General features: G+C 39.9%; 1 protein-coding gene and 1 pseudogene across 1 annotated transcript; one reads left to right on the top strand and one right to left on the bottom strand.

The window, feature by feature from the left end:
• The first annotated feature begins 63889 nt into the window (after positions 1 to 63889).
• LOC131922902 (large ribosomal subunit protein uL6-like) lies at positions 63890 to 67155 on the top strand (annotated as a pseudogene).
• Positions 67156 to 69668: 2513 nt separating this feature from the next.
• LOC131922901 (T-cell receptor-associated transmembrane adapter 1) lies at positions 69669 to 118396 on the bottom strand. The gene is made up of 6 exons (XM_059277733.1): positions 118252 to 118396; positions 93842 to 93964; positions 86945 to 86981; positions 76585 to 76646; positions 74356 to 74444; positions 69669 to 69926 (listed from the first exon to the last, which is right to left on the bottom strand). Exons 1-6 carry the CDS (start codon positions 118394 to 118396, stop codon positions 69669 to 69671), a joined length of 714 nt encoding a protein of 237 aa, XP_059133716.1.
• Positions 118397 to 144179: the final 25783 nt, after the last annotated feature.

The raw sequence follows: 144179 nt of genomic DNA, 5'->3' as shown, positions 1-144179 counted from the left end.
TTTGTTAAGCTATCTTCTTATGACTATATCACTATTTTTGGATGGAAACGTGAGTTATAACTTTTCTAATTAGGCTTAGTAAAGTTATTCAAATTCTCATCTGAATACATCACAATTAAAAAGTCACTTGAAAATGTAGCAAGATAATAAAAAAAAATTGCCTGCAAAGAAAGATACAAGTAAAAAAGATAGCTTCAGTCTGTAGTTCCCAAATCTTAGGATCTACATGGCTCAGCTTGGAGGGTGTGTTACAAGGAATTCTCTTGGGCTATCTTGAGCACCTTTGATGCTGTTGTTTTTTTTTTTATGGTAGATGTAGGAATTTGTTATTTTGTTTATTGTTTACCTCTACATGATTCTGATGCAGGGAGTTAGTGAGCCTCACTTAGGCTCAGGGCATAAACCTCAGATGTCTTCATAAAGCTCTGTTCAGTACAGAAGCTCCTGTAGCTCAGCTAAGGAAGCACAGGCTTAATAATGTTTCCTTGGATTGCCCCACAGACAGACCTTTGGCTATTCTATTTTATTCTTCATAGTCCCATCTGCAGGGATACTTCCCAATGATGTTTATTTTCTTCTCTTGCCCTTCAGTGTCCTGTGGATGGAACAAGGAGCATTGGGCTTTTGCTCCCTGCCAGGGTCATGTGTGGCAAGGTCAGCAGTGGACTGGGCAGGGCTCTGGGGGTTAGGGGGCTGAGGTCAGGGCATGGAGTTTGACAGCTCTCTGTTAAGCTGTGGTCAGATTTTCCAGACACTGAGATGTGAAATGCTTTGCTTACTATCCCAGCAAGTATCCTGCAAAAGGGAAGCCAGAGCTGCATGGAGATCCTCGGAAACCTCTGTCTGATGAACTCTAATGACACGTTTTCTGCTTCCTCATTTGAGGGGTTATAAGGAGCTCTGATAATCATAAACTTGCTGGCTTGCATCATCAGCCCTCACAGCCTCCTGAACCCAGCTTTTGACTCTTTCTTTTATTATTGTAGTTTCTCCTTGTTGGAGTCCCAGTGTTAAACTCAGGAAGAACTGCTGGCCCAGTTCAGATTAAGTATTTTTTTCCTTAAGTTTCCATTTACTGATAAGATACAGTCATTTTACAATACTGAGACCATATGAGCTGCTAGATTTTAATACTGCTTCTAACTTGTCACAGAGTTACTTCCCAAAGATGTTACCCATAGCTAGATTGAAAAAGTATTTAGGAAATGTGACAATATGGATTCTTCTACAGATCCACAGGGGTTTCTCTTTGTGGAGTTTGAAAGAGCAAGCAGCAAAAGCTGTAGAGGGAGGTCTGGGTCATGAGGTCAGAGCAGGGAAGGTGATGAGAAGCAGCTGTGAGCATTCAGGCTGAAGATGCTAGGTGCTGGGTGCTGAATGCAGGATGCAGGATGCAGGATGCCTTCTCTTCAGGTCAAAAGCTGAAAAAGTAACTTGGAAAGATGCTATTTGAGAAGAAGATGTCAAAGTCTTTGTAGACTGGTTCCCAAAGCATCTTCTTCTCTCCTTGGAGGGTGAGAGCAGTTATATACTTTTCCTCTCTGAACTTTTACCTCTAACCTTCTACAGTGCTAACATGAGCTACTGAATGACATTCCTCATGTCATGCATATTTCTTTACAAATCCTAATAGATGACCACAGGAAAGAAGATCTGACTGTGGCTTTGGCAGTCAAACTGCCTGATTGCAGGACAGAATGCACAGTGTCAGAGGAGGGCTTAACTTCCAGAAGCTCTTAAGAGAGGAGGAACTGTTTCAAGCTGAAAGGTCTCCTTACCTCTGTAGCTGGAAAGTTTTTCTGTGTTCCCGCCCGGTGGCCCCCAGTCTCACAGCTGCTCAGACCCAAGTAAACACACAGGGGCTTATATTAACTAAAACTGCTTGGCCATTAGCTCAGGCCTACCACTGACTAGCTCTTACACTTAAACTCAGCCCATTTCTGTTCATCTATATGTTGCCACATATTCTGTGGCTTTAACTGTGTGTCATTACATGCTGCTCCCTGGACAGCAGGCTGGCACCTCCTGACTCAGCCTTCCTCTTCCCAGAATTCTCCTTGTCTGTTTATCCCGCCTATACTTTCTGCCTGGCTACTGGCCAATCAGCGTTTTATTTATCAACCAATCAGAGCAACACATTCACAGCATACAGAGTGATATCCACGGCATACCTCAAATCAGCTTTGGGCAAAAATCAACCAGGTTGGTCATTTAGAAATCAGCCCATGGCCTAGATGCTCTTCAACTGAAGAATGGATAAATAAAATGTGGTACATATACACAACGGAGTACTACTCAGTGGAGAAAAACAATGACATCATGAGGTTTGCAGGCAAATGGATGGAACTAGAAAAAATCATCCTGAGTGAGGTAACCCAGACTCAGAAAGACAAACATGGTATGTACTTACTCATAAGTGGATACTAGATATAAAGCAAAGGATAACCAGACTGCAACTCACAATTCCAGGGAGGCTACCTAGTAAAGAGGACCCTAGAAAAGACACAGGGGTCACCCAACAACAGAGAAATGGATGAGATCTACATGAGCAAACTGGACGTGGGGGCGGTTAATGAAGGACAAGGGTCAGGGGAAAGAGAGCTTAGGGGAGCAGGAGGTCCCAGCTGAATCAGGAGCAGAGTGGGAGAACAGGGAGAGAGATACCATGATGAATGTAGACCTCAGAGGAATAGGAAGAAGCAGAGTGCTAGAGAGGTCTCCAGAAATTCCCAGAGATATCTCCACAATAGACTACTGGCAATGGTCAAGAGAGTACCAGAGCTGACCTGCTATGGTGATTGGATGGCTGAACACCCTGGCAGTCATGATAGAACTCTCATCCAGTGTCTGATGGAAGTGGATACAGAGCTCCACGGCCAAGCCCCAGGTGGAGCTCCAGGAGTCCATTCAGCAAGAGAGAGGAGGGATTGTATGAGGGAGAGATGTTGAGACCATGGTTGGAAAAAGCACAGGGACAAATAGCCAAACTAGTGGAAACGCATGAACTGTGAACCAATGGCTGACAGCTGATTAGCTTGAACTGTTTGGGAGGCCCCCAGGCAGTGGAGCCGGGACCTGTCCTTGGTGCATGGGCGGGCTTTTTGGACCCTGGGGCCTATGCTGGGACACTTTGCTCAGCCTTGGTGTAGGGAGGAGGGGACTGGACCTGCCTCGGCTGAGTCTACCAGGCTGGGCTGACTCCCCAGGGGAGACCTTGTCTTGGAGGAGGTGGGAATGGGGGGTGAATTGGGGGGGGGGAAGGCTTGGGGTGGGAGGAGGGAGGATGGGGGAATCCGTGGCTGATATGTGACGTTAAGTTAATTATAAAAATATTAAATAAATAAATAAAATTAAAAAAAAAAAGAAATCAGCACGTGGAAAAAATTACACTCATCTTCTGGAATGTCTTGTCCAGGGTGTCTAGTGCCTGGATTGGCAGGTGTTAAGATCACCCAGCCATTTTGCTTAATAATAAAATGTTCTAAGGGCAGTATTGCTTAATATAACTGTCACCATGTCATCATGCAGGGGGCATCAGGGGATGTGATCATGAAAGCAGAACTCACAAAGTGAAAGGAACTGCCCTCAAATAAAAGATTTATACAGACACTCTGGACGATCACAATCACTAGTACACCAGGTTTGGGTGGGGGCAGGAGAGCTCCTGTGATCCTCTTGTAATCTCACTCAATAACTGCCCGGGGCACAGTAGATCAGTCTGAAAGGCCCAGGAGAGGTGTCTAGCAGTTCCTGAACCCCTGCTTAAAGACTGTCCGCCTTGCTTACTCCCCACAAATCATTAGGCTGACTCCTGAAAGATGGTGGTGAGACATGTCCTGCTAAAGCTGAACGTAGGATGTCTCACTTGGTGTTAAGTGGATTTCAACTCTCTTGCAGTATTTTCCCTTTGTCTTAAACATAGCTCTGTGGGAGGTTAACCAGGTGAGGTGGCAGCAAGCAGCAGGGAAAGTAGATGAAGAAAGGTTGTTAAAAAGAAAATGCCGTGTTTTACACATTGGCATCAGTTCCTTTAGGAGACCCTTGTTAGCCAGGCTCCCCGTCTGTCAGCAGAAATCATTTCTTACATTAAGATTGTTGAATAAAGACATCTACATCATAAAGCATAACAATCTACTACCAATTGTAGTGAAATGCTTTTTGGAATGTTTTCGTATGCCATTTCTGGCTGTAAAAGTATCACACAAACAGGCTTTCCTCCTCCGAACGGCTGTAGATTTCTCCATGGCTTGTCTTGTAGACTTAGAGTTGTTCACAGACGCTTGAGACCCAAAGCAAAGACATGTCATTTTACAGACCAATGCATTTAAAGCACTAGGTTTCCAAAGAGGAAGGTCATTTTATGTTTCACCTGCTGGGTAAACAGGTATCGACATGACACATGTTTCATAGAGAACACAGCTGGCAGCTTGTTTTCTTGTCCTGAATCTACATGAGAAAATAGCAAAGACACAGGTTGCATGTTTCCCAGAGCCAGCTACCTTGTGGATGCTCTCCCTCAGTCGAACAGTTTTTGTGCAAGGTTTGAAGTTTGTGATGAATAGTTATGAGGTTTCTGTGTTCAGCTGGAATGTTTTATTCCTTTTACACAGGAGAAGGGGAACCACCTAAGCTTTCAGTCCTTAAACAGCTTTTCTGAGATTGAATAATAGGACAAAATCTTCGTAGACAGAGAGTTTCATACACTTTGACTCATGTTTTAAATTATGTGCTTAAAGGAAACATGCCAAACTTAGAACTATCAGTTCAAAATACCAGCTGGGTTCTGTAAGAGGAATACAGCATTATATACTTTTTTCTAGGTGTGACAGTAGGTAGTAGAATATTATTTTAAGGTGCATTACTTTTGTTTATGTTGCATTTGTTTAACTCTGTGAAACTGTGTTACTGTGCTTTTCAAAAACACTTGATGGTCCAATAAAGATCTAAACGGCCAATAGCGAGGCAGGAGAAAAGATAGGCGGGACTGGCAGGCAGAGAGTATATATAGAATGAGAAAACTGAGAGGAGGGATTGATTAACCAAAGAAGGAGGAGGACTCCAGGGGCCAGCCACGCAGCTACACAACCAGCAATGGAGTAAGAGTAAGAGTGACAGAAATAAGAGAACAGGAAAAGCCCAGAGGCAAAAGGTAGATAGGATAGTTTAAGTTAAGGAAAGCTGGCTAGAAACTAAGCCAAGCTAAGGCTGGGCATTCATAGTTAAGAACAAGTCTCTGTATGTGATTTATTTGGGAGCTGGATGGCAGCCCCCCAAAAAAGAGCAAAAACAACCTACAACAACAATTTATCCCTGTAATCCCAGAATTTGGCAGGTAGAGTTAGGAGGAGAGGTACTCAAGGTTGGCTGCAACTATTCATCATGAGACTCCATCTCAAAACAAACAAAAACAAAAGTAATGAAAAATAAGGAGACACTTGACATGTTACCCTACTATTAAAAATAGGTGCCTAGTCTTTCTCTCAGGAAGTACTGCGCAGTATTGATTCAGAAGAACTGATCAGACAATCCTTGAGGAGCTCAGTGGTCAGGACTCAGCCTTGTCATAGCAGTCCAGTGTTTCTTTGGATTAAGAAGTAAATATTCTCCTAAAAGACACCTAATCTCAATTTGCTACAGATTATCTTTTTAAAGCCACAGCAAGCATCCGTTAATGATATCAGGAAAAAGAGAAGCATTCTCACAGAGATCAGGAGTAAGGCTAGGATGCTTCTTGCTCCTGCTTTTCACCATCACACTGAAGTCACAGTTCATGCAACTAGAGAAGAATGTGAAATAAAAAGCAGACAGACTGAGAAGGAAGAATTAAAACTGTCTTTGTTTACAAGGGACATGATTGTGTCTACAGAAAATCCAAAAGTACAGAGGAACAAAAGTCTCCTGGGAATAATCACTCATGAGGGGTTTATGCTAACATTGTAAGATACAAAGTTAGTACACAAAAGCCAATCATTTCCTCTATACCAGCAATAAATGGATATCTGAAATGAAAAACAGTACCATTTACATTCATACCCTTAAATAAAATATTTAGAAAAACTATAAAACTCAGATGAAAGCTATCAAAGAATTAGGAATAATCCCAGCAATATACATGGATATTGATACTATACTCAAACATTTTTATTGATCTTTGAGAACTGCATACACATATATTTTGATGTTTATTACCCACTCCATCCCCTGACTCCTGCCAGACCCACTCTTTACTGCCCCACCCCTTCCCAACTTCAAGTCCCCCACCACACTTGTAACATACCTGGTCTAATGTGTGCTGCCCATAGAGTCAAGGGTGTGGGCCATCCATTAGAATGTGGTTAACTACCAGAGGCCACACTTGTAGTCGGAAGATTTCCTGTGTCCCAGCCTGCTGGCAGTCGGGACAAATCTCTCCCACACGTGTCCCCAAGTAAACACACAAAGGCTTATATTAATTATAACTGCATGGCCATAGCTCAAGCCTTTTGCTAGCTAGTTCTTATATCTTAAATTAGCCCATAACTGTTAATCTATGTATTGCCACATGTTCCATGGCTTTACCTGTGCCCCATTACATGTTGTTCCTTGGGCAGCTCTCTGGCATCTCCTCCCTCCCCCCTCAGCCTTCTTCCTGTCTCTCTCTTTGAATTTCCTGCCTGCCTCTAAGCTGCCTTGCCACAGGCCAAATGGCTTTATTTTTCAAGCAATCAGAGCAACACATATGCACAGTGTACATAAAGACATTCCACAGCACACACACTTAAAGAAAACTAATTCTTCCTGCCCTAGTAGGCACCAAATGTCAACAACTCCACAGGTTTGGGTCTATGAGAGCCTCCTCCATGCTGGAATGTTGACTGGCTTGATCTTGTACAGGTAACCATAGCTGCTGCAAGAACATGAGTGCAGTGGTCTTGTCATGTCCTGAAGACACTGTTCTGCTGTGCTCCTCCCCATCCTCTGACTCTTAAGTCTTTCTGCCCTGTCTTCTACAATGGCCCCTGATCCTGCAGGGAGATGGTGTGGTATGGATGTCCTGTTTTGAGAATATAGTTTGAATGACCAGAAGATGATTGAAGAAACCAGGCAAGAAGTTTAAACACTGCTATGAAAGTAGAAAGAGGACTGTGTGGTGGGTGAAACAGGCTGAAATGAGGGGGAGAAAGGGGGAGTGAGGAAGGATGATGGTTAGAAACAAAAGATTGATATCACAGGTTCTTTCTCATTTGTGGAGCTTAGATGTGTGAGTGTATGTGTGTGTGTGTGTGTGTGTATGTGTGTGTGTGTGTGTATGTGTGTGTGTGTGTTTGTGTGAGTGTGTGTTTGTGTGTACATGCACATGTGTGATATGGAATCAAAGGCAGACTATTTAAGGATAGAATGGAACACAGCAGGAGGGAAACAGAGGAGTTAGGAGCAAATATAAAAAAATACAAGGATATACGTGCATGAAAATGGCATAAAAATCCATTATTTTGTAGAAATATTGAGTAAAAAGAAATGAAAAATATTAAATAAAGGATGAGATACCCTATGTTCATGGAAAAAGAATACTCACTATTGCTAAGAAAATAGTTCTTCTCGACTTCATCTTTATATAAAGTCAATGCTAATCAGAATTAAATTTTTGTAAGTTATGCTGTGAATCTTGACAACCTGATTCTAAAGTTTATGTGGAGACACACAAGACTCAGAACAGCCAGCACGATCAACATGAGAAGAACAATGTTGGCAAACTGATGTGACCTAACTTCAAGGTTTGTTACAAATTATAGCGATCAACAGGATGTGGTACTGGAGAGGAGATAAATAGACCCTAACACAGCACAGCACCCAGAAATGGGCCCCTATAAGAATACACAAGTGGCTTGACAATGGAGTCCAGGCAGTAGAAGGGAAAGAAGGCTTCCTTTTAGCAAGTCATACTGGAACAATAAGATAGCAACATGCAACAACAACAACAACAAAACAAACAAACAAATAAACAAAAAACCCATGGCAAAGATCCCACAACCATCACAAAAATCCACTCAGAATAGACAGCAGATTTAAATAAAAAGTGAAAAGCCAAACTTATTTATATGACTATATTAGAGAAAAATCTATATGGCCTTGGGTTTGGGGATGACTTTTTAAATAAAAACCAAGAGTAAAGATCTCATTAAAATTAGTCTACTGATCTATAAAAGGTACTGTCAAAAGAGTGAAAAGACCAGCAATGGATGAAGAAAAAAGATATGCCAAAGACATCGCTGATGAAGAACTATTTGTCCAAAATACACAAATAATACATGAGATGCAAAAATGAACATAAAAGAAGAATTTCAGCATCATTTATAACTACAGAAAAGCCAAAGGTGACATCACTACACTCCCATTAGAACAGACATGATCTAGAGCACTGTCAATGCCCAGTGCTAGTGAGGATTTGGAGTAACATGAACTCCGGTTCATCACTGATAGGTGAAAATGGTCAGCCACCTTCAAAAGTTTGGTGGTTTCCTTAAAACTAACCTACTCTTAGTACATTGTCCAAGTACCTTATGTTTGCAGCAACTCTATTTATAATTTGCTCATTTGAAGGCAACCATGATGTCCTTCACTGGGTGTATCCAGATAGTGGATAGTCAAAAAGAAATGAGCTGTCCTGCACAGCAAGCAGGCATTCAGCATGGTGAAGAGATAGCTTGAATGATGGGAGAAATCTTTGCCAAGTATATAACCCATCCGACAGGGGATCCTATCAGCAAGTGGGCAAATGAACAGAACAGAGATTTTTCAGAAGAATAACTTACAAAGCATATTACGTCATGGAAGGAATTGTCACTATCCCTAACTATCAGAGAAGTACAAAGGAAAACTATATTGAGATGCCATACCACCCCTGTCAGCGTGACTGCCATCAAGAAAACAAGTGACAACAAATGCCATCAAGGAGGTGGGGAAAGAGGACCACTCACATTGCTGCCTGCATGTAAACCAGCAAAAGCACCATGAAAATCAAGATGGAACTCCCTCCAAAAGCTGAAAGGAAAACTACCAGGAAACTCCTTTATACCACTCTGCATGGTCCCAGACGGAGTCTAAGTAAGCCTGCCATGTAGACACCTGCTCATCAGTGCTGACTGCAGCTCTATTCCCAAAAGGCGAGATACGGAACCATCCCAGATGCCCTCTAACAGATCAATGAGTAAAGAAAATGCTGTATAGATACAAAACAGAGTTTTTCTGAAAGGCATCAGGTTATTTGCAGGAAAATGAGCGGAACTAAGAATCATCATGGAATTAGTCAGTTTGAGAAAGACAAACAACACATTTCTTTAATACATGGAGTCTAGATCTTAATGAAGCCTAGGTGTGGGGGTCAGAAAGTACAGAGGGGTCGACGTGGGGAAAGAAGGGGCTTGACAGAAGAGCAGGGGAACAAGGGAAGAGTAGCAGGGGAAATGTCTGTCTCCTTTCAATTGCAAATTCTAGATTTTTATAGATACGTGACATTAAAGGTGTGTGTGTGTGTGTGTGTGTGTGTGTGTGTGTGTGTGATTAAAACAAAAGGGAACTATTTGGAGGAGAAAAGAGACCTGAGTTTATCCTCCACCAGCTTCCATCACCACTTTCCTCAATGAATTTGGGTTGTTTTCGTGGTTTGGGGTGAAAAGGATCTTAAACTAAATAAAAAAAATAATAATGTTATGTTAAATGAGAAATTGTACCACCACAAAGATAGAGGTGTAATAAACATTCTGATTGTGAAACACTGAACTACTAACATGAAATAAAGAAGAGTTAAAAACCAAATGTCTTAGAAATGATTTGGCCCAAGTAATGATATGGGAGAGTTGAGTTACAGACAAAACATACAGTAGTAAAAATGAATAGAAAGTGTAATCCTGGCCAAATATTTAAAAATATGGAAAAACAGACAAAAAGGTAAAGTTGAGTCAATATGCATCAAGTCAACCAACCTAAGGATAGAGGTAAAGGACAGGATTATACCAATATTGTTACCTCTTTGTTCTCACATGAATCATTTACCACCACCAACAAAAGAACATAAGAGGTGCTAAAAATAAATCACATTGACATACATGTATGGGATGCTGTAAGGAACCTTGCTGTTTTGCATATAAACTTAAAAAAACTTGAAAAGGTACATTTTGTAGTTGAACTTAATAAATATTAAAATTCAGAGATTCCACATTGTCTCACAGATCGCAACAAAAAAGTAGGAATCTAAAATATTCTGTAAATTTTTCTAACCAACAGTTAAATGTAAATAAAGCATACAAATCTTAGGGAAATACCACCAACACATTACCCAAAAGAAATTTCATGGAAATTTGATGAGCTACATTAAGAGGCTAAAGCCTGTCTTAATTTTAGAGTCAAGATTACTTAATTTTTGTCATAAAGAATTATCATTAAGAATGAAAATTTCATAATTTACATATCATAGGATCACTTAAGACAGTAAAAATTTCTGTTAACATTTTTCTTTTATTTTTGAGATTGTAATGTAATTACATCATTTCTCCCTTTCCTTTCCTGTCTATAAACTTTCTCAAGTAATCCCCTTGCTCTTTTTCAAATTTATGTCCCCCTTTTTACTAATTGTTATTGCATGCCTATATTATATGTATATTTATGCAAAATTATAACCTGCTCAGTTTATATAGTAAAAAATATAAAATGAGCTGAAGGAGAAAAAATATTTAACTGAATCAATATTTAACTGGATCATGTGCTTATTAAAAAGTTAGTGGCCTAAGAAGATATTTTTTAGACATATATATATATATATATATATATATATATATATATATATATATATATATATATGAAGGTTTGCTTGCATGTGTGCCTATGTGCTACAATCATGCCTGGTTCCTGTAGAGGCTAGAAGTCTGTGTCAGATCCATTGGAACTAGAGTTGGAGATGGTTGTGAGTCACCATGTGGATTCCAGGACTGTACCTAGAGCAAGTGTTTTTAACAGCTGAGCCATCTCTCCAGCCCCAACCTATGAACAAATTTTATATACAATGGCAAGTGACTTAAAAGCTTCAGCAGAATGAAGACAAATAGATGAGGTATAATCCAAATTTTTCTGCAGCTACTAAGGTTGTCGAAAATGGAATTCAGCCGAGACATTAAGAGATTAGCCAGGAGATATTACATTATATTAGCAAGGAGATATTACAGTGTAGATAGCTTTTACAAAGGATACAGCTTGCATCCTCATCTCAACTCAAAGGCACAGAATTCTCAAGAGAAGGCATGTTAGCCCTCCATCATTCTGACAGAATACAGAAAGAACTAATTACAAGGAGGAAAGATTTATTATGCCCCATGACTTCAGAGGGCTTAAGTCCATGGCTGTTGGCTCCTGGGCGGGGCACAAGGCAGAACATCATGATGGGGAGCACACAGTAGGAAAAGCTGCTCACTCACAGCAAGCAGAATGCAAGCAAAGAGAAGAGTCCAACTATCTCCCTCCTGGGTATGCCTCGAATGTCCTGACGTCCTTCAACCAGACCCCACCTCTGAAAGGTTCACCTTCAATTGCACCATACGCTATGGACCAAGACTAGGACACATGGGCTTTTGGAGAACATTTCAGATTCAAACTATAGCAGAATGTGTGTGTGTGTGTGTGTGTGTGTGTGTGTGTGTGTGTGTGTGTAGGAGGTGCTGTTGTTCTTGTTTGTTTTGAGACAGAGTCTCACTGTGTAGCTCTGGCTGGCCTGAAACTTACCAGATAGACCAGGTTGGCCTCAAACTCACAGAGATCCACCTGCGTCAGCCTCTCAAGTGCTGGGCTTAAAGGCATGTGCTGTCATACCCAGCTCAAATGGTTTCTTTCTCCCAAAGTCAGTAACAGAGTTTCTTTTTTTTCTGTTCTTTCCTTTCCTTTCCTTTCCTTTCCTTTCCTTTCCTTTCCTTTCCTTTCCTTTCCTTTCCTTTCCTTTTCTTCTCTTCTCTTTCCTTCCTTCCTTCCTTCCTTCCTTCCTTTCTTCTTCTTCTTCTTCTTCTTCTTCTTCTTCTTCTTCTTCTTCTTCTTCTTCTTTTTCTTTTCTTTCTCTCTTTCTGTTTTTTAATGGAAAGGGATATTTAACAAAGAAATGAATGCATCCTGTAGTTCTAAAGAACACTATTCTTGCTATTTGAGTTGTGCATGAAAAGTCTAAAGAGACAATTCATGACAGTCAAGCTGAGGTTGGTTGTAACAGGTTGCTGGGGTGCTTTCCATGGAGCCAGTATTGACGTCTGTTGGGGGAAGATGACATGTTGTCATAGATCTCCAGCAAGGCCACTTTTAGAAGTGAGGAATTTCATGATGCAGAAGAGTAAAGGACCATCAAAGTAAGCTAGCCCTGTACATAATTACCAGTTTTAGAATCAAAGTTAGTTATGGTTGCAAAGCAGCAGAGAGGAGGCCATATTTAAATTTGTGACCCCCTAAATGAAATACATTGCCAGCACTTTTTCTGAAAAGTTCCCTTCATGTTTAGTCACGGCAGTTATATCTGCATTCCCTGATGACCACTCCTCCTCTGTTCCCCTCTGCATTTCCACATCAAGTCTAAGCCATTGTGTCTCATCACCTGAGGGGAGGAACTAAATCTTCCTTCCAAGGTGGCTGAAAATGTCACTTGCCCTGGGTCTCTTGACAGTGTTCTTGACGAAAAGGTGCTGGCTGACTGTGAGAGAAATTTAGTGTCCTTCTCTGACACATATCTCTGTCTTGTCAGTTGTCATCTAACAGAACGGCATAATGAATTAGATGCCAGTGCCCACAGTGGAAACCTGAGAGGAAACCTTTGCTCAGTTCCAGTCATACTTTTCCTTTTTTAAAACATACATTTATTTATTTATTTGTTTGTTTGTTTATGCATTAGTTCATTCTTTCATTTATTTATTTAGTGCAAGCCATACCTTCAGAAGTTTGTTCTCTCCTTCAACAATGTGGGTTCTGGAGATCAATCACAAATCCTCAGGCTGGATAGCAAGCCATTTTTCTGGCCCTCTCTACCACACTCATCCCTAAAAAACAAACAAGAATCGACTTGAAATTGGGAACTATGCCTCTTTTCAGGATTCTTATGGTCATGACAACAATAATATCTTTTCCAAGGGGCTCTTTGTATGTTTTGTTACCTAATAATGTTGAATATATTCTTGGTTCCTATGTGAAACTGATCTTCAGACATGATACAATTAATTTAATTTCAAAGCTTCATTACTAAGAACCACGTGAAATGTTTTCTTGTTTTTAACAGCTAGGACAGGTTTGGTAGTAAAACTTACACCAACACAACACCAATTCCTGTCACATTAGGGTAGAAATTCTCCAGAAAGCCTTTGCACCCAGCAAAGCTGAACTCTGATTTCTCTCTTCAGGCTGTTCAAGTCCTCAACAGCCAGCAAACTGAGTCCTGAGACATTTGTCAATGTGATGCTTCATAGGACTGATGTAACAACAATGGTAAAGGCTCTGCTCTCTGGCTCCCATAGGTAGGGAGTGTCATCTGTGGGAGCCCACAAAGATTCCAACTTGTGGTTTGACTCAAGGTCAGAGAATAAGAGTCTATGTTGCTCTTCAAGGGTACATAATAGGGTGTAAAGGCATGGTTACCAGCTGTCTTATACTTCAAGGCCTAATCACAAGATGCTTTGCTGTGGGGTGTGCTTATCAGGTGTTTTGAAGGGCCTACACTTGGTTGTGTGTTGTGCTTTGATCTTGAAAGGGGGAGGTCTTTTGCCTCTCCCCTTGCTAGTATATAAAAAGCTCATTAAAAATAAACTCGAGGCTCCTGGGTATTGACCCAGGGCCCTCCTGAAGCTATCCTATGTCTCTATCTTTTTTCTTTGTCTGTATTTCTATCTAGCACTTCTCAATTCCTCACTCCCCACCCCTTAAAGGGACCCTTCGATAGGTTGGGGTGTCCCCTAACAGTCCTCTACTTAAAAAAAAGGGATATTCTAAGGCAACACTGGGTGATACTTGGGTTTCATAAATTGACTGGTTCAGTATTCTATGGTGATTGCAGTTCAACTGAGTAAATGTTTATTTAACATATTTATATTTAATGTGTGTTGTTTGGCCCTTTCACATATATAAAATAGTGAATGAATAAGGATCCAAGGGTCTTGGGAAAATATGGAATGAAGTATCTTCTGCTGCCTACCCTGGGAAATGCTCTGCCAATCATTATCTATCTAGTTGAGATTTTCCCATTGACTTACAAATGAACTCAAGTTTTCTCTGCTGTAGAAAACTTTTCTCCAATTCTGCTATCTTCTGAAGTGTCTTCCTTCCTTTTGACTACACTTTCCCAGAAAGTAGTTCATAGCTGCCTTCATAGCTGCTTTATCTTCCTGCGTTTCTATCCTTTATGCTCGTTTTTGCCATCTTTCTCTTACTACATGAAACCTGGGGTCCTCCCTAGGGATGCATTTCTTGTTCAGAGATGGAATGGAGAGAGAAGGCAGAGACCAAGGGAAGCGAGACTGTTTATACCAAGTGGATTTGATACCAGTAAAAGGTAAGTGAACATTTGATTTCAGACTGAGAAAGAATAACTACAAACGGCCCTTGAAAACTGGAAAATTTGACATTCTGAAAAACAGACTCTAACAGCAGAGGTGAAAGAAAAAGGATAAGAAGCAGGGGAATTCTAGTCATGGTTGTCACCAATTCAGAGTAATTTCTTCCGTAGACTCAACCTGCCCATCATGGGTCACTTCTGCCAGTGGGCACAAGAGGACAGTAGATGTGACTGTGTTCCGGTGTAGAGTTTGGCAGTTTGTGCGACTCAAGGTGACAGCTCTGTGTGACAGAATGGGGTGGTAAGGAGGCTGAGAGGAGGTTCAAACGAAGTCACCACTGAGAAAGAACAAATTACACGAGAAGCTTTGGTCCCAGAGAAACAATTTAGAGATGCATCAATCTGAGATCTGCCTCTTCCCAGCCTAAAGTCAGTCCACAAACACCCTGAGGGAAAAGAATAAAATTGCCGTGTGTGTGTGTGTGTGTGTGTGTGTGTGTGTGTGTGATCAGCCTCAGCAGACTTGTGGAAGAGGCTGAGAGCTGGAAAAGGACTGGGGAAGTGGAGAGTAGAGAGTCTGACAGAGCTTTAAAAAATTATTTTGTCAGACTGAGCTAGAGGGATAGCTCAGCAGTCAAGAGCATTTGATTTTCTTTTGGAGGACCCAGGTTTGACTCTCAGCACCATATATTGGCTCACACCATTCATAATTATAGTTCCAATTCCCTCTTCTGATCTCCAAAGCATGAGGCATAATTTTGGTGCACAGACACACATGCAGTCAAAGAGCTCATACACATAAAAGAAAATAAACCTGAAAAATAAAAAAATAGAATTTTTTTGACAATTTGAAAGATAGATACAGTGTGTTGTTATATTTACTCCTGTTGCCCTCTCTCATCTCTCTCCTATTTCTGATGACCCCTCCTCTTCCCAAGTAGTCCCTTTCCTACTTTCCTGTCGTGTGTGTGTGTGTGTGTGTGTGTGTGTGTGTGTGTGTGTGTGCACTCACACATGTGCACAGATCTTGTACAGGTAGCCACAACTACTGTATGTTCATGACTAAGACAGCCATGTCCTGTCCAGAAGACAGAATTTCACAGCACTCCTCTCCACCCTCTAGCTCTTATAATATTTTTATTCCTTCCATGTTCTTTGGGCCTTATAGGGCATGATACAGATGCTCCATCGAGGGTTAAGCACTCTACAGTCACTTACTCCCATCACTCCGATGAGTTGTGAGTCCATACATTCACCATCACCCACTGAAAAAAGAGGTCTCTCCGTCCAAGTCTGAGAGCAGCACTGGCTGGAGAGTATAAATACATGCTGTGGAATGTCATTCTGTATGCAGGGAATGGGTGTTGCTCTGATTGGTTGATTAATAAAATGCTGATTGGCCAGTAGCTAGGCATGAAGTATAGGTGGGGTAAGCAGACGAGAATTCTGGGAAGAGGAAGGCTGAGTCTGGAGTCACCAGCCAAACATGGAGGAAGCAAGATGACAAGGCAGAACTGAGAAAAGGTACCAAGCCATGTGGCTAAACATAAAAGAATTATGGATTGATTTAAGTGTAAGAGCTAGCCAGTAATAAGTCTGAGCTAATGGCCGAGCAGTTTTAATATAAGCTTCTTGGTGATTATTTTATTAGCGGGCTGTGGGACTGTGGGGCCTGGAGGGATTGGAGAAACCTTCAGCTACAAATACAGATACTCTGAAGGCAGTTTGACATGTCCTTTCAGAAAAACAAGAGTAGCAGATTCCTCCTCTAAGGACTGTGACCTCCCAGCCACAAGCTTTTACCATGTCTACAGTACCAGGCATGAGTTCCTTCCCATGGAACAGACCTCAAATCTAACCAGAGAGCAACTGGTTATCACCAAAACAGTTATAATATTGTCTAACCCATAGGCATATATTGCCTGGTAAGTTGGTATTGTAGCATGCAGTGTCCCCAGCTGGGTAAGACCATTGATGACTTTTCTGCTTTGACAGCTTGCATATCACATTTGAATATCATAAATGCTAGTCAGCAGGCATGAAGCTTCCAGTTCAGGTCCATCTTGATTTTTCTGTGTCCTATGTCCAAAGTGTGTGATGCCTGGAGAATTGGGTCTTCATATCTATTTCTGGTGGGCATCCAAGTGCAATAGCAATAGCTTGTATCATCTTGGAGCCTTTGGGGGCTCCTGGGTGAATATCAACTCATAGGGAGCGATAGCACAGCAGGCATTGCAAAGGAAAACCTTATTTGAACAAAACAGCAGAAAATGGTGTCATCCCATAGGTAAAAGGTCTGTAGGTTTTGTTTTGTCTTTATTTTTGAATCTTAAAGGTATCAGAGATTGGAGCAGAGAGGCCAGAGCATTTCAGAACATTGATGTAAAAGGATAGGTATTCTGTGAGGAAATGGGACACATGTGTACTGTAGACAGTCTACACAATGAATCTCAAGAACTCAAGGCAAGATGTTTGATAGTATCTATGGTGCTGCAGGAGAAATGACAGAAAAGTAGCTTTCCTTGAAGAAGCATGAGGGTTCTGTCATCCTTAGGGGAAAAACACGGTCATCAGAGAAAAGTTTCTACAGCAATAGCTTGAGGACATAGATAATGTGAACCAGAAAACAAGAAATAGAGGCATGACTACTTCTTGTTGGCTATCTAGGGTATTTGTATTACTTACAGGGGTAAAATACAAGGAACCAGTAAAGTTAGGAGTGTGGTTAGAAGGGCCCTCAAAACAGAGAGGTCTGGGTTGAAAAGAGAAGTGACTCAGGGTTGGAAAAATGACTCAGCAGTTAAAAACACATACTGCTTTTGCAGAGGAACCATATTTGGTTCCCAGGCCCCACATCGGAGAGCTCATAACTACTTGTGATGTTAGCACAGGGGAATCTGATTTCTCTGGCCTCTGTGGGCACCCACAGCTCACATGTACATACCCATACACAGACACATAATTAAGATAAAAAATTACAGTGACTGTAGAAGAAAAAATATGTTTGGGCTTGAGCTAAGGTTAAGAAATGGGATGTTTGGACAGGAAGAATATGACAAGAATATTACAGTTCTTAAAAATGCTATTGAACTGTGTGTGTTATTTATTTCCTCTAGTTTAGAAAAAAATCACATTTTAAGCAAAAACCAATACACACATAAAATTATGCATGTATACATGTAAACATTATATATATATATATATATATATATATATATATATATATATATATATATATATATATTGGAATTGGAATAAGCCACTAAATTTTTCATATACAGAATTAAAAGTGATAGAGTTTGCTTTAAGTAGGAAATTACTCCGGGGGGGGGGGTTGCATCGCCTTGTGGAAAAGTGAGTGATGTACTACTTCCTGTCCTTGTTGCTATGACAAAATACTCAACATAAGCAACTTAAGGAAGGAAGGCTTCATTCCGGCTCACAGTTCCAAGAAACTATCTCTCCATCATGGTGAGGAAGGCATGGTAGATTTCAGGGTGGCAGCTCCCCCCATCCCCTTAGCTGTCTGGGAAACAGGTAATGGGATCAGAAGCCGGACCATGTTACACCCCTTAGAGTCTTCCCCACAGTGTCCAGATCCATTGCCAAGCCCCTACATCCCAAAGATGTCATAATCTCACAACACGGTGCTATGACCAGAGGACCAAGTGTTCAAAGACACAAGTTTACAGGGTCAGGGAGGCAATTCACATTCCATCTATAAAGGTAGACCATTACAGATGTCAATAAACAATACTAAAATAGTTTTTGTCAGATAGAGACAGCCCAGTGAAACATAGGATCAAAGCGAGAAAGTTAATAGAGACGTATAAAATCAATATTTAGGTAAGTATAAGCTATAAGAGGATTGACTGGGCCAGTGCTGGACAGCGGTGGAACATGCAAAGGGGAAGCTGACATGGAGGAAATGGTCTGGCCACAGTTGTACATAAGCTGAAGCGTGCGAACCTCAAATACGGTTTGTTTGGGTTTTTTGTTTTGTTGTTTTCAACAGTCCCTTTTTTCTTTTTTCTTTTTTTTTCTTTTTTAACATTTACTTATTGTGTGTGTGTGTGTGTGTGTGTGTGTGTGTGTGTGTGTGTGTGTCTCCTCTGGATTCCTCTAGCCTGCACAGTCCCAATCAGCTTTCCCTTAGGCCTCCCATTCTGCCAATGGTCCCTGCCCAACAGATATTCTGTGTTCACATTGGCCTGAAAGCTGTGCTCGGAGTGAGCATCTGAAGGGAAAGGTCAGGAAGAACACTGCGCCCTCGCTGTGACTGAGACCCCAAGACACAGTGACCTTGGGAGGCTGAGAGGGACAGGGACCAGACTTGCCGCCACTACGGCACTTCCCTGTGGGCTCTGGTTCAAGTGGAGCCTGTACATCAGGGAGAACCTGAGCGCCTTCCTTCTTCTCTGGCAGTTCTGATTCTAGTGAGGAAGAGACGGGCCCTGGGGGCTGCTTGACTGCCTCACTCATTCCCTCCCTGTGTGTCATACTAAAACAGTGTCAGTTCAGGGACTGGTGCTCCTGTGACTTCCTCAGGGGCTCTGTGACAATTCTCAAATTGTTAGATGCACTTCTGTGTTAGTTCCAACTCTATCAATTTTCGTGATCAAAATCAGGATGAATAAGGTGCCCCTAAGAGAACACAGCAAACTTAGGAAAAACTTGCTTGTGATTACAGAACATAGAAAAATCAAAGAAGGGGGCGTGGGCATTAGGGGAAGGGTATTTTATGAGGAAAATGGGAAAGGTTGTAGCTGATTCATCCTATGAACTGCAGGGAATGGAAATGGAGAAGGTTACTATGTATCTTTCATCAGGATCCTGTGAGGGGTATGTGTGAGTGTGTGTGTGTGTGTGTGTGTGTGTGTGTGTGTGTGTGTGTGTGTGTGTAAGTTACTATGTAACTTTCATCCGGATCCTATAGTTAAGTATGTGGTCAGAGAACAATTTGTGGAAGTCTTTTCTTTCTATCACACCGGTCCTGGAGATCGAACGTGTGTTATCAGGTTTGACAAAATCACCTTTACCTTCTGAGCCATCTTGCTGGCCCTCAAATATAGTTTCTAATGATCATTTACTATCATTTTTATGAAAACATGAATGTCAGTAAAAATTGATGTTCCATTACAGTACTAAAATGCTATACTCATATATACTTTTGATTTCTCAGAACAAAACAGAAAGTATGTTGTTTTTAATTGTTAGCTTGACTGGATTCAGAAACATGGAGGTCATTCCTGAAACATTGTATTTATGAGGGCATTTCCAGAGACAATGCCTGACTGAAGTGGGAAGACAGACCTTTAATGCAGGCAGCACCAGCTGCGGGCTTGGATCCAGAGTTCTGGTGTTCCCACTTTGGTTTCCTGCTCTGCGGAGATGTGAGCCAGCAGCCTCCTGTTGCTGCAGAAAAGAGTGGGTCCTGGAGCCTGCATGCCTTCCCTGCTGATAGGTTCTGTCAAGTCCAGGCAGTCTTCTCCTTTATTGGCCAGGTATTCTCCCACAGCAATGGCAAAGCGACAAATACACAGGTCATTAGTACATGATAAACTAATTCTGAAACCAAGCATAAACACTTACTATAGCAAAGATAAATTCTCCCACCCCCACCACAAATTCCTCAAGAACATACACAAAAATTTCAACTTGATTGCCAATTGCAAAAAAGTAACTGACCCGTGCCTTGTGACAGAGAGCCTCCAACGATTATTTAATTTAAGAGACTCAAGGTACAGGGGCAATGCTAGGAAGACAGATGAAGGGAGGACGATGTCCTGCTCATGCCCTCTTCATGGTGCACAGCACATGGCATTCTATAACAGAGATGAATGAGTGACGAGAAAAAAAATCATAGTCATAAGCTACTAAGAGAAGGAATATAGAAGCAAATACTTATAAAGGTGATGCATGCAGTGAGAAAATACCTAGAACACTGTTTTAGAAATCACACACACACACACACACACACACACACACACACACACACGCACATGCACACACACGCACAGTACCATCTTGGCTTGATTAGCAGGATGTAATTCCATACTGAGTGTTTGACTAGGGACCAGAGAAAAGTTGAAAGGAATTCCTCCATTTCACGTTTTTGTATTGTTTGGATTCTTTTTTAAACTGCAAGTATTTGTTATTATGATAGCATAACAAAACAGGTTTATTTTGAGGCTATGAAAAAAAGCAAGAGGAAAGAGAGCATGAAAGACAAAGACATGGAACTAAACATTCATATTATTGAATAATGAAACCAGAGAAGACAGCAAGGCAAGTCGGGATAACTTAAGCAAACAGGCCTGGGGAGAGAGCCCAGTAGGCAAAGCGCTTGCAGTGGAAGCATGAAGACCTGAGTTCGGATCCCCTAGAACCCAGAAAAAAGCCACCCCATTGTAGTGCAAATCTGTAATCTCCTTAATGAGGGGATGGAGACAGGTGGAGCCTGGCATCTTGTTGGTCAGGTCCAGTGACTGTTCTTGTCTCTGAAATAAGGCAGAGAGTGATAGAGGAAGATGTCAGACATGGACATCAGCCCTACTGTAGCTGGAGAGTTTCTCTCCAGATCCCACCAAGCCCTGGCAGTCCCGCAGCCCACTTATAAAATAAACACACAGACGCTTATATTATTTAAACTGTTTGGCCTAATGGCTCAGGCTTCTTGCTATCTAGTTCCTAGATCTCAAATTAATCCATATCTATTAGTCTGTAAGTTGCCACGTGGCTCGTGGCTTACCGGTATCTTACATCTTGCTTTTCATGGTGGCCACTGGCAGCGTCTCTCTGCCTCAGCCTTCCTCCCAGCCTTCTCCTCCTCCTTGTCCCACCTACACTATCCTTCCTGCTTGGCTACTGGCCAATCAGCGTTTTATTTATCAATCAATCATAGCAACATATATTTACAGCATATAGGACATCCCACAGCACCCTACACACACACACACACACACACACACACACACACACACACACACACACAGCATTCACAGCAAAGTGTATGTGCAAATACATGTGCATGTGTGTGCATAAACCACACACACACACACACACACACACACACACACACACACGGAATTAAGGAAGTGATTCTATAGGCTTTACTACCCAGAAGAAAGCAGCTCACATTCCAGCATGTCCTATTTGAGATTTGTTATTGGCATGATTCAGGAAGAATTGTGCATGTTGACCACAACATCAGATGCAGAAAGTCTGTGTGGACCAGTTTAATAAGAAGCCAAAAAAAGCACAGAAAAGAGGGTGACCTCAGTGGTTCATAATACTAAACTGTGAAATTGAAGAGAAGCCAGGGAGGAAATAAAAGGTGGTGTGGTTTAGAAACAGGTATTTTTACTATTGTTTTAAGTTTGATTTCATGTACACAGGCGTTTTTCCTGCTACATGTCAAGGTAGCACCACTTGTGTGCCTGGTGTGCCCGGAGCTACAGTTCGTTGGGGGTTGCCATGTGGGTGGTGGGAATTGAATCTGGCCCTTCTGGAAGAGCAACAGGTGTTAGTAAACTCTGAGCGTTTCTCTCGTCCTGAGTGAGGTACAAGAAAATAAGGACAGAATATAAAGGAGAGCATTTCTTTGGATGACTAACAAGAAAGACGAATACTTCAGACAGGAAAATATGTGGGAAAACCATCAAGGTCAGAATGAATCAAAACAGGAGGCTGTGAACAGCAGAGAAAAGGAAAGAGTTTCCCTGGAGAAGCCCCTGCTGTGATCAGTGTATGGAAGATGCTACTCCATGCCTAGAGCGCCACCTTGCTGACATGTACGAAACTGAAGTCTTACTTGAAATCTTCACCAGCACCCTTGGTGGAAAACTGACTGCACTCATCATCTGTCTCCGCCCCCACCCCATCTTTGCTAATTTCCCAGCCCCAGCACGTGTTCTCTTAAAGTTCTGACGGAACAAAACGGTTACTGAAAACAAAGTTTTCTTTCTCTGCAAAGTCAGGTGACTTCCTACGAGCCAATGTGGCTGTGAGCTTTTGGAAGCAGATGTTTTGTTTTGTCATAAAAGGCTAAGACGCCGATGAGGAAAATGTAGGATCCAAGAATGTTAACAAAGCCACCAGACTGCAAAACTGGAACTGAAATCAGTGGTCATGGGTAGCTGTCCTATTACCCATCTTGCAGCTAGACCTAGAAGTCACTTACAGTTCACCAGGATCCAAAAGGAAAATGTGGATCCATCACGCAGTTCAACAAGGTAGATACCAATTGTCTGCATATGTGTATTTCAACATATAAAAATAAACCAATTCTTAAATTACGTCATATATTGAAATGTGCCTTTATGTATAAAATAAATAAATAAGCATTTAACAGCTACTGTGAATCCTCCTTAGCCCCGTGGTCTCCAGCTCAGACATCTCTTGCCCTCTTTCTCTCTCCCATTTCTTCCTTCCTTCCTTTCCTCCTCCTTTTTAAGGTAGTGTCTCCCTTAGTGAGGCTGGTTTCAAATTCCCTGCATGCCAAAAACGACCTTGAACTTTTTTTTTTTTAACTTTTATTGATTCTTTTCAGATTTTACATCATGCATCCCGATCCCGCTCATCTCCTCATCCTCTCCCCAGCCCCCCGAGTCTACCCTCTGCCCTTGCAACCTCCACGCCAAAAGAAAACAAAATTTAATTTGAAAGAAAAACCCAAAACCAAACCAAACGGAACAGAAAACAACCACCCGACCAAAACAAAACAAAACAGACTCTCCTCGTGAAGCTGTGGTGTGGCCCACTGAGTCACACAGTTCACCCTTCAGTCCTTTCATTTGCGCTTTCAAGTGTTCATTGCCGTGAGTCGTTGGGCTGGTTTGAAGTCTCTGGCTTCTGCTACACCGTCGATCACCGGGGCGCCTCTCAGATATCCTGTTGTTGTCCTGTATCGTGGAGATCCTGCAATTTTGGATCTGTAGGTTCGTCCCCTTCACATGCTCCAGCACTTCGTAGATGAGGGGGATGCTGGGGTGGGCTAACTCATAGCCCTGGTTCTGGGCCTCGGTGGTAGCTGGGCCGGTCAGCTTGCCAGCTTTCCCCCATTGTCACTACCGAGGTGAGTTCTCCAGCACTGCCTCAGCCAACCCACCCAGTACAGCCTGCAGCAGGGAGCGGGGCCAGTTCTCCTGCTCTCAGGCCCTCATGTCCAGCTCACTCACACTCGCACCTCCAGGGCCAACTCCACTGTCATGCCCAGGCGCCGGATGGTATTTGGTTGAGACCTGCCTCTGACAGCCTCATAGCGTAATGCCAAGCTGTGGCTGTTGCTGTGTTGTGGCCCGGGGCTAGAGTCCCTGGGCAGTTCTTGAGTCCTGACCCCACCATGCTATGAGCCGCATGGTACCGCAGGAAACTGTGACTGTGTTGGAGCTCTAGAGTGACCGTGAACTTCTGATTCTTTTGTCTCCATCTCCCAAGATGGTGCCATCGTGCCTGGTTTATGTGGTTCTCGGGACTGAGCCCAGGACTTCATATATGCTAGGTAAGGACTCACCAGCCCAGCCACATCTCTAGCTCTCTACAGTGGGTGACTCTTTGGAGTGAAGCTCCTGGACTAGCACAATTGATCCTCTCCAAGGGCTATCTGGAAACCATCCATTTCATTTGTTTGGGACTCAGTTTGTAGCCAAATACAGAAAGATGAAGAAGCAAATTCTCTTGGTTAGCTTCAGCTGCCAATGTGACGCAGTCCAGAGTTATCTGAAGGAGTCTCAGTTGGAGGATTGCTTCAATCTGACTGAGCTATAGGCATGTCTGGGGGACATTTATTTTCTTAATTGCTCACTGGTTTAAGAGGGCACACCACGGAGAGAGGGCTCAGCAGTTAAGAACACTGACTGCTCTTCCAGAAGACCTGGGTTCAATTCCCAGCATCCACACAGCAGCTCTCTGTCTGTAACTCTAGTTTCAAGGGATCCAACACCCTCACACAGACAATGGAGATACCAATACACATAAAATAAAAATAAATCTTAATAAATAAATAAATTTTGGCTGTGGAGTCTCCATGGGATTGGACTAGGCCCTCTGGACACAGAAGACGGTTGTTTGGCTCGAACTGTTTTGGGGGCACCCAGGCAGGGGGATCGGGATCTGTCCCTGGTGCATGGGCAGGCTTCTGGGAATCCGGTGTCTGTGGTGTGACACCTTGCACAGCCTTGGTGCAGTGGGAAGGGGCTTGGACACGCCTAGACTCAGAGAGCTGGGCTCTGCTGACTCCCCATGGGAGACCTTGATTTGGGGGATGTGGGGTGGCTTGGAAAAGAGGGCTGGGGGATGGGAGGATGGAGGAGGGGAGGTCTGTGAATAGCATGAGGAGTAAGTAGAAAATTTCTTAATAAAGAAAAATAAAATAAAAATAAATAAATAAATAAATAAATAAATAAATAAAATTCCATGCTTTTGACTCTTTTTTCTTCCAAGAAAAAAGTATGCCTGATCTTTTTGGTTACAACAAAAAGAAGATGCAATTAAATATTGTCTGCAGCTGACGTGGCTGTAAATGATATTGCCTGGATTGCGTGAAAGCAACTATGCTCGCAACCCACATTTGGTTTACAGTCTTAAAGCTACCCATTGTAAGAGGTGACTGCCTTGGGTAGACAAATGCGGTATTGTAGCCTCAGTTTGGTGGTGTCAGAGCTAGGTCTGAGCACTTTCTGGCATGTTAGACATAGCTTACAAATATATTGGCAGTAGGCTTAAGCAAAGAATCCCACCCTTCCCATTACAGTATTAGTTTTTAGATGTTGCTCAAAAACTCAGAGAGTCATTTTTTCAATATTTTCCAAAGTGAATACTTTCTTTATACTACTTTCGTATTTTTTTGTATGCTAAGTCATTTTTGACCCACTCATGTCAGAGGTTACACTTCCTTAGTATTTCTGGATCTGTCACCTAAACAACAGCTCCTTCCTACTCACACAGGTGAAGGTTGTGCAGTTTCTTACTAGAAGTTACATCAAGTTTCTCTTTCAAATCATCCCCATGTTACTTTAAGAACATAACACATAAATCTCCAATTTGATCATATCATTGCCCTCTAAAATCCCTTAATGATAACTATGTTTCCCACACAATAAAATCCAAGCCTCTTATGATGACATAACACATATTTCATTACCCAACTCGGCCAGTGATTGCGAATTGTACTCCCATGAAGTCTGATTTAGACCTGTACCATACAAAATAAGCACAGAGTGATCCAATCATACCAATTCTTTCTTGTCATTACAATCTTTTTGGCTTTGTGTTTACTGCTATTCATTTAATCCGGTATGGTCTGCCATGGTAGCTTGTCCCTCAAATGTCAATCTTCTACTAGTCTATTAAGTTTCAATGTAAATGTAATTCTCTGTGGGAAAAGTTCATTAATAATTTCTGATGAATTAAAAAAAAAAAAAAGAGGGCATACCACCACGGGCAATACTACCCCTAGCCAGGGAGTCCTGGCTATGTAAGAAAACTAGCTGAGCAGAAGCTAGAGAGTGGGCCAGTAAGCAGCTTGCTCCCCCAGTTCCTGCCTCTGCTACTGCTTGAATTTCTGCCCCAACTTGCCTTGGTGATGGATTGTGATCTAGAAGAAAAAAAAAAGACTGGCCTCCCCGAGCTGCTTTCGGTCATGGTGTTTATTCCAGCCACAGAGAGCAAAGTGGGACGGGAGGTAAATGACCAGCAGACAATGGAAGCGGTTCCCTGTGTTCTCTGAGTGTCTGTGTGGTTACAGCCCTTGGCTGGGCTGCAGCGTCACCAGGCGGAGGAGAAATGGCGGCTGGACAGAGCATTAATACACGTTTGATGGATAAACGAAGAAGGGGTATGCGCTGCTAGAGGGAAGGAGTGAGAAAGACTTCAAAAGACAGCTTAGCAACAGTGACATTAAGTTGCTGTAGATAAAAGTTGGCTATTGTGCAACGCTTTTTAATGGAAAATACTTGTATGATTTAGTAACATCAAAATGTTAATTTCAGAGATGAGAAGGGCATTGAGGAAATAGAGACAGCAGCAGTGAAGAGTTCCATCTCTTTGCTTCTGTTCTGCCTGTGCTGTTTTCCAGCTGGGGTGATGACTAGCCCATTCCTGTCAGACACTGCGTTTGCCGTAGCCAATGCTGATGACGTTTCCTGACCCAGCAGACACAACAGACTGTAGCAGCCCGGTTTCTACTCTCACTTCTCATCTGTTCATGCTGAGTCTTTAGAAATCTGAAAGTCTTACGGTTAGGAGTTTACCAGCTGTGATTTCACAGTGCAGGGGGATGGGGGATGCTTTAGTTACTTGAGATCCCCTGTCTCATCAGCATTGATCTCCTCAACTCACAACTTACCACGCCTTTTCATTGGCAGTGTTCCCAACTGCGCTATGGTTTATTCCACAGTTGAATTTTTTCTGAGATTTGGGGGTTTCATTCCTTGCTCCTGTTGACTGTAGTTTTGCCTCGACCATTATTTGTCATGAGTACTGAATAGCTACAGGGCAGCTTCTGACTTCATTTCCTGCTGGGTCTCTGCTCTGTGCATGGTCACTTGCTGTGGGATGTTCTCTATGCTGTGAATGTGTTGCTCTGATTGACTGATAAATAAAAATGCTGATTGGCCAGTAGCCAGGCAGGAAGTATAGGTGGGACAAGCAGAGAGGAGAATTCTGGAAACAGGAAGGCTGAGGAGGAGACGCCAGCCCGCTGTCCAGGGAGCAGCATGTAACAGGCACACAGGTAAAGCCCAGAACACGTGGCAACATATAGATTAACAGAAATGGGCTGAGTTTAAAATGTAAGAGCTAGTCAATAGTTAGCCTGAGCTAATGGCCAAGCATTTTTAATTAATATGAGCTTCTGAGTGATTATTTTATAAATGGGCTTTGGAACTGCGGGGGCCCGAGTGGGACTGGAGACAACTTCAGCTACAGTCACTAGTGACTGAGTGTCTTGACTTGTCTTGGGTTGATCTTGTGCATGGTTACAAACCCCAATGGGTACAGTTTCCTTGAGATTGTGGTCTGTACCTATAAACCTCAATTAGAACACAATCATAGCTCTAATTCAAGTGATTTGTGTCAACAAGGAATTCCCTCAATTCAAACTGAAAAAGCAGAATTGTGTGGATGAGGGTTGTGGGTAAACATGGAGGATAATCCATATATTACAAGATGATGGATCACAGAAGTATGATAAAATTTGGGCTCAAAAACAGAAAAGGAAAAGAAAACCCATAAAAAATAATAATATGCACATGGGGGAGATTCCTCAGCTGGCAAAAATCCTTGCTTTACAAGTATAAAGACCTGAGTTTTATCCTCATCACCCATAAAACAAAAACAAACAAACAAAAACCCTCCAGGCATGGCGGCATATTTCTGTGCTCCTTAGCACTGGTGAGGTAAAGGTGAGTTCAATTCACAGAACACACATTAGAGAGTTGGAGAGAACCAGTCCCACAAAGATACCCTCTGACCACTACACATGTATCATAACACATGTCTACATACTTCACACACACAACAATAATTTTATTTTAAATCTACAGTTTCATATGTCCATGACTTGGTCATATCTTCAGAAATAAAGAGCACATAGCCAGTACTGAGAAGAGATGTAAAGGGATATTTGCCCTATTGCATTGGGAACATCACCCACTGTAGCCAACCAAACACAAATGTATGTTGTGTTCTTTGTCTCTACTCTTCCTGGCATACATTGGATGGTTTTTCATATGAAGATGATCACATATCGATATCTTAGTGTCTAGTGGAGATGAGAGGGTTAAAAATGATCCAACAGAGCTACTGGTGAATATACCATGTGTATCCACAAGCAGAGTGGGTATCTTGTTAACAGCCTGTTTGTTACTTTCCAAGAGAATTGGTGTTGGAAGGTTTATCAGCTTCATGGGAAAAGACCAAGATCTGCCTGAGACTGTCTCTAAGCTCTTCAGTCTCTCCTGTAATGGGAGACAGTCAGACGCCAAGGTCAACTGCTACAAACATCCTAGCCAGGATGGTCTAGACAATGGAACTGAATGAAGTAGCTGTGAGACACCCTTCCTGGCTCTTAGTGAGCATGATACAGGCAGTGGAGAAGACATGAGGACTTCCCCCAAGCCCCAGCTGTTGGCTTTAGTTTTTGTCATAGTTGAAACGGTATTCTGAATGCAGCATTCATAGCTTCCACAAAGATTTTCACAGACGAATCATTGCTTTTATGTTCATGGGTTATGCAATTCTCTGCAGAATATAACATGATCATTAAATTGAAAACTTATCTCCATACCTAAAGGTTCACAACAGGGCTTGTATGCATGTTTTCTTGCACACTTAATCTGTGTCTTGAAATACAAATGCATTCCCTGAACGGAGTCTCCAGCGTTCAGTATTCTTGGATTGAACGTACTTTTGCCCAATGTGTTTGTTGTCTCCTGGCTTCAGAGGCATCTGTATATTATAAGTGATTAGATTCTGGTCTATTTGAGAATTTGTTTTTCTGCCCTGATTCCTCACTCCTTACACTGAATGTTGTCTTGAGTTTGTAGTAATGTTTTGCTTCAAAGAGAAAGCAGCTGTGTAGGAAAAAAGAGAGAACCTCAGGCTGGGCAATGAGAATGTTTTCATCAGACTGCTTATGAATCTGGGTCCAGTCGTGCATGAAAACCTGTGTATCATCTGCAATTATTATACCAGTTGGAGGTTTGAGCAGAAGAGCAGACAGGCGGGCCGTACAACAGCAAGCACTTGACATTTTAAATGCTCCTGATATTATAGCACTGACATTTCATTTTTCATATCCTTTCCCTCCAAAATGAAATGATGAATGGGATTCCTTGACGGGTTAGCACTTCTAAGTTTTGCGTCCTCTACTGCAGGCCCATTAGCACGTCTGTCAATGAATGGCTTTCTTATGGAAACACCTCAGAGGCTTCCAAGACCACATGTGAGCCATCTTTGTGTCAAAGGCTTCCTGATTATGCTTTCATATTCAAATGAGAGTTAAAGCACCCCACCTGGGAAAACTGAAGAGACTGGGCTGGACTGTCTTTTATACTTACTAATGTCAATGCAGATAGAGATGAAGATGGAGGTTGGAATGAGAGATAAAGGACAGCAAAAATGAGCTATAAGGAGTAGAAATATCTTGGGGATTTTTCTTGTAGCTGGAATTTTTCCTGTGTCCTGACTGGTCCTGCAGCCACTCAGACCCAAGTAAACACACAGAGGCTTATATCAATTATGAATTGCATAATGTCAATTTTCTTGCTAGCTAGCTCTTATAACTAAACTCAGCCCATTTCTATTAATCTGTATGTTGCCACGTGTTCTGTGGCTTTACCTGTGTGCCATTACATGCTGCTCCCTGGACGGTGGGATGGTGTCTCCTCTGCCTCTGCCTTTCTTCTTCCTGCCTCTCTCCTGAATTTCCCACCTGCCTCTAAGCTGCCTTGCCATAGGCCAAACAGCTTTATTTACCAACCAACCAGAGCAACACATATTCACAGCATACAGAAAGACATCCCACTGCACTTTCCCTTTTCTGTCTAATCAAAAAAGAAGGTTTTAACTTTAACATAATAAAATTACATATAATAAAACAGTTACCAAGCAAGAATCACAGTTACAATATCTAGTCTATTTGTATTTTGCAAAATTAAAGAAAATATTCTATCATCTATCCTGTATTTGTGGCATAGTTGGCTGACTGTCCAGGCAGCTGGCTATTTCTGTCATAACTCACATTTTTTGAAAGTCACCTGTTTGCACTTTCTGTTTTACTAGGTAATAGTATTTCCTTCTCGGGTCTCTAAAGGAGTTGAAGATTGGATAGTTATAGTTTTCCTTGTTAAGAAATTCAGAAAAGAAACTCACTAAAGATGTGTAAAGTATATAAATTTGAGAGACATCATAAGATAGTTTTCAGTTGGTAATATATGATAGGATAGAAAGTGAATTAGGTGTATTTTGGACTTAACAAAATAGGATAGATAATGGAATATTTTTGCTGAATTTGTCAAATGCAAATGGACTAGACATTGTTTATGTATTTATTGCTTGTATATATTGTATATAGTTATTGTGCTTATTGTATATAATTTTTCCTATATTAGTTATAAACTTTTTTATTTAGACAGAAAAAAGGGAAATGTGATATTTTATCTGTGTCCCCCAACAAAGTTTATCTGAGGATCACAAGAAAAAGCCAGCCACTATATTAAACATAGAAGTCAGGCAATGGTAGCACACACCTTCAATCCTAGCATTCAGGAGGCAGAGATCCATCTGGATCTCTGTGAGTTCAAGGCCACACTGGGAACAGAGCCCAGCATGTTGGCATGTCCCTTTAATTCCAACACTAGTTAACCATAAAGATCTGGAGGTCTGTACAGACAGGTAGGAAGTGACAGTGCTGGACAAGAAGAGGAAGTGATATAGCTGTGTGGAGAGAGGAAATGAGTTAGCAGAACAGAAAGGCATATAGGTGTGGGTATACAGGAAGTAGGTCTCTTTGGAGACTGAAGGTCGGAAAGGTGAGGTTGGCTTTGGCTTGTCCTTTTCCTCTGATCTCTCAGCTTTAACCCCAATATCTGGCTCCATGTTTTTAGTTTAATAAGACCGTTTAAGATTCATGTTACAATGCTGAGAGATAAAAGACAGTAAAAATGAGCTATAAGGAGTAGAAATATTTTAGAGATTTTTCTGTCCTTAAATATTATGCAAGGATTCACTGTGATGCCCATACTGTATAATAAAGTATGTCGACATGAAATGATCACAGGTGAAATAAACTGAGAAAAATTCCTGCAACCATATGATAAAATTCTATTTTTTTGTAAAATGTAGGTTACTCATTGGATTTTGTGCATCCTGGCAGTGGAAGTTAAAAGAGAAACACTATTATAAGAGCCAGAATATCAGCGAGACAAACAATCACAGAAAGTTGCTGTGTTGTCAGATGTCTGTCTCAAACTGTCTGGGGTCCAGTGAATCCCAGAGATTTGCAGATACAATGTTTTAGGTAATATTAAAATAGATAATTTTATCCGCAACAAGGAGACAGCGAGCCACAGAGCAAATGGGGCAAAAAAAAGGACTCAACCATCCTTGCTGGGCTGGGGCTGCTACTGAAGCCAGGTGGGCAGGAGCAGGAAGGGCACATCCCTCTGTCTGCTGCTGAGAAGTTTCCTTCTAGTACTCTCTGCTTCCATCCCCCAGGGGGCTGAGTGAGACAGGGAATGCCTGGCAAAGGAGAAATGTTGGCCTGTGAGCCCAGGTCAGCTCACAGGGCCAGTGAGGGAGGAGGGCTATGACCGAGAGCTTGCCCTGTAGTGGTGGGGTTGATTAAGCAGGTTGAATAGAGTCCTATGGATATCCGTTCCACCCAGAGTTACAGACTAACAGTGTCTTAGTCTGGTTCATCCCTAGCTTTCTGTCCACCTTGTGTGCAGAACCCTGGAGCCCCAGTGTTTCCTAGGCTCCAGGGTCCATCCTAGACCCCCTCAGCCCCTCTTCCCTTGGAATCATGACTGGCTCATGAAGTTCACTGAGATTCCTTTCTGGTTTTCCTTAGGTTCCACCTCTTGGATTTCCAAAGTCTATTTAGTGTACAGTACTGAAGGCTCACTCCAGGTCTTCATCTATAAACTGATTTGAAGCATCTGTGGAGGAGAGGCCCAGGGGTGCTCACTTTCCATCACAAAGAATAGCTTCATGCTGTCCATGAGGAGGGCCCACACAGTCCACATAGTGCTGTGGGATGTTCTGTATGGCAAATGTGTTGCTAATTAGTCAACAAATAAAACACTGATTGGCCATTGGCTAGGCAGGAAGTGTAGGCGGGACAAGGAGGAGAATAAAGCTGGGAAGTGGAAGGCTGAGTCAGAGAGACACTGCCAGCCGCCACGATGAGAAACAGCATGTGAAGATGCCAGTAAGCCACGAGCCATGTGGCAATGTATAGATTAATGGAAATGGATTAATTTAAGCTGTAAGAAAAGTTAGCAAGAAGCCTGCCATGGCCATACAGTTTGTAACCAATATAAGTCTCTGTGTTTACTTGGTCGGGTCTGAGTGGCTGTGGGACTGGCAGGTGAGAGAGATTTGTCCTGACTGTGGGTCAGGCAGGAAAACTTTAGCTACAACATAGTACTTCTGGGCTGACTTCCTAGGAAACTGCTTTGGTGAGTTAGGATAGAGAGAAGTTCCTAGAAGTTTGTCAAAAACAAAACAAAGAAACAAACCCAAAAATTACATCTATTTCATAACTTTTCATGAGAGCAGGCCTACGAAGATAAGTTTGAAATTTATGGATACAAAAATTAAGTTAGCTCATGATTAGAGTAAGACTGCATCTCCCTCTACTCCTCACCTCATGCCTATCCCCTCCCCTCCCACCTCCAGACACCACCCCATTCCCTCACGCTCCAACCTCAGCCATACTGCCCCCATGCTGTCTGCAGTTTAGCTTCGGGGTACTGGGTCTAAGGAAACACCTCAGATCTCATGGGATTTCATGCTGCTTCATTGATCCAGGATCCCTTAATTATTTTCCTGTTGTGAGCCGATGCTGGCAGGAAGGCAAGGAAGGGAAGGCTTACACTTTGAGAGGATCCAGACCATCATGGCAGAGAAAGTGTGGAAGAAGAGGAGGCTGCTGGTCATCCTGTGACCACAATAGGAATGCAGAGAGACCAGACAGGAAGTAGGTCCTACCACTCAGTGACTCATCTCCTCCAGAGAGACTCTACTTAAGGTTCCACAACCTTCCAAAATGGCACCAACAGCTTTGGACTGAGTGTTCAAACACATGAGCCTATAAAAGACTTTTCACTTTCAAAACAGTGCACATGTTTTAAAGTATTTCTTTTCTTCAGATTATAAGCTTTGAGTAGATCCTACTGCCCAGTGACTTAATGTTTATCCAGTGTTATGGTGCTTAGTCAGAACTCTATGAACTTGCTTCTTTTATGGTTCTTGAGTAACAACTTCACCAAGAGCTTCCATGTATATGAAGAGTTCCCAGTATACAAAGAGTCCAAAGTGACCTTAATACTCTCTGACCTCCATTTATCAAAGAGCAGTGATCCAATCAGAATCACATCCCTATTCGATTAAAAACTAGACTCTTCAATGTATTTGCCTGTCTTACTCCCATAATTCATTGGTGTCTGCAGGGAAGATTATACTGGAAAAAGAAATATGAAGATGGTGATACTAAGGGATCTGATGACATTTGTTTTATGAAAATGACACTCTTAGAAAAAGCAATAACTGTTTCCCTGATTTCTATAGAGTTGAAGATACACAGGAAGCAGATAGCCTGATTCATTGGTCCAACAGGTGGAGAAATAAGGGAAGAGAGATGGTAAGAATGAAGAGGCATCTGGCCTAAGACCAGGACAAGCCATGTGATGCAGTTTCTTCTCCACCCAGGTCAGTGACTGGTAACCAGCTGTCCCACAGTTAAGGCTTGTATCCTCCCAGCACCAACAAAGAGCATTCCAAACCCAGAGTGGTATCTGCCGCAGGTAGGAGACCGAATGTGGTTTAGGTAGGGCCAATGTTACATTAATTTTTCTTTCCAAAATGAATTGGAATAAAAGTAATTGGGGAAATATATGAGAAAATATGCTTTGTGTAAAATAGAATTTATGGCTGAAAAACAGTAATTTAAAGAAATACGTAGTACATCAGAGAAATAACATGAGAGCTGGGAGAAGTAGCTTTCCTCTCCCCAAACTTATATTAGAATAACCTTTAAAAGTGAAAATGAAATACAGGAAAGCCCTGACATTTAAAACCTAGCTAAGGTTTCATGCTTGCTGGGGAAATCTAAATCATTAAAACCCAGTGGACAGGGAATAGATTTTTCAGTACTCAGAGTTTGTTTCTGGGGACAGCTGTAACTAGACAAAACTAGACGCTCAAATTAAACCAACAGACAGAAAACTTTCTCAGTGAGATGACTTACAACATTGAGAAATGTACATAGGGCGGTAGAATTGCTCTGGGGAGAGAACTAAGCTGAGTCCCAGGTCTGGGTTCTTCTGATCTTTGACCCTGAGCCTTGGTCTTCTTCTTTCTAAAGTGAAATGATCAATCTCTGACATTCCCCTTCCTCTGATTGTATGATAGCCCAACTCAACGAGATGTTCATGGTGGAAGGTATAATGTAAATTTAAGAACAATAATTTGCTCATGTTTGAATAAAATTACAAAACCAAGGTATTTGGTTTCAATGACTTGGCTTATTGTTTCTTTTGTTGTTGTTGTTGTTTGTTTGTTTCTAGAACCCTTTAAAATTTTAATTAATTTTCATTTTATCTATGTTTTACAAATTTCATGTATTATATTTGTATATTTTTATCATATTCTTTTCCATCCCACAACTCTTCCCAGATCCTTTCCTACTTCTTACCCACCAAACTTCATCTTATTTCTCTTTCTTAGGAAACACACACACAAAAGAAAGAAAAAAACTACTAAAAAACATGGAGTCTGATTTGTGTTGGCCAGCTACTCCTGAGCATGAGCCAGCTCTGAAGTGCAGTGGATATACCCAAGGTCACGCCACTGAGGAAAACTGATTTTTTTCCCTCTCCTAGCAGATATCATTTGAGACTAGCTTCTTGCCTACGTGTGGGACCTCATGCCTACTTCCCCTCCTCCACGATGGAATTTTGTCTGGAGTTACTTTGTGCAGGTCTCCTGCATGCTGTATCAGCCTCTCTGAGCTCATATGTACGTCTGCCCTGTTGTGTCTGGGAAATGCTGTCTTTCAGACCCTTCGTCTCTATAGATCCCAGAGACTTCTTTTATTGCTTTAGAATCTTGTGGCCAATGAATCTTTGCTCCTTAAGAGCTCTTACCTGAAGTTGCTAGCTGCTGTCCCTATACAGAAGTCTTCTTTGCTCTACTGTTATGGAATGCTAAATGAGTGACAGGGTGCCCACACAGAAGTCACCTGGAAATCCTTTTCCAAATGAAAAGAAAATGTATTGCCCCAGTATGCAATGTGGTTCCAATACTTGACCACCGCATGTTCTTTGTGAGAGCACCATCCTTTGGTTGCCATGGAAATGACCAGAGTATACCCACACTCTATTTCTTGGCATTGACCTTTAAAGAACGTTGAGACCATGGAGTCATGAATATTGCTTTTGTAAGATACAGAAAAAAAATTGCAGATGAACTTGTTTGCATTTGTCCTACATGTATGACTCTAGCTAAGTCATTTTTGCCAAAGTCTTCCTCAGTTTCCATGTTAATGAAGTCAGATTAAAATACTTGTGGAATTACTGTAAGGTGGCATGAGATAACGTCTGTCTCCATCAGCAGGGTCTTGTCAGGCTATTACTGCATGCTTAATGAATGTCATATCTATACATTTTAGGATCTTTAAGCTCTGAAGCAGATGAAGCTATGGGTGTTTCCTGGGGAACGCTTCCTCATCTGGGTAGGAGGCCACGTGCAGACGTGTCCTGGACACTTTAATCTCTTGTGAGCTATTTTAACTGGCCCTAGCGAGCTCTGAGTAAACAACAGCCTGATAACTGTTATCTCTGGATAGACAAAACCTTTTAGATGCCAACAGCCCCCAAATTATCACTTGCCCACACATTTAAGCTGTCCCCTGTGCTCTTCAAATGGTAATGGGCCCTCCCTCACTTTCAGGAAAAAGTCTTTGAATAGGATGCCACTCTTGGCTTCTATTCCAGCATGGGTGTCCAGATCATGAATTCTTATTATCATATGATCTCTTGAATAATTCTTATTAATACCATGCACCTCTGTCTCTGTCTCTGTCTCTGTCTGTCTGTCTGTCTGTCTGTCTGTCTGTCTCTCTCTCTCTCTCTCTCTCTCTCTCTCTCTCTCTCGTCTGTCTGTCTTTCTCTCTCTCTCTCTCTCTCTCTCTCTCTCTCTCTCTCTCTCTCTCTCTCTCTCTCTCTCTCTGTATGTGTGTGTGTGTGTGTGTGTGTGTGTGTGTGTGTATAGCCCAGAGGTTGATGTCAAATGTCTTCCTCAATGGTTCTCCACCTTGCATTGAGTCTGGATCTCCCTCTGACACCCAGAATTTACTGACTTGGCTAGTCTGATTAGCCAGCTTGTCCTGAGGATCACTGGCTCAGTTTCCTGAGGGCTGGAGCTACAGGCAGGCTGCCAAAGCTGCCCGCATCTGTGTACGGTCTAGAGATCAGAACTCAGGTCTCCATGCTTGTTCAGCACGTACTTTACCTACCTAACCATCCCTCTGCTCCCATTTTGTGCTTCTAAAGGAGAGATCTAAAATATATAGTATCAAAAAATACATATCAAAGCTAGTAGTTATTTATTAAGATGCTTGGCACATATGTAAATATTATGTCTGCCCTATAATATATGTTTCTGAAATTGGTATATATGAGAAAGTTAAGTAAAAGTGTACTCAGAACTTGATGTCTTCCTCTACCCACGTACCTCCTCTACTCCAAGTCTGTTTGGGGATGTATTATCGTCTGTCTGGGCTATTGCAGCACGATGCTAACTCATGTTCATTCCCAACCTTGTCCTCTCTACTGTCTGTTTCCAATGAGCAGCCAGTGATACAAAGCACAAAGCAGATCTCAGCATACAGAACACTCCAGTGTCCACCTACTCTCAGAGGAACATTGCAAGTTCCTGGATGGGATCCAGGGCTTTCTATAACCTGCCTCTCTCTTCCTTCCTCATAAATTCACTGCAGATACTGAACCTCTTAGCTTCCTTTACCCTCATTAACCACATTGGTTGCTTTTCTTTCTACAACACCCTAGGCAGAGGCCCTGCCCAGAGACTTGGCTTGTTTATTTATTTATTTTTATGTTCTCCATAGGATGTGTTTCTCCAGATGGAAGTATGGCTTTTTCTCTCATCTTCTTGAAGCTTTTGGTCAACTGTCACATTATTAGTGAGGCTTTTCTTAACCACACATTTGAAAGTGTGCTTTTAACCAACTAGTTTGCATGTATATTTCAAGACGATTATGTGGATTTTGTTCTTCACGCTGTAGGTATAGCATATCTCCTTTCAGGAAAAAAAAATGTTGACAGTGCTTGGGCTGGGGGAGGTCTTAGCCAGGAAGAGTACTTACCATGTAAGCCTGATGACCCGAGTTTTATCCCCAGAACCCAGAGTGGCAGGAGGGAAAAGTGACTCCTAAAAGTTGTTCGTTGAACTTTGCCTACGCCTAAATGGTGTATGCCTGGAACTGATCTCTCAGACACACTAATATGAATAAATAAAATAATGTTTTAAAATGTTGAGAATTCTGGTGTAGAAGGAATATGCCCCTAGACAGAATGATCTGCAATGAGTCAAAGCTAACATCATGTTGGATGGAGGGAGACAGAGGCTCTCTAAGATCTAGAACAAGACAAAAGTGCTCACTTTTACTGCTTCATTAGGTATAATCTGGAGTTGGAGTGGAGCTAGGACAATTAGGTAAGAGAGATAAACAAGACATTTAAGTTGAAAACATGGTGATCTCTACTCAGAAAACCCCAACCAAATTCTAGTAGAACTAATAAATGCACCAACTTTGCCAGATACAAAACCAACATATAAAACCGGTAGTGTTGCCACAATAAACTAATGAGTTGTCTAGAACAGAAAGCAAGAAAGCAATCCCACTTACAAAACTACAAAGAGAGATAGAATACCTAGGAGAAATTTAACTAGAGGTAAAAGATTGTAAATAATTATAAATCACTGATAAAAGAAATTGAATAGACAAAAGATGGAGGTAATATAAAGGTTAATGGACTGGTGGACTTCATAAAGTGTAAAATGTCAACACTATTCAAAGAAATCTACAGATTTGATACAATCTCTCTCAAAGTACCAATGGCATTCATCATAGAACCAAGAAAAGAATTCTAAAGTTTGCTAGAACACCCCTGTCTCTCCACCACCCCCAAACAAAATGCAAACAGCTAATGATATCTTACATAAAAGAGCAAAGTCAGAGACATAAGCAGGTTGGCACACACCTAAAATTAAATCATCAGGGAGCCTACGGCTGGAGGACTGACTTAGTTTAAAAACCAACCTTGGCTAGTGAGTGAGGCTCTGTCTTAAAACCAAGAAAAAAAGAAAGAAAGAAAGAAAGAAAGAAAGAAAGAAAGAAAGAAAGAAAGAAAGAAAGAAAGAAAAGAAAGAAAGAAAGAGAAATGAGACATACACAGAGCGGGGAACTAAAAATATGTTGTCCAATTTCAAATGCATGACAAAGCCATACTTGTTAAAACATCATAATTTTAGGTTCTCTGAAAAGACTAACAAAATTGATAATTCCTAGCCATGATAACAAAAAGAAAAGAGAGAGAGAGATGGAGGTATGTAGCTAGAGTTTTCCTGGTCCTGCCTGGCCCATGGTCAGGACAAATCTCTCACTTACTAGTCCCACAGCTGCTCAGACCCAACCGAGTAAACACACAGAGACTTATATCACTTATAAACTGTATGGCCATGGCAGGCTTCTTGCTAACTGTTCTTATATCTCAAATCAACCCATTTATATTAATCTATAAGTTGCCATGTGGCTCGTGACTTACTGGTATCTTAACATCTTCTCATGGCGGTAGCTGGCAGCGTCTCCCCAACTCAGCCTTCTACTTCCCAGCATTCTCTTCTCTGCTTGTCCTATACTTCCTGTCTGGCTACTGGCCAATCAGCATTTTATTTATACAGAGTGATATCCACAGCAGAGGTAGAATGCTATAAATAGGTATGAAATAGTGAATGTATCAATTTTAAAAAGTAACAAGATAAACAGAACACCTAAATTAATAAAATTAGAAATGAAAAAGGAATGTTACAACAGATTCCAGTGAAACGCAGATCACCAGGGAATACTGTGAAACTTTATATTCCAACATGTTAGAAAATCTAGAAGAAATGGATAGATTCTTAAATGCATATGACTTTCTGAAGGTAGAAATCCAGAGGATAGAAATGATATAAGCAGAGCCACAACAAGCCATGCGATTGAAGCAGTAATTAAGTCTTCCATGAAAAAAGCCCAGGGCTTGATGGATTTACTGCAGAATTCTACCAGACTTTAAAGGAAGACCCAATACCAAAAAACAGAAAGAGAAGCAACAGTACCAAACTCCTTCTACAAACTCAATATAACCTTGATATACCTTGGTATCCAAACTGCATAAAGACACAACAAAAAAGAAAACTGCGGAACAATCTCTTTGATGGACATAAATCATCAATAAAAATTTGCAAGCCAAGTTCAAAATCACATTAGGAAGTTCATACATCTGAACAAGTTGGTTTTATCCCAGGGATGCAAGGTTAATATGATGTTCACAAATTAATAAATGAAATAAATCACGTAAATAGACATAAAGAAATCACTTAGTCATCTCTATAAATGCAGAAAAGGCATTTGACAAAGTTCAGGTACCTTCATGAGAAAAACCCCAAATGAATTAGGAATAGAAGGAATATACCATAACATAATAGGGGTGATATAGAGCAAACTTATGGCCAATATTATATTAAGTGGGGGGAAACCGAAAGCTAATAAAACCACTTAAAGAAGTAAAAGCCGAACTACCATATGCCTCAACTATACCACTTATGAGTGTATTTCCAAAGGACTCAGCATCCTGCCACCTACTTGCACGTGAATGGTTAATGTTACTCTCTCACAACAATAAGGAAGCAGAATCAGCATGTCCATCAACTGGTGAATGGATAAAGAAAATGAAGAACATAAAATACAATGGAATTTTATTCAGCCATAAAGAAAAAGGAAGTTGTGCAATTTGCAGGAAACTTAATATTTTATGAAGTGATATAACTTAGGTTTGGAAAGACAAACACCACGTGTTCTCTCCCAAATATGGATCCTAGTTTCTAACTTAAATATGTGCGCCAACATGGGAGTAACGTTGGTAACATTACAATGTGGGCAACAGTCAGCCTAGAAAGGAGCCCTAAGACTGGGAAATGGATGGGATAAGGGATGAGGTGGAAACAGACAATAGGCAGGTGAATCCTGGAGCAAAGGATTCCAGTAAGGAAACTGGGGGCTCTGAGATAGGAGAGCTGTTGTTAAAAAGACATCAGATAATAGCTGTGGAGGCTGTGGGAGAGAAAAGCAACCTTGGACACCACTGGGAGGAATGGCTAGTAAGGAATCAATGTGAAGGTTCCTCAGAAAATTAAAATACAAAGACCATGTGGCCCAACAGTTCCATTGTAGTGTATACGACCAATGTAATTGAAATTACTTATTCAAAGAACAATGTGCATTATTATGCTCCTTGCAGCACTATTTACCATAACTGAGAAATGGGAACAACCAAAGTATCTATTAACAGGTGAATGGATGAAGACAACCAGACACACACACACACACACACACACACACACACACACACACACACACACACAAAACAAAAACAAAAAAACAAAACAAAACAAAAAAAAACCCCTGAATACTATTCAGCAATCAAAACTATCAAAATCCTCTTATTTATGACGTGGATGTAACTGGAGCTCATCGCGCAACCGAAATAAGCCAGATGGAAAGACAAGTATCTCATGATGTCATTCTTATATGAATATAAAATGTTGATTGCATACAAGTCGAGAGTTGAATGAGGCTGTGGAGTGGAAGGGGGGCAGGAATGAGGCAAGGTTATTACTGTGTGCTAAGTTACAGTTCTGTACGCTATTGCAGAGTGGGGCAGTAACAGATCACAGTGATGTGTTGTATTCTTCAAAATGCTAGCAGAAAGGATTTTAGAGTTCTCACTGCATAGAATGCTAAATGTTTGGAGATATAGGTATGTTTAATCTTGTTTAAACATTATACACCTTAAACACATCTTAAAACATAACATGGTGCCATATTTATGTACCCAGTAAGTCAAATTCAACTTAAGGATGAATAAGTAAAATAAGAACACAACCTTCCCGTTCTTCCTCTCTGTGCTCTTCACATGCTACCCTTACATCATTCCATGTGCTCGTTTCTTATTATGCAGCCCCACTGGGATAGAACTCCTCTCTGTAGACTTCTTGCATTTCAGTTTATCAAGGTATCTCCAGCACTTTCCATCTGCCACACAGTAGGCACTCATGAGATACATGATAAAGAAAACACAAAACTTGCCTATGATCACACATTTAAAAATGGCAGAGCTGAACAGATCCTCTTGCTCTTCTGCAGGTTTGAAATTTCATGCCATCTGTCCCCTCATTCTGTCACACAAATCAGAACGGCAAAATATTTTTTTCTATTATCCTTCAGATTAATTTCCAGAGAACCCCATACAGTCCAGCTAGTGCTTTTACTTAAAAATGCTTTCTAAATTGGCTTTTAAGCAGTTTCTTGAGCACATAAGAGAGTCATAATGTTACATTATCATCCAAGATGCTCTTTGTGTTGATTGTGCGTTTTCTCACCAAAATGGCATTTGTTCATCCAGTCACCTAACGTGACTGCAAATGATCTCTGACTATTTAAAGAAATCACAGTCTATTCTCAAAAATAGAATGATGAGGCTGGAGAGATGCCTCAGAGGCTAAGAGTGCTTGCTGCACTTGCAGAAGACTCAAATTTGGTTCATGTCAGGAGGCTCACAATTGCCTCTAACTCAAGTTCCAGGGGATCCAGCTCCATCTTTGGGTTTCTGTGGACACTTGCACCCATATTTGTGTACATGTACACACAAACACACACACATACACACACAAAATGAAACTATAAAAAAGAATGACATGCCACTGTTGAATGAATAAAGAGAAAGACAAGAAACTCACTCATTAATACAAAGGAGAATCATTGACTTGTGTGTGTGTTTTAATCTGTTGCAAAAATAAATACCTCTGCTACCAGATACTGTATAATTGCTCTATTCTATTTAAGTATTTTGCTGGTATATTTATATAAAATTATTTGACTAAATTTACATATGAAATTTGTTTTGAGAAAAATATAACACAATTCAACTGAACTTTTACCAGTGTAATATTAGCAGTTAAATATAAAGGCCTAGGCATATTTGTAAGTAAAATACCAAGACTTCAGAGATCAAAAGGGTAGAAAACTTGCAAAGGAAAAAATAAAATTGATCTTCAAGGCCACAGGGATTATAAAAACAGCACAGATTAAAACACAAAAATAATTTTACATGTCAAATTTAAAGTTAAAAAATAAGATTTGACATTGGAGGAAGTGGGAAAGCAGATGTAAGAAATTCTTATCAGTTGTTTAGTTTTCTGTAAGTCTAAAATTAGTTTTAAATGTTAAGTAAAAGAATGAATTCCTTGTTTAGTTTTCACTGGTTTCCTTAACTTGCTCCACATCACTGTTGCACATGTAATTACTAGTATTGTCATAATCAGTCTTGGCATCTGGTATTTGCATCTTCATCATGATTATCTTGGCTAGTCAGGATCCTCAGTGTTTCTACAGACAGTGTAAAATCAATTTGTCAATTTCCACAAAATTGCTTTGGGAATTTTCTGCTAGAACTCTACTGGATTGTAGATGAGCTTGAAAGAACTAACAATGAAAAATGAGTGATGTAGCAACAAAACGATGCGTGGACTGCCCAGTGCTAAGCTCCATGGACGCACCATCTGCCCAGTCAGCAGTAATGAGTAAGTTAGATAGATCAGAGCTGGGATCCGCCAAACTCACTGTCTATTCTGATACACATGCAGTGTTGGAATATCCTTTCTGATAACACTATAATCTGCTGTAGAATGAAACTCACAGAAATTGTCTTCTAGATTAAGTCCCACTTTTGCAGACATGTGTAGCCTGGTTTGAAATTCATTGGTGGCTGTACTCCTACCAACTCAGAGCTCCATGACGGGAGTGCATTTCAGTGGAGTACTTGACAGCATGTAGCTCAAAGCAGCTTTAAGTAGAAATGAAAAGAATCTATTCACTTATGTAACTGTATGTTGACAGCTAGACATAAGGACTCATACAAGGGATGATACTGTACCTCTCTGGGTCTCCAATCTCTACATGCCTCCCTGTATATTAACTATATTTTCCTCCAAGTCTTCCCTGAGGTACAAATGAATCTAACACAGTCAATTCTCCATTTAAAAAGGAGAGACTTCCCTCCTACTTTCTCAGCCCACCTGTACCGAAGCTAAATGAAGACTACTTGTCCTGCTGGGCCTTGGCTGCATGGGTCACTGGTCATCAGAACAGAGGGCACAGCTAGCTTTGCCCACATACCCACTCTACCTGACTCTGTGTATATTCTGAAGTTGGAGGCAGGCCACTGAGAACCACCATTGGCTTCACCTACATCTTTCTTTTCTTTTTCTTTTTCTTTCTTTTTTCTTTTTTTTTTTTTGAGGGGGAGGATTTTGAGACAGGGTTTCTCTGTGTAGCCCTGGCTACCCTGGAACTCACTCTGTAGACCAGGTTGGCTTCGAACTCACAGAGATCCACATGTCTCTGCCTCCCGAGTGCTGGGATTAAATGCGTGCATCACTACTGCCGGGCCGGCCACCTACATTTTAAGAATGGGTGTCTCCAAACTTGATATTTTTGCATTTCTTACTTAATGCAGCCATGCAATATTTGTCTTTCTGCGGCTGATTTATTTTGTTTGGCATTATTGTATGTAAACATTAAAAAGAAAAACAGTAAAACTCAATGTATTTCCAAACTGAGACCTGGTCCACAGAAGCGAACAGACCGTATCACTAAACAAGATGAACAGATGGCAAACACGCACACACAAAAGGTAGTCAGTATCATCAGATGCCAGGAAATGAAAAGTCAAAACCACACAAACAAATTGCATGCCTACAGAAATGAAAAAGGATGATGACACCAGGGCTGTGGAGAAACTGGATCCCTTAGAGCTACAATGCAGTGGGAATGTAAATGCCCATACAGAAAACATTAGGGCAGTTTCTTTAAGAAATAAAATAAAATAAAAAACAATAGCAACAATGCCAAAACCAGAAAGAGCAGCAACAGCAAAACCCTCAATTATGTAGCGAGGCATGGGACACATGCCTGTCATGATATAACTAAGGAGGCTGAGGCAGCAGGCTCATGAGCTGGGGACCAGCCTGAGGTACCTAGTAAGTTGCGGGTCACTCTAGGCAATTAAATAAGACCAATAGACACTTTACCAGGGGCTATGGATGTGTCTCAGTAGTAGAGCCTTGCCTAGCAGGCACAGGCTCTGGGTTCCAGCTCCAATAACAAGAGAAACAAAACAAATAAAATAAAAACCCCAAACATGTAGTTACTTTATCACTAAGCAATGGCTCCATGGGATTTTATAGCCCCATTATTCATAAATAACAACAACAACAAAAAGAAAAGCATGGGTATCTTTCTTTTTTGAATGATTCTGTTTGAATGATGAAGCAAACTGTGGTAGATTCATATTATGAAATACTACACAGCCATGAAAAGAAACCAGCCACCGATACATGCAATAACCTGAATAAAATCTCTAGAATATCATGCTGAGTTTTAAAATAGAGTTGCAAATGGTGCACAGTGTGTGGTTTTATGTATATAAAGTTCTTGAAATGATAAAAATTACAGACGTGGAAAACAGATATTAAGGAAAAGGTAGAAAAAGAGGGAAGTGAGTGGAAGTAAAGGAGCAACGTGCGGTGTGTGTGGTGATGGCAGTGGTGGTTATAGCTGAAGTTTTCTCTAGCCCAGCCCCAGGACCCTACAGTGGCTTATAAAAGAATCACTCAGAAACTTATATTAAAACTGCTCCGCCATTAGCTCAGGCCTACTACTGACTAGCTGTTACGTTTAAACTTAGCCCATTTCTGTTAATCTATATGTTGCCACATGTTCCATGGCTTTACCTGTGTGCCATTACATACTGCTCCCTGGATGGTGGGCTGCATCTCCTCTTCCCAGAATTCTCCTTGTTTGCTTATCCTGCCTATAGTTCCTGCCTGGCTACTGGCCAATCAGCTTTTATTTATCAACCAATCAGAGCAACACATTCACAGCATGCAGAACATCCCACAGCAGGTGGTAGTCTTGATTGGTTTAATGACAGTATCAATGACATGTCTAGTTTGTCACTACAGTGTAGACTGATTGTGGTTACCGTTAGAGAAGTTAGGTAAAGGATTGCTGTATTTCTATGCCCCCCCTTGGTTTATGTGAATCTGTAATTATATGAAAATAAAATATTTAATGAAGAACAAGGATGGTTGTGGTGGCATATGCTTGTAATCCCAGCATTCAGAAACCTGTCAGAGGGCTGTTGAGATGGCCCAAGGGTAAAGGCCCCTGCTGTTGAGCCTGACGATCTTAGTTAGGTCCCTGGAACACATATGGTGGAAGAGAGAATTGACTCTTGCAAAGTTGTCTTTTGACCCTCAACCCCAACACACATACATACACAGATAAATGTATGTATAGATAGATGACAAGATAGATAGATAGATAGATAGATAGATAGATAGATAGATAGATAGATAGATAGACAGATGATAGATAGAGACAGACAGACAGACAGACAGACAGGTAGATGATAGGTAGATAGAAATAGACAAATTGTTAGATAATTAGATGGATGGCTAGAAAGAAAGAAAGATAGATAGATAGATAGATAGATAGATAGATAGATAGATAGATAGATAGATAGATAAGGACATTATCTGGGATGACTCTAATTTGCTGAAACTATTTGTTTCTAAAAACAATGTAGAAAAAAGTTCTAAGCGTTTTTCAAAGCAGGAATCAAGCAGTGTGTTTTTAACAAACAGCCTTGTCCTACTGAGGAAAAATATCATTTTCTAGAACTGAGGTTAGTGTGGAAGGCTGATATTTCCATGTGCACAGACACTAATTTCAGTGGTTGAACAGTCACTGACAATGTGCAAATTTCACATTTTTTCAAAATAGAATTTGTGAGCAAAGAACAAGGAGGAACACTGTAGCACTTCCCTACAATAATTCTTCTTCTCATACAGCTGTTTAGGACCCTCAGAGCCTTCCTTGATGCCCAACTGCCAATGGCTCACTTTCCCCTGGATACCCTGACCTACTTTGTGTTCTAACTGCCCCATACTAAACTGAAGAACCAATTTCCAATAAGATCCAGGCCCTCAAAATTCATGGTTTGATCAAAAACTAAATAAAAAAAAATCTGAAGAGTCAAAATTATGTTTCAGAGTCAAATTATTTTGTTTTCAATAGAATCATTTTAAAATTATTAGTGAACATTTTCTATTCATTTTACATACCAACTACAGACTCCCCTCTCCTCCCTCCTCCAGCCCCCCAGCCTTCCTCCCCAAGTTTCATACTTTTTAATTAAGAAAAAAAATATAAATCATCAGGAAAGCTATTCCCTCCAAATGCTATATTAGAAAAAGAATAAAGTGACTGATCTTTAATGTCGATTTTATGCCTTTTCAGTTACTTTAGCTGTAACTGAGCTATTTGCTGAAAATGCTCGACATCCATACTTGTCTGTGGATTCCTGGCAACGCTGATTATGTTCTAAATAAAATGTCTATAAATAAAATATCTGCCTCATTTATTTGTTTTTGTCAGTTTCAAATAAACTGTAACGATTTCAGCTCTAAGCTGTTCCTTAGCATTATCAGCTTTGATGATAGCTGTGAGAAATGCTGGTTAAAGTGTGAACTGTCCATGTCCAAATGGTTATCACCCTAAATGTTTTAGTTTTTAATTCCACTTCTTTTGTGGTCAAAATAATAAGTTTATAAAATAAAGTTGTGTTACCAGAATGTCTAATGACACTTTTCTGTTAATATTTGTCCTGGTCAGAATAATTAACATTTCCTCAACATTAGTCTTTGTGGTGATTTGAATAGGTATGGCCCCCATTGACCTATGTGTTTGAATGTCTGGTCATAGGGAGTGACACTATTGGTGGTGTGGCCTTGATGGAGTAGGTGTGGCCTTGTAGGGGTAGGTGTGGCCATGTTGGAGGAAGTATGTCACTGTGGGGGCAGGCTTTCAGGTCTCCTATGCTCAAGCTATTCCCAGTGTGGATCATAGTTGCTTGTGCTGCCTGCAGATCAAGGTGTAGAAGTCTCAGCTCCTTCAGCATCATGTCTGCCTGTACACTGCCATGTAGACAATGGACTAAACCTCTGAACCTGCAAGCCAGCCCCAATTAAATGTTTTCGTTCATGAGAGTTGTCTTGGTCATGGTGTCTTTTCACAGCAATAGAAACCCTAACTAAGACAGTCTTGGTGGGGGTTCTAAATACAGTGTTGAAAATATTATACTGAAAGTCATGAAAGTTTAATGGAGACTTTGTTCAATTCTGGCTTAAATATAACTGTACCTGATGTTCATGAACAAAGAGGTTCTGTTCAAGTAATATTTTACGGCATCTAGCTGGGTGGTTAGTATTGGCTGTCATCTTAACAGGTTCTACAACCAAGCTTCTGATCACGCCAGGAAAGGATTGCATAGCTCAGGTTAACAGAGACAGGAAGACCCACATGTGGACTGCACCAGTCCATGTGCTGGGCCAAGGCCCACATTAGAAGGAGAAACCTCAATGAACACAAACATTTACCTCTGCACTCTCTGACTGCCTGTGCATTCTAGCCAGCATGTCCTCGGCTCCTGGTCCCTTGCCATGCCCATTTGCTCATCATCACGTTTTCTCCACTGTGGTAGAATGATTCCCCACAAAATGCAAGCCAAGAATACCTTTCCTTCCTCACATGGTTTGTCAGCAGGTATTTTGTGACAGTCATGTGTGAAGTAGCCAACACACCCATAAGCTGAAATTGGGAAAAACCGCAAGGTAAAGGATTCAGAATGGCAGGTGATATCCAGATAGCCCCCATTTCAGAGAACAAGAGAAAGAGAGTCTGTGGTTACAAACTTTTGAGACCATCCAGCCAACTTGAATACTCGGTTATTTCATAAGAAGACGAGTTTCTATTTCCCCCTTAATTGGTATGGTATTACATTGGCAAGATACACCCATAAATATCGCAAAGCAGAATAAATGACATTTGATGGAGAGAAAAAAACTGACACTGTGTTTTGCAAAAACTTTTTTCTGTTTTATTTTGCAGCTCGTTTTGCAGTCTCTGACCCCAATCCCGAGACATAGCATTGCCTGGCAAATTCACGTTGCTCATTAAACAAGGTCTGGGTGACCCTAAAGGAAAATCAGCACCACAGTCTGTAATTGGCCCTGAAGGAGAAAAAACAAAACAAAACAAAAAACACTACATACATTTGTTCATCTATCTGAGTCTAGTGTTTGCTGGGAGCAGGTATTGCCATTAAAGGGAAAAGAAGTATGAGATGAAAACGGGAAAGAAGATGGAGAAGGTCACAGTGAAGTAGCAGGCTTGGGTCTTGCTTCACAACTGGGATGATAAGCCTATTCATTCCTGCAGCAACCATCTCTGTGTATCAACCAATCGCCACGGGGACGGAATGGGAGCACAAACCATCTTACAAAGAAGGGTAAGTCAGTGGCTAGAAAAACAGAAAAAGGAATCTGTGAGAGAACTTTGGGAAACTTTCCCAAGAACATGTTATTTAAGGTATAATAGCATCAGACACATCAGAGACAAAAACCAAAGCAGTTTCTGAGAAATACTGCCTGTGTTAAGCAGAAGTGTAGCGAAGGCAAAGTAAAGGATGAGCAAGGTTTCCAGGATGGTAACGAATGTAAGTGGAAGCTGGAGACAGGGTCAGGTAGCTCTGTGGAACCTGCGGAGCTGGGTGCTAATAACCCATCCAGGGCTCTGTATTACACTGATCCATGCACTGCACTCCGATGTGCCCTAGGGCTGAAGCCCCTTCACTGGGAGATGGGGCTTGCTGATCGAGAGCTGGTTACCTACGCAGGATGGCAGAAGAGCTACAGAAACCGTGGTGGCTACAAAAACTCAAGTTTCCGTTAGACGCCACGGTCTGGAGTTCTGCCTTTGGGCAGTTAGTATGGTGAGCAGGAAAGAGTATCTGAGGGAGACCTGAGGACAGTGACACTATAGAGCGACTTTGGCTTTGTTTTCTCTTTGGCTTGATATTCTCAGGAAATTCGTTTGCACCCAGGGAAGTTCTGTAGCAACACACTTCAAATCATTATAACTAGTTCCTAATGGAATAATCCAAAGGTGGGGTGGGGCTGCCAAGAGGAAGACTTCTCTTGTGTTTGAGCTGTTTGGGCAGAACCCAGACAGATGGGCTTGGGTACCCAAGCAGGTACGGTGTGTGAACACTGAAGTGAACCATCATTAATACATATTCTGTTCTTGGTGTTATTTATTGTCTAGTAAACATTCTCTCTTATTTGGTCAGGAGGATTTGCAGCCCCAGCTGGTATCAAACAACAAACCAAACCAAAAATTGCTTTTGGGTGTCAAAAGCCAAGACCTAAAAGACTTGAGGAGTTCAGACCATAAAATGTTTACACTAAATTAGAGGTGAGAAGATATAGGAAAACCTAGTGAGTGTAACCACAGCCCCATTAAAGAGATTCTTTAGGCTGGAGGAGAGATGAGATATTAACAGATCTATTTCTGAAAATTATCTGCACTCTAACCCACTTTTTGTCCCTATAACCTCCAACCTGGTTTGAATCGAAATGAAGCCTGATATGAATGGGCGATTACAAAATATATGAGAGGTCCTCAAATGGCTCCAGCACGTGCTCCTGAGTTGAACCCATGAATATGGGGGAACCATGACCTTGTCAGTGTCCTAAGGAGCAGAAGAGAATAATTGAGTAGCAGAATGAGCAGAAGACCATTTCTACAGACAAAAATGGGACAGGAGATGTGTCTGGGATGAACGCATCTGAGAACCGCCTGAATATGGTACAGAAACCTGAACGAAAGGTTTTGCTTCCTTGATGGGGACCGTATGATGAAGTTGTGGCTTATGTGAACCAGCACCTCCGTGGTGGCTTTTCATGTCCACTAAGTTTTTGAGGGCAGTGGTGTTAACTAGAACTTGGTTTACCATCTGTATTAGTTATTCTTTTTATTTCTGTGGCAAAATACCTGGCAAATGTGACGTAAGGGAGGAGGGCTCAGTCAGCTTACAGTCCTGGGGGACAGAGTCTGCCATGGTGGAGAGGCATGGCGGCAGGAGCAGAATGGCGCTGATCACGCTGTATCCACAGTCAGAAAGCAGAAGGTGATAAACGACGCTGCTCAGTTTTCTTTTTTTTTCCTTTTTATTCCTTTTGGGACGCCAGCTCATGGAATGCTGCCACTAACATTCAGGGCCTTCCCACTTCAGATAAACCTTTTTCAGAAGTACACTCACGGTGGTGCCCAGAGGTCTGTCTCCTAGGTGATTTTAAATCCTGTCAAGTTGAAAACCAAGATTAATCATCATGTCATCTAAAAACAAAATGATATATCCCCTTAAGGATAGGAAAACTTACTGATCCGAGAGCAATATGTTTAAAGTATAAATTTTGAGAAGTGAAAACCCAGGGTCAAATCAACTTAAGGATTCTTTTGGTAAGTGTCTTCTGAATGTCAGGATGCAGTGAGGATGTTGTCTATTTTACACAAAATTTCCACCAAAGTCACAGCCCAATTCTCTGGGGCCTCTCAAACTTAATGAGGAGAACATCAGACTAGAACAGCCTAAAGAAGTCCCCTTTGAAAGGGACTCCAGTCACTTTAACTCAGAAAACAGTGACAAGCTGTCCCTTGCATCAGAGCCCATTTGTCAGAACTTCTTCAATTTAAACACATCCCCAAAGCAGGTACATTCACATCTGGTTGGCCCCCATGCATACTTCCATTTTTTAATTTTTGCTGTCTTGTGGTTAAGTCCTAGAGGAAGAAGCGTGGGGAAAACCCATAGAGACTCAAATGCTTGATGAGATGGCATTTCAGGAGTATGGGATGGTGGCCATTCCTGTGGGACAGAAAGGAGCACTGATTGATCTTGCTAGTTATTAACTCATTATTTACTTTCACACACAGTGAAGGAAAGAGCTAAGAAATGAATCTGAGGCTTTTGACATCAAGATTTTCTACTATACCAAATGATTGCTTTGACTCCTGTTTCAAAATATGGGCACAAGAGAGCTATTTTGGAAAGCCCCAAAGAATGGAATCCTCCCTCTGCCTCATGAATTTATTCACCAAATGAATGGAAAATACAAGAGTCGGTGTCTTGGTCTCCTTGGTGCCTCTGTCACAGGCCTGTATAGACTGGATACTTTATAAAGAACACAAATTTATTCTATGACAGTTCTGAAGTCCAGGAAGTCCAAGGTTAAGGAAGTATCATTTAACTTGGTGAGAGCCTTTGTGGTGGCTTGAAAGAAAATGGCCACCAAAGGGAGTGATACTATTAGGAGGTGTGACATTATTGGAACTGGTGTGGCCTTGTTGGAGGAAGTGTGTCACTGTAGGGGTGGGCTTTGAGGTCTCCTTTGCTCAAGCTTCGCTCAGTGTGACACTCAGTTCACCAGCTTCAGCCCCTTATCTGCCTGCAAGTCACCATGTCCCATCATGATGATGATAATGGACTGAACCTCTGAAACTGTAAGCAAGCCCCAATTAAATGCTTTCCTTTATAAGAGTTGCCATAGTCATGGTGTCCCTTCGTAACAATAGAAACCCTAACTAAGACAGCTTTTTACTTCGTTCTCTTGGGGTTGGAGCCAGAAGGAAAAACCAGTAGAAGGCTTTATGAAAACTTCATCTTCAACGAAGCAGTCCTTATGGCCAAAGCTCTTGAACGCCCTAGTTCCTAGTCACATTGACAACACCTAAATTTTGAAGGGCACCCATTCAAACCATGGCAGAAGTGAAAACTAACTCAATTTATGGCAGACCAATGAGCTTGCAAATGAGAATAAATGGACAGATGAGGACAATTCTGACCTCAGAGAATTGTCCAAAGAAAACCCAAGAACTTGAAATTGAACTACGTTCATTAAGTCCGAGGTTGTACCAAAATATGATTTTTACATGTTTTTTTATTTCTTTAAAATTTATTCATCATCCATACACATGCATTTCAAACTTCAGTTCAGCTAACAGCACGTGGAGGGTCTTTTAGAAAAGTCTGGCAGGATCTGTGTCATCTCTTTCATGCTTTGCGTTTATAATGAGAATCAGGATTTATGCCCTCCAGCACAAAAGCTGCACTGGCTTCTGAATGAGATTATCCATTCTATTAGTATTGTGAAGTGGTCAGGATAAGCTTTACCACATTAATGAGAACGTCTCGGTGACACATGAAGAGCTTAGCAAGAAAGCACAGAAGTCCTGCAGGAGTGCCTCAGTGCGGGAAGTGGTCAAGCTGCTTCAGTTCCCACTATTTTAGGCCGTCTGATGAAACTGGGAATACAAAGCAAGAAACTGTGAAAGGGTAAAGAGATGGCTCAGTGGTGGAAGTGCTTGCCGCGTGTGCATGAGATCAGGAACTCAGATCTCCAGTGCCCATGTCAAAATCAGGCACATCTCTGTAAGGACAGCTATGAACAGGAGCAGCTGTATGTAGTGTGTGTGTGTGTGTGTGTGTGTGTGTGTGTGTGTGTGTGTGTGTGTGTGTCCGTGTCCATCCCCACCCACCACCAGATTATGGGGAATGACAGGCCAGTCAGTCTAGCCAACTGGTGAGCTCCAGAATCAGTAAGAGAACCTGTCTCAAAAGATAAAATATAAAGAGATAGAAAAAGAGGAAGATAACTGATGGTGCCCCCTGGGATGCAACAAAAAATGTTTGATAATGAAAGCAACCCCTTCTTGTTCATTATGATGAGGCTGGTCCCTCCTGGTACCATGTTCCCTGAAGAGTTGCATTCTAAACGGGGAAGCAGGAGTCAGGAATTAAGGCTAAATAGTAGTGGCTAAACTCACTGCAATTTATGTTGGCTGTGTCTTACCCTGCTGTATGGGGTTTTAAACTTCGCCCCAGCCCTTGTATTTTGTGTGTTTGTTTGTCATAAGCTTGGTTGATTTTACTGTGCAATTTTGCAGAACATACAGCTTTTCAGAGGACGAGAGATCATTATCATCCACCAGGTTTGGTGGGAAGCAAATTCTGAGACAGAAGTTCCAATGTAGAATACTTACTTATCAGAGGAGCTCTTTACCAACACCTGTGGAAGAAAAATGAAGAGGAGAGAAGAAAAGCAAAGAGAAGAGAAGGGGAGGGGAGGAAAGAGAGCAGAGTAGAGAAAGTCATCATGATGTAGATTGAACATCCTCAGTTGACCTCACGGGGAGGCTCTGAGGCTAAAATAGCCACTAGAGTATTCAACATTGCTTTAAAATGTCTAGGGTTTTGATCAATTATTAAATGTGAGTCACTGATTTCTATCACTTTGTGCGACCTTATGCAAAGCAGCCCTTTAAAACTGAAGCAGTTCTAGAAAGAGCTGACAGTTGAAGGTTGTCTACTGACAAGCAATGAAAGAATTCTTCTGTAAAGAAGTATCCAGAACCAACATCTTCAAGTCAGCATCTTCAAGCCTGCCTTACCTTGAATTTCATGTAAAACTGGAGCCATCCAAGCCCTACATTCATTCATCATTCTTTGATTTGTATGTGAATCCTTTCAGACTCTTCTCTAGACTTATGTGTTGATTTTCCATTTTCTTTGTGTTTGTGTGCATGGATATGATTATAACAATGGAATTTTACAATAGTTTTCATGCCAAAACTGTTTCATGTGCCAATACATCTTGGAGATGTATCTAGTTGATTCTATCATATCTAGCATGTATTTTTTAGCATGTCTATATATATATATATAATGTATGAGTGGGCGTACATCTGCCACAATGTACCCATGGAGGTCAGAGGACAACCTTTTGCATTGTCCCTGGATTTCCATCATGCTTGAGACAGAGTCTGTCTTAGTTAGCACTTCTATTGCTGTGATAAAATATCATGACCAAAAGGAACGTGGAGGGGAACAGGTTTATTTCAGCTTACAGTTTCACATCATAGTCTATCATTGAAGGAAGTCAGAGCAGGAACTTGGAGGCAGGAATGGAAGCAGAAGCCATAAAGGGACACTGCTTACCAGCTTGCTCCCCATGGTTTGCTTAGCTTGCTTTCTTATGTAGTCCAAGACCACATGCCCTGGGAATGTCACTATCCATAGTGGGCTAGGCTTTCCCACATCAATTTCTTATTAAGAAAATATTTCATAAGCAGGCCATCTTATGGAGACATTTTCTCAATTGTCATTCTTTCATCTTAGATAACTCAAGTTTGTGTCAGCTTGACACAAAATCAACCAGAACAGTCTCCTTTGTTGTTTTTCTGCAGGCTAACTGGTCCACAAGCTTCTGGAAAATTTTCTATGGCTGCCTTCTGTCTCCCAGTCGGAACACCTGGACTATATCACACATCTAACGTTTATGTGTATTCTGGGGCTTAAACTCAAGTCCTTATGCTGGCTGACAAACACTCATATTCATTGAACCTATGCTCTAGCCTTCTGCCACCATTTTTCACTTTCTAATATATATAACTTACATGATTCTTGGTGAAGGAATTATTCTTTACAAATCTAATATTTAACCTATTCTTCTTCCTATAGCCTGATTTTACAAAGCTAGTAATGTGCACATGTAAATAGTCTACATGAGTAGATTAAGGTGATATATTTCATAGTTCTGCCTAACTCAACAATAGATTTAAACAGACACACCTCCTTCAACTCTATTTGGCCTATTAACAACTACTAAAAACTCTATTAAACTCTAACAACAACAGAAAGCTAACAATTCCACCTAATATAACTGATATAACTATCACATTTACAGTTGAGAATGTATTGTTGTTCTCCAAAGTCATAAGAGTTCCAGCATTCTCACAATCTTAATACCAATGTTTGGTCTGAGATGTAGGGAAGACTCACTTGTAAGCTCCTTTAAAGGTAAAAAGATAGTTATGTGCTTGGAAGAGATACCAGCACAAGGTGGATGTTCCCATTCCAAAAGGCAAGACCTGAATCATAGAATGAAGAGATTCAACCAAAGCAAGCATAAAACTGGGCAGGAAAACCCCCAAATCCTATAGCTCCTTATCTGATATTGGGAGGTGTAGCAGGAGTTCAAAGGCAACAGGAAATGGTCTCATACACTGAGTAAAGCTTAAGCATAGGAAACCTCAAAGCCTGCCTCTACAGTGACACAGTTCCTCCAACGAGGCCATGCCTACTCTAACAAAGCCACAACTCCTTATAGTAACACTCCCTATGATCTTATGGGGACCGATTACAGAAACTACCACAGCAGCTCTTTGAAAATAGTGTATTCTAGGGGTAATCTCTTATCAAGAGAAGGTCTTTCAAGTGAATTTACACTTTTACACCCTTGGCTTTGTGATTAGTGGTGACTCCATATGTCCTCAAAGCATCTTTCCTATTATTCTAATGCAAAGTGACTGGCTTCCTTTGAATGATACTAATCTCTGTATCAAGCCCTTCTTGTGCTGAACCTTCAACTTGCTCCTTCTCTGGCCAATCTGCAAGCTTTTCTAACCCTTGCACTCTGCTCTTTGCTCCCAATTCTTAATGTAAATCTGTTTAATAACAGGCAGCAAAACTCATGCCACAGACTGAATTCCGAGACATCTTTAAATTCCACTTATCAGTTAGTCCATAACCTTTTAATTCAGCCTCACACAAGTTCATGGAAAAGGTCCAAAAGACAGCTAAGTTCTTTGCCAGACTGTGGCATGATTGGCCTCTAGTATAATTGCCAGTAGAGTCCGTGTTCTCTTCTAAAATCTAACGAGTAGTTTTTACTTTCCACGTTTGTGTTACCCATTGTTTTCTATACTCCCAAGATAATTTCCTATTAAAGTCGTCTGACAGCATCCTAGATCTTTTACAGCCCACATCTCCAAACATTTTCAAAATCCTCCTGCCTACCACCTAGAAGACTTAGGAACCGCATGGTCAGTGTCACAGCAAGGTCTCCCCTTTTCAGTGCTGATTTTGCTGTGTCAGTTTTTGGTCCCCATGGCAAAGTATCTAAGGAAAGCAGTTTAAAAGGACAGAAGTTCATTTTATACCACGGTTTCAGTAACTCATCCAGGCTTGGCTGGCTGCTATGCTAACGGGTCTATTGTGAGACAGAGAGTCAGAGCAATGAGAGCATGGTGCAGATGGGGACACTCACCTCGTGGTGGCTGTGAAAGAGAGGGATCATAAAAGAAACAAGATTTCACTGCCTTGAGCCAAATGAGACACTAGATTGAGTTGGGAGAAAGCCTAAACTATATATTAATAGAAATTGTTGATTGTTAGAATCTATTAATAATAAGAAATATTTTTGTATTGCTGGATATGGAACTGCAGGATTTAGTATTTTCCCTGCTGGATTTTTGGTTTCCTAGTTTGATCACTCATAATCCAGCTTTCCATTTTGGCATGGGACTATTTAGTCTATACCATTATATGTTAGAAGTATGTAATTCCCTCATAGGTAAGGGACTTCAGGCTTTTAAAGTGTTAGAATTATTATAGACTACAAGGACTTTTAAAGTTGGACTATATTTTATATTATGAGGTTTAGGGGACAAAGAGTATAATGTTATGGCTTAAGAGTGATATGTTTATGTGACAAGTTAACTAGGGACAGGGTTATGATACTTTTAGTTGTCAATTTGACACAATCTAGAATTATCTAGGAAGTGTCAATGAAGGATTGCTTAGATTAGGTTGGCTTGGAAGCATGTCTGTTGAGGGGACGCTGATTATATTAACTGAGGTGGGAAGACCCGCCCACTGTGGGTGATACCACTCCCTAGGCAGGAGCTTCTGAACTATATAAGAGTAAAGAAAGCAAGCTGAGTATAAGCATGCATTCATCCCTTTGTGTAATGAGTGAATGCATGTGTTATGATTGTGACTATAGGAGGCAGGGCACAAAGCATATTTGAGGCCTGATTTGGGGAACTTAATGAACTAATACTTTTTATTAGTATCTAATTTCTAATTTCTTCATTTATAAAGTAAGAATCATAATAGAGTCTTCATCACATAGCTTCAAGAACCAGACAGACAGTGAATTTTAAAAATGACTTTTGAAAAAGGAATCCGATTGTTCCAATAAATGATCACCAAGCTTTGACTTGACCGATTACATCATTAGCCCACAGTCAGTGTATTATTAGACCAGGCATGGCCACATCTGCTCGACAATTGTCTAGGACAGTTCTCTGAGAAGCAGCAGGTAGACAGGGCAATGGATTAAAGAGTGTGAGAGTCACCTCTAATATGCTGGATAACTCTGTAGACTGAGAAAACATTTTATAAATTTAAAATAAAATCATCAAATCCTTCCTTTAACTTCCATTAACATGTATAGATGCTAATGAGCATGTACGTAGAAAATAGATTTGGGGTTCAACACAACAAAAAGGATCCCTGGTCTTTTAGACATTCTGGCCAGAGAAGGGTATAGCTCCCTGAAGAAGCCACAAACCAGTATGATGTTATTTTGCATCTTACATAAGTAAGAGGCAAACAGTTTGATTTAATTCAACTTTTATTTTTAAAATGAAACTGAATTTTAATACAGAGCAAGTGGAAGGGCTTTCCTCTGGGTTTAATGTCTTGTCAGAAAAGTGTCGATGCCCCTTGCTTTGAAGCACATTCTGGAGGGACCCCCACAAGGCTCTAGAGAGTTCTTAGGTGGCAGAATTTGTGTCTCGGCTCTTCCAGCCTCATTACAGTGTTTTTCTGAGTTCTTTGGAAGTGTCTGAGAAGGGGGACATAAATGTCAGAGCAACTGCTGTCCAGCATGACAGGGAAGGGTCAGCAGCAGCTCACAACTGATGGGGGTCGGGGATTTTGATAGGCATTCTCTACCTCGTCATACTGAGAGAAAAAACTGTCTGCAACATGCCGAGCATGATTAAACTCACTGTATAATCTCTCTTTCTTATGTAACGTGGCAAATACATCATGGAAAGATTGTTCAGTGACAAGAAGCTTTCAAAACACACCAAAAAATGAGGAAAATAACACTACTTGTATTTTGCTCCTTGGGAAATTTCTGGTATAAGCAACAGCTGTTTGTTATTATGCTGTTTGCAGGGCTCATTCCTCCCCTCCCAAATCTACAGATGAAGGGAAAAGAAGCTATTATAAATAAACTGTGATTGAATTACTAAAGCCCAGAGACCCAGCGGAACGATTTATTGTGAGTCTATCTAATTTTGGAGGAATGGAATGAATTCTGAATTTCAGCCTAGCTTTTCTTTGCACTTTTCTTCAGCATGGGTCCTTTTTCTCTACAGAGCACAAAATATTGATCATCATACAAAATTTAATTTTCTTCCACTTGAATACCCCCGGAAGTAAGTCAGAGTGGGCCCTTTGTTGCTGGCATCATATGCTCAGGTGCTATTGAACAAAGTGCACATGCAAACAGCTGAGGTTCTTGTGTTCTTCTGTCTTACGGAAGCGTCTTTTCTACTTGAGTAGGCATTTAATTCCCCTGACTAGAGTAGGACATTACCCAAATTGAAAGGAAGTAGATTAAATGGCAGCATCAGAACTAGATGAATTATCTGCTGATGAGAACACAATGACAAGTGATTAGCGTGCTTTTTTCATCTTAATTTGTCCAATTATCTTTATTTGTTTAGTTATCCTGGGTAGAAAATGAAGCCCATAAAAATTTCAGGACAGAAATGTGCGTCGTTTTAGTGGAGCTAATACGGGCAAGCAGCAGCCAATAAAGTAATCAAGACATGATGTCAGCACCTCTGAGGTCAGTTCAGAGGCATTGCTTTGTTAATATTTAGTGCACTTGCTGCTGGACCCACATGAGCACCCCAGACAGGCGTTAATCCAAAGCCTTGACAGGAATTTTGACTTTCTTCCCCCACTCTCATTCTGATCTCAGCCCAGGGCTCTACATTTCTGAGAAATGAAATACCGAGTTGCCCACTAGCCACATCACAAAAGACATAGCTCTGTTAAAGCCTGCTAAAAAGGGCCAGGAGGTTCTGTGACATTATGAAGTGGTTCAGAGTGATGGGTCTGTAAGGAATCCAGAGGTCTCTCAGGGCACAGGCTGTGCCTCGCTCCTCTTCTAAAACTCGGGGTCTAGGACTATGCCTGCCACAACATAGGTAAACAATTAAATTTTTGTAATTTCCCTAAACACATGTATAGGAATGGATGACTTTTCTCATTCCACACTTAGTATGTTCACTTAGTATGCCTTTCTGTTACCTGTCCTCTATCAAGAAAGATTTATACAAGTGCTTCAGCATAAAACAGGAGGCTGGAAAGCCACGCAAGACTGCCAAAACACATGGAGGAATTTATTTCAGAAGGAAAGGCTCTGCTTATTCAGTAGAATGTTTGTAAGTAGACAAGACAGTCTTAAATCCCAATCTCTGCAGTAATGAGTAACAGCTATTACACATGTTCTTAAATAAGATGCTAACCTCTCTCATGCTCAGGTTTCTTATATGTACATTCCGAAGTAAGGCTGGCCTTCAAATAAGAAGAGATAAAAATCAAACCATTATTGAAAATGTTAGTTCACCATTGTCATGTACCAGATGCGAGTTTTTCTGCGACACTTCGCTCTAAGTAATTCTACGTGGCTTTATTTGTGCAAATCAAATTAGTTCTGTTTCATGCTCTCTCCTGTCAAGCTTGAGTGACATTCAATTATGAGTGTGAGTTAGGAGACCATTCCAGGTGCTTGGGTTGTCTTTCATGTTGCCCAAAAGATGAGGTTCAGGAGAAAGAGGCAGTGAGGTCATAGCTTGAAAGATGAAAGGAGGGCCCATGTAGCAATATAAACAAAATCAGATGCTATTATTGATGATAGAAAGCAAGAAGGACAGACAAAATGGATCCTGAGCTGGTTAGGACAGTAGAATAATGATTAACAGAGTGAGCTTCTAAAAAGTATTTGCTAGAAAAATACCTTATGAAACCATTTTGAAAAATCTCAGCATTCCTTCTTTTGCATAATGCTTACTTCTTCATTTATAGCCTTATCTGACCCCCTTAATAGCCCTGTAAGTAGATTTAAACAGGTATTTTTCTGGATAAATTAGACCCTTAATCTCCCTGTTAAAACAAGAGAAGCTGCAGTTGTGGATTTTAACTTTCCCCCCCATGCCCATAAAAGAAGAAAAAAAGTGCCAGACAGTCTTTTCTGGTACAACTTACCAATACCGCAAGTATTTATATTGTCTAAGGGCACTGACAGGTCAATTATAATAATAATATCGAGCCTAATAAGATAAGCAGAGAGAACTGCACACTTCCCTGGGTGTTATCGGGGGAATGACAAGAATCTTCAGTCTTGCAAGTCTTTGAGACTTCCAAGGACAGATTTATATTAGCAGAGAGACAGGAAGGAGCTGGCAGCGGTTATGAATATTCACACGGGTCTCCTTGTTGCGCAGGAAACAAGATTGATATTCCTGTGAACCCTCTCAATTTAAAACCTTAGCAAATCAGACTATCTGAATTTGTTTCATGATGCAGAAAGCTTTATCTTCTAAGTTAAGGAGAGGGGGGACATCGCTCTGTCTCTCTTAGACTCCTTTTGTTAATTGTGAAGACTTTCATATTTTTTTTTAAGCCCAGGCTCAGGAAATCCTGTAACTAAGCCTGAAAAGGTGAAAAAAAAAAAAAAAAAAATCCGGCCCGAGACTTCATTTGTATTTGCAGACATGGAATAAAGCGTGGATGGGATTTTACTTATTAATGGTGAAAGGAGGCGTATGTGGCATTCATCTTGAACACATTTTGATTATGTCAACGGAGAACGTGTCATTATCACAGAATGGCAAATTGTGCGAAGAAGAGCTGTCCACAGGTACAGGTGGATGACTTCTTTCCTAAGGTGACGGACTCTTCAAAAACTGGGTGAAGGACGGGAACGTCAGGGAAGGGGCATATGGCTGCCAGCTGGCAAGCTTTGCCTCTCCCGAACCCTGCAGGAGGCCTCAGCTCCAGCCTCCCAGCTGAAACCTGTGTCACCGCCCCCTTTTTGTTTGTAAGTGTATGCGTGTGTGCTTGCACATGCGCGTGTTTACGTGTGTGGAGGCCAGAGGTCGTCCTCTGCTGTTGTTCCTCCTATGTTGCCGGACAGGTTTCTGTTTGTTTGTTTTTGTTGTTTGGGTTTGGTTTTGTTTGCTTTGATTTTTTTCTTTTCTTTCCTTTATTCATCTATTTATTTTGCACCCTGGCTGCAGCCTCTCCCCCATCCTCCCCTCCCAGCCCCTCTCCCTCATCCCCCCCCCCATCCACCCACTAGTCCCCTTCTCTTCTATCTCCATTCAGGAAAGGGCAGTTTTCTCGTGGGTATCAATAAAACACGGCATATCAAGTTGCAGTAAGACTAGACACCTCCCATGCATTGAGGATAGGGAAGGCAACCTAGTATGAGAAGTAGGATCCCAAAAGCCAGTAAAAGAGTCACAGACAGTCCCTGTTCCCACTGTTAGGAGTCTCACAAAAGGACCAAGCTACACAACTATAACATATATGCAGTGTCTAGGTCAGTCTCATACAGGCTCCCTGGTTGTGGGTTCAGTCTCTGTAGGCTTTGCTTTGTTTTTGAGATAGACTTTCTTCATCTACTTGGAGCTTCCTGATTAGGCTGGACCAGCAGCTCCAGGGACCCATTTTTTTCTCTCTCCCCATTACTGGGATTATAAACACTTACTATCATGCTCAGTTCTTTCACATGGTTCTAGGGAGTAAGCTCAGGTAGGTCTTCATGCTTGCTAGGCAATCAGTTCACAGACTGAGCTGTCTCCCCAGCCCCTAGTACTCTCCATTCTGCATGAGATGAGTCCCGTTATCAATATTTCTGCTGGAATCTTGTCTTCCATAGCCTGCTGGACTTCTGTGAATTAGGGCAGATCCATAGCAATTTGGTAATTAAATGTCCAGCAAGTGAAACTGTCCTCAGAAATATTTCTGCCATTAAGGCTTCACCTCCTAAAGGTCCCATTCTTCTCCTCTCCCCAAACACTGCCACCAACTGAAACCTAGGGTTCAAATCCTATGGGGGACATTTATCATTCAATCACCATAGAGATTAAAACAATAATAAATAGTAGAGGAGAACACACCTCACTAAATTTATATTCTAGCTCTCCTATCTCGAAATTTTCATCTTCTCTGCTATTTATGTCCTAATATATGTTGTACGTCATATTAATCAAATGATCATAAAACTTCAGAGAAAGAGAGAGAGAGAGAGAGAGAGAGAGAGAGAGAGAGAGACTTGAACTATGTACCGAAACTAATCCCTCTGGCTTTATTCTACCAGAAATAAGCTATTTAATACCAAAAGGAAATAAGCAATCATTTTTCTTCTTGAGATTTGAGTTGGGCTCTTTTCTTCCCTTTTAGCTTTAAGGTAATATCAATTATTGTATAGCAAGTTCCTTTGAACTGAAACATTCCCTCCAGTGAGGAGGGAGTAGATTCACGAGACTCAGGAAGTAAACTGATTTTACAAGCCTAGGAAAACTGAGACTTGCTAGATTCAGGAGAACTCCACCTCCACCCCCACCCCTACCCCCAGACTTACAGAAGCAGTGAAGAACAGCCAGGGAAGGGGGCTCTAATCAGCCAGTGGCTGAGAGGAAACTGGGCCCATCAAGCTGCCTGCAAGTCTTATATAGAGCTTAGTGTTGCAGCTTCTGTGAGATTTCACCTAGGTTCTGCTGGGCTTTACAGAGATGAAGCTGGAACCTAACAAGAACTCAATGGTTCTGCAAGTTGGGCTTTTGTACAGTTGTCACTTTGGTTTGTCATTATTCGGGGCTCACTATTCGGGGTGAATGGATGTATGTGTTGTATCTGGCCAGGAAAAGCCTCTCCGGCAACATCAATGAAAAACTCAAGTGTTTAAAAAGTCATCTGTTTCCTTCTGTTGATTTTCTCTTTGCTTTTCTCTGCACATTTCAGCAGAAATGAGAGGGTTTATAATGATACTGCTTTTGGAACATAAACTCTTCAAGCTTCCACAGGTGAAATATTCCCCTAATTATTGCCTGATGGCTACTGACTCATAGCTTATTATCATGTCCAAGAACTAGACTAAAATATATGTATACTACAGAATTATAGTAACAGGATGTGAGTGCTTTGGCATCTTGTCAAGATGAAATAACACATAAGACTTGCCATCCTCTCTTGAATAAAGAGATAAACTCCAGACAAAATAGGCAAATTAATGGAATTTAAGACATTGAACATTAAGCAGTGAGGGACAAGGATCCAGGAATACGGTAACAAAGGAGCTGAACCTTCTGTTTCTCTACATTATCATCTGAAGTATGTTTTTAGATACTCTCATAAGTCAGAGGAAGCTTAGGCATCACGTAAAATGAGGAAACAGGTCAACGTGAAAAATGTTGTAGGTGAGAGTGTTGAGTAATAGTGTAAGTTCTAGAGATATATAAAAGGCACTCCTCAAATACTCACTCAATACTGATCACAAAATGCAAATGACAAAATGGTCTTTCTACAAATTCTTATTCAGGGAGCTTCCAGAAGACTCCAAAACAGCACAGGCTATTGCCATCGTTTTGATTCCCCATGGTAACCACATAAAAGACCTCTACAATAAAAACTTTAAGACACCAAAGAAAGAAATGGAAAAAGACAATAGAAGATGGAAAGACTGCCCTTGACCATGAATTTACAGAATTAATATTGTGGAAATGGTTATGCTACCAGAAGCTGTCTTACAGACCAGACACAATCTCCATCAGAATTCCAATGGCATTCTTCACACAACAACAATAAAAACAAAAAAACAACCCTGATATACGTGTGGAAGCGCAAAACCCAAATAGGCAAAGACAGCCTTAGCAGAAAGAGCAATACAGATATCACAATACCTGATCTCAGAACATATTACAGAACCATAGTAATAAAACAGTATGGTCCTGTCACAAAAGCAGACATATAGATGATAGGACAGAATAGAGGACTCAGAAATAAAACCTTACAGCTATAGCCACATCATTTTGGACAAAGATTAAAGGTATAACTTTGAAGAAAGAAAGTCTCTTTAACTGGGAAAACTGAATTTACACACATAGATCTCTATCTCTCACACTATATGACAATAAATTCAAAGTGGATCAAAGAACTTAATTTTAGACCTGAAACTTCAAAACAAATAAAACACCTACAGATACAGGCATAGGCAAGAGCACTCTGGAAATGGATTCAATAGCCCAGGGAATAAGAATTAAGTGATATGAGGAGATGATGTTAAAAGTTTCTGCATGGGTAGGGTCAGGATAGTGCATGAGCTGGCCTTTTAGAGCCCATTCCCTATGGTGGGACATCTTGTTCAGCCTTGACGCAGGGGGGAGGGGCTTGGTCCTGCCTCAACTGAATGTACCAGACTTTGTTTACTTCCCATGGGAGCCCTTACCCTTTTGGAGGAGTGGATGGGGGGTTGATGAGGGAGAGTGAGTGGGAGGAAGGATAGGAGGGGGAACTGTAGTTGGTATGTAAAATGAAAAAAAATTAAATAAATAAAAAAAATTTTTAAAAAGTTTCTGCATGGTAAAGGAAATAATCTTCTATGTGAAGAGGGTAAGAAATGGCCTTTGCCAACTACATATCAGAGCAGAAATTAATATACAGGATATATGAAGAACTGCAAACAAGTTAAATAAGAAAACTGAAATCATCTATTTAACAAATGGAGTAGTGAACTGAATAGACAGTCCTCAAAAGAAATACAAATGGCCAATAAATATTCACCTTACCTGTGAGGAAAATGCAAACTGCTTTGAGAATCCATTTCACTCTGATTGCAGTGGCTATCATCAAGAAAACAAATGACATCAAATACTTAGAGACGATACTCACTCTGGTAGGCCTGTAAACTTGTGTAGCCATTGAGGAAATCAGTATAGCTGTTATAAAAAAATTAAAACTGGAACTAGAATATGAGACAGCTATTTCTCTCTAGAGGATATTCCCAAAGGATGCTACATCATCATACCATAGAGATACTTGTGCATCCATGCTTAATGCTGGATCATTCACAGTAGACAGGAAATGGAACCAGCCTACTTGTGCATCCACAGATGAACAGACAGCAAAAATGTGGTACATATACAAATGGAGTTTTATGTCAGAAAGGAAAATGAAATCATGACCTTTGCAAGCATCACTATATTCTTGCAAGATAAGCCAGACTCAGAAAATGCTGCATACTTTCTCTATTATGCAGAATCTAGATTTAATTATATATGCCTCTCTCTCTCTCTCTCTCTCTCTCTCTCTCTCTCTCTCTCTCTCTCTCTCTCTCTCTCAATCTGTGTGTGTGTGTGTGTGTGTGTGTGTGTGTGTGTATGAAGGTCAATGAAGGGAATCATGAGAGAGAAGGAAGGATTCCTGAGGAAGTCAGGGGGAAAGATGGTATGGCGCACATGTGATATGTAAACAGAAAAGGGAAGGAAGAGAATGAAAGCACAGTGGATGGGTGATGTAAGTAGGGTAGTAGAGGAAGGGAATAAATTAGAGCAAAGCACAATCACACACATACACACACACACACACACACACACACACACACAGAGAGTAAAACTCATTACTTTATATAGTAACTAAAAAATTAACAGAAAAACCCCCAAAAACTAATAGAAAAATAAAGGATCAAATTACATCCAAATAACTTCAAATAACTTGACTTTACAAGAAATGTTCAAACTAGTTTTAAAACAGTCATCATTAAATAAAGTACAATTCACAGTATCTTTTACCCAATAAAAATACTATCTTTCAAAGAATCAGAAAGCTCTTTTTTTTTTGCCACATCTACTATGAGAATGAAGACCATTCTTTTTTTTTTTTTAAGATTTATTTATTTATTGTTTACAGTGTTCTGTTTGTATATATGTCTGCACACCAGAAGAGGGCACCAGATATCATTATAGATGGTTGTGAGCCACCATGTGGTTGCTGGGAATTGAACTAGGGATCTCGGGAAGAGCAGTCAATGCTCTTAACCTCTGAGCCATCTCTCCAGCCCGTGAAGACCATTCTTAACAATCAAACTGTCAATGTTCCAGAAAATGTTGACACTACTCTGAGGGGGCACACAGGTAAGTCTCTAATCACATCAGTGTAGAGCTAAGTCTCCTTGAAAAGAAAAAGAGGCCCCAGGTTGACAAATGGTAGGCAAGCAGAACGGAACTGGCCACTGCTCAGACTATCTGTAGACATGTTCACAACATGATCCAGAGCATTACAACAGGCTTCCACTACAAGATGAGATCTGTGAGTACACACTCCACCATCAATTCAGGAGAATGAGCCTCTGGTTGAAATTCAAAATTGATTGGGTGAAAAATACATCCACAGTGTTCAGATGGTGACAGGGGCTGCTTGCTCTGCTTCTCAAATCTAGAAGGATGACTTAATCTTTGAAGAAAATTATATTCAACTTGTTTCAAATCCAGCAGCTTTGATTCAGCAAGCTACACAGTTCAAACAAAGGGTACCAGGAAGGTTTTGGATGGCATCTACTTGTTCAAAAATGGAACAGTACAGATTGTTCAGAGAAGCATAGTTAGCTCAACCTTGGGAATTTTTCACCCCATGACAATGTCTCCAAAAATTTAAACAATGGCTTTTTCAGATGCACAGCACGACAAGGGTGTTATTTATTAAGTGGTGTTGTTTACTGTGCGAGAAAAGCCACGAGGTACAACAAAACCCACTATAAGAGTTTATTAAAGGGAGGGAACTGAAGGGGGTGCTTAGGCCTATGGAAAGATCGTGCAGGAAGAAAGGGTGGAGGGATGAGTAGGACCCACACATACGTTCCCCCCGCACATGCGCATATAGGCTTATATAGCTATGCCACTCATGCGCATAGATTACGTGATCATGCAGCTCACGGATTATGTAGGCTGTAAGGCTCTAGGATGACTAAGCATCTTGCCATCACTTGCATGGTCATGGAAGAGTGGCTAGGAATTCTAACAAAGGGAGTTTTATTACTCATTGATCTGGACTGCAAAAATACTTAAAGAAATCCTTTAAGCTAAAGTATAGGGTAGCAGACAGAATCCTGCATGCATACAAATTGAGATTCCAATTTTATGGAAAATTTCTTCTTTGTGTTAAGTCCCTTAAAGGAAATTAGACATTCCAATTACATGGAAAATTATGAAGGTACCTTTTATTATTTTAATATTTTTAAATGGTAATTTAAATAAAAAACATATGATGTCAGAAAGCCTACACCCATGAAGTGTCATCAATATGAGTGACTTGACAAGATCTGAACAATGTTGATGCCAATGGACGTGCCAACATGGAGAGGGCCAAAAGCTTGCAGTTTCTCAACTCTAGACAAAGGACTATGGGCAACTGGAGAATGTTCAGAGTAGGAGAAATGGTCTTCTATGGGTAGAGCTTTCCAATTATACACATACATATATGTAACAACAATTAAAAAAAAAGAGATCACTGACAGAAAGCAAGAAAGGATACACGGGGAAGTTTTGGAAGAAGAAAGGGGAAATGGCAAATTATATAACTACATTTAAACTTAATAAAATTTAAAAACACTATAAAAATGTGACGTATGTAAAATCCGTAGCACACAGCCAGAAAAAAAAAAGGGGGTATGTTGTGACCAAGCTTCTCTGCCAAAGTAGCCTTTTAAAATACATATTGTAATGAGTTAAACATGTTAGTTATAAACTACCAACAAGCCTCTTTTCTCAGTGGAAGACAATAGAAGCTATTCTGTTTTTGATAGGTTTTTGGTTTTTTTGGTTTTGGTTTTTTTGGTTTTTGTTTTGTTTTGTTTTTTTGAAACGTGGTTTCACTCTTAACCCAAGCTGACCAGAAATTCACTATTCAGGACCAGATGGCCTGGAACTAATGGGCTCTTCCTGCCTCAGCTTCCTGCGTGCTGTGATCACAGCTAAGCACCTCCACCCCATGCTGAGGTTTATTGAGTTAACTGGTTGGGAGACAGATGTGGGCTAATATTTCAGAATTTAAACTGTATGCATATTTTTGACCCAATTTCTGACCTTCTAGAGATCTGCCCTATGGAGATGAATGACATGAACACATATCTTTAAATACATTTAATTTCCTTTAGGGGACTTAACACAAAAAAAGAAACTAGATAAGTATCCAGACATGTCTTGGAACATTCCCATTAGAATATTATTTGTGAACAGATAAATAGAAAGTTGAATTAATTTAAGGAGTCTTCAATATTAATGGAATGAATTCTGATTGAATCATAAATGAGATACAACGCAGACTTTAAAATTATGAGACAGAACTTGGGATGAAGCGCAGCGATCAAGCGCTTGACTTTCCTGTGAAAGATCCTGTGTTTGCTTCCAACAGTAGCACAGACAAAATGTAGTACATTTGATATAGTTAAATATAGTAGAAGTAAAGCCAGAGTACCTTGATCCATGAAGAAAATTTAAATAACACACATAATCCTCTACTTTTAAGTTAAAACAGAGAAAGGGAACAACTGATACGTATACACGGTTATGTCCATAAAATATTCACAAACACAGAAAGAAAGTTATTCATACTGATTATCTCTGGCAGTAGAATTTCTAAGTTCTTTTTTATTGTTGTAAGGAAGGAACATGAAACTTTTATAACAAATTTTAAACTAATTATGCTATTTACATTTTGGAAAAATACTCCTCAAGATTATTCTACTTTTCTTGGCAATGTACTTTCATATGAAATTTCTAATTATTTATTCACATTGATGAAAGAGGAAATGTTCAATTGATTAATATTTTAAGACATTGACTTTTATCTTTCAATCGATATATCCTAGAGCACATATTACTTTAGATTTTAAAAAATTTCCTAGGTATTGCTATCCATTTTGGCTTTGTTATCAAGTAACTTAATTTGCAAACTGGATTTTATTATTTTACTTTTCCTACTTGGATATTTTTTAACTGAATTCATATAGCTAAATTTAATGGCACTGGATTTAGTGTGTGGAGACACAATCTCTGAAGAAAAAGGAAGCTACCATCCCATTGACAAATGAGCAGACTGTCCTGCCAGCCCTCTTGTTTTCTTAACCATCTCTGATAGGGTGCTTATCAGTGAGCTGAATCATCATCCAGCTAGATTACAGGCTCTCTCTTGGCACGGATTAATCCAAACAGTCTTGCAGGGTCATCATGAACACTTTCCTCGACTGCCTGGTTATCTGGTGGGGAACTTTCTACCAAATTGATCTGAGAAATGTTGGCATCCATTGCACACACTTGTGCATCCTTTTCCCTGTCTAACAAATTAGCATTCTGTTTCCTGGGCCTTCTGCGTTTCCCCTTGAAGCTGTGATCCAGTGTGGCGTAGCACATCTGATCTTCAGCACGTCCCTGAAAAGAAAAGGTACGTTAGTTTTTCATTGTTGGCCTATTCTTTAATTTCCAAGACTTCTATAAATTTCCATGGCCTATGGGAAAAAAAATTCTTTTCTGGCTTTAGTTACCTTATTTTGCCAAAGCTGACAGTTAAAGACAACAACAAATCAATAGTTAATTTAAGACTTTTGAGTTGAAGAAGAAAAGTATTTAGATGAAGCTTCACGGATTTTTTTCCCCTCATACTCAAAATTTACATAAACACATTAGACAGTTTCTCACCTGCTTTTATCTTCACCTTCACCTCAAGCAGTTACTGCCTTATGTCACTTCTACCGAGTAACTGTACCTTCATTTGTTTAGGAGGGAAAACACACGATAGGGAGCAATCTAACAAGTTTAAGGTGTGCTTTACATACGCTTAGTAAATGGTGATTTAATCGGACCCGCAAATCCTTCCTCTGCCCCTTACTTTACAGTTTTAAAGATTCGTTAGAATAAAGCAAACAGATCTCCTCGCACAACTGACACCTAAGACAGAATGGACTTTGTTACCCTTCCCCTCTGTCCTAGAGCTGGGTCAATGTCAGGGTGAGGACAGAAGACTAAGGTAACCTGGGGCAAACAACAGGTTGAAGCCCAGACCTTGAATGCGTTGTTGGAACATCCCAGCATTAAGTCTCAGTTGTGTTATGTACAACTTGGGCAGCTTGAGCTTGGGTGGCTTCTTGAAAATCATACTGAGTCTCAGTATTCTTGCTTTTAAAATGAAAGCAGTAATATTGATCTCATAGTGCAGATATGATTGGTAAATAGAGAACATTCATACTGAAGCCGTAATTATTTAAAAGCAGATGATATTATGATGATTACAGGCTTCAAACTAAAATTGGAGGGTTTTCATGGAATATAGTGTAGCTACCTATGTTCAGGATTTACCTCTAAGACCAGGCCAAAATCATGGGGCCAGAGGCCGAGGAAGTAACGTTTGGATGAAAAAACTCCCCGCACCTAGGCAAGTATCTCCTTATTGGTATAAGGGAAATGCCTCATGTTTTTATGTCAGGCAGAAGAGATGGCTCCATTTACATGCTCTTTAGTTTCTTTATCAGACTTGCTATTCCTTAACCATTTCCACAAAAGTACAATAGCTGTCTAACTGGTGTCCACACGTTCATCTTTCCCTCCACCATTCATCTCACTGTACTGTTTTCAAATTATCGCAGTAAGGTACAACCCTTGTCTTTTACTATCTCTCCTTCGGAAAGAATCACAGCCTATGGACTAAAGTCTGGATTTCATGTCCTGACCTTTAAGGTTTTCTATTTTGATGCTCAGTACTCCCCCACTCTGCTCTGTATCCCAGAAAATTCATCAATTCACTGCTGCACGCATTTAGTACTGTCGTCTGCCTCAACTTTCCTCAGGCCGACTGGTGAAAAGCTATCGAAGTGCACTTAGAACCATGGAGGGATGGTGATTTGTTGGTCTTTTGGGACTTTGTTGAACTCTCCTGTCTTCTTTGGTAAATTCTGCCCTATCCTGTTCTAGATTCTTGGAGACCCAAGGCCAGCAAGACCAAGTAACTGACCTATGCTATACCAAGCACCCATTGCCTCCCATCACCCTGGCAACAGGCTCCAAGAGAATGAATGGCCCAGGTGTTATTATTCTGATACTGTCCTTTGGCGTCACCCTATGCTCTGCCATGGAAGCCTATTCTTAGGGCTCCTCCTTAAGAATTCTCCACCCATTTCTCTCTCTTCTCCTTCTGCTTTCCTCCCACGAGATGCACACCTCTCAAATCCCTCACCCCCCACCTCTCTTCCTCCCTCCTTCTCTCCCCCCTTTCTCCCCCCCCCACCAAATAAAACTCTTTAGTGAGCGCTGTCTGCATGGCATCTCTGTCTCTCACCTGCCGTGGGGCACCTTGGCTCCACCCACCAGCACGTGTAATATCATAACACCAGGAATGGGCATATTTGATGGCATTTTAAAATTGATATTTACTATCAAGAATAGAAAAGGCATCTTTTCCCTTGAATCGAAAAATAAAATGCACAAACCTTTAGTGGCTTGTCCAACCTCACTTGAGGAGCCTGCTGATACCAGAACAGAAAGAAAGATAATGAGGAGAATGAGGAGTGTGTCACTACTCAATCATCTCAAAGGCAAAATACGTTCTTAGCTCTGTCTGTCATATGAGGCATGACACCTCTCTTCAATACCAAAGTGGTTGGAATTTGGTTCCTGCAATTATAGGAAATCACTCCAAATAATATGTGGCAATACTATTGTGTTTTATCAGGCAGTGTCAGGGTAAAAGAAAATCTGAGTCCCAAGAAAGGATCATGGCTGTACATTCAATATTTACTTCAGACTTCCACTGTGCTGGCTTAGTTGAGGGCATTGAGGGTTCATAGAGGAAAGGGTAAAGAAATGTGAGTCCTAGCAAGAAATAGAAGCCACAGGGGATGGAAAGAACCCATCTAATTCCACTTAGTTCTGAAATTAGAGGGAAAAACAGAGCAAAGGAAGTTTCTGTTGTTCTGCTGGTTTTGTTTTAATATTGAGATCATTTGCACACATGCTAGGCAAATGATAATGATCATTTCCAGGAAGAAAAGAAAAATAGAGGAAAACTAATTAAAGTTGTAAGATCCTGAAACTCAGGAGAAATAACGTGGAGCATAATTAGTATTGGTCTGAGAAGGGAGAGGATGCTTTTGACAGAGTAAGGAGGTGGGACGTTGACCCAAGGTCAACAAACAAATAAAAGGAATAGCACACATGTATATCCTTAAAGTTTATAGGCTATGGGAGCACTTGGGGAATAATCTTATTCCTAGGTTTTCTGATGAACTCTTAGGACTTACTTTTTTGATGGTAGACCAAGATACTCAAATTATGGTCTCTGAACCACACACATTGTTTGCAAAGGGCAAAGAAATGACCCGTGCTTCTCAGAAAACACTTTCTTCCTTCAGCCTACACATGTTATTGTAGATTCCCTGAGTTTTTGTGACGAATCAGTGCATGAGTATCGGAGTAGCAAATGGTCATGACTATGCTGATGAGGTGAAATGGAGCAATTGGGAGAAGCGGAGTTTTAACGTGTAAAACTGAATTTATAAGAATGTAATAGAACAGAGACTAGTTTTCTGAATCGTGTCTTTAACTACATAATTCATAAAAGAGCAGGCTCAAAGATGTTACATGGTTTTGCATCGTTTCCACTTGAGAAAAAGCCAGATGCAGCTCAAAGAAAATGACTCCATGCAATTCCCATGTGTTTATTCATAATTTATATTCATAATTCTTGGTATAGTTACATCTACATTTCTAGATGGTGTAATTACACCTTAATCTCCTTCAAGAGCTTTCATTTTATTATCATGAGTTTAACAGGAGATATCATGTCATGTAGCTTTTCCTACTTTAAAAAAATAAAAGTGCACTTTAAAGATTTGTGTTTATGTGTATATGTGTGTATATATGTAAGTACCCCCCCCATGTGTACGTGTGTGTGTGTGTGTGTGTGTGTGTGTGTGTGTGTGTGTGTGTGTGTGCCTGCAGAGGGCAGGGAGGATGTCAGATCCCCTGGAGCTTGAGTTAGCAGTGATTGTGGGCTGTTCAGTGTGGGTTCTAAAACAAGCGCTCTTGCACTGAGCCGTCTCTCCAGCCCCTAAAAGCATATTTTATAATTAACCAAATGTCAGATTGCATATGTGGTGGCTTTTTTCTCAAATATCACTACATCCTGATTTCTTCGTAGACTTGTTAAGAAGTCTGATTTCTTATAGATGTCTTGTAGTGAAAAGGAGAAAAATTCTACCACAATGGGAAATTTCCAAACTGTGACCTATTTTAGAACAAGAATATTGTATGTAAGATGAATCTGCCTTTGAATTCTGTTTCCTTACACAGTATCTGGGTGCTCCAGGACGAGCTTTTCTTTCTTCGCAAGTTTTAAAAACTAGGAATTTTAATGCTGCCTCCTTCATGGGACTCTAAGCAGAGACTGCAAATGGGGCACGTGAAGCAAAGCTGTAACAATTGCTGTCACAACTGCCCATGACTAGTCTAGTAAGGGGATATAAGAGAAAAGATTTTGGAGAAGAAAGAATAATACTTGAACGTTTGGATGCTTTCAGAGTATTATGCAAATTCGTTTATATATATATATATGCATGCTTGTATGCAAAGACAGGGCCTATTGTTCTTTGAACTACACCTAATTTTGAGTCTTCTGGTGTTGTTTGAGTTTTGCTCTTGTTTCTGTCTTTCCCTGTAGAGCTCAAGTCTCAGAGCTTGACATGTGATTCATGCTGCAAAATTTTTAACAGGCCGCTCCAAATGTATATCAGAAAACACCCTTTGTGCTCTTGAAATATGTCCAGGTGCTTTGAACTAGACTAGACTTAACTCATACAGAAAATGTCACCTGTCCAGATGTGGTGGCTTCTTGCGTATCAATTGCAGACCTTTGTGGTCGAGCTTTCATTTGCTCATAGCAGTCCTCATCCATGGCTTCTTGGGAGTAGAGGTGATGGAGATTTCCATGGAAAAATGAAAAGTGCTGGTATAAATAAAATACGTGATCCAAACAATATTTAGCTAAGAATACACAGCCTCAAGAATTATTTAAGTAGTCTTTTAGATGGACGTGCAAAGAAGTTATGAAAGCACAAACTGTTACTGGCAGATCAGAGGAGTCTCTTGTCCACAATATTACTGACAGATGATAAGAAGCTCAAGATGGAGACTGTACCATAAGGATTTTCTGTACCACAACAGCATGTGGAAGTCTCATCTGAACTACTGTTTAAAATGATCTGGAGATCCAATGAAGTTAAAGGGTTGCCTGTGATGGGTGTGGCTGCATGTGGTACACCCTAGCATAAAGCATGGCACTTGCAAAGTCCATCAATGATTACACTTTTGTAATTAATTCTATGAATAATATGCTTTATCCAGAAACATTTAAAGTGCCTCACTCTAATTTTGAACAAAACGGCTTAGATTCTGATTTGTGTCCCACCAATCAGAAGCATCTCAGATAGACAGGACTGTTTCAAATCCTCAAGATTGTTCAATGCCATTCGAAGGATCTAGAACTTTTGCGCAGTGTCTAAAAGTCAACAGACTTGTACTCACTACTTTCTTCATGCTAGTGAACCATCCTATTTGGTATCTTTATTCTCCCAAACACATCCATATACAAGCCTAACTAGAGTGGCTAGTTACCCAGCCAAAATGTACAATGCATCAATTTGACCTCAGAGAGGAAGATATATTTATTATACCAAAAGGTACCTAATAATCTTTCTATCCTCTCTAAAAAACAACATGGGAAAACAGCCTAGAGTGGTGTTTCTCAAATCATGGTCCATGGGAAACTAGCATCAGAATCTTGTATTTGCTTGTTAGCAGATTTCTTTTTTATTTTTCGAGACAAGGTTTCTCTGTGTAGTTTTGGTGCCTGTCCTGGATCTCGCTCTGTAGACAAGGCTGGCCTCAAACTCACAGAGATCCTCCTGGCTCTGCCTCCTGAGTACTGTGATTAAAGGTGTGCACTACCATGGCTCAGCCTTGTTAGCTGATTTCTAAATCCAATCCAGAGCATGTGAGGTCAGCATCTGGAAATAAACCCCTGGCATATTTTGGTTTGGAAAGTACAGATCTGATGGGCTCTGGGCCATCAGAATTTATAGGAACTTAAATATGAAGGATGAGATCATAATTCTGCAACATAAAGCAGAAGGAACATTATTTTAATGTAATATTTCTGTCTTATTACAGTGTAGAAGTTAGAGGATATTCATAATGGAAAGAAAGACAGTTAAATCTTTGAATCATTATAAAATTCCCATATCTCTAACTTTATAATTCTATATTGGTTTGGATACATAGCTACCATGGTATTTTTAGATCACAGAAAACCTTTGTATTTGAGACAGAGATCTGCAAGCAGAATAAACTTAGAGACTCTGCTCATGAGCAGAGGGAAGGCCCATAGCAGGGTGACAGCTTCTCTCATTAGCCATGGGATCAGATCACAGCTGCTTGCTCTGAGCACTTGAGATTGTTTTGTTTTCAGAAAAGGTTCAAGTGAAGAGCACTTGTAGAAGAACAGAAACACAAACCACTTAGTGATGACTTGATTCTGCTTTCTCCCCAGCTGCTATCAATCCAGCCCCAGGTTCTCCACTTAAAGAGAACAGGCTATAACACAGGAAACCAGAGAAAGTGTTCATGGTTTTGGCCATTAACTGTACACAGGCTTCTATACACAGATCACAAGATACTGTTTCTGTGGATCATATTCTGTTCTTTATGGATCACAAAATACTGTTTCTGTGGATCACATTCTGTTCTGTGGCTTCATTTCACAAAATTCTCTGTGTGTCAAAATTCATGGGACTAGAACCTTCTATTGCTGTTCTAGTGGTGATGTATTGTTGTTGCTACCAGTGTGAAATGAAGCACACAGAAAAACAGGAGCTGCTGTCTTGCACTGACTATCAGTACAATTTATAGTGTGGCCCTTGCAAACATATCCTATTCAATATACTATATATAACTTATGGCTTCTAGAATGCCTAACTGTGATGGTTTTAGAAATGGGATACCTCAAATTGTTGACGTCCAGTTATGGAAAAATAAAACTTACCTGGGATTATATTTTCTAAGTTACCATAAATTGGAGTATCTTCAACATAATATTCTTCAGCTCTGTAATAGGGGAAAATAGTTTTCTCTATTAGATAAAATCCACTTTACACATGGCAAAACATAATTACTAAGTAATAGTTGTTAACTAATAACTAATTTCTCAGCTAACTTCAATATCTAGTATGCTATCATATGTTCTTGTTCAGTCTGAGACTCCTGTGGTAGAAGTGATCATATATGAATAAGTGAAAACATGAATCATGTATTCATGTGTGTGTGTATATGTATATGTATGTCTGTGTATGTGCATATGTGTGTGTCTATGTGTGTCTTTATGTGTGTGTGTATGTGCAAATTAAAAGTTGAGATTGGAGCCTTCTTTCAGGAATAAGGATAACAAATGATTACTGAGAACTGTTATGTGCTAGGGACTTTTGGAAGCACATTTCATAAAGTTTGTTTGTTTGTTTAATTCTCAAAGCAATTCTAACCGACCAGGACTGTATCACCTTGATTTTATAGAGAAGAACATGAAATACTCAAACGTTACATGACTTCTCCATTTCAAGGTCACAAGGTCACGAAAGTAGAAAACAGCAGAGTTAGGGTTAGAATGCAGGTCGTCTGTGCTGTAAGCTGTACTGCTGTTTGCCAGCTACCAGTACAGCTCTGAAAGGTCCTTTAAAACCGCACCAGGCAGTGATGTAGCCTTTAATCCCAGCACTCAGGAGCAGAGGCAGGTGGATCTCTGAGTTTGAGGCCAGCCTGGTCTACAAAGTGAGTTCCAGGACAGCAAGGACTAAACAGAGAAACCCTGTCTTGAACCCCCCCCCCCGCCAAAAAAACCCCTACATTTGTTAGGTAAATTCTATAGACTCAGATTGGTAGATGAAACATAATGATTGACAACATTAGTTACACTTATAATGTAACTATAAGAAGCCTGAGACTCAGATAGATTAATTTATTAACTTACTTTTATAAACAATATCAGAAAAAATTATGAGTTATGAGAATTTCCCACTCTGCCAGGGCTCATTCAACCCTTGGGCCAGAACTATAGAAGAGTATGATTCCCTATACTGTACACACTAGAAATCTGCAATGCATTGGAGTTAAGTATCCAGACACATAGTTAGTAATTGTAGAGCTAGGGTCACAATGTAAATTTGGTTGCAACATCCCATGCTCTACTCATATTCTAAGAAAGTCATGCAAAAGATACATAATTTAAAGACTTTAGGGAAACAGTCCAGAAGACCATATAAAGATCATAGTTTCCTGTCCCTCTAGTCAAGAGAGTTAACAGGGATATGAGAGTATTGGTTCTTATTAATTTTTCTTCTTGCTTTATGGGAGTAATGCTATTATTACAGTAAGTACCTTACCAACATCACCAGATTGTCTACTGATATCACTCTTAATGACAATGGCCCTACTGGCTAAATTTTACATTGACAGGGTAGGGACAGAGGAACATATCACTTGGTAAATGAAATTTTATGAAATAGCACCCACTACTTTCACTTTGAGATTACATGTCACCAAGAGCTGGGAGGAATTATAACCAAAGGGGAAGGAAGTCATCCCAAGACATGACACCGGTAGTGCTTCCCATACTGCTTAAAGAAGACAGAGTATCTACAAATACTAAGTAGGTCTCCTTAAACAAATAACAGTTCAAAAGATGCCCACACAAAATGGTTTGGAAAGCCTAGATGCTGGCCCACGTTTCACTTATCTGATAGTGAAGAAACCATTTACAACACTCTTTCCATCCAGTACACCTTAATACTGGAACCAATGGTTTTGATCAAGGTTTTCTTCTGGATATGCAGAAAATATTATAGCAAAAGTTGAAGACTTTTTAATAAGATGAGCCATCCATTTTCCCAGCCCACAGAGATAGCAGATACAACCTGCAAATGATAAATCATGTCCAAAAAATGAATATCACTCTATTCCCTATGAATGAAAATAAGATGTGATTTATAATGCAGTGCCCTGTGTCTGCAGGCTGGTCTCAAGTGATTAATCACCTCAGATAAACTATTATTCAGAAGCAGCTGCTTAACGAACAAATTAAAAAACGTGTTTTTACTTGGCAATGCCAAATAGCTCCAGCTTTTTGCAGACATGTAATAAACTTCAACAACAAATGTTTGGCAATGTTTTATGTGGGAGATTACAATAATTGCTGTTCTTTTTTTCCTTTTTCAGTGCTGAGAATCAAATGTCAGATCTTGTGCATGCTAAGTAGGTATCCTTCCTCTGAGTTATATACCTACCTTATACAGTGACTGCCTTTTAAAAAATTAATAACTGAGCTCATACCTGAGAGGATAATTTACCCTGAGTTTGGGGTCAAGTCAGACTCTCAATCTGGGCATGCCTAAAGAGGACCTCTAGCCATTAGGAACATTTACTGACACTTCAAAATTGTGAAATATATTATTGTAACCTCTTTTATTATCCAAATTTTGAGCTTTCATTTAGACCTTATCCAATCACTGTTTAAAAACATTTACTTTATTTACCTCAAATGCTTTGTGATCTAAGTATATTTGAATTACTCTTAAAAAAGTTATTTCTTTTTGGATCCCCTTGAACTTTAATCCTGTAAGTTCTAACTGTAATACTTACAAATCAAGGATGTTAAAATTAATTAATTCTTCTCAGCCTCCAAATTCTATATAGAGTTCCAATACCCAAACAAAAAGGTAGGATGTGTCTGCAAAACTAATCAAGTTGTTCTAAGGAGTTGGGGAGTTATCAGGCTAGGGAAAGAGCAGGCTTGGGGTTTATCAGAAGTTGATGTTGACAAATGTTAGCTTGATTTCCTTAAAAGGCATTTCTTTGACTAGGTAGAGACATGAGCTCAGGTTGCATTGGCATCTGAATGTTATCTACAACCACGAAGGAGGGTGAAATTACTTAGGGAATGAATACTGGTAGAAAAGGAGGTTGCTAGGGGAGCGCTGACAGTCTGGGGTTTTAAGAATCAGGAGACAGGACAAGAAGGAAGAAGCTACTAGAAAGGGGAGTGTCTTAGGGCTTGCTTGTTTGTTGTTGTTGTTTGTTTTTGTTGTTTGTTTGTTCTGGTTTTTCAAGTTTCTTTGTGTAGCCCTGGCTGTCCTGGAACTTGCTCTATAGACCAGGCTGGCTTCAAACTCAGAGATCCTATTGCCTCTGCCTCCCAAGTGTTGAGATTAAAGGCGTGTGCCACTAGACGCCAGGCCAGGCTTAGTTAGGGTTTTATTGCTGTAAAGATACACCATGATCACAACAGCTATTATAAAAGAAAACATTTCATTGGGGCTGGCTTACAGTTTCAGAGGTTTAGTCCATTACCATCATGACAGGACATGGTGGTGTGCAGACAGACATAGTGCTGGAAACGGAACTGAGAGTTCTACCACAGACAACAGAAAGAGACTGCTATACTAGGCCTAGCTGGAGCATAGAAGACCTTAAAGCCCAATCCCACAGTGACACACTTCCTCAAACAAGGCCACACCTACTCCAGTGAAGCCACACCCACTCCAAAGAGGCCACACCTCCTAATAGTGCCATTCCCTATAGGCCAAGCTTCTAAAACATGAGTCTATGGGGCAATACCTATTCAAGCCACCACAGGAAGCAAAACCAAAGAGGTTTCTTGGTGACTCAGAGCCAGGAAAGTGAGCTTTTTAAATAGAAAGTGCCACGGTCTCCAGGGCTACAGATGGGCCAGCAAAATAAAATTAAGATTTGACCCTATAGAATTCAATGGTCACTTTGGCAAGAGCTGAGGCAGTGAATTAGAGACCCAAAGACTGAATGACATAGATTCAAGACTTTCAGAAAGAATGGGGGAAGCCAGCAAATATGATCAGAACGCAGCTGGATCATCCTGGTTGGCTGTAAAAGGTGTATGGTAGACAGGCAGCTATGTAGTGATGTAACCTCAGGCTGATATTTTCTCATCTCTTATTTTTTAAAGCATGGGCAATACAGTCTACTTATGTATTAAGGCAAAAATACAGTGAAGCAGAAAGAACATTGAAACAGAAGAGAAAGAGCAAGCTGCTATGGGTATTCCTGAATATATGATTGCTGAATTGTTACTTTCTTCATCAAGAGCTGTGAGACTGGCATTAATATCTTGGACAGAAAATGGGAGGGCTGAAAGAAGAAGGCCCTAATCCAGAAGAAGCATGTAAGCCACAGAAATATTTCCTGTTGGCTTGAGGCAGGAAAGGCATTGCATTGTTCCCTGTGAAGGGGACAGTGACTGGACTCTCAGAGCCATGTTGTCCAACACCAAATCTTCATCTCTGTGATCAGTGTTCAGAGTCTTCTCTGATATGCCTAAGTCTTTGTGGGGTTAGACACAGGAAGCTCATATTGTGTAGTTGGGGTTTTCTCCAGTCCCACTCAGGCCCGCAGCCACTCAGACCCAAGTAAACACATAGAGGCTTATATTAATTAAAACTCTATGGCCTAATAGCTCAGGCTTCTTGCTAGCTAGATCTTACATCTTAAATTAACCCATTTCTATAAATCTATACCAGCTTACCGGTATCTTTACATCTTGCTTCTCATGGCGGCAGCTGGCAGTGTCTCCTCTCTCAGCCTTCTACTTCCCAGAATTCTCCTCTCTGCTTATCCCACCTATACTATACTTCCTTCCTGGCTACTGGCCAACGGGGAAAGAATCCTAGAGCAGTGACACAGAACCAGGGTGACTGTGGAGCAACTAAGAAAGAGGGCCAAGGGGATAGCTTGCTAAGTAAAGTACCTGACACAGAAGCACAAGGTCCTGAGTTCAGATCCCCAGTAGGCTTATAAAAGCTGGGAGTAGTGATGCAAGCCTGTAACCCTACCTCCCAGAGCCATTCCAGAGGGGAGCTGAGAAAGATGGATGGAAAAGGTTCACTGATCAGCCAGTCTAACCAAAATGGTAAACTCTCAGTTCTGTAAGAGACCTTGTCTCAGCAAACAAGGTGGAGACTGATGGAGGATGACAATAACATTGATGTCTGGACTTTTCACAGACACTGACACCTGTGCATACACATGCATTCCTCCCAAATAAAAAAGAACCTCGGGAGAGATAGGGGCTCTTCACAAGGATATCTTGTAGTTACATAAGTTACACTTGCTGGGGCTTACATCACAATTATAACAAGAGGCTGGATATTTTAGAGACACTTCTGAGTACCTGTGAGACATGCTTATAGACCCTCTCTCTCCACAAACTGACCTCAAGGCTCTTTTGCTGAAGGCAGCACCCACACAACTCATAGAACATGGAGAAGTTGAGTTAGTGCCTGCATAGAGCCTTCACCCCAACATAATAGCATCTTTGGTACAGGGAGGAACTCTGTACACTAACAAATGAGAAATGTAAACACCAACACAACTACAACCCTTTTGATTTACAGTGCTGCCCTGCCTTCATGATATGCTAGTGCAATGGTGTCACATGTCTTGTGGAAGTAACTAATCCTTGTCAGATTTGACTGAAGGCCCACTCAACAAGATGGAACCCATACCCTGCACTGCTTGGGTAGCCAAGAACTTGAGACTAGATATCCTAGGAACCTAGATAAAACTAAATGCTTCTGTTCTACTAAAAGAACAGTAATAAAATGACTCCTAATGACATTCTGCTATACTTATAGGTCAGTCCCTTGCTCAGTGGTCATCAGAGAAGCTTCTCCTTGCAGGAGATGGGAACCAATACAGAGACACATAGCTAGGCAACATGTAGAGTGTGAACTCTCAGCCTTAATGGGATGTCTCCACCAAATCAGGGAACCCTGTGGAAGAGGAGGCAGAAAGAGCGTAATAGCCAGAGGGGACAGAGAACACCAGGAGAACAAGGCCTTTAAGTCAACAGGATCAACACACGTATGAACTGACAGAGATTGAGGCAGCATATTTGGGGCTTTCATGGGCCTATACCAGATGGGATCCTAGAACTGAAAGGAGTAGTGGACACAAGCCCTCATCCCTAGCCCAGAAGCTATCTCCAATTGTTAACTACTTGCAAATGAAATTTAGTTTTCTACAAGAGCGTCTCACTGGGGAAACTACTTTTAAGAGTAGGAGGCATGCCCATCAGTAGATGGCCAACAGAAAATGAACTCAAAGGCATCATTGGAGGTGTCTTGTCAGAGCTTTTCTGTTTTTATTAATTTTGTCTTATTTTTTAATTCTTAATTATTTCTCTCTCTCTCTCTCTCTCTCTCTCTCTCTCTCTCTCTCTCTCTCTCTCTCTCTCTCTCCTACAGGTCCTTTGCATATATGTTATGGCTTCTAGTTTAATGTTTTTATGGTATTCCCGAGTGTGTGTCTCTGCATCTCTATGTTTCTTGTGTTTTGGGGGGCTCTTTTTCTTGTTTCTTTTGTCCTATTCTGATGTGTTAGTTTTGTTCTATCTTACTATATTTTATATTATCCCTTAGAAGTCTGTTTTCTAATGAGAGACAGAAAAGCACTGGGTCTGGATGGAAGAGGAGGTGGGGAGGAAATAGGATGAAGAGAGGGAGAGGAGAGCATATTCAGGATATATTATATGAGAAAAAAATCTATTTTCAATAAAAGGAAAAAAAAGAGAAGAGCCCCAGCCCATATATTCTTACAAGTTATTGGGTCAGCAAAAACACCTGGGAGTTCACTGTCTTAAAGAATCCCAGTCTGGAGAACTGGTCTAGAAGACTATTAGCATGGGTTATGTTAAGGACAGGATTTATATTTCATTAGTATAGTCAACAAAGATGGAATTAAGAGGGCCTGTGCCCTGTGGAGTTCTGAACATCCAGATCTTGTCCTAAGGTACAAAGGCAGCTGAGCCACAGTGGTTTGTGATAAGAATAGCCCCATTGTCTCCATGAAAAATGTGTGACACTCTTTGAGAAAGACTGAAGACTGAGAAGTGATGGGGCAGGTAAAGGAACCACAAACAATGCAGCTTTGTAAATTGGAGCGAGCCAGGCTAGAGATAGACAGGGGTTTCTTAGGTCTCACATCTCACTCATCAGAGTTTCTATCCATTACCATTGCAAGTAAAATATCACCATATTTTTCAGATGCTAAACCTGAAGTTTACAGATGCTGAACATTTCCTCAAGCATGCACACAGATGACTGCAAGAATTCCACTAAATTTCTGAATTCCTTGGATATCAAACCAATAATACATTGATGGTGTAACTTCCTTACACACAGAGAAAAGAGGTAAGGATTGTATACAATTTATTTCAAAGAAAAATGAGGCAGTCCAAGGATAAATAACACAGAGTATGTATTTCATTTTCTGTTCTATAAATTTGGATGTTTTGTTGTCCTTGGGTTGATCATATTTGTGATCTTCCGGTACAGAAAAGGCAGGGGCTTAGGGAAGCAGGAGGAGCAGAGAAGAAATTTCTTTCCCTCTAGCCTAGCTTCCCAGCTTAGCAGCTATTGTAGAGTTAAGGAGAGTCAAAAGGGGAATCCAGGATGATAGACCGTCTGTCTACTTCTGTCTAACTGAAGAGGCTTCAGTAATTTTAGCCCCACCTCAAAGAGATTGGTTTCTACTTGTTTTCTGTTGATAGTTTTATATTTTAGTGAGTGGAGATCATGGTAATTTTGTTTTCCATAGTCTCAAGGCCTCCCCAACAAAAGTGTTTTTAGTCTTCAATACACACAATCAAGTAGAGGGGAGTAGTTATATGTTCAGAAGTCTGGGAATTAACATACCCTTTGGAGGTAGTATCTGCATTGTATATTCAATTTTTGCCTAAATGGGGATGTATTACAAAAAGCAATAGATATTTAAGGCATTTATTATCAGACAATAGATGATTAAATCTTTGAGGAAAAGATCTATGTCTTTCCATTTTGTCGTTTTATTTTTGGAAGACTACCCTCCAGGTGACTTTGGAACATTCCTGTCACATTTGTAATGCTCAAGGATAACCAGAGTATGAAACAGAGGCTACAACATCATGGGATGAGGAAGAACTGACTGGAAAAGCCCAGGCTTGGCTTCAGTCTCCATAGAGACAGGAGTCTTAACAGCTTTAGTTGTCATTTTTGCCTCTGGGGTATAAAAGCCAATGCTGGCTGATTGCTGATTTTGCTCACATACAGTGCAAGTAAGACACATGCAGATGAGATGCTGTGCCCCAGGCAGCATCCAGGCAGCATCTGTCCTAGCCTCTAGGAACCATTCATGATGAATGTGAGGTCTCTTTGTCCCTTACTGCACAATTGTAATGTATAACCTCTTTCCATAAAATACCTTGTGTGTATTAGAGTCTTCCTCACTAGACCTGGCAGGTAGGAAAGTATAACTCAAAACACAGTGGACTGAAGCGTTTAAACTTCTATACCTGATGATCGGTATGATGGTAATCTTTGCTTTCCTTCATGTAGAGGGAGTTTACTCTTTGGGAATCAGTGATCTTAGTTTATAATTTCCTAATGTAGTGCTTATTCTTGAGGGATTATTTGCTAGATAAATGAATGTTACATAAGACCCAGCCTTATTCCCACATCTACAGTACAGATAAAAGCCTATTTACATTGAGATGGGTATTATACCAATTTTCCTTTTCAACTCTTCTCATGCTGATACCAAAGAAAGTCTTTAGCTAAGCGATCAAATCTCATGACCTCTATATCTTTTTTTATTTTGTGTTTTAGCTTTTGTATTTTGAGGTAGGCTCACTTCATGCAACCCAGACTAGCCAGAAACTCAGAATAGACTTTCCTGTCTTGCCTTCCTAGTGCTGGGAATACAGATTAGTGCCACCAGCACACCTGGCACGCTGTATCTTAATTGCCCTTCAAACATCAAGAATCAAGTTAATCAGAAAAGAGATAAGTGTTCTCAAGTTTGTTGTTAGCAAGTCATTCTTGATGGCGTGAAATTATCTCACACTAAAGATTCCAGTGTGAAGAATAGTCACAAAAATCTGTATACAGAGAATCTACCTGCAACCGTATCTTGGATCGATAAGAGACTTTTTTTTTTTTTTTTTTTTTTTTTTTTGGTTTTTCAAGACAGTGTTTCTCTGTGTAGCTTTGTGCCTTTCCTGGAACTCACTTTGGAGACCAGGCTGGCCTCGAACTCACAGAGATCCGCCTGCCTCTGCCTCCCGAGTGCTGGGATTAAAGGCGTGCGCCACCACCGCCCGGCTGATAAGAGACATTTTTAAACAAAGCAGAAACTGTTATAAAAAAGCCCTTATAGAGTCCAAGGGCTTCAAATTCTGTCCTGTCCTATCCTGTCGTTTCCAGTTAGGAAGCTCCTCCAAAGAATTCTCAGTCCACCATTTCAGAATTGAAGAATCCTGCAGGAAATACTCCTTGTTTGGATTTTCATTCCTAAAATGAAATATCCAATATAAAATGATACATTTGGGTTACAATATACTATGCAGAAAAATGAAATTTCTTTGCTATGATTCATTCCCTAGACTTTCTTTTAAAAATAAATTGTACAAACTGGGTATGGTGGAACATATATTTAATCCCAGCACTCAAGAGGCAGATGCAGGTGGATCTCTGTGTATCTGAAGCTAGCTTGGTCTATGTAGTGAGTTCCAGGATATCCAGAGAGACTCTTTCTCAAAAATAAAAAATTAAAAATTTGTATTATACACTTTCTCTGTGACTAAGCCAGGAAGTAGTAAAGAGATGAAATTAAGTTTAAGTATTATTTTACTGTATAAATTCATCACAGTTAACTATTGATTGAAATCATCCTTGCAAACAACATGCCACTAAGCGTGTGTGTGTGTGTGTGTGTGTGTGTGTGTGTGTGTGTGTTTTCTATTTGTTTTGTTTGCTTTTTGAAACAAAGGCCCTATAAACCCCAGGTTGACCTCAAAATTCACTGTGTAGCCCAGGCTAGCCATAAACTTGTGTTCTTTTCAGTCTTGCCCTCTCCACTGCTGGTATTACTGGCATGAGCCATCACGCCTTGTAACTTATCTTAAGTCTTATGATGTTTTATGGACTTCCTTCTACTCTACATTCTGAAGTGCCATATAATGCTATATAAAATTAGACTGTAATCTTAAAGTTTCATCTTAGTTATAATATAGATATCTGTATCAGATATTAATGAGAGTTTTATAGATGTCACGTTAGACTGTCTTTTTACTCTTCACTCGGCTCTTTGATTAGGTTGATGTATTAATAACTGGATGATAATGTTATGGCTTCCAATTTTCAGATGAGAGTAAAGTAATTATAATTTACTTTTCATTTTCTTTTAGATCAAGTGGTAACATTTCTGAGGCAAAGCCACATATTGCTATATAGCATTGTTACTTTCCTTATTAGTTGGAAATCATAATGCATTATTCAGTTTTAACATACCTTGGAATGTAGTCATCAGAGTATCTGTACATTTTATCTGAAAAATATTAAAAATATACAAATTAAAAGAAATGTTACACATTTAAAAATATTTCATGAAGTCTTCTGAGGGGAGCTAAGCCCTGGTGTAAATTAACAAATCTGGTCAAGCCACAACGGCTACTACTAATTGAACAGGGGACGACAGGATTTGGAGGTGATTTGGGAGTCTCCAAGGGGTCCCTGTGCTAATGTTTACTCCTCAGGATGACAGTATCACAGAGCGCACTGGAACTTTTAAGAGTGGAATCTAAGGGAAAATCCCTTAATCACCCAGAATGCTGCTGCCAGAAGGGACTAAGCATGTTCTCATGGGACTGCTTGGTAATTCTTGGAAGACAGTCATAAACAGGAACAAAACTGGCTGCTCCTCTCTGTCTCCTGGCTGAAGACGTGATCAGTTACTCTAACATGTACCCTTGCCATTGCAATCTGATATGAGGTGACGTAGTCAAGGGGTAGAGCCTATGCTATAACTGTTCAGACTTTGAATTTTCTAGAACTATAAGCTAAATAAAACATTTTTCTTTATAAAATTAACTGCCTTTGATATTTTGTGGTAGTAATATAGTCGATAGAGACACCCTCCTTTCTGAGCCAATCAAATTATGTCTTGATATTTTGAGATGAAAACAAGACAGCTTGGGCATAGTATTGAGCCAGATGCATGACTACTTTGTGCACAGAAAGCAATGAGGAAAATCTGAGACTTCTATGCCTGTAACCCTCGTTCCTAGCTGTTGTGGAACATAAACATAGTTTCTGCCTTTGAATCCCACTAACACTTCTGGGTTTTACTGTTACTTCTGTTTTTGGTTGTGTTGGTTCTAATAGACCTTTCTAACAACAACAACAACAATGACAATAATAATAATAGTAGCTCAAAATGAATCTTGAAGGTGGTAGCTCAAAGACAAATAGCTTGCTAAATCCATCTGTTTATTTAAAAGAGATGGGTAAATATTGTTTTTGAGGAATGCTTTATGAAAGTAATAGATTCATACTAAATTATTGAAATTAATGGACTTAGAGATAGTCAAGGTACAGTTTTGATGCTTAATATCAACTTTATTTTAGAGATTTTATTATCTATTCATCAATGACTTATATACTAAACTAGAAAGATATATGTGATATGACATTTATCATATTTGAATAGAATAACTATATATTTATATTATATGTAATGTATAATATATGTTTATTATCATATATAAGCTAGAAGGATATATGTAATATGACATTTACCATATTTGAGTTTCCTACTACTAATGAGGCATAGAACAAAAATTGAACTTTTGTTGGAGTTATTCTATAAAAATAAAGACTGGTACCCTCTCAGTTTCTGACATCAGAAACTAAATGGCCTTACAGCTTTAATATGTGAAAAACACTGTGACCTGGGAAAGCACTAGCAAGAACCATGTAAAATAATTGAGCCATTCACTAAACAACTGGGAAAGATACTTTTAGGTGAGCATGTGATAGTGTAGACTTTGTCTCCAGAGAGGATGCTGACTATTTCCTAACAATTAGCTGAAGTGTTTATGAAAGTGGTCACATTAGTGAAGGAAATGGACATGTTTCATGTCAGTGATGGGGAGGAATTCTGAGGACAACCAAATGAGGGATGTTCTTGCAGAACATGTCTTTTGAGCCGCCACAGAACCCAAAACGATGGAAGTAATCCATTTAGGATGTCAGAAATATGGCTGTTCTAGCCTTTAGGAAATGCCCTACCAAGAAACTTCACATAAAATATGAAGTTACTTTCAGCTGCTTTCTGATTAGTCTTCTGAACATGAACACTGATGAACCCTGGAGGGAGCCTAGAAAGGTCAAAAACGACACATCACAGTAGTCCCAAGTTAATGAAAGTGTGGCAAAGTCAGAAAACATGAGAAAAACAACTCATATCAATAACACAAGAAGAAAACATGGTCAGAAAATTATAAAGTGGGAAAAAAAGTATGACATAGCATGTATTTATTTCTATACTTAGAAAAAGGAACCACTGACACTCGGATCACTAGGAACTTTTAAGATTTCCTTGGTGTTGTGCTTTAAATGAGAAATGTCCCCCCAAAGTCTTGGGCATTTGACCACTTGGTCTCCAGCTGGTCACCATGTTTGAGGTGGTTGGGAGGTACAGCATCGCTAGAGGAAGTATGTCACCAGGGATGGGCTTTGAGAGTTAGAAACCATTACCTACTTCCAGCTAGCTCTCTCTCTGCTTTGTGCCTGACTTTGAAGAGGTAGGCTCTCAGCTTCTTGCTTGGGCTGCCGTGACCCTGACCTCCCACCATGACAGACTTCTGTTCCTCTGGAACCACAAGCCTCTAACTCCTTCATTTAGAAGTTGTCTTGATAATGATGTTTTATCACAGCAACAGAAAAGTAACTAATGTGCTTGGAATTTTAAGTACATCTATAAGAATATAAACTCTAGGATGATGTCTCATGGAACATATCCATGGTTGGGAAATTAGCTAATATTGGATTGGGTGTCAGCCCTGCAGGGCACTTGCTATGTGACAGCATGAAAATTATTCAAAAGCTATGCTGATCAATTCATCTGTAGAACAGAATAGCAAAACCTAGACCAGCTTCTTGGAGTGGATATGGAAAATAATTAAAACAGTGTCAGGGCATTTTATAAAATGACAAAGCTACTTATTAATATCATGTGGTCTAAATCCATATTATATAAACTACAATTTGTGCTCATTGAATTGTAAAGTTTCTTCGTAATGAGTTAACTGGAAATAGACTTATATTATTCACTTAATAAAGTGAAATATATAATTAAATTTTGATTTTGAAAGAAATCACTGAAATTTTATCATTACAGAGAGGATTGCCACCAGTTGAACATTTTTGCTTATAATAAAAATTTGAGAATAAAAATAAAGAATATTTTTTTAATTAAAAAAATAAAGAATATTGGGCTATGTAGCTCCATTGGTAAAGTGCTTGGCTAGTACACACAAAGCTCTCAGGTGGATCCCCAGCACCACATGAACTGGTCATGGTGGTACGTGTCTCTGATCGCAGCATTTTGAAGATCAAAATAGGGGAAACACAAGTTCAAGATCATCCTCTACTACACAGTGAGTTTGACGCCAGCCTGAGGCACATGAAACCTGTTTACAAAACTAAACTAAAACAAAAGAATGTCATTTAGTAATAAGAATAAGGAAAATTAGGTGTCCCATAAAGTATTTTCTCAAACTGACAAATATTTTTATAAAATAAAGAATTTTTGGTAAAAAAATAATTATAATATGAATTTCGGTGCCTGGAAAACATGCTCATGTAATGTTTGAAAGAGTAACTCTAGAGTAGAGAAATATAGTTGAATGTTTCATCCCTAGAATAAAAAAGAAAAAAAAAACACTATAAAGTTCTGTGAGAAAAGCTGAATAAAAGCAACTATGGACAAGATATTATATAATAGCACGAGGTCCTTAAATAGGACGAAAGATGTCTAAAACAATACAAACTAACAAAAGAAAATAAATGAATACAGGATATTATACATCATACCAACTGCAGAAGAAGCACTGTGAAAGAAGACTTTAAAAGTCCAAGGACATTGCATGCTGCACTAACCTTAAAAAAATAAATGTGTATTTGGATGCTAGCTAGCCCTTCACTACTTGGGTAATTTTAGTTTTACAGTTCTTTCTCAGCAGGTTAATAACCAATGATCTCTTGCTAAGCATGAAGGTGAGCAAGCTCAGGCTCCTGCAGAGACCTTCCCTGTCACAGAGGCCCAGCAGTTTATTTATGAATAAATGGCATGATTTAAATGCTGCCTAGTCATCTCAGTGCTATGTGGCTGAATTGAAAACTGTGCTCTGCTACAGAGCAGCAAAGTGTGCAAGATCATGAGTGAGAGGAGCTGGGTGAGGTTCCCCCACCCTCCCCTGTGATAAAGATGCAAGGCTTGTGGTTGGTGTGTATGTGAGAGGCTGCAAGGCAAAGACATTTGCTTTTATGTTTCCCCTTTAGGGTGTCCACTCCTCTCTGCACACTCTGTTACAGCAAGAAACAGCAGCACATGGCTGGAACTCTAACACTGAATTCTTTCTTCGGATTCATTTCAGTCAAAAACATGCCACCGTCTAGTGAGAAGAAGGTTGACTGATAAGACCAATACACACATAAATCACATGCTTGTTTAGACTTCTCAAATCAAAGAAAAAGAGTTGAATAAATAATATTCTTTGGATTTAATAGAAGAAGAAAAGACATTATCAGGAAAATAAATGAATATACTACTCCTAAAGATTTGGACAGTACATTGAATAGAAATAAAGATTTATGTTGGAAAGCAGAGAGAGGTCTCATTTTCACAGCTTCTAGCTAGCTGCTACAGAAAGCATCAAGACAAGGCTTGTCATGTCTATCTGACTGAATGTGTGGAGTGGATATTGCACTGTCGCTGGAAGGAGAGTTCCTTTTGTAAGCTACTTAATACACCCCCAAAGTTTCTTCACTGACTGTTGGCCAAGGAGGATTCATATCTTGCAAGTTTCTCAGGCACAAAGAGTAGCACAAAGATGCCAACATAAAAGTGACGGGAGGCCAGCAGCAGGAGCATTCCATTTACAGACCACGTGGGAGAAAGCTGGCTGATGTGACAAAATCTCTTCTAACCTGCCTTGCCAAAGAAACAGAGCAAGCCTAAGTCTTCAGCGTTAGGAAGGAATTGAGCATTTGTAGAGACAATTCCAGCTGCCTGTAGTCTCTGGAACAGAGGATAGTATTATTTGTTCCTGTGATTTGGAAAAGATGGCAGGGTAGGTAGCCACACTTGAGGAAAGCTGTTGGGAGGGGTTGGCAGTCAGGGAGGTGAATGAGAGCAACTGGCACTTGTAGAGCCCTGGTGAAGCTTCTCTAAGGTTGATCCTCTTACGTTTGTACATCAATCAATACAGTGGGTTCCTCCTAAGAAGTGTATATCAAATTAAATGACCTGAGATCCACTGATGTCTGGACCTAATCCCACTGAAGCCTCAAAACACCTACTGAAATGGAGTTGAATGTGACTCGTGGGAGCATAGCAGGGACCGCTAAAGCCCCAGATATTGTTAACTTGTTAAATAATATAAATATGGGGACAGGATGTTAGCAGGAGCTACAGAGGATCTACAGGGCACAGGCATGGTTGGAGCAGCTAAGAGGCTGGGAAGCTGATGCCTACTAAAATAACGTACTTAAGTTAAATGAAGTGATATCGGCCACAGAAGGCCCTTGGTGATTATTGTGAGTGAAGTAATTACTGTGGAAAGAGGGCAAGAAGCGCCAGGTCCCCAAGGCTTGTGATGTGGACTATACTAGGTACACAACCAACCTGCTGAGTCCCAGCGCTGTGCTAAGATATACGCAGGTTTTCTGTTTCTCACAAGACCCTTATGTTCTACATGGTGTTTTTCATTTGCTGTAAAACGGAAACTGAGACTCAGAGAAGCTGCTACTTGCACAAAATCTGACAGCTGAAATCTAAAATCAGAGTGAATTTTAATTCCCATCAGATTTGATTTTCTTTAAGAGCTAGGCTGTTAAAAATCGAATGGCTGGCATTAAGCAAAAGAAAGACATCATACACTTAATTTATTATTTCCTATTTTCAAAAATATTTTCTCCACTGCACCACTTTAAAAAATTAGAGCCATTTATGGTAAGGCTGAGCCAATTATGGCTTGTATACGTTTTTTAAAAAAATCAAACCTATCATGCAAAACTAAATGCAAAGGGACTGCCTCTGTTTGTATGATGGAAAATGATCCGGATATGGACAAATAAAATCTAATGCGGGAAGCACCCAAAGTGAAAATTATAAAAGCTATTCACGTTGAGATGTGAAAAACTAGTATATGTCCACCTTGGCTACTCAGGCATGATTTTGATATTGGATTGCTATGTGACCTCAGCGACGTCACTCATTCTTAAGTACCTCTCAGTTTTTAAAATCTGCATGACGATGACTTCTCCACACATTACCAACAATTAGGAAGCTTCTAAGTGGATCAAGGACACGCTCTACAATTTGATCAGCATTTACAATCGCTTCATGCAGGTTTTCTTAGACATATGTGCTTTGTTTAACTCCAGTTTGATAACTTGGTTTTAGCTCTTTTCATGAGTTTGGAGAAAGTACTTTTTTTTTTTTTGAATCTTTCCTGACCACTTACAGCTTTAGCTGAAGTTTCTCTGTCCTTCAAATATTAAAGCACCTCCCAGAAATAGTTGAGCTTTGGTTCTATTGTGCAATGATCCATGTATTCAGTGTACATGGGCCAGGTGCCCACTGTATACATTATACCATTTTAATTATGGCATGTGTAGGTAAAAGCCACCCGGCTAAAACAGGTAAAGCTAAGAGTGGGAGTGTCAGATCCACTGACCTGTTCCAGACCTGCTGTGTCCTAACAGGCCCAGGTTCAGTCTGTGGCTTTTCCAGTCAGGGCTGAGTCCTGTGGCCAGAGCCTGAGGGGACCGAATAACTTCAGTCCAGCCTTGGGGAGCAACTCTTTGCCTTTGTCACTGTCTCAAAAGATCTCCATTTCCCGATTTGTTCATTTAGAAAAGCCTGCTTACCAGAATAATTCCTTCCAGCTGTCACTCCTGAGACAGAGAGAGAGCTAAGTTTGGGAGCTTCTTCTCACATCTCTAATGTTCTTTCATTCTTAAAGAGATCCCTCAGGGTGAAAACACTACCACATAGATTTTCCGTGATCACAATACGCTATTAACGACATTTCATAACAGTATCTACTCCGGAGGTTTGCCAGTGGTGATAGAGTCTGCATTCGAGCAGGAACCATAGAACAATTTTCCAGAAGGTCTTACCTTGTTGCTGCTTCTCTACATAGTGGGAAATATTGAAGATTAACGATATAACCAGAGCCAAACCAAAGAAGGCTAGAAGTCCCCAGAGGAAAAAGGGGCATCCGGAGATTCCTGGAACCAAAAGTAGATATTAGGTATGTCTGTGATACAGCAGCTTACCACACATGTGTTTTACTTCAGCAAATGCTGCAGTTCAAACCACTGTGTTTAGCTGAGAGTGGCAGTTCACACTGGTGAGTGTGGCAATTCATACTAGTGAGTGCGGCACTTGAGAGGCTAAGGTATGAGAATGGCGAGGAGTACGGGCGAGCCTGGCCTTCAAAGTAAGAGTTTGTCTCAAAATTAATTAATTAATTAATTAATTTCCTCTACTTGTAATGAACGACAAATCTGCCAGAAGATTAATAAACATTGACAATCGGATATTTGCAGATTTCAAAGTGTTGATAAGTCTCTGGATTCAGCGTGGTTAAAGCAAGATTTTCATATTTTTAGTGCTAATAAAATGGAAGATAAATTTGGCTATTAAAGGGTGAGAAGTGCTGACCGATTATAAGAATTCAATTAAAAAATTCAAGATTACCTTGATCACTCCAAATCTTCATTTCATAGATTCTTCCCAGACTTTATTCTTCAGGCTAAAATTTGTGTGTGTGTGTGTGTGTGTGTGTGTGTGTGTGTGTGTGTGTGTGTGTTTCTCTTTCAGGAAATCACTTGGTTCTTTTCATCAGCCCTGGGACTGCAACACTTTAGATATTTGGATGAAGCAGCAATTCTGCAATCATTGTAGCACAGTTTTATTAGCATGGGCCACAAGGACCTTTCCTCATGACTGAGTGTCCTATTAATGAACAGGGGAAAGTTCACTGCTATGAAGGACTCTCTTTTCATTTTATTTCTAAGAGGTAAAAGGATTTAAGTTGGTTATTGCTAGTTGATTACTCCAGATGATTTATTGTTATCTCCACAGATTGATGAGCAACTGTGAACATAACAGACCACAGTTGGTATATCTTGGTAGTCATGCCAACATGACCCATATCATACACTGATCTCAGAAGAGTAACTTCTAAATCTCTGTTATAAAACCAGTATAAATTTGATAACTCCCTTATGCCAAAATCTATACCCGATACTAAAGAATCAAAAATTTAAAACAAACAAACAAACAAAAAACTAACCAACCAACAGAGGCCTTGCATTCATGAAACTCCTTCGTGGGGAACATAGATGTTGCACATGTCATTAGAACTGCAAGCTCTAAATAGCTTGCAAGTAAAAGTAGCTGTGAGAGAGACCACAGTCCTTCTGAGTCCCTACTCTCTCACCATGAGACCAAGTCAGAGACCAAGCTAGAACCTCTTAGGAAATTAAAATATCACTTTGTTAAATACAATAAACAGAGTGTTAAAAACTTCACAGAGGAGAAAATTGTTTTGCTTCCCTCATCCTGTATTTAAGCACTAAATGAGAATACTGGGTGTCCATGAAAACATCTTTGTGCTTCTCTACTGTTTTCTGTATCTCAAATATGTTGTTTGGATTGAGACTGCTTCACTCACTTCTTATTGTTTAGTTGCCCTCCGATGTTCCTGTGTTCAAGTGGGCATCACTGATTTTTAAATAAACATGCTCAGGCATATAAAGAATTAGTTGTACTACATATGTATTTATGATATAGACAAGCACATTCACATACACATATAATTTACATGTCATTTATTTGTATATGTGTGAATGTGGTGTGTGTGCATAAATGTGTGGGTGGGCACATGAAGACCAGAGGGTGTGTTGGGTTTCTCACTCTATTACTCTTTGCTTTGTTTCTTTTAGGCAAGGTTTCTTACTGAACTTTGAGCTAGGCTGGTAGTCAACAAGCTCCAGTAATCCTCCTGTTTTAACAATGCTGGCTTTACAGACTCACACGAGACCACACCCAATGATTTGGTTGTTTTGCTTCTTAAATATGGATGATAGGATCAAAGCTCACGTCTTCCTGTTTGTACTCTCCCCCATTGAGCCACCCCTGAACACTATATATTCACACATATATTGTTCCAATTTAAACTAATTTGAACTTCATTTAAAGCCAGAAATATTTGTCTACTTATTACTTGCTATTTAATTTAATTCTGTTATTATTCCTATATCTTCAGGACACCATAAACAATTGAGAATAGGGCTATTTTTGACTTCCTTATGTGACAACATATAATGTGTTCTTTATAAAATAATTTTCAAGGGTTAATTAATAATGGAAAAAGTAACTGATAATGATAATGAAATATGTGGGGTTTTTTCTTTAAGGGAATATTTGTGTTTCATAAAATGTAAAAACAATAGAAGCCTTAATAATGTTTTCCCTGTGCAATAATGTTATTAAAAATAACCAAATTTTATTAAGAGGCAGCAACTGATGTATTCCTCATGAACAAAACTCTAACAAGTATTTATGAGCATTCTATAATAAAGTAACTACTATGTCAAATATACCTAGAAATTCTGCATATCACTGATATTTTATATATACACAAAACAGTTTATTTGATTACCTGCTTGCTTTTGTTTGTTTGAAACAGTCTTGTGTAACTCAGGGGGGCCTTGAACTCACTAGTGCTGGGATTATAAGAATATGCTACCATGCTCAGCATTTATTGATTTCTGTATCCGTAACTGCTTGAAAAATAAAACCATAAGAAGCCTGGGAATATTAGTAAAGTATGACCTGCTAAAACTACACACCTTTATGCTTTTAGGTTAAAAATTGGGAAGATGAATGGCCAGATGAAAGAGTAAATAATATTGAGACTGGAGAGGTTGCTCAGTGGGTAAAGGTGTTCGGGGCCAAACCTCACCATCTTGAGAAAGATCCCTGGAGCCCACATGGTGGAAGAAGAGAGCCACCTCCTGCAAGATGTCTTCTGACCTCCATACACAAATAAATAAATGCAATTTTTACAAAAGTTTTTAAAGTATGAATATATAATGTAAAGGACTTTCTTACTTACATCCAAGGTTTACAATCACAATACACTCTCTTCACTGACCAGCTTGGCTCTGTTTCCACATGCACAGTTGACAGCAGCTTCTCATTTATTGCTGCTTTAGTTGATCCCACCACATCACTCAACACTCCTTTGCAGAATCACCACCTTACCATCTAGCATCATATGCTCCCCTCCCTGAAGAACTCTGGGTAAAGTTGGTGAAGGCTTTTTTTCACCCATGGACATGTATGCATGTTGTATATATGTGAATAGATGTATATGCTGGTGTACTTGCCCATGTGGAGGACATGATGGTCAGAGGTTGACTTTGGCTGTTTTTCTCTTGCTTGTCACATTAATTTTTTTTTGAGACAGGGTCTCTCAGTGAACCTGGATTTCACTGTTTCAGCTAAACTGGCTTACCAGTAAGCCTCTGGGTTCTGTCTCTCTCTGCCATACAGTACCGAGGTTATAGGCAAATGCCACCACACCCAAGTTTTACATGGGTTTGGGGGATCCTAACTCAGGTCCTCATTCATGAGCAGCAAGTACTTTACCTTCTGAGCCACCTCCCCAGCCCCAAGTTTTTCTTGTTAAATGTTCTCCACAGCCTATGACATCACTTTATTCCTTATCATAAACTCTTTCCACAAAATGCTACATCAGATTTCCTGCTTATCTTTTGGGGTTTAACTGCTTTCATGTCTCCATCATATACCATGCTCCAATCACTATGAAGTGCTTGTAGTCATCAATAGATACCATATCTCATTATGTTCTTAAGTCTCTGTTAGTTGTCCTTTGCCTGAAATGCCTTTCTCCTTAGATTAACTCAAAACCAAATAGACATTATTCTCTCTGAGACTTTCCTTCATCTCTTTACACTTTAACAAGCATTCTGTTAATCATTTGTGTACCAACTTCACTACTAATCTAAACTGTGAACCTTCTAAGGGCCAAACATTGTCTTATTTATCTTTGTCTTTATACTTTAATTTCCCCATCTATAAAAGGAAAGTACTAATAATGTTTATTGTTATGAGATTGAGTGAGAAGGTTATCAAAATAGTGTGACTAACTATTAAAATGCTCAATAAATGTTAGCTGTTGATATTAGTATTATCTTTGTTACATTATCTTCTCACCCCTGGTAAGGATGTTATTATTCCTGTAACAAATTCAGGAGATTGTCATTTCTTACTAACCACTATCAGATCATTCAATAACTGTAAAATTGAATGAAGGGTAATTAATATAATATCCAAGAGCCAAAAGAAAGGTTCTGGCCAAGTATGAAGTCTAGACACATCCACAACCTAGGAAGAAATGACCCAGATTCTGTTCCACTAATCTCTAACTCTACTGAGGAGAAGACTCAACCTCCCATCACCTGGGAAACAGACCTCTGTGCAAGAGACAGTGATACATGAGGCCACTGCAGCTTTGGTAAAAGTGTGTATCAACAATACCCAGAACTAAAAACATCTGTCTGCTCTGAATCCAAAATTACCAAGAAATGTGGTGGTTATTCATTTGTTTCTCAGAAAACTTGAAATAAGCAGTTAGTGATGGCTAGCCATCTGATTAAACTCAGAGGTGTGTCCACTATAAATACAAAACCTGTCTTCTTTTGGGAGTTTGATTGATGTCAGAAAATGTCTGGGAAAGAGAATTTGAAAACTATTACAAGTGGAGCTAGGCTATGAGGCCAGCTGCCAGGCCAGAAAAGGTATACTTGCATAAGGCCAAGATCTTAAGTCTTGAAGAGTTCATTGCAAGTGAAAATTTATTTATTACCTCCTGGTGGGTAACATAATAATGCTGAGAAGCCTGTCATGAGGATTTGCTCTTTCTGCTCTTCTCTTTTCAGCATTTGAACCTAAAAACCTAAAGTGTTTATTTTCCTTAAGTTCGTACCATCCTACAGAACAAAACCAGATGTTTTCCTATGTGTTCATAGTATAATTCTTCCTTCAGGCATTTCACCAAGCAGCTAAGTTGACTGGTTATTCTCAAAGAAAGAATAATCAGTGCAATCCAAATTACTTTTTGAGAAATATCCATTGTTTTAAAAAACTTTATTCCTCAGAGCTACATAGGATAGTAAACATTATGCAGTATACTATAATTTACTATTAATTCCCTTAGTTCACATCTTACAATTAAGTTATTGTAAACTTGACCCAAATGTTGCACTGTCTAAAAGTAAACATTTAATGGATACATCAATGATTTACTTTTGGTGAAACTGAACTTTAGAAATAATCTAACCTAGAAGTCATGCACTGGATCTCTAAGGGAGTTTGGAATCTTGATCATGCACTCAGCCCAAGGAATGTAGAATTGATTTTGGAAATTAAATTTGACACTATCTAAATGAAAATAGCTAAGATTGTTCATAGGTAGAGAAAGAACAGGCTCAGATAGCTTTCTACTCCCCAGTAGGTACCAATTCTTAAGAGAATGTGAAAGTGTTGTCCATCTGACTAACCATTAAAGTGTACAAACAGAGAGCTGAAGTTCAGGTTGTAGTCAATAAATAAAATTTAGAATTCTCCATTGCCCTTTTTATGTTGGTCTGTTTTCCATATATTCTGCCCTGTTATCAGGACAAAAGAAAACAGGTTTAAAGAAAAAGGAATAGCCAACTAAGACTCATCACTAAATTTATTAATTATAAAAATATTGCAGAACAGTTTATTTAATGTAGCTAAAATATAAAGATCTGAAGAATGGTCCACTCTTACAGTCCAGCTGAATATTGCCTGTCACCAAACTTCCTTGCAGCCTTTCTTAGACAAATTTCTAGAACTTTATAGTAGTCATTTTGATGACATGTGTCCTTTAATCCTTAATTTTTCCTCTACCCTGACTTATGTGGTGACTTTTCATACTACTATATATCTCTGACACTGCTCTGTCTGTGGAGTAACAAATACAGAAAATAATAATGAATCTCTGGCACTCACCATTTTTGGAAGATTGCTAAATTAATTTTTTTACTTAGTGTTTTTTTTTCATTTCCCCCAATTTCTAATTTTGTATACAGTCAATAAATTGCTATACTTGGAATAAATAAAATAAAGCCCTATATAAAAAGTCATAGTTCAAAGAAGTAAACACAAAGCACTTACTTTTTAATTGCACTAAAAATAGTTATAAATCACCCTATCATTTGGACAAAATTATATTTCAAATGGAAGTTGCACTTTCTCCTTTCCAATTAAAAGGAGAAGTGAAATAGTTATATTAATCCATTAATTGCAATAGGAAGATAATTTTTTTCTCTCAGCTACAAATAAACAACCAAAATACCAATACCATTTTATGCTAAAAGCTAAAATTCTGACAGCATTCATGGACTATGTCAGTGGTACAGGGTAAGAACTTGGGCTACACTACACAACCCCTTGGGGATGTGTTTCATTGTCTACAAAAGAGTAAATTTGTTTTACATGAGCAAATCTAGACTTTAACGACACACTCTAAATTGCAATATATTGGAGAGGTTTAGACTTGTTAGCGAGAGGCAGTTTAACACGGGCTCCAGTTTCTCTCTGACTTTAGACTCCATGTTTCTATTTTTCAGAAACTTCTTCCTCAGTAATGAGATCTGAGTTTTAAAGAGGAAGATTTTTATTTGGAAGCTTTGTACTTTGTGACACTCTTAACATCTTTTGCATTTTCTTGATGGTCAGCAATGCTTACCCTCACATTGAAAAATAAAATACATACATGAACAGAGCAAAGAGTGGGTGACTAAATGGAAGAACTTCTCAATAGACAGACAGACAGACAGACAGACAGACACACACACACACACACACACACACAACTATGGCTTCCCCCTCCAGTAATTCTCTGTTTGCAATGCAAATATCTCCTTATCCCTCGGAGTTTCTGTGAGTGCAGAGTGCATCCTATTGTACTCAACATCTATTCAACAAAAGCAAGTTTAAGTAGCATTTTAAATTAATTGTACCTTCATGTATATAGTTTTTCTTGACTTAAAAATAATTCATATACAATATGAATTTGGATATTTATATCATTAGGAAGCCAAAGGGCTTAGGAAGTCATGTGTGAGGCTATGGCAGACAGAAAAATCATATGTGAATTTCTATCTAGTTTTCAGCCACCAATGACTAATCCACCAGTGGATTTGATTGTAAGAGCTCTGACTCCCTTAAAGTCAACAGGTATCGGTAGGCACTGTATATGGAGTTTATAATTGCATGGGTTATGGAAGGAGACTTGACTAAGCAAATATAATGCTTCTCTATTAGCAGATTTTATTAATGCAGAAACTTTCACTTAAACAATTAACGGTAAAAAGAAGTAAACATAATGCTTTACATGTTTCAGACTTCAGACTATCTTTAACTAGGACAAGTATATGGATTTACCACATTTAACCATCCCCTCTTAGTTCCTTTGTTTGACTTATAAACTCTATTAGAGCAAAGGACATCCTTTTGCATTCCACAGATATTCATATATTTGAGGCACTGAAATGTTCTGAAAGAAAATTGAATTGATGTTACAATCCCCATGTGTCTATTAATGACACTTTATTTTTCAGTGTGTTGGTGGTTGTGTTGAACACAACATATTTTTGATGTGGGGGTTGTATAGCATGCTATCACCATGTCTATATTCCAAACCTCCACCACCTAGGCCTGTGATCACCAATAAAAGGCATGAGAATCATAGATGTTAGCATCAGGGGAGCTCTCACATTAGCTCTAGGTTTCCAAGTAAATAACTTGTTTCTAATGCAAAATTTGAAACCCACAAACTTCAGAATGAATTCCTGTCATGAATAGAGGGTATCTGAGATGTAAGTGGTATAGCTCACAGAGTGGTGGGGGAGAAGCGAAATAGCAATACAACCTTTGATACGTTTATTTTTCACACAGAAAGAGAATGAGAAGACTAGTCCTCTGCAAGTTGTGTAACTTCCTTCTTACAAACCACTGATCCCCAGTTAGCCTGCTGTCAATCTGGAGCTTCCAACTTCATCCTTGCGTCATCAAGCCCACCTCTTTCTAAAGCATCTGGATTCCTCTTAGATTTTATTTAAGTTAACTGGAAAAAAAAAGTGTACATATGCCTGTGAGGTAGATGGCAGATTTTAAGAGACCATGGTACAGATTTGTCCGATGCTAAATTCCTTTGTTGCTTTTGAAACTAAACTTTATATGAGATTGGTAAATGTCACAAATGCTGTTGGGGATGAGGTGCTGACCAAATCCCCTCTCTAGACAAGCTGCAGCTCATCCATGCTTAGTCACTTCATCTTGTATACACACTCTGTCTTTTGTTAGAGAAGCAACCTGGAAGGACTGTGGACATAAGCATGGGTATGTGGAATCTTCCAACCCACAAATACTAGAGTTAAATGTTTGCAAAGGCCTGTGCTATTTTCTTTAAATTAAGGAATACTGTGATAATTAAATAAAATTTAAAATGTGTAAGAATTTGTGTAATAATGACATGTTACTATTAACTTGTGAGCATATGTGTTTCATACCTGTGGCCTTTAAGTGATGGTGTGTTTTTTCTTTTGATTAGCTTGTCTTAAATTTACTGACAAATATTACTGAAGTTACATGGCAAACACTGTCTCCGGATCTTTAAAAGAATGCCTGGGTGTAAGAGGCTATTCATAATTAGCTAACTAGTCTCTAAAAAAGTGTCATTCTGCCCAGAAATGTAAGTGAAATTCCAGTGAGCAAAGACAGTGAGAACTCCATAAAGCAAACAACACAAACAAAGTGTTAACTAAATGGTGAACCATTATTCATTAAATGATGGGCCAAAGGAACGGATTTCTCCCTTTGATCTGGTTAATACTCATTTTATGTGAATAGGGAAGCATAGCCTTAGTTATTAGATCAGTATGTTTATTTCATCTATTTAAAAAAATGGAAAATGTTGTCACCAGATTCCCTTGGTTCATATTAAATTTTGCAGGATGGGGATCATTTTGACTTTTAAGATCTAGGAAGCTTTAATGGCAAACACTTTCATCTCCGTTTTGGGGAGGCCTCGTTGACAATGACAGCATCCCTGCCCTGTGCTCAAGTGCTGAGCTGTGAAGTGGATGGAGAAAGCCTACCGTTATTTCTTCTCATTGAGAATTAGTAAGTTCCAGAGAGAGTTGAACATCACATTCATTGCCTTTGACCTTCCCCTTCCCAAGCTGCTGTCAGCAGCATGGGCAGAGAACTGCTGTGACTATTTCTTACATGATCCTAGCAAAATTAGAACTAGTCACTTTAGTTTTGTTCTCCTATGAACCAGGAAAGAGAAGGCATATATGAATGTCATATGTTAAGTTACACTCCTGTGCCTTACCTAGACAAATGATTTTTTAAAATCCTTCAAACAAAATTCTGAGAAGCGAACTCTTAGAAATTATAATATGTGATATCTTTGCTCTACTACAGCCCAATAAGTATTTATATTAAATGTGCCAACAGCATAACAATTAGGCATAAGATACGGTCAGAAAGGTACAAACCACAGAGTTACAAACAACTTAAAAATCTGTGCAGAATGTTTGGTATCCAAGCTGATTGTAACCAAAGTGACCCGTATTAAGCAGTGGACTAGTACATTGTGCTCACGAAGATTGTCAAATGAGATCAACCATTAAAAGGAAGCACTCTAGAATGGGAGGGAATTGCCATCAGCCTTGGAGAAGCAATTTAGCAACAATGAAACTCAAAATATCCATAACATCTTATTCAGTAATTTCGATTCTAGATATAATTTCTGAAAAATAACCCTCAATACATGAAAGCCTTAGAGTCGTTCATTTTTCTGCCAGTTAAAATAAAAAAAAACCTGGATACAACAGAAGTGTCTAACAATAGATGAATGAATGGACAAATTGTAATTAGTGCAATAGATATCATTCTGTGCATCTATTTAACATGACGAGGCAGATGCTATAATGAAGAAGGAAATGGTTATGTTACAGAGCTGGTAGTAAAGCTGAGTATATGATTTAATGCACGCTATTATTCCAATTATAAAAGGCAAACCGTGTGGAATGCACAGAAGTAAAACTTTGAAGGAAATTCAAGTTAATATTTTGCATTTTAAAGTAATTAAATGTCAGCTTGTAAGATAATTTTTCTGCTGGGTGGTGGTGGTACATGCCTTTAATCCCAGCACCTGGGAGGAAGACGCAGAGGCAATCAGATCTCTGTGAGTTTGAGGCCAGCCTGGTCTACAGAGTTGCAGGACAGCCAGGGCTACACAGAGAAACCCTGTCTTGAGAACAAAAACAAACAAACAAACAAACAAAGGTTTTTCTGTTTCACAGTGCTCTTCCTTTAAATAATACATATTTTTTTTCTGTTGTAAAAATGTTTGTTAAAGAAGTGAAGAGAACATTAGGAATGCAGAAGGAATGAATGATGGACTTGGATTCGTAGGAGGGAAATCATCTGAGCTCCCATCACAATCTATCTCATCATGAAATTTCCACTGGCCTTTTCAAAGTTTTTCATCTCCCTGATTATTGGCAATTCTACTGATCCCTCAGGGAAAACTCTAATGCCTAATTGCTAGACAGTTACAATCAATTATTCCTATCCCATTTTCTGTCTAAACCAACCAAGGAGAAATATGCATAGTCAACAAAAGATTCTGTTAAAAACAGCAAACTTTCACATGGCACAGTTACTAGCGAACACTGACCAATAGCCACGATAACTTTGTTTTTAGAAAACACTGCCTACGTTTTTTTTTTTTTTTTTCTTTCAGGAGCAAATAATCAATATACCCATGAACGCAATTCAAACCACTTTCCAATCATACAAAACATCATTGTACATTTTTTAAAACGCCATGTTAACAAATTTACTTTCCCACAAGTAAATATCTCTTTGTTAAGACTTAGAAATTAGTAAATAAACTGTTAGTCGTAGGAATGAAGAAAAAAAAAGGACTTCAGAATGCCACCCACCTGACATGGTTCTTTTCAGAAGCACCCGTGTACAGCCATGAAACAGAAGGACAGACTACGAATTCTCCTACCAGCTTTTTTTTTTTTCTAGACGCCGTTGCTCTGTTATGTTAGAAACAGCATAGCACCGACATACATCTTTATCAGCACTCGGGTTTTTTCTCCTCTCCTCTGTTTCTTCAACTCTTTTGTGTGTACTTTGTTCAGTTATAAACAGGAAATGTGGCGAGAGAGGCTTCAGAGTTTAGGTCTGAACCGAGTCGACTTAAACAGTGGTGAAACGTGGGAAGAAAAATCTGCTGTGCTTCTGTATGCCGAGAGCTGAATTTTTATCACTACCTGATTGAAAAACAAAGTCTGCCTTAAATAAAGAATTAAAGCAAGGTGTGAATGAATCAAGGAGAAATACACCATATCCCTTGAGAAAATCCAGGAGTCTCCTCACCTCTGAGTTCACAGGAAAATCAAATGAAATCTACTCAACTGGTGGGCCAATAGTAAACAAGCCCTGGTGTGTGTTCAGCGGCTCGCTCTGTCCTTTGAGACCCAATGAAGAGAGGAGAATGAACATTCTGAGTGCTTAGTGAGTAATAAATGCCTGTCAGATGGACATCATCCTACCAGGGGGCCAGGGGCCTGCCTTAGTCCCACCAGCCATCACTGTAGCCAACATGAGGCGCTCTGTGTAAGCCAGACTCACCAGCAAGCTCTACCACCATCCCTGCATCAGCACCGGGATTTCTTAAACATCTGTGTCTAAGGGTGTTATGCAGCAGTACTTCAATGCATTGGGGGGTAACCCTGAATCCCACAGAATCACAATTTTTGGCATGGTGCAGCCCTGGCTACACACACACACACACACACACACCCACACACACACATGACTGTTAGTGTAGACAAATGGAAATATTTTATCTAACATGTCTTCTTCAGCTTTAAAAAAGTAATGTAATTAACATATTATCTGCACATATTTATGGGATATGGTATAATTCTGCACATGCATGCAATGCATAACGATAAAATCCAGGTAATTCGCTTTCATCTCTCTTAATATTTATTATTTCTGTGTGTTGCAAAGTGACTTGTCAAGATATGTTTAAATACATCGTTAATTGTAAGAGAGTGTATTCATGCTGCTGTGATATAGAACACAAATTAACTTCTGCTCTCTAAATGCATCTTGCTTCTCATTATTTAGCTGTACTCTGTCTCCTCTCCTTCCCCTTCCTGGCCTCCAGTAACCACTAACCTCTATTTCTGTGAACTTTATTTATACCTTCTATGAATGAGGGGAAATATATGTATTTGTCTTTCTGGGACTGAATTATTTAAATTAATGCGTCACCTTCCAATCTGTGTTGTCATAAAAGACAATATTTCATTCTCTTCATCAAAAGTAAAACTATTTTGTCCATATACAGCGTGTTCATTCTCTTTTAACCACTGAGATAACATTCAGTTTAGTACATGCGACATTCCCATATGCTCTCAGTTGTTTGTGGACTTATTGGTGGATTCCATATCCTTGGTAATATGAATATAGGTTCTCCAGATGATGTTTAGAAAAATTCATACATACAAGATGGAATTAGCCTAATTAACCATTACAGCTTCAGAACCTAGAATTATGCTTGACCTATTAGGTTTCAATAAATATTATCATGCTGTTGAAAAACATAATACAATGGGTGGGGTCTTCTGCAGTATCTTTGCTTCTCTATAGACCAGAACTACATAGGAACCCAAGTGCCATGCTCATGGCTCTTGCTTCTTTGGATGGAGTTGGCTAAACACTAAGGGACTTTTTTTTCACTTCCTTTCTGCCAGAATACTTATTGTGAATAATTGGACCAGTCTGTAAAACTGAAAAACACTAAAAGATTCTCTAATCTAACCCTTAAAAGCATTTTAAAAGTATGTTCTAGGGCTGACAAGATGGCTGAGTGGATAGAAGTGCTTGTCCCACAAGCCTGCCTATCTGAATTGCCCACCTAGAGCCCACAATGGAAGGAGAACTTACACTCAATATTTGTCCCCTGACCCCCCCACCACACACATCACAGTGCACAAATATACACACGTAATAACAATAATAAATCATTTTTAATGTTTTACAGAATACTTGGCTTCAAGAATCTCTTAGAAAACAATATTCCTAAACAAATGTATCAGGAAAAAATATCTTAATTTTGCCTGTATGGGTGCATATTAGTATATTGAATCTAGACAAGTTCTGCAAAAAGGGAAACTAGCTAATCTCTTCTTCAGAGTCCTTCTCAAATGTATTCGGCCAGAGAACTATTTCTTCATCAGCTACCATCAGGATGGCAGGTTCCATGGAGCAGATTTGAGTGCCAACAGAACAATGCTTCAGGAAAATAATAGTATTTGGTTCATGTAGAGTTCTAAAAGCAATGAAGAATTAGAAGGATTCATTCAGAGGGAACACTGGGATGGAGATGAGGCAGCTGAAGGACTGAATCCTAGACATCTACACTGACATAGATTCTTGGAACATCAGTTCAAATGGAAAGGATGCCATTGTGGGATGGCCTTGAAGGGTTGGTCATTAAGGAAGATAACTGACCATGGATCCAAGCAGGAACCTCACAGGTTAACCAAACAAGCAATTGTAATGTGATTCATACAGGTGACATTGGAAAAAGGTCTCAGAGCTGAGAACTTGGGTGTAAATACATCTTTACCAGAAGGAATATTCCAGAAAACAGAGAGAAGAAAGAAGATGCTCAAACCCTGGGTCATTCAGGAATTTCAGTTCCAGAAACAACAATAGTATTTAGGAACAGGCTTTCAGTACACAGGTCAACAGCAAGAATAACTTGGGCAAAAATGCAAGAATTCTGTTGCTGGCCCAAGAAACACAAAACAACTGGAAGACACTCCAACCAAACTCACCAGTGGCTATGGCTGTCCCAGGGCTTCCCAGGCTCAGGCTTGTGAGTTTACACATGCAAGTCTAAATGGAATTGAAAATCAGAGCACAGGACACAGGCGATGTACTCTAGCTCAATTAGAGAATTGCTTAATGGCTTAAAGGAGTAAATATATATCCCAAATGCATGACTGAGACCTTGGAAATAGAAAAAAACAAGGCTAAGAATTCTGCTTCATAGTTTCTAATGACTGTAGTATTTTTGAAATGTGATCTGTATTACAATGCTACCCACTCCTTAGGTTTACACAATATGAAAATATAACAAAGTTGTGCAAAAATCACAGGGAAAGCCTGTGAGTGTTCAGCAGAGAGCTCCACAGATTTTTTTCTTTCATTTCCAGGAAAATAAGTAGCTTTTCATTAAAGAATGGATGGCTAATGGAAACATTACCGGAATATAAAAAGTCTGGGGATATATGTATGTTATGAAATATATTAGTGAGTACAGTCAGATTTGAATAATGGCTTCATGAGCTATGTTCAAATAATAAATAAACATGAGGACTCTGCACTACATTTTAATGAGATGGGTTATCAAAACGAAATTTAAAAGATAGCTAGACTGAGCAGAAATGTCCTGATGCACTCCAAGCGTGTTACAAGTGTAGGAAATTTGAGGAGAGGTTTTGATGGATACCTGTCAAGAAATGAGAATTTGAAGAGCAAGAAAATTGAAGTTTTGCTGGCAAAAGTAAAAAACACACAATGACAGCTGCCACTCAGGTTCCATATGCAGAAAAATAGAAAACTAGGTCGCAGTGTAGAGAAATGGGCCTACTTTGTCTAGATTATTTTAATGGTTATCTATCATTTTTTATAATTAATTATTCCTTATTGGTATGGTATGTTTATATCTGTGTGGAACATACATACATATTCACATATCTCTGTATCTGTTTATCTATCTTTCTATCTATCCATCCATCCATATACTTATCTATCTATCATCTATCTATTCCAAGAGACTCTAAACACCTAAAAGCAGACATTATGGTATATTTATAGTTTCATTTCTCGATAATTTGAAATATTCCAAATAAAAAGCACTGTGTAATTTTAAAAGCTCCCACTTTAATTCTCCTATTTTAAAAGCTTTTCTATTTTATGGCAATAGAACTTTTCACTCTGCAGAATTTTTTTGTTATTGCAAATCACTCAGCCACTCTGAAGGCATGTGCAAAGGAAGCACACAGCTTTAGGGGAGACAGGAAGGGAGAGCGCCCTCTACCTGCCACCAGGCAGTTTTAACCCATGAAACCATTCAAAACTAGTTACAGAGCTACAATTGCATCTGATTAGACCTTATTGATCATTCACATTTCTATTAAACTTCATTGAATTTAGACTGAGATCCCCTGGCAAATCTACTTATTCAGACAGGAAAGCGAAACCAAGTTAAAAGCCGTAGAACAAAAAGTGGGTTTGGCATAGATTCTTGAATCTTTTTCATGTCCTTTATGTGCTTCATGGAAACAGAATTGGAAAGCAAAGATTTAAAGAGCACAGAACAACAATTCAGAAGCAGTAAAGAAAAGTATATGATAGCAGATGTAGGCTGTTTTCTTCCATGGGAGAAAGAAGCTTCCAGAAGAAGCTTTTGTCCAGGTTTTCAGGAAGACAGTTCGTCCCTTTATGGAGATGCTCTTCCAAGTCTTTTTTTTTTTTTTTTTTTTGGTTTTTCAAGACAGGGTTTCTCTGTGTAGCTTTGCGCCTTTTCCTGGAACTCACTTGGTAGCCCAGGCTGGCCTCGAACTCACAGAGATCCACCTGGCTCTGCCTCCCGAGTGCTGGGATTAAAGGCGTGCGCCACCACCGCCCGGCGCTCTTCCAAGTCTTAGAGGGAGGAACAAGCAAACAGCCTACACAGTCTGAGAAATTTTGTTTTTGTTTGAAATATAAAAAGCTCAAAGTAAGTATATATACTTATATACTGTAGGATTCCTAATGGCTTTAGTTACCAATTGGTGTATATAAAATTATTTCTAAAAAGTGTTACATTAAAGTAACTACCCTTTTATTCTTAAAAATTTTGCAGGACTATTGTTCTGAAGAAGTATTTCAGGTAACACTGGATTAAGAGCTTTTTTTTTTTTCTGAACTGCTTGAACATGCAGGGCTAGGCTTACTTGAAGGACAGGATGATAATATGAGTTTTATCATCTGAATACGAAGTTTCCTCATTAAAAACAGTTTTCTTGAGATTAAAGGAAGGAGCCCCCCAAAACTCCAAATGCCTGAGGACATTTGCAACACAAGCAGCGAACTTCAGAGCTTCTGACACAGTGAATCTTCGTTTGGTTGATCTTCCACCAGTAAGACATGTAGTAGATTAAATTTTGATCAAAACAAGAGATGAGTGGGGCTAGAGTACTTCTGGGGACAGGGGTTCTCACTGGAGAACTGGAGAACTCTTGAGAGGAGGAGCAAAGAACAAGAGCGTGGAGAATTGATGCACCAGCTAGAGTCCTGGCTGGGCAGAATACTAACAGTCAAAGGAGGCTGGAAAGAGTTAAATAAAGGGAATACTTACCTAGGTGCAGGCAGGGCACACTAGTTTTATTATTACTTTGGGATGATAGCACCTTAGGTGGGGAAAGATTTCTTTTGTTCATGGTTTTAGTCCATCATGGCAAGAGGAAAGTGGTGGAGGAATCTGGCTCTCAGGAAACAGAACAATACAGACAGGACTATTACAGCCCTCAACCTACTTCTAACCAGGCCTACTGCCCGTAATCTATCATTTCCCAATATTCTAGCCAATTTTTTAATCTATCCGTGGAATAATCCATTCATTAGATCAGAGAGCTCATGACGCACTTGTCAATAGAAATATTGTAACAAGGACACCTAGAGGTGTGCTGTAGCAATCTCCAACGTATTGTTCAATCCAGTCAAACTGACCAGATTAATCATCACACAGAAAAGCGTAAGGGAAAGTGAAAGGCTTCTCAGTTAACAAAAGAATATGCTGATGACCAACCCTGGGCTTGAAAGTATCAGAGGAATATCAGCTAAGAAAGCCCTGTGACATTCCTAGCTGCATGGCAGGAGGTACAGATTTTAGTCACCAACACCAAAATGAGCTGCTCTCCTCTGCTTTCAGTCTTTCACACTCTTTCTTCCTTAGCCAAACTCATAGTCAGGGGATGTCAGTCATGAGGCTGTAGCCCTTAGAAATCAGCCTACAATCTCTCTAAGAGAGGAGATGGTTCTAAAAACAAAAACAAGAGGAGTGGTTCAGGAAGAAGGTTAGTTCTAGATAGCCGTTATCTGTCCTGTCAGACATGGACTTCATGGTGTTATAAATAGATTTATCTACAAGAGCGCTGTGGAGTAAATAATAGCAATTCGTCTTGAGATTTTCAGCTAAATTAATCAGATCAGTTTTATTGACTCTGAAATAATATCTGAGATGGCTTAAATCAGGAACCTGGCTCTGCACAGAATAACAAGAAAAATTAAGGATAGAAATTACCCAATGACTTTATAAAATGATAGAAAGGAGATATAAGGAAAATATATAGGATTTTCCCTGTTTTAAATATGAGTCATGAAAGTGAAAAGCAACAGAGAATGAGTGAGAAAATAATATCTATGTAGTAGGTGGTTAGGATGTGTGAAATCAATAGAAGTATATGAGAATATATAATGTTATTTTTACAGTAGTTTTCTAAAGTCCAAAATTGTATCAAAATAGAAGTTTGAACGTAATATGTAAATTACCCAGGACAGCATCTGCTAGCTGTGAAATGCTTAGTAAGCATTGCCCTTATAACAAATTCTAAAGGGCATTGTAAGAAAAGAAAACTAGAGGTAAATTGTTCCTCATCTGCACAAATAGAAAATTCTTAGTAGAGTTTTAGCAACTATAATAAGGCAACATGTTAAAAGGATAATTGTGACCCAAGGAGGCTTATTTCAGAAATGCAAAGAAAATTTAACATTTCAAAACCAATCAGTGAACCCTGTCTCAAAAAACCAAAACAAAAACAAAACAAAACAAAACAACCAGTGTAAGTCGCCAGATCAACAAACTATAAACACGGGATCACTGTTAGAATAAAGGAGAAATAACTTGGCAAATCCCAGCATGCATTTCAGACTAGTAAAAAACAAAACCCCGAGGAAAGTCAGACTAAAAGAGAATTTTTTTCAACCTAATTAACAATTCTTATAAAATAAAGCCTTCACATCATACCATCCTTGAATGTGAAATGCTATTTTCCCTCTAAAATCAGTATAGGCCAAAGACATCCATTCCCATCACTAATGTTGTCCTGTAGGTTTTAGCCTCAATAATAATTTTAAAGAGAAATCAAAGACATGGGTTACCAATACAGAAGTAAAACTGGCTTATAAAGTCTATGGAATTTTCAAAAAGTCTATTATAACTTATCAGCAGGTATAACAGAAGTTGGTTGATGATAGATTAATAGAAAAATATCATTTTCATTTTATAATCTGATTTAAAATGCCAAGAGATTCAAATTAAAATAGAAATTATATTGTTAAGTTCAAAAGCTAGAGATTGGGAAAGCAATGGGCCCCAAAATAACACAAGAAAACTTTGGAGGGTATTTTTATTTTATTATATATTCTTTTTCTTTAATAAAATTTATTTATTCTAAGTGTTTTTCACATCATGTATCTTGATCCCATTCATTCCTCCATCCCTTTCATCTGCCTTCTACCCCTCCACCTCCCACTCTGAATAAAACAAAATTCAAGAGAAAAAAAATGAAGAAAATGAAATGAGAGGGGGAAAAAGGAAAGGAATTAAAAATCCTGTCACGGAAGCTGCAACGTGATCCAACAAGTCACGCCGTATACTCCTTAGTCCACACATTCCTACTTGCAAGTGTTCATTGCTAAGAGTCACTGATCTGGTTTGAGGCCCCTGGTCTCACTACACGTTCAGTGCTGGGCCCCCACTTGGACTCTTCCTAGACATTCTGCTGCTTCCCTGTGTTGTGGAGATTCTACAGCTTTGGGTCTGAGGGTCAGGTCCCTTCATGTGCTCCAGAAGATCACAGATGGATGGGGTGGATGTTGGGGCAGGCCAAGTTATAACCCTGGTTCTGGGCCTGAGCAGCTGTAGGGTTGGTCCGCCAGGTGGGAAATGTGGACAGTTCTCCCATGGTCACAATTTCCTCTCTGGCTCAACTACACCTACCCTAACCTGTTGGCTCTGTTGTGCTGCTCTGGCAAGGTGCAGGGCCTGCTCTCCAGAGTGTTGCAGCTGGTGGGGATCAGGGATGGCTTTCCCACTCTCGTGACCACAGGGCTGCCTCTCCCGTCTGCCGCCAGCATTGATGAGTGGGGGTTAGGGGTTGGGGGGTGAGGAGGAACTTCTCTCCTGCCCCTGTCGCCACAAGACAGATAGGTAATGGGGATTATTATATATTCTTATTGAAAATATTTTTCAGACAATATATTCTGATCATGGTTTTCCTTCTCCCATATACTCCCACATCATTCCTACCTCCCCATGTACCCAATGCCATGCCTTCTTTCTCTCTTTATAGGGAAAAAAAGCAGGCAGATAATCAAACAAAATAAACCAGAATTTAAAAAAATAATAAATGAAAAAAGACAGAAACACACAATCCATTTTAAAAATGGGGGTTCGGTAGGTAACTATAATATACAAACAAAATCCAGTAAGTTAAAAAAAAATATGCCCAAACAAAGCAACATGAAACAAAACAAAAATCTACAAAAATACCATTGAGTTCATTGTGTGTTGATCATCTCCTACTGGGCATGGGCCTGCCCTTAAGTACCTTAAGTGTGGCTAAGTGAGATTCCATTGGAGAAAATTAATTTTTCCCTTGCAATTGGTTATCAGTTGAAGACAGCTTCTTGGTTAGGGAGGGAAATTAATGTCTGCTTTCCCCTATCAGTGCTGGGGTACCCATCTGGTTTAGACATGTGCAGGCCCTCTGCATTCTGCCACAGTCTCTGTGAATTCAAATGTATATCAATGAGTCCTATTATGTCTGAAGGAACTGCTTTCTTGGTAGCCTTCATCCTCTCTGGCTCTTAAAATTTTTCTGCCCCTTCTTATGCAGGGCTTAGTTTCCTGAGCCCTGATTGATGAACAAAGCTGATAGATAGTAAATACATATACCATAGGAAATAAATATTGATAAGGAAATATGACCAATTTACAATATGACCAATAATACAATATTTAGACAAATTAAATTTCTAAAGTGATGCAAATTACCAAAACTTAATTAGAAGAAGAAATATTACTAGGTCTATAAAAACTATGGTAATTAAATTAGCAGTTATAAATAAGGAAGAGTGAGATTTCTGGGGCAGACGATAGAATTCTATATTACCCAAATCTTTTACAACCAGTATAAAAGGACCCAATTATTTGTGTGATAACAAAAATGTGTCTCCAACATTTGTTGTTCTTAGTTCAGTTTAATGAATGTGTGAGGCATATTAGTCTTCATATACTGCATTTATTAACTTTAAGAAAGCTTGCAAGAGACAACTAGTCACAGCAGCATCATAGGTGTGTTCCTATTCCACCCATACCCAGCTTGAGAAACGAAGCTGAGAAATGTCCCAAGTATCTCAACTCAGGGAGTCACCAGCTCCGAGTTCCTGACACTTCCATTCTCTATCAATCACACCATTTCTTGCAGGAGCAGGGGACTAGACTAAAGACAGTGGAGGGGAGGCACAGCTGCATCTCACTAATGGTAGCTATTCATTAGGAAGTCTAAACAAGGAGGTATGGTGGCTGGTCCTGCACCTGCTCCTTTTAATTCTCTTTTAATTTCCATTATACTATTAGATTCCTAAAAACTGCTTCCATTAACATGGCAGATAGGATAGATAGTACCATCCTTTGCCTCTTCTGAGGCTAAACAAAATTCCAAAGGAACACGTAAACTCTAAAAGTCTGGACAAATATCACTCAAAGGCTAACAGCAGGCACGTATTCAGAGAATAAGTGATTTGTTTTTCTTATGTAAACTTTGACTTGTTTTGAATTTTTACAATGAGTGGTAATTAACTTTGAATTAAAAAACTATTTCCAAAAGTTAAATCTTTCTAAACAAAATCAAATGTTTATTCAATTTAGGACATGAACAGTTGGTGCAGATGGTAAATATTTTTTTCACACTTGGCAATATTGAAATAACAGAATTTCACTGGCAAGCCACAGTCTTTAAAAGTATGTTCTGGTGTGTGTGTGTGTGTGTGTGTGTGTGTGTGTGTGTGTGTGTGTGTGTGAGAGAGAGAGAGAGAGAGAGAGAGAGAGAGAGAGAGAGACACAGAGACAGAGACAGAGAGACAGAGACAGAGAGAGACAGAGAGACAGAGAGACAGAGAGAGACAGAGAGACAGAGAGAGACAGAAAGACAGAGACAGAAACAAAAACAGAGAGAAACAGAGAGAGACATAAAGATGTGGTATCTGTATTTCTTCATCTGTTTATATCACTACACATGATGATTTTCAGTTATGTCCATTTTCCTGAAGATATCGTAAGTTCATTTTTCCTGATGGCTCCACAAAATTAAATTGTGTTTATGTATCGCAGTTTCTTTATTCACCCCTTGATGGACACCTAAGCTGGTTCCATTTCCTGCAGTTGTGAATACTGAAGCTAGATTTCTTCTCTTGATGATAACCGCTCAGATTGCAGCTAGCCAGAACAAGGTAGTTTACATTTGCATTCTCCTGATCTCTAAGGATATTGAACATTTTTCCAACATTTCCTCAGTTGAGGACTGTCTGCCTATTTCATTCATCCATCTGTGGGTTGTATGAACTGGGTTTGGGGATTACGTTTTTATAATCCTTTATATACCTTTGGTGTCAATCCTTCGTTAGCTGTAGAGTTGACAATGATTTTCCCACCTGGAGGCAGTCTCTTCATTCAGCTGGCTAGTCCCTCTGCTGTGCAGATCTTAATTTCGTTTAAGCCCATTTCTCAATTTGTCGACTTATTTTCTGTGCCATTGGACTTTTCAGAAAATCCTTGTCTATGCTGGTATCAAGTGTTCTTACTGTTTTCCTCTAACACGTTCAAGGTTTAAGTCTTGATCCATTTTTAATTGGTTTCTGTGCAGGATTAGAGAAGTGAACCCTGTTTCATGCCATTACAGGGTGAAATCCAGTTTTACAAGCACCGTGTGTTAAAGGAGCTGTTCTAGTCCTCCATTTTTTTTTTTTTTTTTGACAATTTGTCAAGATTAAAGGAGTTACAGCTTTGTAGATTTACCTCTGGTTTTTCTATTTTATTATATTGGACTACATTTCTACTTTTGTGCCAGCACCATACTGGTTTTGTTATTATTGCTCTGAGATATAATTTGAGATCAAGTATTGTGAATGTTTCAGCATTTCTCTTTCTACTAAGTGTTTCTGTCGCTTTTTGGGGTTTCTCATGGTTCCACATAAATTTGGGGTTTCTTTTCCTAGATCTGTGAAGAATTTCATTAGAATTTTGATGAGATTTTGTTGAGATAAGAGAAAAACCTCGGAATATTTAAATATAGAGATATAACTTAATATAACCATTTTCATGGTGTTAATCCTGTTCATCCGTGAGCACGGGATAGCATTCTGTCCTTCAGGGCCTCCTTTGATTTCCTTCCTCAGGGTCTTACTGTTTTCATTGTAAAAATTTTCTCCTCCTTGTTTAGTTCTAGCTATTTCACTTGTTATTTTATTTTATTTTACTGTGTTTTATTTGGAAGCTAGTGAACAGGATTGCACCCCGATTTCCTTCTTCACAAGTCTGTTGGTACTTTCACTAGTAAGATGTATTTCTTGGAGACAAAATTAGCTGCCTCTGTGTAGCAGAATTGTTAGAAGGTCTTACTAATAAAATCAAACCTGGAGCAAGGTATTGGGTTGAATGCTGAATGATCAGAGAAGCAGAACAAGCCACAGCCACCTCACCTTGCCAATTCCTCAGCTGATCCTGTTTCCTCAGAATGGAAGCTTCTGTGTCCTCATCCAAATGGATCTCAGCTGGACTGCTGCTCCAAAGCCTGAAAGTTTAACCAGCCTAAAGCTTCTAGTTTCTGGTCCTCACGCCTTATATACCTTTCTGCTTTCTGCCATCACTCCCTGGAATTAAAGGCATAAGTCACCATGCTTGGCTGTATCCTTGAACACACAGAGATCCAGAGGGATTTCTGCCTCTGGAATGCTAGGATTAAAGGTGTGTGCTACCACTGCCTATCCTCTATGTTTAATATTGTGTCTGTTCTGTTCTCTGACCTCAGCTAAGTTTATTAGAGTGCACAATATTTTGGGGAACACAATACCACCACACCTCTGTTGTTGTTGTTGTTGTTGTTTTTAATCCAGCCAGGCAGTCTGCATCTGCATTATTGATGAATGAAGCTATTTTGCATTTAAAGTTAATATTGACAGATATTTCTAATTCCTATAATTTTCTTGATTTTTTTTTTGAAAGTTGGTTAATTGTGAACTCTTTACTTTCTCCTCTATAACGTCAGGTGTTTCCTGCTTTACTATGATTCCTTCCTTGCTTCCTTGTTCAGTCACTATTATAAAATTCATTCTTCCCTGTGCTCTCAGAACTGGGGCATCACCCTTCCTCTGTATATTCCTTTAAGTATTTTCAGTAGGGTTAGATTGTTGATAATGAGCTGCCTTAGTTTAGTTTGTGTTTCTGAAGAATGTGTTATGAGGTTAAAATTTATTTAGGGCTGGGCAGTGGTGGCGCATGCCTTTAATCCCAGCACTTGGGAGGCAGAGCCAGGCGGATCTCTGTGAGTTCAAGGCCAGCCTGGTCTATAGAGCGAGATCCAGGACAGACGCCAAAACTACACAGAGAAAGTCTATCTTGAAAAGAACCAAAAAAAAAAATTTATTTACATTAAGCGTGGAAATAGTAAATGAGATAAAGGAAGGAGACTGATAAAGGGAGAAATATAGTTAAATAAGAGGAAGAAAGAAATAAAAAGAAGAAAAAAATAAAAACTTAGAATCATAAAGGGCTTCCTACTAATGAGAAAACCTCTAAAACATAATTAGATAAATGTAATAAAGGAATAAAAGAAAAACATAGCAATATTTTATACATTAAGGTGAAGACAAAATACTAGCAAATGTAGAGGAAGGAGAAGAAATAGAGGGAGCAAAAAGGAAAAAGAAACTCAAACCGATACAAATAAACATCGTCCCAAACTAGAAAAAAATGCATAAACAAATGTATATTCATTCATAAAGAAGAGTAACAAAGAAAACATAGTTTAAAAAAGTACAATCCAGTAAAAGAATCACTGATTGTCCTCAAGACAGTGATTATCACAAAAACTTTCACTTAAAAGGTTAACGCTCTAAGCTTCATAGTGTGATTAGATGATTGATACAGACCAATTTTCGAAGTGTTTTAGAGGTACTATTTCAAGAACAACAGTTAATCATCTAAAGAGCTCCCTTCTGAGCCCAGGAACTGGAGTCTGCTGCTTACGTGCGTGGAGCGGAGGAGGGTCAGTTGAACGTATGGACGCTTGTGCTTCCCGTGGTCCACGTTGCTGCTGCATCTCTTTGGAGCAGTGTCTGATGTCTTCAAAGGACTCATTATTCTTCTTTGTTCTGTGGTCTCTGCTAGTCATGCATAGCTTTGTATTCAGTGGTCTATCCATATTCTCTCATCACCCAAAGACCCCGCAGACAGTGCCCAGTGAGTTGGTTAATATCTTAGCAGAGGGGTGTCTCCCAGGTCTATTAGGAATATGGGAAGAAATTACCACACTGGTCAATCCAAGGAGGACCTGTTTTCATACTTTCAAGACAACTAAGTAGAAATCACCCTGCTGGAGGGATGCCTCTGTGTGTATCATGTACATACTGGGATGGATATCAGAGATCTCAGGTCCATAGTCATCAATGAGACTGGTGGTCCACTGGCCTCAGGCTCAGAACTATCAAAGTCCAGAGTAATTCTTTCTGGATGAGGCATGTCCCCAGCCACTGAGGCCGGAGCTATCTCTTTTGTGCAAATCCTAGCCTAAGCCAGTTTCCTGCCCCCTATCTATCAGCTGCTTAGTGTCTAGCCTTCCTCCTCTTCACAACTGTTTCTCTGGGCCTTTCCTCACTCAAGCACAAACTGAAGCAGGAAAAATGGAGGTGGCCTTACTTGTTGATGTTCCCTGATCTCAGGCCCCTAGATTTTTCTCTCAAGATGGCATCCGGGCCACTGCACTCCAAGCTCTGTTAGCCTGACAGCATGGGATTTCTTCCTGTAGCTCCTGCACTTTCCGGCGGAGTCACTATCTCACCAACTCTTGAAGTGTTTGTGAACTGTGAGGGCTGTGGACTTGTCCTAAGGCCAGGGATGCCCAGTTTCATCTGGATTACCCTTTGGCGGTGGATTTGATTCCCCTTCCCTTCCAGAGAACTGTGCAGGGAAGGCTGTATTCCACTTTCTTCCCTACCTTGTCCATCTGACCTTTTCTGATAGCCTTTCACTTCCTTCATGGATCTCTGAAGCGCTTCCTCTTTTTGAGACACATTCCTCATTCTCTTCCTCCTTCTCCTTGTTCTTTTTTTTTTTTTTTTTTTTTTTTTTAACAAGACAAGGTTTCTCTGTGTAGTTTTGGTGCCTATCCTGGCCTTGAACTCACAGAGAACCACCATCCTCTGCCTCCCAAGTGCTGAGATTAAAGGCCTGTGCCACCACCGCCCGGTGTTCTTGTTCTTATTCTTATTCTGGTTCACAACTTGACAGGCTTATGTAGAGGCAGCCTTTAGTCCACCATCTTATTTATTTACTTACTTATTTATTTATTCATTTATTATATATACAGTGTTCTGCCTGCATTCTAAGAGAGGGCTCCAGATTTCATTACTGATCATTGAGAGCCACCATGTGGTAACTGGAAATTAGACTCAGGACCTCTGGAAGAACAGCCAGTGCTCTTAACCTCTGAGCCATCTCTCCAGTCCAGGATCATCTTTCATATATACCTTAGATTTAACCATAATAATTGCTTTTATTGTTTTTGGCAGGGTCTCATTACATAGTCCTGGCTCTCCTAGAACTTCCTTGCAGACCAGACTGGCCTCGAACTCACAGAGATCTGCCTGTCTCCTCTTCTTTCCAACTAAGATTAAAGGTGTGCCACCACATCCAACCAATAATTCTTATTTTAAAAGGAATACAAAGTCCCAAACAAATTTTAGAGCTCAAATAAAAGAAGGACATGCTTTAAGTACATTTTACTTCCTAATGTATCTTCATAGCAGTTGGGGTCTCCAAAAAGAAGACCTGAACACATGCATACACATGCATAAGAGGCTTGATAAAGATGGAGGACTCAGTATCTGTGTAAGGCAAAGAGGGATGAGCTGGGAAAAGGGAGGAAAAAATGCAAGCATCTAATTGTGCATGGGAATATTATTTTCAGATCCCAAAAGCCTCATTCTGCCCTCCCACCCTGCATAGTAGTTGAATATGACCCCTATAGTCTGATTCCAGATAAAAAGGCCCAAGACAATATTTGCTATAAGGATTTTGGAAAACACTTTGTTTTTCTTACTATAAGGAAAAGATAAAAATTACAACCTCATCTTTCCTGACTTTTCTATTCCTTCCTTTTACACAGATATGTTATTACAGCTGCAGCAGCCTTTTAGCAACTAAGAAGAAAAGGTCAACAGAAATTCTATTTTTTTCTGATACCGTTGTGCAGTTGAGTAAAGCCATAAATCTGCCTTTCTGTTTCTTGCTTTATAAATGAAATAAGCCCCAATTATTTATGTAGTAAACTTGAACATTCTGTTGCTTACAACAAAACACAATCCAAATGGATCTCCAGGTTATCCAATGGGATGATGACTCTAGTGCAGATTCTGTTGTAATGGGTATATGTTGTATGTTATACATGTATATGCTATCAATTGGGTATGTTTATCAAATTGTAGTTTGTTTACAATGTTTGAAAATACCCAAACTCTACTGTCTTGAGATTTCATATTGTATCTCAGCATTATTGGTGTTACCAGGTAGCCTTGAAATGTTCTGAAAACCCCATGGGAATAGGAAGAAGCAGAGTGCTAGAGAGGTCCCCAGAAATCCACAAAGATACCTCCGCTATAGTCTACTGGCAATGGTCGAGAGAGTGCCTGAGCTGACCTGCTCTGGTGATCGGATGGCCGACCACCCTTACTGTCATGATAGAACTCTCATCCAGTGACTGGTGGAAGTAGATGCAGAGATCCACAGCCAAACCCCAGGTGGAGCTCCAGGAGTCCAATCGGCGAGAGAGAGGAGGGAGTATATGAGCAAGAGATGTTCTGACATAAATAAATCTAGTTAATCAAAATTTCTGCCTCAGAAAAACAACTTCTTATTAAATAATTTTACCAAAAATGTACTTCTTGAAACTTTGCCCACTAACATGGAATGACCTGTGAAACATTACTAAGCTTGTGTCCTACTCCATAGTTCCTTAACTCATTCCTGTTGCTGAGATTGCTTTGGGAAGCAGTATTCTGGGAGCAACGACATTCAGTTGAATCAAATAAAAAGAGCAATGATTTCCATTTTCTCATGCCAAAGAGAGATTACTCCAGCAAGGAAATGAGCTCTGGAAATACTGACAAGGTGTGGTGCTGTGTTTCCGGATGTGGTCAAAGCCCAGCAAGAGAAACTTGCATTGAGTGTGTTTGTGGCATTGTTTGCTGGTCACAGTTGACATCCTGTCTCTCTCCACCAGTTATTTTTATCTGCCTGCAATCAGTCCCCCTGCACTGTCATGCTCACTTGGAAGTCTACATACTAAAGCGAAGACACATGACAGAGATAGGCTGCTTCCTACACTTGAAGAGGGAAAAAGTGACGTTTATGGTTCATTTAGGCAAGTCCCCAGTTGCCTGTGAGGTGTGGTATCTGTAGATCACGGTCTGTCAAGAGCATCCCCTCCAAGCTTACTCTAGTGTGAATTAATCACGTCTTACTTCAGTCTTTCCTCTGCTTCTTTTTAAATGTGTCCCATTTTGACTTGTGCTTATTTATTTGGGTATTCTCATGGGATATCTTACAGACTTGAAAAAGTAAAATCTTTCAGAAAGTGAACTTGTGGTTGCTTCTCTGTCTTCCATGTCTTGAACTGTGCTATTATATCTGTAGCTAAAAAAACATCTTTGGGGCCAGGCGGTGGTGGCGCATGCCTTTAATCCCAGCACTCGGGAGGCAGAGCCAGGCGGATCTCTGTGAGTTCGAGGCCAGCCTGGGCTACCAAGTGAGTTCCAGGAAAAGGCGCAAAGCTACACAGAGAAACCCTGTCTCAAAAAAAAAAAAAAAAAAAAAATCTTTGGCAGCCTTTGTGCCAGCGACATGGTTGCACATTGTTAATGCTCACAACATGTTTATCGACGTATTTACAACAACATATTTATAACAATGATTGTTGCCAGTTTCCTGAAGAATATTTAACCATTTAGTTTCTTCTACAGTATAAAATTACCCCAGAAAATACAATGTTGTCTCTTTAAAACAGTCCATGAAAGAGAGCAAGTTTGACTGTAGCTCGGCTCCAGAGGAAGTCACATTGCTGTTGTTTCCATGTATTCATGTCTTCATGTGTTCATTCACATAGGGACATCCCCTCTAGAAAACATGGAATAGAATGTGATTTGATAGGACCATTCATTTGTCAGAAGTGTGACGGATACTATCACCATATGACTAAGAGATCTCAGAAGCTAAAAAAATGTCATCCTGAGATTTCTTCTAGCCCACCATTGCAGTCTCCCAGAATTACTGCCTCAGTGATGTGTGGAGACTTTTGCTTCTAATCCTAGGACTAAAACGTTCAACACTATCTTCTCAGCCCCAGTAGACACTGTAGATCAGTGTTGCATGCTTAGATAGACTTAACTGGAGTATTCTACAAGGAAAGATAAAGCCAAGGATGCCTGATTAGTGACTGAGTGTCACTAATGGGAGGAGAAGAGGTTGACAATGGAAGGTGGTGATACTACCTTGAAATACAGCTATGTGATGGAAATTTTTGAACAAGGGATCAATGAGATTTTATGGAATAAAAAAAGGCAACTGGGTGCCAAAAGATAAGGGCCCACTACAAAGTAGAGAAAAGCTGGGTGATACCACATACATGAAATCCCAGCACTAGAGAAACCAAGCTGGCAGGATCATTTCAGGCCAGCCTGGGATACATAGCAAGAACTTGTCTCAAATAAACAAATAACTAAAATAGAGAAAGAACAAACACAGAATTTTTCCTACCTTGCATATGTGACAATTCAATCCGCCATGCTAACCTGTTTAATCAGTTCTCTTAACTCTAGAGGCACATCTTGCTGGGTCCTAGCTTCCTTGTCTCCATAGCAGACCTGTCTAACTCAGAAACTTTCATGTGGTATTTTCTGAAATATTGCTAAAATGACCTGAAAGAACAATTTTCAGGACAGAATTTCCCTGATGGTTTCATTTCCAGTGAACGTAACACACACAGACTCTTCAATGGTTTTGGCCAGAATCAGGAGGTGATTGTGTTGTTAAACACATTAAGCCCATTTGTCCTGAAACATTGTTTTTCTTTTTGTATAAGGTGGTTGAGTTGCAAGGTGAAAATGTTCTGGGTGCTATGGCGATGGAACTGCTTGGTAATTACAATCTTGTTTGGAAATGGAGCGGGGGGGGGGGGGGGGGTTTCAGGATGTTAAGCAAACTGTCACTTCATTAACTTGCTCTTGAAGTTAGTTTAACTACGTGATGGATTTCCTGTGGGAAACCACCATGTACCTCAAAAACTCATTCTCTTCCCACCACTGCGTGCAAACTGCTACAGCTTCCAAGGATGCTTTGCAGTTTGCAGTTTTTTAAAGTGAATATTTTTAAGCACCCACATTTAGCAGGGGGAGAGTGGGGAGGGCGTATGTGCTATGCACCTGCTGCTTAGTTCTTACTGAATGACTGTGCATACGTTGGGACAAACCCTTTCAACTTGAGTGTTCTACACAAAAGATCTTACCTCTTTTGCTTCCCATATTTGAGAGTCTTGCCTTGCTAATCCGACCTAACAAGCATTTATACAGCTTGCTCCTACTTACCTCTATCAGTAAAGTTTATGGACAGAACTATCAAAATAAATTGTTAGCTCTCTGCGCACAGACAGCTTTGTTATTGGAAAAAAAAGGGAACCAAGCAGACAAGATCACAGCCAAACAACTTTCCTCAGGAATCCATGTACTATTTCACACACACACACACACACACACACACACACACACACACGCACACACACGCACACGCACACGCACACGCACACACACACACACACGCACACGCGCACGCACGCTCACACACCTGCCAGACTGAAACATTGGAAACCTTCCAGGCAAGAGAAAAAAACTAATAAATCACCATGAGAACTGTGATCAAGGATAAATATTAGTATGTTACAGTTTATTTAGGAACTGCCATGTATTGAAACACATAATTTGGCTAATTATCACCAAAGTAAACAGGTAAGAAAATGTAGATAAGTTTTGTAAGTCTTTTTAAAATTTTAAATTCTATTTATTTATTTATTTATTTATCTATCTATTTATTTATTTTAAGTGTGTGGGTATTTTTGTGCCTGGCACTCACAGAAGGCAGAAAAGGGAATCCATCAAATCTCTGAGACAGGAGTTACAAACAGTTGTGAGCCAACATATAGGTGCTGAGAATCGAACCCAGGTCCTCTGGCAGGGCACCCAGGCCTCTTTACTACTGAGCGAACCTCTTTAGCCTCAGTTTTGTAAATCTTAAAAATAAAATTAGTAGCCCAACGCCCAGTGAGCAGTTACACAGTTGATAAGAAGCCGAGGCTGCTAATAAGTAAAATGCAAAAATTTGCTGCATAAGGAAATCCCCCGTGGCAAAGGTCTAACTGATTCACGCTACTGAGATTTAAAAAAGAAAAAAAATCTGGATTTACAGGCAAGGATAAAATCACAGAAATTTCATGTAAACTAAATTATAAGAGCAGAAACTATAGCTTATGCATGCTGGCACTTTTCACTAGTACAGAGAAAATACTTCTACAATCAGGAGGATGCAGAATCTGTCAAATTCTCAAGCATGGATTTTAAAGCACAGGAATAAGTGAACATACTTCGCATTGGCAAAAAATGTGTTGATTGTAATGGTTCCCATTTTGATAAATGAAGATCTACTTGAGCCTCGTTACAATGATTTAAATTCATGGTTTTCGTGATCTGAAACTGCAATGTCCTTTCCACCAAACTAATATTTTTCTGTAAAGGAAGCCGGTGTCCAGGGTGATTTGACTCCCCAGTTAAAAGCAGTTAGATTGTTTCCTGGAACCATGCTTGCCTTAAGCACAGAACTCTCAACCAAGTGGACTGCTCTTACCTCAGCACAGCTGTTTTGATCACTTCAAATGTGCTTAAAGGAAGCTCCACGGCAGCCACAGCTACTTACTGCAGGAGCACAGGTCCAGCTCCAGAAGGAACAGTCACAGCCACAGTGTTTCCAGCTGTTGGCACCAGTTTGGTTTGCCGCCTCAAGCCCCTGTGAACTTCTTTAACCCTGTGTCGTGTTCACCCAACTAGACTGGTAAGCAGCTCCTCCTACATCCCAACAAAAAGGTCTATATTAGTAGTTCTCAACCTGTGGGTCACGACCCTTGGGGAGGTCAAAAGACCTCTTCACAGGGCTGCATATCAGAAATCCCTCAGGTCAGATATTTGCATTATGACTCATAGCAGTAGCAAAGTTACAGTTATGAAGTAGCAACACAAATAATTTTATGGCTGAGGGTCACCACATGTGTATTAAAGGGTAGCAGCTTTAGGAAGGTTAAGAGTCTGGTCTGCACAGTACTTAGTGGAAGGGCAGCCTTTCATTTGCAGGAAGAACTGATTGACTGGGGCATACACCCTCGCCACACCCCCCCTCCTGGCTACATAAGCAAGCTATTCAGATCCTTTTTGGAGTCAGCTGACTCCTGGTTCCTGGTGTTGCAACATTGCTCCCAATAAGAAATTTTGTTTTGTTTGTTTTTAAGGTAGGATGTTTATTTGTTTTGCATTTGATTTCGCTTTGCTTGATCTTTATTATTTGTAGAATGGGCCAAGTTGGTAATGCCAAGAGAAGGTAGAGAAGGCGCAGAAGCAACAGCTCGGTGGTAGTGGTAGCAAAGGCAGCAACAGAATTGGAGGTGTAATGGCAGCAGCGAGAGTGGTGAGGCATAGGAGCAGGAATAGTGCTAAGAGGGAGTTAAAGGTCCCATGGAGACAATGAGAAATAATGAAAGAAGAAAGAAAATGAGAGAGTGGACAGAGGTGACTGAATAAGACAGAGGCTGCAAAGAGACCAAAGATAGAGACACTATAAGCCTTGGCCACTGAAAGAGCTCCTGGGAGCTTCCAATTCCTAAGGGCCAAGAGTTGACTCTAAGAGCTATGGACAGTCACCTAAGAGGTATGACAGTAGACACCCTCAAGGCCTAAGACTTCCTACATTAGGCCCAACAGCTATAACACCAGATGTTAGAAAGAGTTCCTAACACCCATGGCAGTTTCAGGAGCTGTAATACCACTAGGTATTGGCTGCTGCTACTGTTTACCACTAAGGATTACAGTAGTTGCAACTGGTAGTTCAAGCCCAAAGAAATAGACTTGAGTCTCTGTCTTCTATAGTTTGGAGCATGAGGCCTACAGTGCTCAGGGCTTGAGACTCTAAACCTCTACATGTGGCAGTCCAGCCACTGGACCATGGGCTGCTCCTGGCCTCTGTACAATTTCTATCTGAGTAGAGCAAAAGAACACCAACCAGCTGCTTGTCAACATTCTCTGTGATACTGCTTGAATGTCTGGTTCTTCTATTCCTTTCCAACCTCTACTTCTGAAACTGTCTTTACAGTTTTTAGATGTTCTGTTCCCTTTGTAACTTTTTTTTCATCTCTATATTTCACTCTGGAAATTTGTATTGACCTATCTTTGAATACACTGATTCTTCCTTTAACCATACAAAAATCTTTCTAGAGTTTTCTCTGGAATTTTCCTTAGGACATCAATCTCTGTTTCCTTTGTTCATGTGCTTCTGTATATTGCCTCCTTTTCCCATTAAATCTTGTACTGTGTTAGCCCTAATTATTTTAAATTTTCTGTTTGGTAGCTCCAGTATTTATGTCACATCTGTATCTGACTCTGATGATTTCTCTCTTCAAATTTTTTTCTTGCCTTTTGTTATACATTGTTGTTGATGTACCAGATTGAAATGTAGTACAATGGGCCTCTAGAGTAAGGATGTATGTTATGGCTAAAGATGAGCTCACTTTAATGTTTGGTTTATTTGTGAGGAGCAGAGTCATCCAGGTCCTCCAGTGTCATTTTCCTCTCCCATTTCACTTCAGGCTCATTGACACAGTTTGTCAAAGAGTCTATATGTCTTGCAAGACTTCCAGCTGTTGTCTACATATAGCTTACTGGAATCCGCTTTGGTGTGGTAGAACAATAGATTATCGAATCTACTTTTAGAACAGCACAAATAGGGGAGAAGGATTACTATTCTTCAATTTTAAATCTCAGTCTTTTAGTGGGCTTGTGTCTCTGACACAATTTTTCCGAGTAGTTCAAGTCGTTTTTCTTGTGTGGTATCTCCCACCTTGGTGAGGCAGGAAGACCAGGTGGACACACAGAAACATCTTTTCACCACGAGTGTGGAACAAGGCTCAGAAAAACAGTCTGCTCCCATGAGAACTGAGCTTCATTGTCAATGAGGCTCCAGGCACAATTCATCTCCTATTCTCCTCACCAGAATCATAGGAAAAAGCTCTCAGATCTTGAGAGCTTATTGTATTCCCTAGAGGTAAAACTAATACATGTACAAAGTATCCTCTGAAACTAAGGCCCCTATGAAGAACTTTCTTGCTAGTCCACATTCAGCCTTCGGAATCCATCAAAATCATGGTTTAAGTATTCCTATCGGTTCGTACTGTCAACCGCTTCAGTGTCTGGTAAGCAATCTCATTGTGACTGGGCTCGCCTGCTTCCCCCGACTCAGGATGATGCTTTCCTTGCCCCCTACACGCTCTCAGTTCTGTGGTGAGTCAAAGAAAAAGTGTTGCTTTTCAATTTGTCCGACTTCTAAGGATAAGAGCAATGAGCTCCAGGCAGCTTAAATGCCAGAGCTAAAGGCCCCATTTAACTTTCATTGTTCAAGACCTGCAAATCAAAGTTTCATGTCTAAGTCTTAAGAATGTTTGTGCCTTTTGGCAATATATCAGCTGCCACTGATGTAAAATTTTATAACTATCAATAAAAAGGGCACAGAGCATTTTGTGTATCGTGCTGTCCATTTTGAATGTGTGGCACTTCTTTTGCTTGCTGTGACTGGTTTTGTATCCATCTGAAATTTACAACTGAGCATAAATTACATCAAATGAATCTTTTAAATGCATGTATGTATCTTTGTATTATAGAGCAGGTTTTACCATTTTATTAGGAAACATATATTCAACAATGTGCACAAAACACACATATAATTTAGTGGATAATTATAAAATCATTTTCTGTATAATCATCCACGTTAAGAAGCATAATGTTGCTATTTAGAATCCTCTCATATGCCATTAGATAGAAATGGAAATATTGCCAATCTTTGCCTTTTGGGACAATCTTCTAGTTTATCCATTAAGTAAACTAATTATGTTAAATACCAAAATATATGTATAAGTAATCTCGATTTGTATTTTACTGAATTTTATCAGGAATAGATGTTCAACGTTTTCTATGAAATTTGTGCATGAGTGGAGATAATGCAATTTTTCCCACCAAACATATTTATATGGTAAATTAAATTAATAAATTCCCTGATACTAACTTTTATATTCTGGGACAAATCCTACTTGGCCATAATATTTCATTTGTCACTACCCTAGTGAATGAAGTTTGTTAATATTTCTCCAGCATTTGCTTCAACAATCAAATGCATTGGAGTATAGTTTTCGTTTTTGTGTGTTAGCTTTATGAAATTTATACTTTATGCTCTCAAGTATAAAACCTAGATATTGTAATTGTATTTGGTTCATGACAAGAATCTGGAAAGTTGCTTTTTTTTGTTTTATTTCTTTTTTTCTGTTTCTGGGAACAATTTTAACATTATTGAGATCACTTGATATCTGGAACATGGCACATGCCCCTTGTGAAACTACTTGGCTCTGATGTCAAATTAAGAGTTAATTCATAGCCAGGCAGCAGTGGCACAAACCAGCCAGGTGGTGGTGGCATATGTCTTTAATCCCAGCACTTGGGAGGTAGAGCCAGGCGAATCTCTGTGAGTTCAAGGCCAGCCTGGTCTATGGCGTAAGTTCCAGAACAGGCTCCAAAGCTACACAGAGAAACCTTGTCTCGAAAAATCGAAAAAAAAAAAAAAAGAGTTAATTCATTGATAATGTCTCTTTTCTGTTTAAGAAATTTGTTCTGCTTAAATTTTCTTTTTAATGAGTCAATACTGGAAAGTTGTAATTTCCAAGAAATCATTGCTGCTAGGAGTGTATACTTGGGCAGCCACTATAGGAATCAATTACGGAGGTTCCTAAATATCCAATAAAACCACCATATGAGCCAGCTCTACCACTCTTGGTTATATACCCAAAGAAACCAGCATACCATAGAGAAACTTGAATGCCGGTTTGTAATTGCATTATTCATGATATCCAAGAAATGGAACCAGCCTAGATGACCACTAACAGACTAATGGGTGGAAAGGATGCAGTGCATCTGTCCACTGGAATTTAATGCAGCCTAAAAAAAAAAAGAAATTATGACAAACAGATGACACCAGAAATCATATGCTAAAAGAATAAGCTGGTATAATTTCTCTGTATATGTTTATATAAGCATGTATACTTAAAATGAGACATTATTCTCTGATTTCTGGCTTAAGCATCTTCTGCTGATTGTGATACTTAGGGCTTCATTTTTTTTTTTTTTTTTTTTTTTTTTAGAAATTTCTACACTATTGATTTGTAGCCTCCTTTAAAATGAAGAGTTTCAAAATTCCTAGTTGGAAGAGAATGCTTTTTTTTCTTTTAATTTTCATGGAGTTTTTGTTGTTGTTTTTAGTCTTTATGAGGGTCTTATGTAGTCCAGGCTGGCCTCAAATTTACTACATATCTGAGAATGACCTTGAACTTCTGATCATCCTGCCTCTAAATTGTAAGTGCTGGGATTACAGAAGTATGCCACCACACCCACTCAAATTTTCTAATTCAGTTGCACTATAATCAGAAAGCACTGACTGGCTTAATCTTCTTCCTTGAAATTGATGGTTTCCTACTCTATTTGCTGTCTGATCAATTTTCACGAACATCAATATGTGCTTAAGAAGAAAGTGCAATCTGTACCGTTGAAATGTAAGCCTGCATGAATGAGTACATATGCACACACACACTGACTTATTTACTTTTTTCCTGAGTCATTGCTTATAGATCTGCCATAGCTTTACAACAAGACACACTAGTCTACTGCATCTGATTGCTGCCCCATGAAAGTAGGTAGTGTGTTGCTGTGCACGTAAATTTAGCTACAACTTTGCTGTGAGTCTGTTCATGTCTATTCTTCCATGTTTGGAGTCTTGTTTTGTTTTTTGGTCTCATTTCAAGTTAAGGATATGAACTATACATTTTTCTAGTAAGACATTTCAAACTTCATTTACTTTTTGTGTGTAATTTTGCATCTTCCTCTATTTCCAGCATTTTCTGCTCACTTTGCTTAAGAAATGTCCCTTAAATACTGCCTGGGGTTCTGCTGGTGGACAACAAAATGACTTTTTTCTTTTCAATGAAAAGTTGGAACATTTTTATTGATATAATTTATGTGGTTTATGTACACTCATATTCTTTTTTTTTTAATTGTTCATTTCATATATTGTATTTGCTGTGAATTTCGATACATGGTCATTCTATGTTCTTTTTATAAATGACCTTAAGGTTTAGGAAGCTTTTTACTTAGTGGTTGCTTTCATACTAATGCCTTCTATAAAGTCCTCACCTCTTTTATCTCCAGCTTGTGCTTGTACCATTTTGGCTTATTACTTTTAGATTATACCATTTGGTTTTTATTATATTCTGAATAGGTGAGTCACCAAACCCCAGCACTAACAGTTCCCACCCAGGAAAACAAGGACAGTGGTTTAGATGATGCTCTCAGCTGTTTTTGAAGCTTGCCCTTTGAGCATTGTCTAGAGAACCCATGCCATCTCTGGATGGACATCCTTAAGACAAATACCTTTGGCTGGCATGTAGAAACAGGGAGAGTTAGTAAAACTGCAGAGAGACTGTGCCTCAGCTCTGATTCTGATGAGATTCTGGAAAGAGATAGAAGCAAGCTTCCTTATCACCAAGGATGATATGTGCTAAGCAATACCCTGTTCACGTTTGTGCCTACAAAACAGGACTGGGTATGTGACGATTTACATTAACCATGGGGTACTAAGTACCTTCACAGAGAAGGGATGTGATCTAGGAAATCTGCTGGGATGGAGTCACCCACCCATAGAAAAGTCAGCAGGCTGATTTGAGGAAGATCAGATGATTAAGGTTTGAAATTCAGAGAGCTCCTCTAGCTCAACTAGAAATTCTTCCCTGTGTTCTGAAACAGGGAAGCCAGGACAGCTATTACCAGCTCTGTTCTCAACCCTTCCAGCCATGTGGTCACCAAGTGGAACGAGGCCCTTCTCCCAGTCACATGGATGAACACAGACGCCTTTCATTTTAGAAGAAGGCAATAAACATTTTTGTTTTGCTTTGGTTTGGGGGCATTGTATTGTTTGGGTAGTTACTTTGGAAAAACAGTTCGTATAAACTAATTCTGTGGTTTATGTTCTTAAAGAAAAAGCAAAACAAAACAAAACAACACCAGGCAGTGGTGGCCTTTAACCCCAGCACTCAGGAGGCAGAGGCAGGTGGATCTCTGAATTTGAGCCTGGCCTACAGAGTGAATTCCAGGGCAGCCAGGGCTACACAGAGAAACCCTGTCTCAAGGGAAAAGCAAAACAACGTTTTCATAACTGTGCCCAGTGCGCATCCTTTGACAGGGTCATGCCCATTTATGGAGACGATGCATCTCGTGAGGAACTTTGCTGAGGCTTCCCCTTCATGTGTTAAAACTTGCTTTGTTGTATGCTTGGTGCTTTCTGCCCCAGACAGTCTGACAACACATTTGCACCCAAGCTGTACCTTTTTCAAATGTGAGAACAGCCTGACATAGCTTAAATTCCATGTGCTTTGTTTGCTAACGTGCCCTCTCCAGGAAAACACACATACATATACTACAGGTCACGTCCATTTAACAGGTCCATCCCACCTCGTCACATGGTGGGAACGGCAGGCAGGCAGGTCTGAGGACAACTCCATTCCAGAGTTTGTTTACATTTTCTTTAAATGTTGGACTTTAAACCCTTGCAAAACTGTTCCCAAGGCCTGAAATTTAAGTGTGGCACTGACAGGTAGAACAGGGCCAACATTATGGCTTCCTGCCATTATGTAGAACTGTTTCACTTTGGTTTCTGGATTCTATTCTGAAGGTTTTAAACAACTCACCTAAAGCTGTGTGAGAGGGGAGCGAGTCACCAGGAAGTGGTAGTTCCTCACTTCGTGCTACTTTGTTGACAGGATTCTGTGCCCGCCTTGCCTGTCTGTACATTAAGAAGTATACCATTCCTCATACAAAGGACATGTACACACTACATGTCACGTTCATTTAACATGTCCATCCCACAGCAGGACACAGAGCTGGTGCCATCAGAGATGTGCTTTGCTGTCCTATGAATAGAGTAGTCCACAGTCCCTCATAATCAACAGCACATTTTTGAAGAGGTCCCTAAGGGTAAGGGGTGTGGTGATATTTTATTTGTGCTTTGATAAATAAAGCTTGCCTGGAGATCAAAGGAAATAGCAAGTCGTTTTTAAGTAAACACAAAAGTCAGGCCGTGGTAGCACACGCCTTTAATCTGATCACTTAGACGGCAGGGTCTCTGTGAGTTCAAGGCCATACTAGGGAACAGAGCCAAGTGTGTTGACACACACCTTTAATCCCAGTACCCACCATAGAGACCTGGGGGTCTGTACAGACAGGCAGTGACAAGGAAGTGAGATAGCTGGGCTTAGAGCCAATGAGAGGGCAGAAAAGCAAGGCAATAAAGGCGTGGGTAGACAGGAAGTAACTCGTATTTGGAAGCTGCAGAGTTGGTGAGGTAAGGTTGGCTGGTGGCTATTCCTGTTTCCCTGATCTCTAAGTCTTTCACCCCTATATTTGGCTCCGTGTTTTTTATTTAATAAGACCATTAGAAATTCGTCTACAAAGGGGTGCATTTGATAGCTATGGAAATGGAAGTTCATCACCCCACAGAGGCATCGAACTCAAGTCTTTAGCCTTAATTAACATTGTCCTCTAATCAAAGGCTCTTTCTAAACCATGGCTGTAGCTTTCTTTTTCATCTCCACATAGTCTATACACAGGTGCATGTTTTACCCCAGCTGGCTAGAGACACATTTCTAACGCTGCATAGATTCGTTTTTCCTTTCTTTACATATCCTGGTTTGTGGTTTTTCTTACAAATTCATGCTGGGTTTTTTTTTGTTTTGTTTTTTTTTTTTTTTTTTTTTTTTTTTTTTTGGTTTTTCGAGACAGGGTTTCTCTGTGTAGCTTTGCACCTTTCCTGGAACTCACTTGGTAGTCCAGGCTGGCCTCGAACTAACAGAGATCCGCCTGGCTCTGCCTCCCGAGTGCTGGGATTAAAGGCGTGCGCCACCACCGCCCGGCTAAATTCATGCCGTTTTATCGGTGATGAAATGAGTCTTGTGCAGTCTGAGCTCCCCTCCCCTGTTGTGACCCTGTGGCCCGTGCCTTCCCAGGAGGTAGGAAGATGGCATCACTGCCACACTCTCATAGAACTCAATGCTGCCCCCAGGTGGTTGTTTTGCTTTTGTTTTTGCTTTTTTTTAAATTTATTTATTTATTTAAACTCAGGGTTTAGGGGGTTGTTTCCTTTGTTTGTTTCTTTTCCAGAATGTGGGAAGTCTACCCAGGCAGAAAGGCCTTCACTTTCCAATTAACTTGAAATACTTATCCCCCAATGCCGTATGTGTGCATCCTGCCAAGCGGCATTTTATTCTGTACTGTGAACAGAAAGGAAGTTTGCTCTTCGTTAAAAGACAAAGAGAATGGGTAAAGGATTTGAATAGACATTTCTGCAAAGAAGGCATTCCAACGGCTAGTTGATGTATGAAAACCGTGTACAATGTCAATAAGCACCAAGAAATGCTAGTCAGAACCACAATAAGATGTTACCTCATACGGTGGCTCTGATCTCCAAATAAGAAGGTAAAAGTGTCAGTGAAGAGGAAGAACAGAGCCCTTGTATGAGTGGAGGGAAATGGAGGACTGTGTGACCACTGCGGAACATTAGAAATGCTGTCACCTCATTATCTGACAGTCTAGATACAGGAATTAGAATAGCAAAGGAACCACAGAGCCTGAGCTCACTGCAACATTATTTATAGGAGCCAAGATATGGAAATGACTTACATGTATGTCCGTGAATGAGCAGATAAGGAAATCGTATCATATGTACGATGGAATCTTAATTAGCCTTTAGAAAGAAGGAGATTGTGCCATGTGTGAAAACATGCCTGAACCTGGATGACATTGTACTAAATGTTAAATGTTAGTCTTAGGAGAACAAACGCTGCACAATTCCACTTACATGAGGCTCTGAAATAGTCAAACTCACAGAAACAGAGAGTAGTTTTTGGCTGGAACTATGGGAGAAAGAAACAGGTTTTGATCAACAGTTTTAAAGCTTCAGGCCCCTAGTGAGCAAGTTCTAGAGATCAACTTGCTATCCATAGTTAACAATATTATATTGTGTTCCTGAAATTTTGCTTAAAATGTAGATCTCATAATGTGGTCTCAGCATAACAAGAAATCTTTAAAAATGTAAATAAAAAATTGCTATTCTACTTTAGGTGATCGATCCATTAAGTGACTGACTAAAGTATTAATTCTGTTAAATTGCCTTTTGGCTGTCAAAACCAGAATGTGTAGGTTCTGGGATTGGAACGGTTTATACCTGACTGATTTTTGAATGTTACTTCAAGAGTGATTGGTTCAGTAATTACTGTTCAGGGGTTTTTCCTCACCAGCACCATGTTTTAGTTCTGTTTGCGTTTCCCAGGAAGTCAACTTGGGTTTTAAGATCAGACTAGACATCATTTTGCTGCCTGCTAAATGGGTTGTTTCTGATTCACTGTTTGAGTTTCCAGGGTAGGCCTGTCCTTGGCTTCCTGCTCACACTCACAGTGGCCACCGTCAAAGTCTGCACGCCATGTTCGTCGCATCATTAATGATTCCTGCATGGATTTATGCCATGTCATTTATTTTGGTTGGTTTTGACATTATTCGGCAAATGTGGCGGGAACATCTACTCAAAGGGAAGCCCTTTAACAGCCGTCTTCCCCCCTGAGAAGAATGCCCATGAAAATCCTTACCCCATTGTTTGTCTTCTTTGAGACACCCATGTGAGCTTCAGATCTGTAAGAAAGTAGGAACACATGCTTCCTTATGACCGATCTTTCCTGAAGTTTCCTGGTCAGTTTGGGATCTATGTCCTGCAAGCCAAAATGTGTGGTGTCTTCAGCAACAGAGTTTTACCATGTAGTTAACCACGGCAGTGGCAAGAGCGTGCAATAGTTTGGAGATCTCTGGGGCCTCACCAGCAATTTCTTGAGAGATATTCCATGCTTTGTATTGCAATATCATTTACTAGCCCATGTCTCTTGGGAGCAATATTGTCTACCCATGTGTAGTAATCCTGTTTGACCTCTGTTTTAAGTAGTATTTTGAAATCAGCTTGCTCACTACTGGGTTTCCTTAGACTTTTTCATATATTCTTGTTTTGGTTAACCTAGCCACCACATTCGCTGCCCCCCATTCCCACATGCCCCTCCCTACTTAATCCTTTCACCCTCAGTATTGCGATGCAGTATGGCCTCAATATAAGCTTGGAGAGGGAAAAATCTGGCTTCTGGAAGACAACCTAAATCTCAGTGCATTTGGAATTGTGTCATTCAGAGGGAGGAAAATGGGGTGAGCTCTCATATGTTCAAGACCCTTAGGTTAGTTATAACATCATCCTTTAAATAAATCTGGTCTGCAGATGAAAAGGCAAACAGGAAGAGGTTGACTACATCAGGGTTTCCTTTTCCTTACAGGATAATCCTGAAGTCTGTGAAAACTATAAATTGGCTCCCAATTCAGATGATTCATTCACTCATATTTGACATTTACTCAAAATTCTATGGGGAATAAAGTTAAATCCAACCCGGTCTTTTCGGAAACTACTAGGTAATTTCAAGTTCTAAAATGTGGAGGGCAGCTTCTTTGAAACAAAGTGCTCCCCTTCTGGTGTCCTTTTCTTATTTCTGGATAAAAGGGGTTGCCACTCCGAGAGCATAAAGGACCATTTCCTGTCTCTTATCGATCCCCAAGCCCGGTACTCAGCACACTGGGCAGTGCAGCGTGTCTGGACCGATTATGAGAGGACAAGTGCTCAGGCTCAGCTTCCCATTGCTGGACTCAACAACTAGTATTCTGTCCAGTCTGGACTAAAGGATCTTTCTCTCCCTGTCCGTGGTCCTGTAGGGGAAAGTAATCACTTGTTTATCAGGGGTGGAATGGGAAAAACAGGGTGACTTTAGTTGAGTCAGGGTGAGGGGGGGCAATATAAAAGGAGAAGTAAGTCTGTCTATTCAACACATGTCCAAGGACATCAGTAGACATGCTAACACAGAAAGAGCAAATCTCAAAGGGCCCCACCCTTAGCCAAAGAACTACAAGAAGCTAATGGATTCTGAGAGCAGTAGTGTTCCCCAGGGATGAGCCTTAATTGATAATCCAATACCAAGTGGTTAACCTTGAAATCATATATATTTAAGATATACTCAACAAACCCAGTAGGTTGTATTTATATACTTATGGGTATATATATCCATATGTGTGTGTGTGTGTGTGTGTGTGTGTGTGTGTGTGTGTGTATTCATACACATACATATGAAACAATAACAATTAAAGAAAAAGAAGCAATGAGTTGAGAGGGGAGCATAAGAAAGATTGGAAAATGAGGAAGGGGTAAATGTAATTATATTTTAATTTTAAAATACAAAAAAACAAAGTAATAACTTGTCTCAACCAGTTCTTCAGGGGAGCTGGTGCCATTTATATCCAAAACTACAGTGACAAGGTTAACATATAAAGACATTAGGCTATCTGTGTCCTTTCTTTTCTGCCTTTTTCATGTTCTCAAGATTGTTCGCTGTCCAAGATAAAGGAATTGTTTACTTTGCCAGATCTTACTGAAATGTAATGTAAGCCTCTCAGGTCATAGAATGGATCTTTTCTTCCTTAATCTAGAAACCACCTTTTTATTATGGCTAAACATTTCTGTCATAAATCCCCTGTTCTTTTTCTTCATTTTATAACAGATGCTTCATGAAAATTCACATCCACCACCATGACAAAGCATGGTTAACTGTGGGTTAAATGGGGGTGCCCACATCCAGGGAACAGGTTAGGCAGGGAGCAGCAGGAGACAGTATCTCTCACAGTACAAGTTTTGCCAGGGTGACAAGTGAGACTAGTGAGTCTTTGGAAGATTTCACCCCACCCACACCCTATGTTCTTTTTACCTGTTTTTATTAACATACATTGCCCTGGCACTCTAGTGAAAGGGCAGAACTTGAACCTAATATGCATGCCACCAGCCACCCTGCTCAATTTGCATGTGGGCAGAAACAGGCTGAGCCCAGCTTACTCTTGGCCACACTACTGGGAAGTGGTTGTGGGAGGGCACACCTCAAACCACATTGGTATATGAAGTCAATGTTGTCTAGGCTTCTGTCTGTGGACTCCGCTGCATACTTCATTTAGTCACGAGAAGGGCAACAATTTGCATTGTTGTTGGGTTTCTCTCTACCATTTCTAAGACAACTCAGTCTTTAAATATCCTGAACCCATTACAGTCACCATTTGATTTCTTTTGACTTTGTTCTTGATGCTACTGTTACTCTTATTGATGGGAAATGATAGTCATCTTATGACGGTGCTATTGTTTTAAGTAAGAATTAAGTCACTTCAGTATAAATGTGTCTGCTGTTAACAGACTAGCCATTGAGGAGACATGGCTTTTAAGTCGCACTTTTAAAAATGAGCATTACCAGAAGACAGTCTTTCATTGCAGTCCCTGCTTTATTCTGATAAAGGAGTTGTGATCTCCTCATCATTTATGCACAGCCATCTTTGAACATGCTACGTATAGGGAGTAAAGAGATGGGAAAGTGAGTGTTGTCTTATAATCTCCCAGAAAGGAAACACGGGAATGACTAGAGACAGTGGAACAATTAAATAGAAAATCCAGATCCAAACATAGGTAAGATGTTGTGCTCTAACCCTGTTGGGAGGAAGTTGTCACTGAGAAACTCTTAATGTAGAGGACGAATGTTTAGTAGTAAGAACGGACTTTCCTTTTCAATATTTAAATTAGCACATATCAATTATATGTGTGAATGAGCTTTATTATGACATTTCATGCATACGTAATGTATTTTGATTTTATTCACACACGTCACCTTCCTCTCCTACTGTCTTCCACTCCTGCTGACCCATCTGCTTCCCAGCTTGCCCCTACTAGGACTTTCTGAACTAAGAGAACAGCATACAAACATAGAGGCATTGATGACGCAGCATCAAATCTTATCTTTATGGATGTGAAATCTTTCAAGATTGTTTTCAAAATATATCATATAATAATAATTATTTATGAACTCTGATAAGAATAGTTTCAGTCTGTGTTTTCTTTGCATTTCTCCTTTTATTTGTATTTATTATTTAATTGGATGTATTTATGATGTGTTGCTTAGGTAGTTAAATGGTTATCATTGTTTGATCTTCATGAAGAATTATGTATTTTATGAATACAAGTCAGTTGTCTTTGGCTTCATGTTTTTGGCTTAAATTCCACAGTATGCATTTAAGTGCGTATACCTTAAGTAATAGTAGCATCTATAACAATAGATCCGCTTAGATCTGGACCGGAAATGGTGATGAGAGATGAGCTGAATCTCTTATCAACTCTGCTTTGATGGTAGAGAGCCCTGAACACCGCACAAATAAAAGTGAGGCAAATGGAAAGAAAGGGGATGTGCACACACACACACACACACACACACACACACACACACACAGGCTACATGGGCTAAAGTGGCATTTATTTCTTTTGTATAATGCTCTGAAACCCAAAGTCACCCCTCTGTTCCTTCCAGAGTAAGGGATGTGAGTCCCTGCAGTGTTGAGCTCTGGTCCAGGACAAACTATTAACATTTCCCAGATGTGCAGCAAATTCCTTACTCTATCAAGGGAAGGAGTATTCTTCTAGTGAAAATGTTCCACCTGGCACCAGAGATGGGGAAAAGGGAAGATAAATGGCTACACTTTCTCTTTGTTCATAAATAGTGTCTTTATCATTTTTTGGTTAAACTGTGATTGGACTAGAAGGAAAGAAACAAGTTGTGTATTATTTGGTTAAACTGGGTCAGAAAACAATTATATTTTCATTCTGTGCTGGCCAGAGTGCAATGATAAAGCAACAGAGTGAGTCATACCAGACAGGACAGAAATAAGATCTATAGTGAAAGGGACCCAAAGGGAGAGACTGAGGACGCAATGGCAGGCACAAGAAGGCAGCATCTAGTGTTTATCAGGTATAGTGAGTGATGTAAGCATTCTAGCTTCCTTTCTCCCCTTACACCACCCTTACAGAGATTAAACAAGTATGCTCATTAGGCAAGTACTCTGTCACTAAGCTAAATCTGCAACCCTGTAATTTTGCATGTGAAAGGAACACAAAATGTAGCCAGAAGAGAAGAATGGGATAGGTCGTATCTTCCAGATAACAAGGTGAGAAAATTTGCTGTTCACAAACCTTTAATCCCAGCACTCAGGAGGCAGAGATAGGCGGATCTCTGAGTTCCAAGCCAGCCTGGTCTACAGAATGAGTTCCAGGAAAGCAAGGGCTACACAGAGAAACCCTGTCTCAAAACAAAAGAAAACAAAAATTTGCTGTTCATTTGCTTCTCTTCACTGCAGGTTTGTCCTTTGCTAGTTATTGCCACAACATTCATCAACATTCATGCTGCTATTGCATTAGTATAGTTTCCAGGTAGGTTGATGTGGCAGGCTGCAGGGTACATAGCTGGGTGGTATTGATGATTACTTTTCTCAGGTACCATGTAGAGTACCTTTCAGAACCGTGAATGCTAGACAGAGTTGAAGCTTCTAGTCAAATATCAGCTCAATTTCCTCATGTTCAAAGACATAATATTCAGCAATAGGTTACTGTTAGGTTGTGGAGGGTAACCAATGGCCTTTGCAATAGCCTATGCTGTTTGAAGGGGACTACTGAAAGGACCCCTTTGGCCAACAATTTGTCAAGATAGAACTGGTACTGAGGGTTTTACTAGATGGAATAAGATGTCTAGTTGGGGCACTGAGCCCCCCCCCCCCGTTATATGGTAACTCCATTTAAATTTCTTTCATATATGTATGTATACTGTAAGCTTCTGCTGTGGTAGGTATCAGACAAAAATCCCAGCACAGAAAAGTGAAAGTGGACACAATGTCCCACCCCTAACCAGGAATTTATTTGCAATTGATACTTGCTAGAAAAGGCAAAGTCAGTTTCCTCCAATGGAGAGACCCTGGAAATACCAACCACACAGTCAAGGCAGGCCCCATGCCCAGGAGTAGTTGGCCAACACAAAATGACTACTACTCTAGTTGGCACCTTGAACCTGGGAGAGCAGGGTGTAAAAATGAAGCAGACTAAAGCCTCAGACAATTTGTACTCTGAGGGTTAGGAAGAGTCACCTGAGTAAAGTATACACTCACAAGAACAGGCTGCATGTGACAAAAATACGTTTTTCCATAGAGACACATAAACAAATAACAATAGCCCGTTGTAATGAATAATCTAACGTGAGCTCACTCCTATCTGCTAAACCTGGGAGGGTCGTGGATGCACATTCCAAGAGCAATTCCGTGTTTTTGAAGAAACTGAGATCACAAGACTCGACTTGTTTCCTTGGACTTTTTTTCACAAGCTCTTGGAATTCCCCTAGCATGACTCCATTCTTGGACTATGTTCCGACAAGACTCCATGTTTTTTGTGTGTGATTTTTTGCTATTTCTGTTTGGTAGTTTTTGTCTTATTGGGTTTTGTTTCTTTGTTTTGATTTTTTGTTGCTTTATTTTTTGAGAGAGAGAGAGAACATGAAATTGAGTTGGTAGGGAGATTGGGAGGACCTTGGAGGGGGTTGGAGGAAGTAAACAAATATGATCAAAATATATTGTATAAAAATTGTAAAATAACAATTAAAAAAAAAACAAAATAAAAATGACAGCCACAAAAGAATGCTTGTTCACATAGTAACCCACCAGGCTGATGGATGCTTAAGCTCATGAGAACATGACAAACAAAGCTGCATTCAAAATCCACATCCTAATCTCCCAGCCCCTGCGAGCAACGTTGAGTGATTGATCTTGAAAAGTCTGACCAGCTGAGCTTTTAGATGCCCACATTTCAGTGAAGCTATATGAGAAACCCAAGAGAACCTTCTGTCTGAGACCATGCCATGTGTTGAACCACAAGAGGCGGTCATAATACTTAGTATTCTTATGTAACCCATGCTGCTGAGCCTGTAACATCAAGATAAGGACGTTGTTACAGACTTCATCTTTCCTCTTCCTTCCTGACATTAGAGGTGCCAGAACACACATGCTATCTCTGCTGGTCACATCTTTGCTCCTAGAAAGTTAATTTCTACCATTCAGAGACTGATTTCCCTCTCTGTGGTTTGTGTTTACTTTTGATTCTTGCTTATTTCATTCTCCTTTTAAGAAATCACTGGCAAGAAAGTGTCTGGTGCAATAGACTTTTATATCATACACCTTTATAAAACTCAAAAATTGAGGCCCCAAACTTGCTAGCTTCTTAAAGCAACAAGTACTAAGGAAGAGCAGTAAAGTGGAATAAAATGAATTTATCCTTAAATGCTATCCTCTCAATATCAGGAATAGAAGAAACCAATTCATAAACATGTGAATACATTTGTGCAAGTACTGGATGTCAGTATAGGGAGGTTTTTTCAGTGTTCACGAAAGCATCTTGTACTTTTCGTTAGACTTCTAGTAAGTGCATACTCATGCATTGATACTTAATGAGAATTCAGTTCATTTACAAAATTTTGTGTAACATGTTATTATACACACACACACACACACACACACACACACACACACAAAGAAAGAGAGAGAGAGAGATTGATAAGAAAGATGCTTTCTAAGCAACATGTCAATGAGCTCAACATTTCTCTTGTTTCTTAAAAAAGAATTAGTGTAGCAGGAATCTTAGATGGTCTTATTAATAAAATCAAACTCAGAGCCAGGTATTGGGGTGAATGCTGGAAGATCAGAAGAAGCAGAACAAGCCACAGCTACCTCAACTCGCCAGTTCCTCAGCTGATCCTGTTTCCTCAGACTGGAAGCCTCTGAGTCCTTACCCAAATGGATCTCAGCTGAACTGTGCTGCTCAAAGCCTAAAAGCTTAACCAGCCAAATGCTTCTAGTTTCTGGTCCTCATACCTTATATACCTTTCTGCTTTCTGCCATCACTCCCTGGGATTAAAGGCTCGCTTTCTGGGATTAAAGGTGTGAGTCACCATGCTTGGCTGTTTCCAATGTGGCCTTGAACTCACAGAGATCCAGAGGGATTTCTGCCTCTGGAATGCTAGGATTAAAGGTGTGAGTGCCACCATTTTCTAGCCTCTGTATCTAATGGCTGTCCTATTCTCTGACCCCAGATAAGTTTATTAGGGTGTACAATATTTGGGAGAACACAATACCACCACAAATTAGGTTGACTAGTCTGTGGCATGATGTATGAGTAGCATGTTTAGATGACTGACAGAAAAACAGGAAAGATCACCTGGGGTAGGCACTATGACTAGAGACTAAGGCACAATCACAAACGTAAATGACCTCTTTCAAGGAAATATAGGAAAAAGTTGGGAACTTCTGCTTCCCAGGAAGTCCCCTGTGAGGATAAATCCTATAAATTTGAAGCAACGTTTCCTGCTGTAAAACCCGAAGTTAGCCTATAAGTCCCACCCTCCTGGAATGCTAAGAGTTATATAGTTCTTGAAAAATAACAGCCAAGCCACATAGGAAAATAGGGTGGCCATATGGGTTTGTCCTTAAATAGCTCTGTAACATACACCTCAAGGTCACTCAGCTGGAAATTCTAGGGAGTGGTCCTGCCAAACTCTATCTTGATCAGCACTTAATATTTGAAGAAAGCTTACTTCAAATTTGGTTCAAAAATGTAGAATTGGTTTTTCTCTGGCAAATCTCAGGACTAATATTTGGAGGCTTCAGAGAGATAATTCCACCCCAAATTCTGAAGCTAAGCTCTTTACTCCTTGCAGTGAATGGTCATGCTCAAAAAATTTAAAAAAAAATAATTTTTTTTTAAAATGGAGGCCCCTTTTTGGTAAGTTATTGAAGGTTTTTAGTTAGCTTCCTGTCATAATTTTCTGCCTGGTTTCTGGATTCTGGTTATAGGGTATCCCCTTATCTGGGACCATAGGAGACCTGACAAGGCCCATCAATCCTTCATCCAGGGAAAAGGGAAATGTCCTACCGCCCACTGATTATTTATTATTGACTAACTGGGAGTTCAGCCAGAGCTGCCAGTTGTTTTATGATCTGCCTTGGAGTTCTGAGGACGCCCTGGTGATTCCAGGGCCTGGGTCAGGAAACTCAGAGAGGCCCAGCACCTTGGCACCATCATCAGGGTTCCAGTGCCTACGCTGCACAACAAAGCCAAGGATACCCCAGGACACTGAGGGCTGAACCTAGAGTTTGGCGAGGCCCAGTGTAGGGACATCAGGCAGTCCAGGGGTTGTACAAGGAGACAACCAAACAGCCTCATATCTGTTCAACTCTTTTGGTCAAATTGGTGAAACGTCTGTGCAACACCAGTTGTTAAATGTCATTGTCTTGTGTTTGCTGTTGTTGTTCGGTTCTACGTTTTTCATCATTGCTTTGAGTCTTATCTTGTGGATGTACATGCCATTATATGTTGGGAAGATTGATTGGCAAGGTCACTTCAGAAACTGTGGAGCTTTGAGGGCTTGGGTTTGATGGCAGTATGTGTCGGGCACAGAATACGATGTTTGGGGCCAGCGGGCTTTGAAAAACTCAGTCTCCAAAGGGAAGCCAGTGGCCAATCCCACTATAGCACCG

The sequence above is a fragment of the Peromyscus eremicus genome, chromosome 12 (assembly GCF_949786415.1).
Source record: "Peromyscus eremicus chromosome 12, PerEre_H2_v1, whole genome shotgun sequence".
In the NCBI taxonomy this organism is placed as follows: domain Eukaryota; kingdom Metazoa; phylum Chordata; class Mammalia; order Rodentia; family Cricetidae; genus Peromyscus; species Peromyscus eremicus.
Note: the sequence above shows the minus strand (reverse complement) of the source record. Positions and strands in the feature narration are given on the sequence as shown.

Excerpts from the sequence above, each read along its gene's own strand:
- LOC131922901 (XM_059277733.1), bottom strand. The coding sequence starts at position 118,396 with ATGACTAGCAGAGACCACAGAACAAAGAAGAATAATGAGTCCTTTGAA. Across the intron at positions 93,965-118,251 it reads CCCTCCTCCGCTCCACGCAC|TTTTGGTTCCAGGAATCTCC; the intron begins GTAAGCAGCAGA and ends CCTAATATCTAC. Across the intron at positions 69,927-74,355 it reads AAGCCACCACATCTGGACAG|GGACGTGCTGAAGATCAGAT; the intron begins GTGACATTTTCT and ends TTTTCTTTTCAG.